The 133,338-nt window shown below is 63.8% G+C and overlaps 7 protein-coding genes across 26 annotated transcripts; 2 read left to right on the top strand and 5 right to left on the bottom strand.

Annotated features, from left to right (window-relative positions):
• Positions 1 to 610: 610 nt before the first annotated feature.
• On the bottom strand, positions 611 to 36,303 carry Pip5k1c (phosphatidylinositol-4-phosphate 5-kinase type 1 gamma). 12 transcript variants are annotated; one of them, XM_077109668.1, is made up of 20 exons: positions 36,127 to 36,303; positions 26,474 to 26,558; positions 18,035 to 18,066; positions 16,612 to 16,704; positions 15,741 to 15,871; positions 14,830 to 14,910; positions 14,354 to 14,506; positions 13,349 to 13,648; positions 12,388 to 12,593; positions 11,529 to 11,612; positions 11,375 to 11,423; positions 9,881 to 9,965; positions 9,194 to 9,355; positions 8,589 to 8,727; positions 8,417 to 8,449; positions 8,027 to 8,131; positions 6,850 to 6,973; positions 5,686 to 5,763; positions 3,456 to 3,560; positions 611 to 3,231 (listed from the first exon to the last, which is right to left on the bottom strand). In XM_077109668.1, exons 1-20 carry the CDS (start codon positions 36,218 to 36,220, stop codon positions 3,229 to 3,231), a joined length of 2,142 nt encoding a protein of 713 aa, XP_076965783.1. In that variant the 5' UTR covers positions 36,221 to 36,303; the 3' UTR covers positions 611 to 3,228. The 12 variants fall into 12 exon arrangements, with proteins under 12 accessions (XP_076965783.1, XP_076965795.1, XP_076707607.2 ...); XM_077109680.1 differs by lacking the exon at positions 5,686 to 5,763; XM_076851492.2 differs by lacking the exon at positions 26,474 to 26,558 and having other exon boundaries at positions 14,830 to 14,947.
• Positions 36,304 to 49,015: 12,712 nt separating this feature from the next.
• On the top strand, positions 49,016 to 62,902 carry Tjp3 (tight junction protein 3). Its single transcript, XM_077105999.1, has 21 exons — positions 49,016 to 49,033; positions 51,906 to 51,962; positions 52,056 to 52,174; positions 52,483 to 52,585; positions 52,716 to 53,067; positions 53,274 to 53,377; positions 54,463 to 54,622; positions 54,800 to 54,914; positions 55,465 to 55,523; positions 55,680 to 55,746; positions 55,923 to 56,079; positions 56,652 to 56,760; positions 56,874 to 57,108; positions 57,480 to 57,691; positions 59,133 to 59,228; positions 60,167 to 60,237; positions 60,608 to 60,818; positions 60,899 to 60,999; positions 61,308 to 61,571; positions 62,429 to 62,475; positions 62,800 to 62,902. The coding sequence occupies exons 1-21, from the start codon at positions 49,016 to 49,018 to the stop codon at positions 62,900 to 62,902; spliced, it is 2,760 nt and encodes a 919-aa protein (XP_076962114.1).
• A 168-nt stretch (positions 62,903 to 63,070) lies between these two features.
• Positions 63,071 to 69,145, bottom strand: Apba3 (amyloid beta precursor protein binding family A member 3). 4 transcript variants are annotated; one of them, XM_076851404.2, is made up of 11 exons: positions 69,001 to 69,145; positions 68,142 to 68,837; positions 68,014 to 68,053; positions 65,337 to 65,482; positions 65,173 to 65,259; positions 64,933 to 65,091; positions 64,096 to 64,275; positions 63,794 to 64,006; positions 63,590 to 63,674; positions 63,338 to 63,478; positions 63,071 to 63,257 (listed from the first exon to the last, which is right to left on the bottom strand). In XM_076851404.2, the coding sequence occupies exons 2-11, from the start codon at positions 68,670 to 68,672 to the stop codon at positions 63,097 to 63,099; spliced, it is 1,743 nt and encodes a 580-aa protein (XP_076707519.2). In that variant the 5' UTR covers positions 68,673 to 68,837; positions 69,001 to 69,145; the 3' UTR covers positions 63,071 to 63,096. The 4 variants fall into 4 exon arrangements, with proteins under 4 accessions (XP_076707519.2, XP_076707538.2, XP_076707547.1 ...); XM_076851423.2 differs by having other exon boundaries at positions 68,142 to 68,831; XM_076851432.2 differs by having other exon boundaries at positions 63,555 to 63,674; positions 69,001 to 69,144.
• Positions 69,146 to 69,524: 379 nt separating this feature from the next.
• Mrpl54 (mitochondrial ribosomal protein L54) lies at positions 69,525 to 71,890 on the top strand. Of its 2 annotated transcripts, none has more exons than XM_076851441.2 (3): positions 69,525 to 69,949; positions 70,611 to 70,776; positions 70,867 to 71,890. In XM_076851441.2, the coding sequence occupies exons 1-3, from the start codon at positions 69,832 to 69,834 to the stop codon at positions 70,997 to 70,999; spliced, it is 417 nt and encodes a 138-aa protein (XP_076707556.1). In that variant the 5' UTR covers positions 69,525 to 69,831; the 3' UTR covers positions 71,000 to 71,890. The 2 variants fall into 2 exon arrangements, with proteins under 2 accessions (XP_076707556.1, XP_076707565.2); XM_076851450.2 differs by lacking the exon at positions 69,525 to 69,949 and adding an exon at positions 69,958 to 70,191.
• An 883-nt stretch (positions 71,891 to 72,773) lies between these two features.
• Rax2 (retina and anterior neural fold homeobox 2) lies at positions 72,774 to 73,597 on the bottom strand. The gene is made up of 2 exons (XM_076872248.2): positions 73,382 to 73,597; positions 72,774 to 73,112 (listed from the first exon to the last, which is right to left on the bottom strand). Exons 1-2 carry the CDS (start codon positions 73,595 to 73,597, stop codon positions 72,774 to 72,776), a joined length of 555 nt encoding a protein of 184 aa, XP_076728363.1.
• A 3,026-nt stretch (positions 73,598 to 76,623) lies between these two features.
• On the bottom strand, positions 76,624 to 82,460 carry Matk (megakaryocyte-associated tyrosine kinase). Of its 2 annotated transcripts, none has more exons than XM_076872226.2 (13): positions 82,360 to 82,460; positions 81,087 to 81,146; positions 80,672 to 80,785; positions 80,478 to 80,593; positions 80,176 to 80,395; positions 79,592 to 79,685; positions 78,687 to 78,752; positions 78,044 to 78,143; positions 77,887 to 77,971; positions 77,746 to 77,819; positions 77,452 to 77,647; positions 77,136 to 77,222; positions 76,624 to 77,062 (listed from the first exon to the last, which is right to left on the bottom strand). In XM_076872226.2, exons 2-13 carry the CDS (start codon positions 81,093 to 81,095, stop codon positions 76,823 to 76,825), a joined length of 1,401 nt encoding a protein of 466 aa, XP_076728341.1. In that variant the 5' UTR covers positions 81,096 to 81,146; positions 82,360 to 82,460; the 3' UTR covers positions 76,624 to 76,822. The 2 variants fall into 2 exon arrangements, with proteins under 2 accessions (XP_076728341.1, XP_076728347.1); XM_076872232.2 differs by having other exon boundaries at positions 77,896 to 77,971.
• An 8,848-nt stretch (positions 82,461 to 91,308) lies between these two features.
• Zfr2 (zinc finger RNA binding protein 2) lies at positions 91,309 to 128,141 on the bottom strand. Of its 4 annotated transcripts, none has more exons than XM_076851363.2 (18): positions 128,082 to 128,141; positions 111,709 to 111,943; positions 110,923 to 111,037; positions 109,889 to 110,211; positions 107,443 to 107,625; positions 105,905 to 106,118; positions 103,966 to 104,126; positions 102,968 to 103,087; positions 100,603 to 100,742; positions 99,863 to 99,995; positions 99,061 to 99,251; positions 97,928 to 98,099; positions 96,604 to 96,742; positions 95,113 to 95,210; positions 94,638 to 94,733; positions 93,299 to 93,410; positions 92,625 to 92,722; positions 91,309 to 92,204 (listed from the first exon to the last, which is right to left on the bottom strand). In XM_076851363.2, the coding sequence occupies exons 1-18, from the start codon at positions 128,132 to 128,134 to the stop codon at positions 92,028 to 92,030; spliced, it is 2,760 nt and encodes a 919-aa protein (XP_076707478.1). In that variant the 5' UTR covers positions 128,135 to 128,141; the 3' UTR covers positions 91,309 to 92,027. The 4 variants fall into 4 exon arrangements, with proteins under 4 accessions (XP_076707478.1, XP_076707488.1, XP_076707497.1 ...); XM_076851373.2 differs by having other exon boundaries at positions 95,113 to 95,207; XM_076851382.2 differs by having other exon boundaries at positions 97,928 to 98,096.
• Between the last annotated feature and the right edge of the window lie 5,197 nt (positions 128,142 to 133,338).

The following is a 133,338-nucleotide window of genomic DNA, read 5'->3' as shown; positions in this document are numbered from 1 at the left end:
CATCTTTTTCTTGTTTGCAGACCCAGGTTTGCACATATGGGGCATTGTACCCAAGCGACGTCCTCAGCAGTACGTGCTATTATTGGAGGCAAGGAAGAAAACTAAGACCTCTGTGTCCATCTTACAGGAACCCTACTCTTTCCAAGTCCACCTCTGCAACCAACCAGCATTCCCAGGGCTTGCTTACAGCCAGGGCCTGCCTTCAGGGCAGTTTCTCAATTTTAGAGAATTATTTTCCTCCCAAAGAGGTCCATATTTCACTTCCTTGGGTCAACTCAGGAAGAAGGAATGAAGACTCTGGGGGTGGGGTCTGTTCCTTTGAGCTGGGACTCCTGGATGATGAAGGAAGGCTTGGAAATGTTTTCTGAGCAGAACTGGAGTGCAGAGGAGGTCATACCTATTCACCTATTTGGGTCTTACTGTGTTGCCCAGGCTGGCCCCAGACGGCAGGGCTCAAGGGATCCTCCTGCCTCAGCCTCTGGGGTCAGTGGGATGACAGGTGGGTCTTACTATTGTTAAAATTTCACAGATGTTTCCTTTGGCTGCAATTCAGTGGTCTCTAACCTCCAGCCAAACCGCAGAACCCACAGAGTAGCAACAGAGGCAGGTCGATGTTTATACCCGATTTATTAGAATATCAACATAAAAAGGGGGGAGTGGCGGGGGTGGGGCCCGAGCTGCGTACAAGTGCTATCTGGGGCCAGCAGCAGCTGCACTGTCAGAGGCACCCCGCACTCTGGGTTGGAGGGACACGGCCTCCTTGTCAGTGCCATGGGAAGCCATGCTCTGGATTGTCACACACCAGACCACAGGGGCTGAGGACGAGGAACCCCTGGTGATAGTTAAGACACACAAGGTTTGCAGTTGTTTTGGAATTGGCTCGGCCATAAAAACAAGACGGGGCAGGGTCAGGGGACGCAGTTTTCAACCACCAGAGAAAAAGAGGGGGGATGTTGTCCTGGGGTGGGGACCGAGGGGCTGCGGCGAGAGTACCATGGCATGGGACCCCATTGGGACAGGAGTATTGCACTGAGCCAGGTGTGGGGGTGCACAGGGACGCATTGGAATGGCTTAGAAGGGACAGAGGCTGGAAGAGGACTTGTGGGAGTCTCCACCTTGTCGGCCTCTGAGTTCCTTATGATTCACAGCTGCATCCGGACACCGGCCACAGCCTGAGCAGTAGTAGCCATCGGAGGGCCAAGCCGGGCAGTAGGTCACGACAGTATTTACAGATCTCCTGGGAGGGGAGGCGGCCGATGAGCCCAGTGCCTTCCTCTCGGGGAGTCTGAGGAAGGCCAGGAGTGCGCCCAGCATCAGAAACAGGTCTTTGCTCCCCCCAGCTCCCCAAATCATAAGCAAACATGGCTCTTGACATGCTCAGAGGGGCACTTTAACATCTGTTTGACAGTCCCCAAAAGGAAAAAAAAAACACTACACAACATAGATCTCCAAGGGGTTCTTTGTGACACTTAACACAAAAATGGAACTGCTGTGACATCCATGGGGTCTTCTCAGTCTCTCCTGCTGTGGCCACACCAGCACACGTGGCCTCTGATCACCCAGGCCCAAGGGGCTGCAGCAGCCACTCCCTGTCTTGCCAAGTCACCCTGGATGGCACTGGCTGCACGAGGGGTGGTACCCATGGCTCCAGGCCACCTCCACAGGCTCCTGTTCCTGGTGCCAGCCCCCTGGGGACCCAGGTGCAGTGACAATGCAGCTGTGCCTTCGAGTCATCCAGATCCTGAATGCTCCCTGTGATCTCTGCCCTGATCCCCAAGGCGTCTGCTGGGTGTCCTCCACAAGGGTGGGCAGGGACCGTCAGGGACAGCACACAGGGCCAAGGACGCCCTGTCTAAACAAACCCTTCTGGGGCAGAGACGGGCTCCTCCTGATGGGGTCTCTGAGCCCCTTTGTCAGCCACCAGGTGAGGATCGTGGGGTGACTGGATCCCTGCCGTTGCTGCAGGGGGAGACCAGGAGGGCCTGAGCAGCAGCCAGGGAGACGCGAGGTGACGTGACAGGCTTTCACATTCCTGGGTGGACTGGTCCCTGTGCCCTTCTGCCCTGCGAGGGCCACAGCGGCTTCTGCTGCAGGTCCACTCCCCCTGCGCCCACTGAGGCCCTGCCACCCCAACACCCCTCCAGGGGTCCTGTGGGAGGCAGTGGTGGCTCCATCCTGCCCCCTCTAGACCCAGCGGGGCCCAGGTGACTGCCCAATGGGGCTCTGGGGTCACTGCCTTCCTGGGAACATTTGTCCCTGCTGGAGATGACAAGTGGAAACATGCATGGCCATCCCTGAAGAGGGTCACCCCCCTGGGGCACATGTGCCCCGCCGTGCCACGCAAGCCTGAGCACAGCCTGGCCCTCACTGGGACGCCAGCCGTGGTACCCAGTGACCGGAGGTCTGGCCGCCTCTCCTCCCAAAGCTGGACACTTTGCTTTGAAGGGGTGTGTCCCCAGGGGGTCCTCTCCACTGGCACCGGTGAGCTGGGCAGGGACAGCCAGTCCCCCTCCACCCGCCCCTGGCCTGGGCTCCGCCAGGAGGGAGCAGCTGTGGGGGCTCCTAGTGCCAGGTCTGGGTTGCCACCTTCTTGCTGGATGCCCAGTCTCGGGCCGTCCCTCCTAGTGGCAGGAAACAGGTGTGAAGGCCACTGCTGAGGGATGTCGTGCCTCGCAAGGTCCCCCACCTGGGCCGAGGGAGGGGGATCCTGCTTCCAGGTGAGGAGGGGTGGCCTCAGGACCCTCAAAGACAGTGGCCTTTGCCCTCTCAGCCACGGGTCTCCTCCGCAGGCTGCTGGGCTGAGATGGAGTGTGGGCTCTGGGCAGCTGGGCCGGGTCCCTGGAGTGGCAGATGGGCCAGCACGCGGGCCGCAGAGCAGCGACGGAATCTCTTCCTGTTTGTTTGTTTCTTTTTTTTTTCTAAAAAAGCACGCAGGTGCTTCCGTCCTGTGCGGAGTGAGGACCAAAATAAATACACGATGACGCTTTGCTCTGGGGGTCGTCGTCCTGTGGGCACAGCCGGTTGCCAGGCGCCACGCCCCAGGTCGCCATGTGGCCCAGAGCTGTCGGGGTGGGGAGGGGCTCGGCCATCAGTGTCCCCGGAGGACGAAGGAGGATGAGGTTGGGCCAGGTCTCCGGGCTCCAGGCTTCGGGGGTAGGTGAGGCCTCTGAGCAGCACGCAGCGTGGGCGCTCTGGGCGCTCGACTCCAGGTTGGGGGCTGCATAGAGATTACTGCAAGAACGGGGGCCGGTGAGGGGTGCTGCGGCCGCCCGCCCCATGCCACCCACGGGCCCCTGTGTGGGCCCTACCCCACCTGACCATGCCTGGTGCCAGGGCTGCCAGGCCGGGTACTTACCCAGGCAGAGTGGCCGCCTGCACCCTCCCGCCCGCCTGCTTCCCCAGCTGACCTCTCGGCGGCCTGGGCCGGCCTGGGCCGGCGGCCACCGGCCACTTACTGTGTTGTTGCCGCTGCCGCCGCCGCCGCCGCCGCCATCAGGGGCGGGCTGGGCCTGCGCGCTATAGTGAAGCGGGGAGTACACCCAGCTCCTCTCGTCGGTGGGCTGCGGGTGGCGGGTGCGCGTGCGGGGGCACAGGAGGGCAGGGTGAGGAGGGCGAGGCAGGCAGGAGAGGAAGAAAGACAGAGAGAATAAAAGAGGCAGCGCCCGGGCAGGGTGCGGGGCGCCAGGCCCGATGCCCTCTCCACCGCGCTCTGCCCCACCCGCGGCCCTGGGCGAGAGCAGCAGACGACAGGCAGACAGCAGGAAGCGGTGAGCTCAGTTGAGGTGGCCGAGACAGCAGGGGACAGGAGGGGGCGCCATGTGAAACCTGCCTCTGTCTTAGCAGGGGCTCCTCTCAGCCTCCCCCACCTGCCACAGGCACCAGGGTCCCGGGGACCCTCACGGAAGGTCCTGGGCGCTCTGGGCGCCGACCTGTTTCTGGACCATGCAGAGGACGGTCAGCACCTGAACATCGGTGGCACCCACAAGCTCAGGCTGCCCCAGGCACAGGACTTTCCTCGGGGCACAAGGATGCCCTTCAGGGGCACGGGGCCCAGTGACCTGGGCCCAGTGAGCTAGGCCCAGGGCTGGGCCGGGCGGAGCTGCACCCTGGCCTCTGCTGGGCCACCCGGGCCTGGCTCTGTCGTCAGGGGAAGGGTGCCCATCCCTGTCCCTCCAGAGTCGGCTCCAGCTCCAGAGGCCTGGCTCCAATGCTCTCGGGCCTTCTCATTCCCTCTCCCCCAGGGCCTCCCTCGCCACCTGGCCTTCCAGGACCCTCTGGGTGGCTCCCAGGCCCGAACACGTGCCTACCTGGCTCTAAGCTCACAGCCACAGCCCACACGCTGCCCCAGGCCATCACTGCCGGGACCTGCCCACCCTCTCCTCCAGGGCCTGCTGCTTCCTTGACAGTGAACGGCAAGGGCCAGCGCCAGCATGTGGCCCAGTGTGCTGGCTGGCCCAGCTCAGGCCCCCTCAGCTGTCCCAGGTCCTGGGCTGGTGACAGAGCCGCCAGCTCCGCCAGCACCGGGGATGGGAGGAGGGTCTCCACCTAAGGCCCAGAAGGGCCAACCCTGGGAGGGAGGCTGGCAGCAGCCCCAAGCCCTGCAGGCCACGCTGCCCCTGCGAAGGGTCCCTGGCAGTAGACACTCGGTGGCCACATTAGAAAGGCAGCGCAGCCAGCTTCCCCTTCTCCAGAAGCAGGACAGAGGGGCCCTGCAGCTGCCAGCTGGCCAAGTGGCCAGGACCCGTCCTTCCAGCTCCTCCAGCTCTGGGTGCCCGCCACCATCTAGCCGCCGCCTTTGCTTCTACCATGTCCCTTGCCGGCCCCTTCCTTTCCCACCTCTCCAAACCCGGGCCCCTGAGGCCCTCATAGCTGCTGGGTGCATCCAGCCCCAGCCCAAGCCTCGGGCGGCAGCTTACTCAGGGGTGTGGCGTCCCTGCTCACCATTGCTGGCTCAGCTGGACGCCAGGACTGCCGGGCAGAGGACGTGCCCAGCACACAGCCACACCCAGGGGGTTTGCTGACAGGGCTGGGCAGCCCTGAGGGGCTCCAGCTGCAGAACGAGCTGTCAGGTCTATGCCTGAGCTGGCTGAGCAAGTGCTGTGCAGCTCTGTTTGGGCGACTCAGCCTCTCTGGGACAGTGACACCATGGCTACATAACATCTGTGTGGCATCCCAGACGTGGGGGGGCGAGTGCCTAGTGACCAGTGAGCACTGAGTCTAGGACCTGAGCCTTGAGCTGTGGCGGGCCCTCTGGGGAGCTGGCCTCTGCCCCTGTGAGATGCACACTTCAACGGGCTGCAGTTAGGGGCCAGTTCTGCAGCTGCCCTGCTGGCCCCAACCGCCCTCACCGGCGAAGCTGGGTGGTGACAAGAGGCCACCTACCATGTGACAAGAGGGCTGGGGGGGGCAAGGCAGGCTGGAGTTGGAGTGGATCCCCTGTGGCCCACAGGACAGACGGCAGACAGGCACTCTCTTCAGTGCCCGCTTGATCTGGGACTAGGTGACATTCCCACAACCCACACCCAGCAGGGCGCCCTGGGGGCAAGCCTGGCTGCCGCAACCTCCTGCCCTTTTCCTAAGTCCTCCGAGGAAAGGAAGGACGAGTTTCTGTCGGGGACCTGCAGCTCCCTGCTGCCCCAAAGTGGGCGAGGCCCCTCTCCCCAGGGGCCAGCTGCGGTCACTTACAGTCCCCGAGGGGCTCGGCATCACGGCCCGCAGTCGGTGATGGCGGGGAGAGTAAATCCAGTACCTCCCATCTGTGAACTGCTCGGGCCATGGGCCAGAGGGAGGAGGAAGAGAGGAGAGGGTGAGGCGGGGAGTCCTGGAGCCAGGCGGGCGGAGGGCGGGCAAGCCAGCAGTCAAGCGGGAGTGGGGCATGCAGGGGCCTGCACTGCTCTGCGGCCCACCCAGCGTGGAGACAGTCCTTCGGCAGGACACCACCCCACAGGCCCCACGCAGACCAGGACACACACCAGCCCGTGTGGGGGGCGACGGCGCAGGCGGGGGACGGCCCAGGCCCACTCCATCCTTCTCCAGGGCCAGAGGGGAGTCCTGGGCCTGGCAGGCTCAGCTCAGAGACAAGGAGGCGTGTTAGTGAGGAAGCAGTGTTGGCCTGGCCAGCTCCTGGGTAACTGTCCCCCAGAGAATGACGGGAGAGGCAGGGCAGGAGTCCCTGGCCTCTGCTGCTGCAGTTGAGGCTATCTGACCCTGAGTGGGGTGGAGGACCCAGGACCCCCGGGGGCCAGCAGCCTGGACTGCAGCTCCACTGCTAGGTCTACCTGGGGGTGGGGGCAGCGCCTGGCTTGGGGAGGGCAGGACAGAGCCGGCCTCGCCCAGGTACCACGGTCCCTGGCCCCGCGGGCAGCACGAGGCCCTCCTGCTTTCCAGGAGGACAGAGCGCACCTGGCCTAGCGCCCACCCAGGGGGACAAGCCTTGGGGCCCGCCCCAGCAGTCCAGACGCAGGTCCTCGCCCGGCCTGGGTCTCAGTGTGGGCCCAGCAAGGCCCAGAGTCAAAGGGCACAATCAGGTGGTGGTGACGAGGCCGGGAGGGGACCTAGGGTCACCCAGAGCCTGGAGTCCAGCCTGGGGGCCTGGGGGCCTGGGGGCCTGGGGCAGGGCTGCGGCCCTGGAGGGGAGAGCTGGGAGGTAGGTGGGCGTGACCGAGCAGCCTGTGGCCAGGACAGCGCCTGTGTGCATGAGTGCGCCAAGTGTGCCGGTGACGAGAGTGCACAGGGCAGCGAGCACACGTCCGAGGTGAGAATGCGTGTGCACACGCGGGGCAGCGTGTGGTGACGGACACCTCAGGGGCTGGAGCCGGCCTCCACGGGGCCCATGGCCTGGGCACTTACGAAGTAGATGTCTGCAGCAGGCGTGTCCTCCTCGTCCGAGGCCTGGCTGGCGGGCTCCGAGGCCTGGCTGGCAGTCTCCACCTCCACGGTGGTGGCAGATGCACCGGCCAAGGAGGCCTCCACCCTGGGGACGTGGGCAGAGGCAAGGTCCTGGGCCGTTCTGGGCAGCACCAGCCTTCCGGGCCCTCACCCAGGTCCTCCCTGCCTCTCCCCATCTCAGGAGCCTCAGCAGGGATGTCAACGGCTGCCCGTCCTGGCGAGGGAGCAGGGACCCTGAAGCTGACACTGCCAGGCACGCCCATCTCCTGCGGGCAGACAAGACGCCTGTGGTGCTGCTGCTGAGCCAGGTGACCTGCTGGCCACTCTGGGAGGTCACATGCCCTCTCTGAGCAGTGTCTACCCCGCAGGGTGGGGACTGCTGTGTCCTCTTCGCGGAGCTCGCGTGCTCCATGCCAGGCCCAGTGCAAAGCCTTCCGAGGTCATGCCCACCGAGGCTCCGGGCCTGGTGCATCGTTTCCGGCTGTGAGTGACAGTGCTAACACTGTCCTGGGTGTGTGCTGAGGCGGTCCCTACAGTCGCATGGGAGTGGCCGAGACTCGGGTGTGAACACACTCAGGAGCAGGGACGCAGCCTGGCAGCCTGCGCTGCTGGGCCTCTAGGCAAAGCCAGGAAGGTGAGGACGGCGCAGGGGCCGCGCTGCAGGCCCTACCACTCAGGCCGGGGCAGGAAGAAGCCATCGCAGCCACCCAGCAAGGCCCCATCTTAAGACAGAACAGCAGGGCGGGCCACTGGGGCAGCTCGGTCCACAGGGGGGCGCTGGGGCAGCTCCGTCCCAGCCCTGCCCAGAGCAACGAAAACCACAACCCTCACAAAGTTAGAGACAAATACAAAAAAGAGGGAAACAGAAATCTTCATATCCTCAGATGTTCAGAGACTCATCCAGGGCCCCTGGGCACTGTGGACATGGGGGCCAGATGCTGAGCCAGGACACCCCGGTCATGATACCTGATACCGCACATGCCCGGGACGTTGCCCAGGGTCCCCTAGGGGTATAGTCACGCAACTCAGCGTCTCAGATGAAAGAAGTTAACATAAAGGCACTATCCGTGACCAGTAAAGAGTCACTGTGTGGCCACCCCTGGGCACTGCCGCTCTTCCTCCCACAGGCTGCACTCACCCCGCGTCCTCCTCCTTGGGGACCGCCATCTCCACGCCGCACGCAGGCTCCACCTGCACCGTGATCTGCTGCAGGTCCTCCTCCACGTGCGGCTCCTGCTGGGGCCTGTGGGCAACAGGGAGCTGAGGCCGTCCCCCTTCCCACGGCAGAAGCGACCACGTCCTTCCAGGCCAGTGCCCATCTGCCATCCCGTGAGGAGTCCCAGCCTGAGGCTGGTTCCTCTGTGATCCTGGTGCCCAACAGTCCTTGCCCTGCTGCAGGAGGGACAGCACACGCTGGCACAGGGCATGAGCATTGACAACCTCTCTGTGCCCCAATAGCAGAGAGGGCAAAGGTCACTGACATCGGAGTGGGTAGCTGGGGCACAAGGGTACGGGGCTGGGGGCTCACCGGCCATCCTGTCCAGAGGACTGCGTGCGCCGCCTGCAGAGAGACCACAGCAGGTGAGGGGGCTGAGTTCAGCCTTCAGAGCCCAGGATGGGGACCGGACCACTCTGCCCCTGCACCATGACTCCGCCCATCCACAGGGAGCCCCACCCCCACAGCGGGATGCCCCGCCCACCTGTACCGAGGCTGCTCTGATGACTCGGAGGGGGACCGCTCAGGGATGGAGAGGGAGGTGGACGACAGGGTTGTGGCGATGGAGGCTGTGGTGGCCTCCTCAAAAGAGGGTGGCGTGCAGGGCAGGAGGTCAGGCCGGCCTGTGGGAAGAGGCGGTGGGCACCTCAAGGAGCTGCTGCCCCACCCTCGTGGCCAGCGGGCCACACCTCCTGCTTGGGCACACCACGGCGCGTCCCCACCTCCCACCTCCGTCTCCCGATCTGGCCTCTGGCGGGAGAATAGCCCCCACAGCTTGCAAGAGGCAAGAAGCAGGGGGCAGCTGCCCAAGGCCCAGTGGTGCCACGGCTCTCGTGCACCCCCCACCAGCCTGGTCCTGCCTGGGGCTCTGTGCCCTGCCCCTCCCTGTTCTCCCTGACAGAACAGCAGGCCCTGCCCCATGGAGTGCCTCCCCTGGTGACATCCCTGTTCCCCTCTGGTGACAGGCATGCGTGTCTGCCACGCTCTGCTCTCCTTGCAGCTCTAGTCCCAGGCCCAGCCCTGATGTCTGCCCTCTGTGGACCCCAGGGCTGGGAGACGGAACCGAGCCCTGCCCCAGCCGGCAGTCACCTTCGTCCTCCAGCGTGGGGTAGCTGCGGGCGCCCCGCAGGTCATACTGCCCGTCCTCCCGCTCACTGGGGATCTGGCTGGCGGAGAAGGCGGCACTGGGCCCCAGGGGCTTCACGGCCAGCAAGGCCCCTCGGCCCTTCTTGGAAGGTGAGGACTTGAGGGCTGGGAGAGAGGGAGGGAGGAGGGCACCTGTGCTGGGGGCCGCTGCCCACGGCACGACAGGGTCCACTCCTCGGCACCAGCTGCCCCAGGATCCCTGCCTGTCCCTCCAGGCCAGGGACGCTCCTCCATAGGAGGTGCCAGGGAGGCTGGGCAGCTCTTGCTGACCCCACTCTGCTTCTCTCAGACTCCTGGGGACCCAGCACCAGGACTGTCCCCTGGGGTGGGGGCCAGAAAGAGCACAGCAGCTGCTGCAATCAGCGGAGCGGCAGCAGGGCTCGACCCCGGCGCCCACTGTCGGGGATGGGGCCTGGGGAGCCCTCCACTCCCCACCCAGCCCCATGTGCCCGAGGTGGGTTTCGCCTCTGGGCCAGTGGCCTCCAGGACAGCAACACAGTGAACAGGGACTTAGCCCCTGGGCTTTGAAGGAGGTCCCTGGCCTGGGGCAGGTCAAAGGGCTTTGTGGCCACTGACCCCTTCCCAGCCCCGCTCTCCTCAGAGTCCCTCCCCAGGGTGCAGGCAGCTCACAGGAGTTCTTCCGAAAGACGGTGTTGCTCATGAACTTGAAGAAGCGCTCTGCGTAGAAGCTGGGGCGGTGGACGGACACCGTGTCCTGGGGGGGAAGCACACCCTGGGGTCAGGTTTCCCGAGACACTGAGGACGCGCTCCCCGAGACAGGTGCCATATTGGGGCAAGGGGCACTCTCCTTAAAAAGTGCCATGGCTTTCGGAGAGGGGATCCCAGGAACAGGGAGCAGCAGCTCCCACGGGAAACGGTGGCAGGGAAGGGGGTCTCCCGCTGCAGACAGAGCTGCACTGAGCCTTCCGAGGTGGGTGAGGCAGCACCCAGAGACCTGGGGGACCCGGAAACGGGGGCGGAGCCTGGCCGAGGCCTGCTTGGCAAATACCACCCCACGCACAGGAGTCTCTGGCTGTTTTTGTGCCCAGTGGCAGAGTGGTGCAGCTGTGGACCAGCTGTGGTCCTCGGCACTGGGGAGGCCACAGGGCCACGGCCACAGCACACAGTAGGTTTACACCAGGCAGGGATCCGGGCACACATTGGTCCCCAGCACCATTCTCAAACTTGGCGGGGCACCAGACAGTCTTGGGTGGGCAGGGGCCATCGTGCAGCCAGAGGGTGAGAAGCAGTGTCCCCGCCCCACCCACTCTGGGCCAGCAGCTTCCAGCCACAAACGTCCCCATGGCTGTGATGTGACGTGGCCCACAGCCTCCCTGGCTGAGGTGTGGCATGGGATCACGTCCCGGCCCTGGGCACGAGCCAATGCTGTGAAGCCCCCTGGCCCTGCCCAGCCCCGGTGCCCTTCCTCTGGCTGCAGTGAGGATGTGGCCCACCTGGGCCTGGGGACAAGGACAGTGCCAGGGGTGTGGAGCAGCAGCAGAGGGAAGACCTGGCTGGCCGAGCAGGACCAGACGGCTTGACCCATAGGGGCAGGTGACCCAGCCGGCGAGGCTCACGACACCCACAGCCCTGCTGCTGGGCCACTCCCTGCCACCCTGTCCTGCTTGGTGCGGGTTCTGGAAGTTTCTGCTTCTGGATGCTTCCCGCGTTCCTCTGGGCATTCAACTGGGCAGACTGCCTACGCTGGTCAGAACTGCCTGGGCCGGGGCTGCAGGAGGAGTCACCACCCACAAGACCGCAGTGTGTCTCGGTCCTCAAGGACACTGGGGCAGCCGCTCGCGGGGCAGACGGGGTCTCAGGCCCCGCGCACATGGCCCTGGTGCACTTCACGTGACAACCGACCGGTGCGCACGGGAAGATGCGTGTGGGACGGTGGGGGACAGAGCGGAGCCGTGCTGCCCTCGGCCCCCAGAGCAGGACTCCGCACGCTGGACAGGCCGGACACTGACTTACGGATCAGCTGTCCCGAGGACCCCTTCCTGCTCAGTGTGGGTCCCGCGGTCCCCTCCCCGGGTGGCTGCCTGTGCTTCTCCTGACCTAGGCCTAGGGGACGGTCAGGGCTTTCATGTGCTGATGGGCAAAAAGCAGCAGCAAGCAACGCACCCCGTCATGAACCAGGGCCTTCCAGGTGTGCTCCAGCTTCTTGATGAACCTGCAGGAGAGGGACGGGCAGGTCAGCGCCCAGGAGGGCCCCCAGCCTCCCTCAGGGCCCCCCAGGCTCTCCCTCCCAGGGCTCCGGAGGCGGGTGGCCGGGCACCTGTAGGACTGCAGGATGTCGATGATGCCCACGTGCAGCAGCAGCCGCTCCCCGCGGCCATTCACGGCAGGGATGCCGCCCATCCTGGGGGGGGGCGCATAGTCAATGGCAGGGTCGGGCCTTCTGCTCCCACATGGCAGCTGGGGTGGGGTCCAGCATCGGCCACCCATCCCGCAGCGACTGGGTGGCCCCAGGGTCCTGCTCCAACCCCACACGGGGGGTGGGGTGCTGCCCAGATCCTGGGCTCGAGGCGCAGGCTGGGCACAGGCACATGCACCCCACACTCTGCGGCCGTGTTAGTCACACACTCGGCCACACCCGCGCCCTGCGGGGTGCAGTTAGTGAGGTCACGCGGGTGAGCTGCCCCAAAGCCGCCACAGCCCCAGGCCCTGGGCAGCCGGAGGGCCGTCACGCAGGCCACCCCAGGCAGGCTCAGCTCACCTGCTCCCTGCCGGCCCTGCAGACCCTAAAATGCCAAGACACGGGCTCAGGGCGCAGCTGTGCCGGGCTGTGCACCTGCAGCCGCCCAGCAGGCCCCAGACTGCCGCTCAGTTCCCACCGCGGCGGTGCCTAGGGCCTGTGCCCGCCCCAGGGCATCCTGCCTGGTCGCATCTTGGCCCCGGCCCCAGCCAGCTGCCTCCACCTGTCACCTAGAGTACCCCTGTCCCTGAGTTCCAGGGCCCAGAACCATGGCATGTCACCTCCTTAATGCCCCAGAGGTGGGCACCACATCCCATGTCACCAGCAAGGTGTCTCTGGATGCTCTGTCCACACATGGGCACCATCGCCACCCTCCCGTGGACACCAGTGCAGACAAGGACCAGATGGAAGGGACAGCGCTGGCCTACACCCCACCTACGTGTCATCCGTCTCGATGGCCTCGCCGCGGGCAGCCCCGCCCTGGATGGACTCCATGGCCGTGGAGTACAGCGCCTTCTGGCCCACGGGCCGCTTCTCGTCCGCGCTGCCCTGGGCGCCCTCGGCCTGCCGCTCCCGCTCCTGCTGGTCGATGTTGTGCACGCCGAGCAGCAGGCTGTAGTCCATGATCTTGAAGCTCTCCAGCACCTGGCAGGGACAGGGCGCTGGACCGGCTAGACGCAGGCCCAGCAGGGACCCCAGCCACCCGAGGCTGGTCGTCCCCCCAGGGACAAGGGGTCCGCCCAGGCCCGGGCAATAGCCCTGTGCCCAGGTGAGGGCGAGCTCCCTCTGGAGTGGGCAGCCAGGCCAGGGACCCCCAGGACGTGGGGACGGCGGGGAACCGGGCCAGGGACGCCCAGGACGTGGGGACGGCGGGGAGCCGGGCCAGGGACGCCCAGGACGTGGGGACGGCGGGGAGCCGGGCCAGGGACGCCCAGGACGTGGGGACGGCGGGGAGCCGGGCCAGGGACGCCCAGGACGTGGGGACGGCGGGGAGCCGGGCCAGGGACGCCCAGGACGTGGGGACGGTGGGGAGCCGCCAGGCTCCGGAGGGTCTGACTGCATTCTGGGAGGGGTCTGGGAGCTGGGTGCGGTCAGTCAGGCTGGGACCACAACCCAGGCTCACTCCTGAAGGCCGGGGCCTGGGGTGCTGGGACGCCTGGCCAAGGCCACAGGACACAGCAGGAGCCACATCCAGCTCTTTCCACCAACAGCCTGTGCAGGCTCTGCAGTGTGCGGGCTGGCCACCTGGACACTGCAGCCCGCGGTGCATGGAGCACGCCCCATCTGATGGGCAGGGGAGAGAGGACTCCTGGCGGGCAGCCTGGGCTTATGGCGGGGCACCCTGATGCAGGGCCCGGGGCCCTGCGGGGACGGGCTGGCGGTGGACAGGGCGGTCTCACCAAGCAATCCCGCTGCAGCGTCTTGACCAGGGCGCTGAAGGTGTCGGTGTCCAGCAGCAGCCCCTCGGGCATGTCCTGCATGAAGTCCAGGTCCTTGTAGGTGGGCGCACTCTTCTCCTTCTCCTTCCTACTGGCCCGCCGCTTGTACGTGGAGCCCTTGAGGTCGAACTTGAGGTGCATCTTGACCACGCGCGGCAGCACATTGTTCATGACCACCACGCGGATGTTCTTGCCCCCGGACTGCACGCAGTACAGCCCGTAGAACTTGGGCAGCAGCGTCCGTGGGTTCTGGTTCAGGTTCTGCCAGACGAGGGTGGTGGCGGCATCAGCGGAGCCTCTGAACCACTGCCTCCCGCGGCCCCCGGGTCCCAGGAGAGGGCCCTTGTCGTGAGCCCCTGTTGGCCCCTGCCTGCCCTGGCCGGGCCCCGGGCCGGTCCCTCCAGGCCTGGCTCTCGAGGCAAGAACAAACTGGTCCTTCACAGTCCAAGGTGGGGACCCTGCTGGGGAGAGCCCAGCACTCCCCTGAGCGTCCCAACAGAGGAGGACCCAGCAGGGCACCGAGCACAGGCTGGACCGAGCGGCCAGGGCAGTCCCCGTGCCCAGCACTGGGCTCCGCAGGGGAGGGGACGTCCACCCTGCATCCGCATCCGGGGCCGTGGCTCCATCCTGCCCTCTCCCACCTGGGGGCCGAGCCCTTCCTGTGTGAGTCACGAGGGGCCGAGGGGCAGATGGAGCCCACCCTACACCCACTCAACAGCTGTTCCTTGGTGAGGCACCGGCTGGACGCTGTCCCCTCCCCCTGTCTGAGTCACCATCGCTTGGCCCTGGGGGGCAGCCCAGAGACACTGTTGCTCAGGGACAGGATTTCTGGGACTCAGGACTCCTGGGGGCTGGGGGCAAGTGGCAGCAAGTGTCCTCCCTTCCCTGCCTGGGGACAGCCAGTGGGGCCTGCAGCTGCAGGTGAAGGGGCCTGGGGGGTGGGGCAGGGGCTGCGCAGGCGCGCACCATGTAGTAGCCGGGCAGCAGCTTCTGCAGGAACTCGGCCTCCTTGTGCATGACGGTCTTGATGATGAACTCGTCGTCACTGGTGACGTAGAAGAGGGAGCCGCTGGCGCCCGGGTTGGACAGCTCGATGAGTGGCTCGTTGCACAGGGAGTACTGCAAGACAGGGACACTGCTGGCCTCCTCTGGAGCAGGGAGGCACCCAGAGAGGGCGGCAGGGGACGGACGGCGCACAGCCCTGCGAGGCACAGGCCGAGACCTGTTCCCAGGCTTGCTGCAGCTGAGCGGTGCGTCAGCTCTGCCCGAGGGGCTGGGGCCCACGTGGGGACGGCCAGCCGGGCCACGAGACCAGGGTCCACAATGTCTGTCCGCTGGCACACGGTCCCGCGTGGTGAGCTTGGGCGTCCTTCCTGGCAGGCTCTAGCTGGACGGCCCCGGCCCACCCGCGGCTGGCCAGGCCCTGGGCGGCTCCCACTCACCAAGTAGTCGTCAGGCCGGATCCCAAAGAGCTCCCGGAAGTAGCGGAAGGCCACAGGCGCATAGGTCTTGAACCGGAAGTCCTGGAAGTGGTGGGCGGGGGTGAGGTTGCTGCCTTCACTGTAGAGAGGGACGCAGGGGACTGTGAGGGCTGGTGGCTTTCGGGGCGCCTTTCCCCACATGTCCGAACACCCAATCCTGCCAGTGCCACAGGGCTCCTGCTGGGACAGAGACGCTGTGGCCAGTCTCAGGCTGCCCCCTCCTCATTAGCCATGGAGCCCCCATGCTCCTGAGCATGTGGCTGCCAGGATGGGTAAGGCCACACACCCCCCGCCTCTTCCAGCTGGGCATGGCCATGTGACTACTTGTCCAGCGGGACAGGAGGGGAGCACAGAAGGATGTGTGCTATTTACTGATGGGCCCTTTTCCTCTTGTCCCTCCTGCTGCTGGAATGCAGACATGATGGCAGGAACTTGGGCAGCCACCAAGAAATTGCTGTTTACAGAAACCACAGGTGGAGGATGGCAGGGCACAGCGACTACAAGAGCCCATGGCCTCCAACGCCGTGGAACCTCCTGACCAGCCCCAGGGATGGCCCACAGGCATCTTTAGGTGGAAGAGAAACAGGCTTCCACCTTTCCTTTTTTGTGGTGCTGGGGCTGGACCCAGGGCCTTGCGCATGCCGGGCGAGACTCTGCCGGGCCACCAGAGCACCACCATCCTAGCTTAAAAAGCCACCGCGCCAGGCCCGTGGTCCAGCAGCAGCCGTGTCCTGGCTACGGGTGGGCCACACTCAAGGCCGCGGGATGCCCGGAGAGCCTGCTGCTGTCTTGGGGGTGGGGGCATTGAGTCAGGGCCGCAACTGAGTGCCAGGAGAGCCCCAGGCCCAGGCCCCGGCCCCGGGCCAGCCCACCTGGGGAAGAAGATGCTCTCCACCACGTAGAAGTCCTGCATGAGCACATCCCGCTCGGGCTTGGAGCTCAGGTTGCCCACGGTGTAGCCGATGCCCAGCTGGATGGCCCCCTTCAGGGTGGAGGAGGTGGTCTGCGGGAACACAGTGCCATCGAGACTCTGCCGCTGGCTACAGTCCAGGGAGCCCGACGCCAGCCCAGGCTGTCCTGGCTCCGCGGGCTCCCTCCACGGCCACGGGTGAGTGCCGGATGGAGCCCAGGCCCTCACAGAGCCAGGCAGGCACCGGCCACTGCCCCCCAGAGCCACCCCAGCCCGCCTGCCCTGGCGCTCTCCTGTCTTGCAGTGCTGGGCTGGACCCAGGGTCCACCGCTGAGCCACGCGCAGCCCTGTCTCGTTGTGAAGCAGGGTCTGGCTAAGTCACGGAGGCCAGGCTCCCACCTGCCGTCTCCTCCGCGCTGGCTGCCCAGTCGCTGGGACGACAGGTAGGGCCACTGCGCCCCACCAGGACTGCCTCGGGGCATGGCTTAGTGACGCCCGGCTGCGTGCGCTCTGTGGCTCTGACGGCAGGTGGGCAGTGCCAACTGTGGGCCTCGGGTTCCCTCCTGGGCTGCCCTGTGCCAGCCACGGCCACACAGGGAACAGCACATGGCTCTTTGCTCTGTGTCCCCTGCAGTCCAAGCCCAGTCACCCCTGGTCCAGACCCACACGCCCGTCCCAGGCCTGCAGGTCACCTGACAGGACAGCACACACAGGGCCTCCCTCAGGCCCAGCCTTTGCCAGGGCCGCACCCTGGTACCACAGCCACACCTGACCCATGTGCCAGAGTGGACACAGACGGCCTGGGCAGCCCTCCACAAAGAGTAGGAACGAACCTTCTTGTAGGTAGTCTCTCCAGATGCATCTACGCCTCGATGACCCAGCTTCTTCCCGTGGCCAGGACCGGGCTGTCCTGTCATTGACGGGGCCTGGGGACAACGAAACAGGAGTTGAGTGGCCGAGGCGGCCTGAGCTCTGTGAGCCCTGGCGAGGGGCCTGTTACTGTGCCTATGGGAGCCTGGGCCCAGGCCGGTGGGGCCTGGGGACACGGTGGGCTCCAGGCAGAGCAGGAGGCCCGTCCAGGGACCCACAGTGCCCAACTCTGGACATTGCAAGCGCTCACACCAGCATTGGGACCCTTGGCCGATGGAGGCAAGCTGGCAGGAAGGGCAGCCCTGGGGATGGGGACGGGGAGGTCTTGGGCGGCACTGCCTGGCCCCTGGCAGCTCCAGGCCGGGAGCTCCCGCTTCAGGAGAGCCGCGCATCCCTGGGCAGCGCCTCTGGAGCAGGCCCCTGCGTGGGGAGCAGGCCGGGCTGTAGCAGGCTTGCGGGGCCAGGGCTGTCCCAGCAGGTGGGCACGAGGCACTGACCCCTCAGGACTGCCTGCTGTTCCGGGCAGCCTGCAGGGACACAGCCAGCAGGGAGGAAAGGCAGAGACGGGTCATGGCCTCTCTGGCCATCACTGACCTTGAACCAGTGCCCATCCTGTGCCACTCAGGGAGCCCGTCCACCTCTACCGGGTCCTCGGGTGCCTGGCCTCCACCCAGCCCTGCTCAGCGGGTTCTCCCTGCTGGCCACCAGGGGGCGGCTCTCCAGGGATGGACACCCGAGTCCCCAGGGCACTGTGCCCACAGCACCTCACTCCTCCAGATGGCCCTGCTGGCCCTGGAGGTGCCAGGGTGGAAGAGCTCCCCACCCTGGTGGAAGAGCTCCCCCTGCCCCCGGGGGGGTTGTCAGGGACCAAGGGCCAGAGAGAGGGGAGGCCCGGGTGGACACACAGGGCCACGTGGGCTCTGCTGCCCAGCTGTCAGGGCAGAACCTTGGGCCTCCTGGGAAGCAGGCCTGGCTCCCACTGCTGCCCAGGACGCGGCCTCCCGACACTGACAGGCAGCGTAGATGGAGGTGGCTGGACCGGTGGCTGGGATCCAGGATACCTGGGAGGCTCCAGGAGGGGACAGAGGGGTGGGCAGGTGGGGCAGGGCACAAAGAGTCAGACACTGGGGAGGACGACTCCCACGGGCCTCCCCGGGACTCGTGGCAGCGCCTGGACCAAGCTGCAGCTCAGGGGGTGCAGGCCCGGCCTCCGCCACCTTGCTCAGCCTGGCAGACCCTCCTGGCCATCTGCGGGGCGCGTCCCTGCTCGACACTGCAGGGCGGACGCGGGCTCATTGCCACAGCCCTGCCACGGCGCCCGGCCTGGACAGGGAGCCGCCCCAGGACCACGGCTCCGCCCTGCCTCTTCACCCCCGGGAGACTCACCTCGGACGAGCCCGACTTCTTCTGCGCCGAGCCTGAGGGGAGAAGAGCGCCAGTCAGCCTGCAGACGTCCCGACATTTTGCCACTGTCACCAGGACCCCTCCCTGGCCATCCCATCACCAAGAATCGCCCCCAAGCCATTCCACCGTCAACAGGAGCCCCCGCCAGGCTGACCCACAGGGGCCAACGTCAGGGAGACGCAAGCCGCGGGCCGAGTGGACTGGGTGGCCGGGAGAGTGCAGGCCACGAGGACTGGACCGTCACCCTGGACTGGGGGCTGGGGTCCCAGAGCCAGTGAGAGGTGGCCCAGGCCGGGAGACCGTCAGCCTCGGGCAGCATGGGGACCTGGCTGCACTGGTGTCACCGTGGCTGTGAGGGGCCGATGCACACACCTGACCCACCACTGCCGAGATGCTGGGTCCCGGGTGTCACAGGGAAATCAAGTGACAGAAGGGAGCTCAGCCCACAGCCCGGTCCCCAGGGCCAGGGCAGCAGTCGGGGAGCTGTGGTCAGTGGGAACTGGCCGGGCCCCTGGGCTGAGCACAGACAGCCCCTGCGGGCAGAAGGGAGCGGGCACAGGAAGGGCCAGGGACCTCCATTCTGCCCTGCTCCCTGACAGCCTCTGGCTGCGGAGGAGGCCACTCTGGCCGGTCTGTGCCCCAGGGCAGGGCACTCTGGGCAGAAGGGGGGTGCGCAAGTGCTACCAGGCAGTGTCTGCCAGGGCTCAGGGTGAAGGGCTGCAGCACCAGAAGGTGGCGCCTTCACCCTGAGGCACCGGCTAGCCGCTGCGGGTGGAACCCAGGGCCTGGCGCACAGGCCACAGACCACAGCCTGGCCTGGACCCCTCCAAGGACTCGCGTGGACCTCCCAACTCTCCCTCTGAGAAGAGGAGACTGATGGTCAAGGAGGCGAGAGGATCCGACCAGGTCCAAGTGCTGGGACAGGGCCTCAAGCAGACACAGCCCCCCCCAAAGCCACCAGGGAGCAGGCTCACTCTTCCCACTAGGGCGACGACCACCTGTGGGGAGACGGGACCAGGGCACGAGGAGTGGGCTTCAGCCCCAGGCCCTCCCAACTCATCAAGGCCTGGCGGGAGGGCAGCGTGGACAGCAGAGGAGGGGCCTGGGCCTGGGATGTGGGACTGACCTGCTCAGGGTCCTGGAGGAGGAGGGACACTGGGGACAGGTGGTCAGCGCTGCCCTGCTGGCCTCTTGGGCTGGCCTGTCCCTGCAGAGCCTCCAACCCTTGCGCACCTGTTTCCACACCCAGAGTGACCCTGGTCATGTGTGCCCTCAGCTGGTCAGAGGCCCACCGTGCACCCTGCCCTTGCTGGGCACAGCCCCATATGTGTCAAAGGGGACCTGACGGGGTCAGTGGGCGCACGGTTCTGTCCGGGTGGTGCCGGGGGGCAGGGCAGGCTCTGAGAGCCTCGACAGGGACCCTGACGCTGGCCTGGGGGTCCCGTGAGCATGGGCAGCTGGCAGGCCCGGCGGGGGCAGATCTGGCCAGGGGAAGGGCAGCTGCCCAGCTCTGCGTGGCCCGGGCACACCAGGGGTCTGCGTCCTGTGCCCCAGGAACTCCCAGAAGGTGACCGTGCTGGGAATGGGGTCAGCAGCTATGACCAGCCGGAAGAAGCTGTGCCGGGTGGCCCACAACCGTCCCCAGGGAGAAGTGACAGACACAGATGCTCATGGAGGATGACACAGGAAGGCGGAGGCAGGACGGTGACACGTGACACGCAACCACCAAGGAACACACTCAATGCCACCGTCCGACGTCAGGAGGGACCTGGGCAGGTTCCCGCTCTGACCCCTGAGGGTTGGCCCTGCCCACAGCTCGGGGTTGGCCTTCCAGCCTCCAGAATCGAGAGAAGGGACTCCCGCTATCCTGACGCCCCTCTGTGGTCACCTGCACAGCATCCCCGGGGCCCAGTCCTGCCCTGGCCACCACCAGGCGGTGCAGGTGGCAGTGTTGGTGGGGCACGGCCCAGAGCCGGGTGGGGCCATGAGGGGTTCAGCTAGAGCGTAAATGGCCACAGTGAGGGGCCGCGGGGCCACGCAGACGTCCAGGCTGGGGGAGGCCAGGGCTGGGGGAGGCCAGGGCTGGAGCTCGGCCCCATGTGGGCGCCCCTCTGAGGAAGCCACACAGCAGACTGCCCTCCTGGCTGAGGGACATCCCTGGGAGGTGGCCACCGCAAACTGGTGCTGGCGGAAGGTGCTATGGGGACAGGGTGCTCGGGGCAGCTCACCGCACAATTCCCAAGGGCCTCTGGGCCCGGGAGGAAGGCAGAGGGCAGGAGCCGCAGGCTGCGGTGGGGTGAGGGCCGCCGGGGCCTCTGGGCCAGCCCGGCCTGGGCTCTGCACCGCCACCTCCCAACACAGAGGGGCCACAGCCCTGGGAGGAGACGCAGGGAGTCCAGCACCCCGCGCCTGGCAGAAGTGCCAGCCACAGCACGGCCCGACAGCCCGAGGACAGCCCTGGCCGAGGGCCCAGGGTGACGGGGATCAGGAGTCCAGGAAGGCCTCGGCGCACAGGGCCGAGGGGCAGAGAAGGCTGGGGGCAGCGGTGCAGCCTGGGGCACTGTCCTGTGGGGCTCCTCCCAGCCCCCCAGCTGTTTTTGAGGAAATCAAATTTTAAAAATAGTTGCAGAAGCTACAGGCGGCTGCGCCCACGTGGGGCTGGGCTATGGCGTCCCCCAGGACAGCCAGGCTTGGGCTGCAGATGGGTCCCCTGCCTCATGGGCTCCCCACCTGAGGGCCAGCGGGGACCCTGCACCACCCAGCCCTGCCCCTTTGGGCAGCCCCCTGCTCTGCCCTGTCCACCAGGAGCACTGGCGCCAGGGCTGACCAGGCCTGCAGGGGACCGGCCAGCCACACCACCTCCTGCCTGCTGGGCACGAGGCCCTCTTGCCTCAGTCTCTCCCGACCCTCCCAGGCACCTCTGCCTGGACTTGGCCCCCATCCTGCCATCCCCCTGCCCCGTCCCACAGCCCCTTCCTGGTTCCCTGGCTAGTCTGACCTGTGTGCGCTGACTGACTGACTGACTGACGGATGGACAGACGTCGCCTCTGGGCACAGCAGGCCTCAGCTGGAACCTGAGGCCGAGAGCAGCTGGACGGGGCCACCTCACGGCACCCAGGGAGGCCGGCCAGGTCGGCAGGGCCAGGGTGAGCTCGTCATCGGACCCCGGCCCCAGGGGGCCGAGGGGCCTTGAGGACAGGAAGGAAGGGGAGGAGGTGGGCAGGGCACAGGACCCACAGGCAGGGCTCTGCCTGCCAGGGTCAGGCCCGCCCGGGAGACACAGAGCAGGGGGGCAGGAGGTCACTCGGTCCGCATCCCCAAGACACCTGCTGATCCAGGCCACAGCCACAGCTGTGGGGAGTCTGGGCTGGACGGCCGGACAGGGGCAGGGAGACCAGCTCCATGAAAGGGGCGGCCAGCGAGGTGGGCAGGCGCAGCAGAAGGGGATGCCCACCCTGCCCTGGACAAGCTCAGCCAGCCCACTCCAGCTCTGCCCGTCTGCCTTCACGGGCCCTGGCCGCGGGCACCAAGCCACAGCCCTGCTCGGCTTCCCCTGCTCCAGCCCCAAGGGCTCCTCCCCGGGCCTCTGCCCGGCTGCACCCTCAGCTGCCCTCGGGGATTGCTTCCCTGCTCAGACCTGGCTCACAAGTCACCCCAGAGAGGCCCCACGTCCCCACCTCCCCAAACGGTCCCTCGTCCCCCGCCCTGCCGCCCAGCACACGCCCGTGCAGAGGGCCGAGGCTGTCCCAGCAGCAGGAGCAGCTAGGACGGGTGGGGCCCAGGACCCCAGGGGTCAGGAAGCAGGTCACTTCCCCACGTGCTGGGAGACGTGTCCTTTGGCCTCCTGCTCTGGAGGCTACTAGGAGGCCAGGCCAGGCCAGGCAGGGGCTCCGGCACAGGCGAGAGCTGGGGAGGACGACAAGGGCTGCTGGCCACCCGATGGACCCTGCTGCTGACCTGTCCAGAGGGCTCATGTGGCCACGCGACCCGCTGTGACACGGGGAAGCGGGCAGCGAGGATGGTGTGTGTCCTCAGGGCTCCCTGCGAGGCCATGCGGGCAGAGTGGGCAAAGCCGCACCAGAGCCCCGGCCACCCCTGGGGCACAGGACACGTGAGTGGAAGCCCCCTTGGAGTTCACGCTCTGCCGACCACGCCGCCAGGCGAGACCCGCAGCAGAACTGCCCGCGGAGCCCACCGGACACAGCAAGCGAGCAGCAGTTGGCTGGGTCCCCAGGCCCGGGGCAGAGGCAGCAAGGGCACCTGGAGCAGCCGGACGGTCCTGCGCCCAGAGCTCCCAGAACAAGCCCTGGGCTCAGGGCACAGCCCAGCCCAGGGTCAGCGGGACAGGGCGGGCTGCCTCCATGGTCAGCCGCAGGGGGACCTTGTGAGAGCAGGCCACAGAGACTCCTCCACCAGAACACGCCCAGGACTGGAGGGTTCAGAGATGGGAGGGGACAGGCCACGAGGGGCAGGGGACTGCCTGTGGGGACGGACCTCCTCCTTTTGGGGTGATGGAATGTTCTGGAGCTAGAAATGGTGGCCGCAGGGCACTTGAGGGTGTTAGGAACTGAGCTCACACTTGGTGAAGACGAGCTCGCGCTGTGTGGACCCCACCTCAAAAGACAAGTGCGCCCCAGCTGCAAAGCACTGCCCGAGGCCAGGAGCCACAGATCTCCCCAACACGCCCTGCCAGGCCCTCGGGCTCCTGTCTCCAGAAGCGGGTGGAGGCAGACTCGGGGCTCCCAGCCTTGGTGAGGTACTTGGTCCCACAGGCGGATGCTTCGCCCACCTCCGTGGCAAAGGCCTCCTGCACCTCAACCCTCCACTATCAACTGAGACTTTGTGAACGCTAAGAACCAACTGCTGAGGAAGAAACAGAGGCCCACAGTGGCCCAGGAGCTGACGCGCCTTGACACACAGCTGTGGGTGGCTGGGCCAGGTCCTGTGCCCATGCAGGCCGGGGTGAGCAGAGCTGCCCGCAGTGCACCCAGTGGCCGTGCCTGAGGCCTCGCTCTCCTAAGTGCACCACATGCAGCGTGTGGGCCCCCTGGCACGCCAAAGCCTATGCGCTAAGCCAGGGGCTCCCTGGGCACTGCGGACACTGCACAGCTCTCTCCAGGGTGGCGTGCTGGGGCCTGCAGGGTGCCGAGCAGCTCCCTGACTTCCATCCACCCCAGGCCGGGAGCTCCCGGTAGTGACGACCACACATGGCCCAGTGTCCCTGGGGCGCAGTACCCTGGTGAGACCCACAGCAGGAGCCCCTGTGGCCACAACTCCTGGATGAGAAGTTCACGACGCCGGTGACGCGGCCCTCCGAAGCCCTGCAGCGTCTGGAGTGCCAGGCCCGCCCCAGCCAGACCAGGTGGCTGTCTCACGTGGGGAACCAGCAGCTCGGGGTGGTCCAGGGCCCAGACGCTGCTCCTGGGAACCAGCACCCAGCCAGCGGGGCAGGCCAGAGGCTCAGGCGTTGGCCAAGAGGCCTTGGACCTTGCTGGGCAGCCCCACGCCTGGTCGCCCGCACAGGCCGCCTCCCTGGCTCACGGCTGAGGCAGCCCAGGGCGCATCCCAGCTGCGAGGCTGGGCGTGGAGCTGGCTCAGCGGCCTGCCTGGCCTGTGCTGCCTTCCTTCCCCCACCCCTGCACCTCAAGAGGTGCTGCAGTCGGGCACCTGTGGGCCCCGGGCCTGTCACGGCCGGGCTGAGTCACCTCTTCTCACTATGGCCACGCACAGGACTTTGGAAATACCTGAGCTGCCCACAGCCACAGGCAGAAAACCTCCCGTCCAGAATGGCTCAGGAGTTCAAATGGACTCACGTACAAAGCCAGCCATGGACATGGGCTGGGCAGCCCTGCGGCAGAGCGTCGCCTACATGCAGGAGGCCCCGCTTCCACCCCAGGAGCACAGCGGCCACACGCGCTGGACAGCGGTCAAGAAACTGAAGGAAGGCCGGTATCGGTCCTTCCGTGGAGTGCTGGCCTCCGTGCCCAAGGGCCACCCCAGAGCCGCAGAGCAGAGCAGACAAGAGGCTCAAGAGAGAAGGGGTGGTGCGGGGGGACGCTGCCCCCACCTGAAACATGTGAAGCCCAAGTCTGGGGAAGTGTGCGCGGCCACGCGTGGTGCAGGTGCTGGCCAGAGCAAAAGGTCAGGAGAGAGGAGGAGACTGGGGGGGCAGAGTCCAGAAAACCTACAGAACCACTGACCAGGCCTCGCAGCTGAAGGCATGGGAGACGGTGGCCGTAGGCCATGTGACATGCTGAGGCCGAGCGCAGGTGTGCTGTGAGGAGGACCCAGGCAGGCAGCCCCCACTGGTGTCACGGGTGGCCTTCACCGGCCCATGCAGACAGTCCTCTCTGAGCAGCAGGGACGCGTCGGACTCCCCAGCTTGAAGGGCACCAAGACCAGTAGCTGCTGTCCCCCTTGGGATACTGAGCAGGCCTGGGCCTGGGCATTTTGTCAACCAGAAACCAAGGACGTGTGGGTTCCTGCTGTTGCCGGGACCCGGCCTCCAGGCTGAGGGGAGAGGCTGAGAACCCAGCAGCTGGCCGGCGGCTACCGTCCGTCAGCAGTGCTGGCCTGGTGCTGGGCGCTGGAGTGCTGGGCTCCATCCCAGGACCGTGACGGAAAGGGAACGCAGGACGGAAAGGGAGGGCGGAGGGTGGGAGAAGGAAGGGGCCTCTCCAGGAGAGTGCTGGAGAGGAGGGGACAGGGCAGGGAGCCAGGAGGGGACAGCGAGGCAGGCAGTCTGCAGCTACAAGGGTCAGGACCTGAGGAGGTGAAGCTGGCATTCGGGCCCAGGCACACAGTGGGTCCACCACCAAGATGGCTGCTGGGTTCCAAAGGCCTCAGGGAGCCCTGGACGTGGCTGGGTGCTCAGGACTGGGTGCATGGGACATGGCACATGCGCTGCCCCTGCTGGGACTGGTGGGGGGTGGACACCCTGCCTGCTGCCCCTGTGACGGCGGGAGACCAGTGTCCAGATACAGCCCGGCCCAGCGTGCTCCCATGCGTTGGACTCGGCGTCCTACTACCCCTGACCCCTGTCCCCTCCCTAGACGGGGCTACTCGAGGATGAAGCCTCAGCCAAGGCCAGCACAGCCTGGACGTGGCTCTGCTGCGAGCACCCACAGGGAGCTCTGGCCTGCACTCCTGCCACGCGGCTGGGCCTGGGACACAGTGGACACCCCGCATCCTCAGGCCTGGTCCCAGAGCCCGCCCAGCTCCCGCCATGACCAGCTCCCGTGCCCACGCTGCACCTGGGCGCCAAGTGCCCACGAGGGGAGTGGACGGGAGAAGGCAGCCCCTACCCTGCTGCGGCTGCTCCCCATGCAGGGCCACTGGCTCCTCCACTCAAGGCCCACAGAGCTCCTTAGTGCTGGAGTGAAGGCCCCCAGCCGCCACACCCCCACCCGCCCGCCATCCCCCCGCCGTCCCCCCTGTCCCCCAACTCCTGTGGGCCTGTGGAAGGAAGCCGCTGTCTGCACCCCACCTGCTCTACAGACCCCTGTGGAGGGCAGCCCTCCTGCCACACCTCCCCAGCCTGTCCCTAGCTGGTCAGCCCCACCCTCTCCCTGGGCCAGGAGCCCCGGGAGCAGGTGCAGGCTTGGCCAGCCTGTTCACACAGTGCCCATCCACCCAGGACTGTTCTCCAGTGGGGAAACAGGCTGGGAGTGGAAATATCAGGATGTTTTGTCTTGACTTCAACAGAACCAGGGAGCCGCGTGGCGCACGCCAGCCAGTCCAGTGGCTCGGGAGGCTGAGGCAGGAGGATCATGAGTTCAAAGGCAGCCTCAGCAACTTAGCGAGGCCCTAAGCAAGTTGGTGAGACCCTGTGTCTAAATGAAAAACAACAAGGGCTGGGGTATGCCTCAGGGTGAAGCACCCCTGAGTCCAGTCCCCGGCAAAACAAAGAAAGAAAAAGGGGGGAGGGGCCCCTCCAGGCCCAGCAAAGCTCCCAACCTGGTCTTTTTTGGCTGTAGATGGACACCACACCTTTATTTACTTATGTTTACGTGGTGCTGAGGATGAAACCCAGGGCCTCGCACAGGCTAGGTGAGCCTCTACCGCTGAGCCCAGCCCCAGCCAGCCCCATGACCTCTTTTTACAAATAAAATTTACCGGCCCATGGCCACTCCCTTCCCTCATATCAACCACAAGACCCCCCCCCAGCAGTGGTGGGCTGACCAGGGACAATGAAGAGCTCCTGGCCCTCCACAGGAGACGCCTGCAGACCCTGGCTAACTGAGGAGGCTGGAGCAGCAGGCTTCAGGTCTGGAAAGAACCAGGGGCCAGAGGCTGTGGTCACCTGCTGCAGTCCTCCTTGCTGACCTCCCACCAAGGCAGGCACCTGGTGTCATGGGTGTGACCTGAGACGGTTCAGCTGTTCCACAGAAAGCACCAGAGCTGCTCGGATCACATGCTCACCTGATCCGGGTGACCTGCGTCTCTGCACCCACAATCATTCTGCTCCAGCGTGGGATACAGGCGGGGCAGCCAGGGCCTCCAGCACCTGAGGGGACGCACCGGACAGCTCAAAGTTGACAGCACTGGGTCTGGGAGACAGCTGCCCCCAAGCACCTGCCGGAAGACCACGCCCCTTCCTGGCCAGAGGGTCCCTGGTCCTCGCTCCGGTTGGGCAGGGCCAGCAGGCCACAGGCCTGAGCCTCCCCAGCAGCAGGAGCCGGGGCAGAGGCTGCTCCTCACACCCCGGGCACTGCCCAGGCCCAACCCTGCTGGGGCAAGGTCTGCTGGGGCCCCTGGGCACACAGGACAGAGAGGCCCGGAGGCCACAGGAGCACCAGGGCCACAACTCAGGGCCCCCGCTGGAGGCACGAGGACCAGGCGCGTTGCCGCGTCCACCCAGCTCTCAGATCCCGCAGGGGAAGCCGCTGCCTGCCGGGAGGACGTGCAGAGCCAGCAGGCCAAGGCCAGCCCCGTGCCTCCAGCCCAGGGCCCTGGTTGCGTGATGGCCACTGCTGGACCCAGGCCTGGAAACCGCGGTGACGTGGGTCACTGCTCACAGCCTCTGCCCTCCTGCGCCTGCTGGTCACACAGCAAGAGCCAGCGGACACTCCTGGACCCAGGTGGTGCACGCAGCCTTCCTGGAAGGGAGCCATGGGGCGTGGGCCCGGCAGCACCGCTCCTCACCTCTCCCTGACCGGCTGCCCCGCAGACTGCAGGCCATGTCCACCCTCCAGACCTGGGACCTCCTGGAGGCCAGGCTGGGCTGAGCTGGACCAGGGGAGGCCCTGCCATGGGGTGCCGCCCCGCCCATCCTGGCCCTCCGTCAGGGACATGCCTGGCTCTGCACCGGCCATCCCCACCACAAGAGGCCCCGAGGACACGGGCCAGGCACTCTGCCACTGCAGCTCTGCCTGTGGCCACCTGGCTACAGAGAGGTCTGGACTGCCCCCTCTCGAGGAGGAACCCCAGGGCTCCTCGAGAGGAAGATGGGGGTGAGAGCTGCCAGCCCAGGGGACAGAGGTGCACACAGGGCCCCCAGTGCCCCACCACAGAGCAGGCCTGCCACTCCTCTGCCCGGAGGGCCTCAGGCCACTCTGGCCAATTGGATGAGGCAGAAATGGCACCATCACCAAATGTCCCCAGCCTGGGGGGCAAGAGGCCGACTGGGTAGCAGTGACCCCAACTGCCCTTACAAACACGCCCAGAGAGGAACTGCCACTTGCCCAGGGGCGCACAGCACGCAGGGCCCAGGCCATGAGGCCTGGCGGCTCGCCTGGCGCTGTGGTTGAGGGGCTGGAGGGCAGGCACCTCTCTATGGCCCTCGCGCCCCCTGGGCCTGGGTCCCTGCATCTACAGAGATGAGATTCTGCTGTCAGCTGTGACCTGCTCAAGGCAGCCACCAGGCCCCTGGGGATACACAAACGTGAGAATAGGTCACCTGTTGGCCGGGTTGGGCACTGTCCCAGGGAGCCACAGAAATGACCTCGGGATGCCCGTGGACCTGGATGGGTCCTAGGGGCACTGCTTGGCCAGGTACTGCCTCTGCTTCCCTGGACGCCACGGCAGGCGCAGGCGTGAGTCCAGAGAGGCAGCGGCTCTCGAGTCCTAGGAGCACCTGACCAGGAACTCCCCACACGGTCAGCCGGAGAGCTGCCCACCTGGCTCCTGCCCCTGCTGGCCAAGGACGAGCTCGGTGGGGCAGCGGAGGAAGGTGCTGCCACCACCACATAGGCTCGGTGCTGCGGCAGCTGGCCCTGCAGGTCAGCGGCACAGGGGACGCCCACGACGGGTCAGCTGATGGACACCAGAGGTGGCAGGTGCAGCAGCCGTGCCTGTCACCCCAGGTGTGCCGGGTCCCCTCCCAGCACCGGGGAGAAGAACACAGACAACCAGGCACCAGCCAGTCCGTGTCGGCCGCCTGCGCAGGACAGCGTCTCCAGCCAGCGCGGCAGCGGGCCTCACGGGGGCTCAGATGGCCGCTCACTGCGTGTCCGGGGTCCAGCGCACTGGGGCCCTGCCCACCTCGGCTTCCACGCTGGCCTGAGTGACAGAGGACCCAGGGAGGGAGCACGGGCACCACGGCCAGTGAAGGACGCCAGGGCCCCAGGGGGCGGCCACGGGCTTGAGACCACCAGGCACCGGGCAGTCCCCAGGGCGCAGGCACCAGCCCCAGGACGGTTACTGAGGCCTCACGGGCAGCTCCCCAGCGGCTGGGCAGTCCCCGGGCACTGCCCAGGCAAGTGGAGACCTGCTCAGGGGTCCCGGCAGGCAGGTGAAGCGCGGGGGTGCCCACCCCAACGCCCGACGTCCGCTCTCCAGGGCCTGGAGGGGCCTGGTGTCAGAACAGGTGTGGGGGACAGCCACACGCTCACAAGAGGGACGCCGGGGACCCGTGCGACAGGCCAGACTGAGGGACGACTCCTCGAGCTGTCCTGGGAACAGAGGCAGGAAGGGAGCTACAGGGGCCGCCCGGGAGGGGGTGCAGGCCCTGGGGACAGGACCGGTCACACCTCCCTCTCCCAGCACAGGGCGGGCGGACGCGAGCTTCCCCACCGGCTCCAGTGGTAAACAGGAAGCCGGTCACCAGGCTCCGCGGCCCCCCCATCGGCCCGGGAAGGGCACTGCTGGGCAGGGTCCCAGGGCCCGGGCCTGGCCACCTCTCGTACCCCTGTCCTCAGCAGAGCAGAGGCAGATGCCCCTCCAGCGGCCTGGGGTGGGGTGCTCCCGGCACCCCTCCTGGAGCTCAGCTGTCCTCCAGCAGTGCCTGACGGGCAGAGGCCGCTCTTGCTCCTGAGCAGTATGGGTGGCCACAGGGACAGCAGGAGGACCAAAGAGGCCGAGGGAGCCATCGGCCCATTCCCAGTTGACCCGCGCAGGTCCCAGGAAGCTCGCTGCCTCGCTGGCAGCCTGGACGGTGCCGTGGTGGGGTCTGAGCAGCCCCCCGGGTTCATGCTCCAGAAGCCGGGTCCTCGGTGCGCCCACAGCCCTGGTGGCCGTCCCCAGCACAGAGAGCAAGGCAGAGGTGGGGCCTGGCAGGCGGTGGCGGGGGCTGCGAGTATCCCTTCAGCTGGGATCAGTGCACCCACCACCTCTCAGGAGGCCAGGGCTGTGGCGCCCGCTCGGGAGGCTAAGACAGGAGGATCGCGAGTTCAAAGCCAACCCAGGCCACAGCAAGGCGCTAAGCAAGTCAGTGGGACCCTGTCTCTAAATAGAACACAAAATAGGGCTGGGACGTGGCTCAGCGGCTGAGTGCCCCTGAGTTCAATCCTCAGTACCCCGCCCCCCACACAAAAAATAAGAGTCTCAGGAGGCACAAGCAGGAGGATTGCAAGCTCAAGGTCAGCTTTGCAGCTTAGCAGGACACTGTCTCAAAAATAAATAAATAAAACAAAATGGGCTGGGGATGAAGCTCCCTGTGGCTCCCCGGGCTCCACCCCAGGACCAAACACAAGGCCGGGGCGCACACCTGTCATCCCAGTGATGGGGAGGCTGAGGCAGGAGGATTGTGAATTCGAAACCAGCCTCAGCGAGACCCTGTCTACATAAAAACTAAGAGGGCTGGGATGGGGCTCCGTGGTAGAGGCATCCCAGGTTCAATCCTGGGTACCAAAAAAAAATATCCCGGCCTGGATCCCAGACCCTCTGGCTCCGCCCCACCCTGGGAGGTCTCTCTGGCTCACACTTCTGCCAGGAGGACACAGGAGGCCATCGCCATGAGGTCCTGCCTGAGGGCAAGCAGGCAGAGCTGCCCCGTCTGCACTCCCAGGCTCTGAGACCCTTCCCTGCGCAGCGCACACGCTGGGCACTGCCACAGGACACAGCGGCCTGCCAGAGCTGGGCCCCAAGCCTGGAGCCGGGGCTCGGCCTGCCGCCCACTCAGGGAGGCTCCCACACCTGGGGCCTCGCCATTGAAGCTGCCGCTAGCTCAGTGTCCAGTCCCCAGGCAAGGAGGCCTGCAGGGTGTGGGGTGGCCGCAGCGCAGGGTGAGGCGGGGCCCTGTGCGGTGCTCTCTGACCCAGCGTCCAGCTCCACACTGCAGCACCTCCCGGAGAAACACACTGCCCTGTCCACCGGGCACCGCTGACTCCCGGGCCTCGCGGAATCCCACACAGCAGTGACGCTGGCTGCTGGGGAGTCCCCGCAGGTGGCCGGTGCTCGCTGCAGCTCTGGCCACTGCCTCCACCGCCTTAAGGCAAGGAAAACCCACGGGCCAGTGACGCGGCTCAGCGCAGAGCCCACCCAGCACCCGAGGCCTGGGCTCCGTCCAGAGCCATGAAAGTGCCACGCAGCACGCGGCACTTCGAAGGGCGTCCGAGCCCCAAGCAGGCAAGGAGAGGGCCGGCTGCCCGGCCGAGAAGGACAGAGATGCCCTGATGCACCAGGACACGGCCCAGACGCGCAGGATCGGAGAACGCACCCAGGGGACCCTCAGCCACGGTCCAGAGCACGGCCCAGGACAGCAAAGAGCCACCAGGAGCGGCCTGGTCAGCGCAGCCCCTGCAGCTTCCCTAGGACACCCCCGGGAGAGGGGCCACTAGCTGGAAGAGACCTCAGACAACCCCAGCGCAGGAAAGGGCTTCCCATATCTGATGGCAAACCCAGGAAGCCCCAAGGAAAGTTGGTCACCGTGGAAAACTAACACCCGCACGAGAGGAGGTGGAGCGCACTGCCCACGCTTGGCCACAGATGGCAGGGCACGCCATATGCAAAGAGCTCCGGGGAATCAACAAGGAGCTGCTCGGCTGCAAAGCAGGAAGGGCCACCTGGTGCCCAGAACCCAGGCGGGCCTGTCCCCATGCAGTGACCTTCCTCCCCAGCTCTGAGAGACAGGTCACTGCTGGAGGGGTGAGGGAGCCCTGGCTACCCGCTCCTGGAGCCGAGGAGACAGGAGCATCAGAAAGGAGAAGATGCCTCCGGGCTCCTCCTCTGATTCCCACTGAACAAACTGGAAGTCACCAGAAGGGACACCAGAAGTCACCACGCACCCCAGGGTGGCAGCAGCGACAGCAAGCGGCGGGGCCTGGGCGGCTCAAGACAGGACACACCCCTGCACCTCGATCCCCAGGGTCTAAGGACGTCGATGTCTTGGCCCTGAGCAGGGGCGGCCCTGTGGGGTCAGCCAGGCCAGCACCCGCCCTGCACCCAGCTGGACCCGACCAGTGCCCGCCTGCCTTGCCCGCTATCTGCTGCTCAGGCCACCAGGCTCTGCTCTTGACAGAGACCATCTGACCCACCTGGGGACATTCAGCAGAGGCCTCTGCTCGGCATCTGCACGTCCACCCCCCGGAGCACAGGGACCTTTCTGGGCTCACTGCGCTGGGCCCCCAGAGCATGTTTCTGGGGGCTGATGGCCAGCCATTGGCCAAGGGCGTCCTCGGGCTCTGCTGGCCTCCTTTGGAGAGGAAAACAGGGAAGCCACTGCTCAGAGGCCAGGGCTGCCAGGACTGAGGGTATGCGCCCCGACACGGCCCTTGGCACCCCACAAGGGCGCCCCTGCCCTGGCCTTGGGGGTGCCCGCAGCCAAGCCACCGCCCCAGGGCTCAGCCCCAACCCTCCAGGGTCCTGCTGCCACTGCACCCCTTCCTGCCACGTGGCCAGAGGGAGCCTCTAAGACACAGGCCCTCTGGCAGGGCCACTCACTGTCCCCAGAACAGAACCACGTTACCTGCCAGGCCCCACCCGCCTGGCTGCTGTCCCCACACTGACTTCGTCCTGCCACAGGGCCTTCGCTGCCACCGCCGACTCGCGCACCCCGGCAGCCACTTCTTCCTCACGCCGGCAGACCAGCCGCCTCCTGCCCTGCCCTCCCGTCACCCCTCGTCCCCCTCTTCTCCTGCCCACTGTGTGGTGGCCGTATTGGGGTGCAGACTGGGTACCTCTGGCCTCGTGGGTCGGATGTCTGGGTCCCACCTCTCAGCTCAGTTCTGGAGGAGACTGTACGGGCCCCGCGCGGACAGGGCTTCCCTGGACACTGCGGGCCGTCGCTGACCCTGGCCCTGTCTCCCTCGCTGCCCTCTGCACGCTCAGGGGCAGCGGGGGAGACCCTCTGGCCACAGCTCGGTAAGGAGCTCAGCCGCCCCAAGGACACTCCACACCCACACGGGTGGCCTCCGGGGAGGCCGAGATGCCAGGCCAGAGGGCCTTGGTCACGTCACACGGCCAGGAAGCGGCCAGGGGTGCCAGGGGGCTTTCTGCCCCAGGTCAGCCTGGACCCAGGCCTGCTGCCCTCTCCTGGAGAAGGCTCTGAGGGCATCCCGCCAGGCCCACACGCGGCTCCTAGCAGGCCCTCCTCTGCAGGCCGCCTGCCACCTCACAGGGCCTGCCCTGGTGCTCCTGGAGCTACGGTCCACCTGTGGGGCGCCGGGCCGCTCCAGAGCCAGGCACCTGGGAGTGCGGCCCACTGGCCAGCGCCCAGACCTCTCCTGAGGGGCAGAGCTCTGTAGAGCCAACCATGCTGGGAGGTGACAGTGCTGTGGTGGGGAGGGCACGGCAAGGGGCAGACGGAGGGGCTGGAGGCCCGGGAGGCTGGAGACAGAAGTGAGCGAAACTTTGAGGAGCTAAGGATGCGATGACACAGATCCAGGAAAAGAACATTCCAGGAAGAGGCTGCAGCCCCTGCAAAGGCCCTGGGGCAGGATCCAGCCTGGTGAGCTGGAGGAGCAGCCCACACAGCGGGAACAGGGAGGGGATGGGGCAGGTCATGCAGGGCTCTGTGGGCTACAAGGAGGACTTGGCCTTTGACCTTGAGTGAGTGGGCGCATGCAGGGCTGTGGGCAGGGGAGGCAGGACCTGGGCCAGTCCTAAGGAGTCTTGAGGAAGAGGCAGGAAGCGGGGGTGGAGCCGAGGCGCTGGTGCAGACTGGTGGAGGCTGTGGCTGCGCCAGGTGGAGGCCGAGGTGCCGGAGCTGTGGGCAGACACTGCCTTGGTTTTGAAGGCAAAGCTGACATAATTCGTCACCAGATTAGATGTGGGGGTGGGGCACGGATGAGGCCACTATTCCACGGCCTCAGGAGACAGGGTAGCAGGGGATGGCTCAGGAACCCCCAGACCACAGCTCAGGCCAAGCCCATGGGCAGGCTCCGCGGTGTCTGACCCCCAAGCCTCCAGTCATCCCAGGAGCCCTGCCGTGAACTAGGCACCCCGGACAGCCCCCATGTGCCTAGTGGCCACAGTAACTGCCATAAGCCAGCTGGGCAGCCTGTTCCAGGCTGGGCATCAGGAGCCAGGAACCCTCAGAGTGACCAGATTCTAAGCACCAGCGAGAAGCGTTTCACCCACCATCAGACTGGCAGAAACCGCCACGGTGGGCCCCCCGGGAAGCCCTGAGTGCCTCTTCAGTCTTCCTGCCCTTCACCGAGACACTGCATGGCTGGGACACCAAGTGCCAGCACTAAGCACCAGTCACAGGCCCATGTTCAGGGACACACAGGTGACCCTGCTGCAGCAGCCAACCCACCAGGACAGGCCCCAGCAGGGGTTGGACAAACCCCAAATGCAGAGGCCTTGGCAGGCAGCAATGGATACAGACAGTGCGGTCCCCACCCCACATCCCGCCCAGAGACCATGCACAGAGGTGAAGTCACACAGCAATGGAGGGCCAGGCTGGAAGTGTCACCCAGCAGGACTGCTCTGGGCTTCCTCCTGGGGACAGACACCAGGCAGGAGGCCCAGATGCTGCAGATGGGAAGCAAAGAGTCACAAGACGAGGCGCAGCGGTCCTCGTGGGGACCCTGCCGGGCAGGCTGCACAGCATCTGGACACGTGGCTGTCACGGCTGGAGAGCCCCTAGCATGGAGGAGGCCAGGGACGCTGCTCAGCCCCTTAAAATAAAAAAGTTCCAGCCCCAAATGCCATGGTGCCGGGCGGAGGCACTGGCAGGAGGCAGCCTGGTGGGGAGAAGGGGCCGCTGCAGCGTGACCACTCACAGGTGTCCACTTATGTGCGTGCTCACAGGGCAGCAAGAAGGGGCGTGGACCGTCACCACGCCCAGGTGGGCAGAAGGGGTTCCCAGGGGCAGCAGTGTGGAGCCCGTGCCCAGCTGGCACTGGTGGGTCGTGTTTCTGTGAATTTCTGGGACAGGAGGGCAGGCCACTCCTTATCGCCCGGCTCCCTGCTCAGATCAGCCACTCTCTGTCCCCAATCAGATCGCAGAGTCCCTGATAAGGCAGATGTCTGCCGCGTGGCTTTCTTGTGGTCAGTGGGTCTGAGGCGGCTGTGTCCCTGAGCTGCCCAAGCAGAGGGCTGATGCCAAGCAGAAGTTGGGCGGGCTGAGGAGGGACCCAGCTGGGGCCCACTGCCCCACAGGCTTCCTCCTCCATGCCTGGTGCCGGCCAGGCCACCAGGTGACAGCAAAGAAGGAGGGCGAGTGGCTCCTGGGGCTAAATGGGGTCACCTAGCAGGCGGCTCCAGATGGCGGTGGGGAAGGAAGCGGGAGGCCTGCAGTGGGGATGGGCAGCCTCAGACCTGCATCGGGGGCTGCGTCGCCCTCGCCCTTGCGCCTGCCCTGGCAGCACAGCACCACCTCGCCTTGCTGCCAAGGAAGCTCGGGCCGGTGGAAGCTGGGGCTCGGAGGCAGACACCACCACCCTCGGCCACGGCCGCCTGCGGGAGGCGGGGGGAGGGTTCTGCAAAACCGGTAACTTCCTATGTGGGAGCTTGTGACCTCACGGAGAAGGAACCTTCCGTTCTCTGGGCTCTGCACACCGCCCCGCGGGATGCAGCCCAGGCCCAGGCACAAGGAAGCCTGCACAGCAGGTGCCGCCACTGCCAGGCAGCAGCCGGGAGACGACAGGGCGAGGGCTCCTCACTGCACTTGCCCTGACACGGACTGCACCTCAAAACACAGTCCCCCTAGAGCCCCTGTTTCACAGGGAAGTAAGCTGAGGCCAGGAAAGGAAGGGACAGCCATTGCCAGCACCCAGCCTGGAGACTTCCAGAAGGAGGAATGACAGGACCAGGAGGCTGCCCCAAAGCAAAGGTCCACCTCCACCCCCACGGCCACAGGGTGACTGCTTGTGGGGGAAGGCCCAAAAGGTGACAATCGCAAGACGGGCAGCCCAAACTGGTGGCTCCGGGCCGGGGGTGGCATCTGGGGCAATGTCACCCCTAGCCCGGAAGCGCCTCGGAGGTAAGGCGCCCACTAGCATGGGGGTGCCCCAGCATCCCGCACACCCGGAGCAGCCCCTCGCCGACAAGACCGGGGAGGCCGACCCCTCTGCGCCCTCGGCAGGAGGCAGCTCGCCCACCCTGCTTCCCAGACCCGGTCCCCGCAGGCGCGAGGACCCCTCTTCCCCGCATAACTCCAAAAGGGGCTCCCTCCACCCACAGGCCCCAGACCGGGCCCCGCACCCACTCCCGCCCCCAGACCGGCTGTCCCTCCAGGGACCCCAGAGCGGGCGGGGCGCTGCAGCCTCGCGGCCCGCGCGGCGCGTCCCCCGGGCCGGGCGTGGGGCGTCCCGGCGCCCCCCGCGCGCGCCCGCGAGTGGAATGCTCCGGCGAGCCGGCCGCGGGTCCCCGCGCCCCTCCGCGCCCGGGAGGGCCCACTGCGCCGCGGCGGGGGGGAGGGCGGGCCGGCCCATTCGCGCCGAGGGGGGCGCCGCCGGCCGCACCGTTACCTGACGTCGCCCCGCTGTCCGACGACCAGGCCGCCTCCGCGGGCACGGCCCCCGCCTCGGCACTCTCCGCCTCGTCCGGCACCTCTAGCTCCATGTCCGCGTGCGGACCGGCGGCGGCGAGGCCCGAGGCAGCAGCCGAGCTCGGCCGCCGCCGCTGAACAACAAGCGCCGCCGGCCCAGGGCGGAGGGAGGGGCCGCCGCGCGGGGGCGGGACCGGGGCGGGGCCAGGCGCTGACGTGCGGCTCATACCGCCAATCGGAGATCGGGGGCTGGGCTTTGCGGCCCCGGCCGGAAGCTTCGCGAGCGCCCCCGCGTGTCCAGGGATGGAAGGACGGCGCGGTGTCTTCAGGGTAGGTCAGGGGTAGCGCTGCGCACTGGAGCCGCAGGTAACATTCGCAACCGACCGCAGCAGCGTTATTGTTCCGCCACTTCGGTTACGCACGGTTCCCGGGACGTTTCGCGCTGCCTGTTATTTCATGTATTGTACATGAAACAGTCAAGAGTCTGCATTATTCCTCAACACCGTAAACTGCATTACATAATATTCCTATTACATAAAATACATAATGTATTCCCTAAGTTGTATATCATGTGCGTGAATAAATACTGAGATTTGGAAAAATAATACGGAAATAGTATGGAAGTAAGGCTGGGGTCGAGGCTCAGGGGCAGAGCGCTTGCCCAGCATGTGGGAGGCACTGGGTTCGATCGTCATCACCGCATATAGATAAATAATAAATAAAGGTCCATCGATCACTAATAAAAGCAGCCGGGTGCACGCCTGTGATCCCAGCGGCTTGGGAGGATCTCGGGTTCAAAGCCCGCCTCAGCAAAAACGAGGCGCTAAGCAATTCAGTGCCACCCTGTCTACATAAAATACAAAATAGGGCTGGGGTTGTGGCTACTGGTCAAGTGCCCCTGAGTTCAATCCCCAGTACCCATCCCCCCCCCCAAAAAAAATAACTAGTAAGAATATTTTTTAAAAAATAGTATGGAAGTATAAATTACCTATGTGTATATTTGCATATTATATTAAATAATGAGTTTACCTTACTCATATCATGCTTGCATTTATGTTTTATGAGTGACACAAATATATAAGTATTTACATTTGCATATTATGGTTACATAGGATAATATTAATGCATTGATACTAGTAATATAATATGTATCTATATGAGTAACAAATACATAAGGAAAGAATTGCATTTGTACATCATATATAATACACTTACATTATTCATGTACTAGTACTCATTTACACTTATATGAACTTACGGAGTTATAGGAGCACATTCACACATAAACACAATGTACATAGGTAAATATCACTAGATGGGCAGAGGTAGTGGTCAGTGACTGGTATGCATGAGGAACTGGGTTGGATCGGTGGCACCACATAAAGATAAACAAATAAAGGTATTGTGTTCATCTACAACTAAAAAATATTTTAAAATACTATTACTTAAGTATATACATGTATACTTGAAAGCTTATATCTGTATCTATGTGTACATAGTAAATTCTTATTATTTGTGAATATCAACAATAAATGTAATATGCTAACCATCTGTTGTGTTTTATTAAGCATAATATATATATACATATATATGATATATGTATATAAATATTAACATCAGTAAGCCAAAATGTGTGTTACTATAACATAAATGTTATGACTCTCCCACCTTTTTATTTTCTGGTACTGGAGGGCTGGAACCTAGGGTGGTCCACACACTGGGCAAGTGCTCTACCACTGAGCCACGTCCCAGCCTTTTTTAGTCTTTATTTTGAGATGGGGTCTTGCTAAGTTGCTGAGGCTGGCCTTGAACTTGCCAGCCTCCTGACACACACCGTGGCTGGGATCACAGGCATGTGCCACGGCACCCAGACTCCACATGATTATTTGAAATGCTAAATTGTGGGGCTGGGCTGGGCTCAGCGGTAGAGCGCTCGCCTCGCGTGTGTGGGGCCCTGGGTTCGATCCTCAGCACCACGTAAAAATAAATAAATAAAATAAAGATGTTGTGCCCACCTACAACTGAGACATAAATATTAAAAATAGACTAAGTCGTGAGCGGTGACGTCCACTCCAGGCTCAGAGGTCTGCGTGGTCCTGAAGCCAGGGACTGGCTCTCTGCGGTTCCAGGTCTCCGTGTCCCTCACTTCCACGCTCCTGGCAGCCTGACACCTAGGTGACCTAGGCACCGTCCTGGTTCTCTCCTGCAGGTGCACGACAGGGGCCCTCAGGCCTCTAGCCACCTGCCCAAGGGACCGGGTGGGGACTCCGCTCCTGCTGAGCGCTTGCTCACACACCAGGCCCTGGTTCCGTCCCACACCACACCCTGCCAGTGGCTCCGGATCCCGCAAGAATGGTGCTCCGGTGGGTCCTGCAGGTGGCACACGGGGACAGGGGTCCTGCTGCTGAAGCACCATGATGGCTTTGCTACGGAGAGGCTCGGCGGTCAGGAATCCCGAGGTCCTGGTCTGGCTGTTAATAAGCTGCTATTAATAGTTCTGTTCATTAACCGTCTCCGCTGGGGGCAGCGTGGCCCCTGCTAGTGAGGAGCGGCCTGATTCAGAGGCCTGGACCTCCTCTCTCAGGCAGTGGGAGGCTAGAGGCCGACAAGGCTGGGCTGTGGGGCCTGGGGATGGATCGGGGGGGGGGGGGGGGGGGGACGGGACCAGGAAGCCGGGCAGGTGGTTGTCAGACCTCGGCCCCAAGGATGCTGTGGCAAGGCTGTGCGGGGGCCCAGGAGGCAGATCAAGAAAGGGAAGAAATGGCCAAGGCCCCAGGGAGGGCAAAGGGGCCCCCATTAGCTGTGCCCAACTAGAAGGGAGTCCACCCAAAGGGGACAGGCACAGTGTCAGGCATCAGACCGGTCCACACAGTGTGGCCCACCCACATCCTCAGCCCCGAAAAGGGAAGAAATCTGACACCTGCCACAAGGTGCCCTGAGGACACAGTGCTCAGTGACAAGGCACAAAGGGGCACACACTGCAGGGTCCACCCACAGCAGGTCCCTGGAGTCCTCAGGTCCACAGAAACAGGAAGCACCAGAGTGGGAGCCAGGGGCTGGGAGGGGACCGGCTAATGTTGAAGGGACAGAGGTTCAGTGTGGGAAGGAGAGAAAGTTCTAGAAAGTTCTGTGGGGACAGCTGTGCGCCCTACGAGGGCTCCAGGCCCCCCAGCTGCTCCCTTACCAGTGGCCACGTGGTGCATCCTACCCCTGCCAGCTCCCTTGAACCCTGTCGTGAACAGCAGGGGCACCGAGCTGTCCAGAGGAGACGCATCTAAGTGCGGGCCCTGGAGGCAGCCTGGCCCACCTGGACCGGACCGATGCATATGCCCAGGCATCAGTGGGAGGGCACAGTGTGAGCTCATGAGGCTGCACGGCAACTCAGGTGCCAGGGCAACTCGAGATCCGCTGGCCCCGGCAGTTCAGGAAGGGCAAGGTTAGGTACGACAACAGTAAGAACAGGAAGCAACTTGGAAAAACCACCAAAAAGCAAAACTGGAAAATCAACAAGTGGCACAAAAGTCATGATTGAGACACGGAAGTAAATGTCAAAATAATCTGTCAGAAAGGTCAAGGAGGGGCCGTGGGGGAACCGCGGGAGGCAAGGGCTGTCCATGTTCTCAGCAGGACAGAGACGGCTCCAAGCTTTGAAACGCAGTGTCTGCGCCTTCGATAAAAACAAGAAGCTTTACGACTTTGGCGCTGGGACAGAGGGACAGAGCGGGCAGGCAGCGGGTGGTGAGCGGGGCCGGGTCCCGGGCAGCAGCGCTCTTGGCCCCTGCGATCCATGTCCACTCCCTGCCCATTTTGCAGCGTTGGAAAACTGAGGCTGCCCTGAGGCTAGTGGCTGGGTTCCTAGCGCCCCCTGGTGGCCACGGCGCCTATGACGTCAGCACAGGTAGGTCCCCGCCCGGCTCCCCTTGGCTGCGATCCAGCCCCAAATGTATCAAGCACCTACTGTGTACCCTGCTCCGCTCTGGACCACAGGGGATGCCAGGGTTCAGCCAGACAAAATCCCCAACCTTGAAGATGGCCAGCAGGCGAACCAGGAGGCACAGAGTAGGGTCAATGGGTGGACCAGGGTGCTTCTCAGGACACCGCACTGGCCTATCGCGCCTGCGGCCTTGGGCTCCACCCCAGCACTCAACGCAGAAAAGCAAAACTGGTAAATCCACAAGTGACTAGAGATAGAGATGGAGCGATAGAGTGGATATGCGTATGTATGTCTCCACGCATACGGTGCGCACCTTCCTCATCCCAGGGCTGGGGAGGCTCAGGAGGGAGGATGGCAGCTCCAGGCCAGCCTCAGCAACTTCCTGAGGCTGTGTCTCTAAATAGAAAATAACAAGGGCTGTTGATGTGGCTCAGTGGTGGAGCATCCCCGGGTTCGATCTCCGGTGCCAGAATCACATATGTCTATGTGTGCACATTCCTGTGTACATATGATGTTCATGTGATCGTACGCACCAGAGGAAACCGGGAACAAGAAATAACAACAGGAGAGAGAGCAAAATGGACTCCAAGCTCACAGTGGTTTGGTTTGGTTTCCTTGCACCCGGGGATTGAACGCAGGTATGCTTAACCACTGAGCTACACTCCCAGCTTCTTTTATTTTGAGACAGGGCCTCGCTAAGTAAGTTGCCAAGGCTGACCTTGAACTAGCGATCCTCCTGCCTCAGCCTCCGGAGTCGCTGGGATCACAGGCGTGGCCACCACGCGGCTTCCCAAGCTTGTGCAAAGCACAGTCCGGCTTCATCTGAAAGAGCTGTAAGGAAAGCCAGTCTGAATGGCTGACCCACCTTTTTAACCAAGTGAGAAGCAGCCAGAGTCTTGCCGCAGGCTCCACGGAGCCCGGAGTTCCGGCAGGGACCCGTGGGCAACGCGACGAGCTGCCGAAGTCCCCAGCGTACCACTCCGTCCTCCTTCCCACGCGCTTCGCACTCAGCTCTCTCCTCCGTCCTGGGACAAGCCCCGACAGGGTCCAGGCCTGGGCAGGGGGCGCTGCTCGCTGTCCCCGAGGCACCTGGAAGCGGGCGCGAGCATTGGGGTGAGTGGGGACTGCCCGGGGACCCGCGGTGGGAGTGCAGGGCGACCACGTGGTTCGCGCAGGCCTTGAATGCACAGCGCCCAGGCACAGGTAGGGCTGGGTGTCGCCGCCCGGGCCAGCAGGGGTTAAGCCCAGCGGCTCCCACGTGGGAGCCCCTTGCGACAGAGGCACACACCCAGCAAGCCGCTGGTCCTCCCTGGCACCCACACCTGCCCACTCGCCGCCGCAGCTCGCCCTGCAAGGCACCTGCCCGCCTTCCGCTGCCCGCGGGAGGACCAGTCTGGTGACAGGCGGGGCCCAGCCGCCGGCTCCACTCCCGCCCCAGGCCGTCCTGGTGGGCACTCGCCGTTCCAACGCCACCTCCAGGGTCCCGCCAGCTGCCAGACAGGTAAGTCCCCACCTGCTCTGTGGCATCTGGATGCCTACCCCCCGGGGCCTGGGACCCTGCTGCCCGGGTCCCCAGAGCGCGGCTGCCCCTCCCCGGGCCTGACACAGTTTCTGAGGGATTGTCTGCCCCTGGCAGCCTGCCCAGCGCACGGGGAGCCTTAAAAGGGTCATTGTTGGCCCAGGAGGTGCTGGGGCGACGGCAGCGAGGGGACACTGTGGGACTCCCTCCATCCCCTGAACTGAGGGGGGATGGTCCTCAGGCCCACTAGGCTGGCCCCCCTCCCTACCCCAGACCAGTGCAGGGTGGCAGGCACCTGCCACCTGGCCCAGCCTCCTGGCCCAGCCTCCCACCTGGCCCAGCCTCCCGGGGCTTCCTGACCCTGGTGGCCCACTGCGGGGACCTCGGGGGCTGGGGAGTGGGCTGGTGTGGGACCCAACGCAGATCTTCACTGCTGTGGGCAGGATGGATCAGGGGCAGCAGAAAATGGAAGGTGAGGACCCCCAGGTCGGGAGGGGACAGGACTTGGGGGACAGGAATGTTTTTTCTGGGTCATTTGCTCCCAAATGGGAGAACAAAGATAGCTTCCCAGAGAGGCCAGTGTCCGATTGCACCTCGCAGCTCTGTCCAGGCCCAAGGAGGCCTCTGGGGTGGGAGGGGCCAGGACCGTGGCCTGGGACACAGAGCGGGCCTGGCACTGGGGGTGGCCCAGGGCACTGTGGCCAGGGGGTGAAAGGATGCCCGAGCCCTGGGTCAGAGCCTGGGGGGTGGAGGAATCCCAGGCTCTCAGAGCTTGGCCTTGGCCCCTCTCCTCCCTGGCCTCGAGCAGTAGCAGGTGCCAGGGCATGCAGGGCTCCAAGGGAGCCATCCCACCACAGCACGGAACTCAGAACGCAAGGCCAATCCCACAGCTCCATCTGATACTCCATTTTACAGAGATGAATCCAGGCTCAGAGAGGGCAGCCACTTACCCAGGGCTGCACAGTAAAGTAGGACTGTCATGCAGACAAGAGCCCAAACGCAGAAGGGGGGTGGTCTGGAGGCTGGCCCTGTCCCCCAACCAATGCCCCATGCTCAACATCTTGAAAAAGCCCTGCCTGCTGGGCCCAGCACTTCCGCATGGCCCTGAGTCCTGGGGAAAGTCCACAGCAGGGAGTCTGGGCTCCTGTCCTTCCTCTTCAGCCTGGCCAGGCGCCAGGGAGCAGTGTTTGCTCAGGGTGCAGCCTGACACCCTTTGGAATGGCCGAGGTCAGTGGGAGGCATGGCTGGGGCAGGGCTGCCTTGCAGTGAACTGGCATTAACTGAGCACTTACTGTATGCCAGGTGCGCAGTCCGTGACTATTGGGGTACAGCAGTGAATGAGGCAGTCAAGACCCCTGTGCTCCTGTGGGGCTCATGTCTTGAGGGAGAAGACAGAAGCAAAACCAGTAAAGAAGTCGGGCCACAAACGGCGTCAGGGGTAGGGGACCCTATTCTACTCTATTTTCACGGAGCTGGAGCCGGAACCAGGTCTTCAGGCCAGCAGTGCCCCACCGAACCCCACCCGCCCTGCAATTTTATATAGAAAGGTGAAGGCACTCACTGAGCAGCCAGCATCTGTGCACAAAGAACCCGAGCAGTCGGCCAAACCCAGGCCCAGGCAGAGGGCACCAGGGTGCAGGGGCCCAGGGGCAGGACCAAGTCTGGCATCTTGTGGGCACAGTAAGGAAGGAGCCCGTGTGGCTAGAACAGAGGGAGGAGGGGAGAGAGAAGGAGGGGAGGCAGGGAGGGCCTGGGGCAGGTCGTGCAGGGCCTTGGGGGCCAGGGGAGGACTTGGCTTTGACCTAGAGGGAGGTGGGAGCCAGAGAGGATGCCGGAGGGCTCTGAGTCAGGTGCTCCTTCGCGCCCCCCAGTGGCTGCTGTGGGGAGGACAGGCTGTGAGTGAGGGCGGGAACTGGCACCAGGTGGATGGACTGGGCTGGTCCGGGAGGAGGCAGATTCTGGAGAGACTTTGGTAAACCGTGGCCTGTGCTGATTGCGGCAGACACCCAGGGTGATGAGGAAGGGCGGGGAGGGTTAAGATGGGGAGCGCAGTGGGGTGGCCACACCTGCCGTCCCAGCAGTCGGAGGCCGAGGCAGGAGGACCGAGTTCCAAGCCAGCCTCAGTCACTCTGAGACCTTGAGCAGCTCGGGGAGACCCTGTCTCTAAGTAAAATACAAAACAGGGCTGGGGTGTGGCTCAGGGGTGAGGGCCCTGGGTTCAGTCCCCGCACCACTGCCAAAAAGAACTTAGATAACAAAACAGATGGGGAGCAGAGTGACGGGGCAGGGAGGGGACGGGGTGACACCCTTGGGTGCCAGTGTGGAGCCACTGGCCTCCTGGTCAGCCTCTTTTCTGAAAGGTCAAGGGTTGGGCTGGGGCAGCTCCCGAGCAGGGCCCTGGGTTCATCCCATAAACAAGAAGGTGAAGGCTGAGCAGGTGGCACCTGGAGTGCTCAAAGTCACCCATCCACAGGGAGCCGGGGGTCACAGGCTGATCCCGCGTCACACACACACTGCCAACGGGGTGACCTGGGCCCACAGACAGAGCAAGCCTGGTCAAGGCCACTTGGATGATCAGCTGCAGTCTCCCCAGGACAAGGTCGTTTGCAGCCATTTACCAGGTTCCAAAGTGGTTCAAAGGCAAGGAGAAGCACAGATGACCAGAGGGGCCCAGGGTGGACTGGCGGGCACTCCACGCTGACCCTCGAGGGCACACCGGGGAGCCGCAGGGTGCTCCTGAGCAGGAGCCCAGCTCACGGACTGTGCGTCCTGGGCGGGGGGCTCTCTGTTCAGCATCTCCTCCCAGCCTGTGCGGCCTCACCACGGGATGGGGTTTGGTATGCAGCAGGTGCTCCATAAGTGAATACACAGCCTTGGGGAGCCATCTAAGACTCTGAGCAGTGCACTTATAAGGACAGAGTCAGGTGTGGCCCTGGAGTACACGAGGACGGGGCGGGGTCCTGGGGAACTGGCAGGGTGGGCCCCAGGGGCTGGTAGCAGGGACTGGGAGTCGGAGGTCAGCGCTGTGGGCCCTGCACCCGGCTGCTGCCCAGGTCAGAGGTGCAGTGTGGACCACTTGAGGGTGCACGTCCCTCCAGCAGCAGGACACCATATCTCGCCTGCCTTTCCTGTGAGGCCCTGAGGGGAGGAACAAGCCCTGGGTGAGCCCAGACAGCCTCTAGAACTCTCTGCCCACCTGCACCCCCTCAGGCGCCCCAGACCCTGGGGGGACCCAGCAAGGCCAACCCCTGGGACGTCCCTCCCTTCCCATGAGACTTGTGGCAGGTCCTGCTGCTCCCGGAGCCTGGCCTTCCTGGACCCTCGCCCGCCCAGGGCTCCCCAGCCCCCCAGAGAAGCCCCCCAGGGACAGTCTCCAAACCACCTGCCCCACCATCGGGACGGCGGGGCCCCAGGAGGACAGACCCTAAGGACAGGCAAGATCCCCCAGCTGGGTGGGGGGCAGGAGGCCTGCTCCTGGTCCCCCCAGGTGACCCCAGACGTAGCTAGGACATGCGTGCCAGGGACAGCCACGGGAGCACAGGATTCTGGGACATTCACTTCATGTGGTTTTTCTTCTTTTTGTACCAAGGACTGAACTCAGGGGCATTAACCACTGAGCCACGTCCCCAGCCCCCTCCCTTTTTTGTGTGCAAGGCAAGCTCTACCAGTTGAGCTGTACCCCCAGCCCCCCCCTTTTTATATTTTATTTAGAGACAGGGTCTCACTGAGTTGCAGGGGGCCTCGCTAAATTGCTGAGGCTGGCTTTGAACTCACGATCCTCCTGCCTCAGCCTCCTGAGCTGCGTGGGTGACAGGCACATGCCACGGTGCCCCGAACGATTCATGACAAATGACGCCTTTGCGGCCAGCCGGCGGGGCAGGGCTCCTTAAGGCTGGCCGGCGGCGCGGGGTGCAGTCCAGGCCAGTGGGTCCCTCTGGTAGAGCCAGGAGCGGGCGGGAAGGCTCAGGGGATGGAGACGGCAGTTGTCCTGTCTGCGCTCTGTGGACGTAGTCACTGTGCCCCGCGGACAGGCCCGCTGTCCTGGGACGATTTCAAACAAGTAACAAGGAGAAACAAGTAACAACAAGAAAACAAGGAGAAGCAACAGGCCTGGGCCTTGTCCTGCCCCATCCATACCAGGCCTCTGCTGACCTCTCCGGGAGCCATGTCCCTTCCCCTCTCCTACCTACCTCTAAATGTCCCCACACAAGAAGCTCACCTCAGACTTCCCGAGGCCGGGACTCCCTGGTCTCCCATGACTCCTCTGCCACCCCTCCCAGGCGCTGCGTTTCCAAAGTCCCAAGGGTCCACCCATGGCCCCTCTCCTGCCTCACCCACAGCCTGCTCTCCCTGCAGCCACCAGAGGACACCTGTGAGCACCTACATCCTCCCTGGCTCCGCCTCTCTGGTTCCACCTGTGCCCCCCAGCCTCCCTGCCTCCCTCCCCTCTCTCCACCTGTCCTGGGCTGCATCCCTGGGCTCTAGCTGTGCCTCCTCTTGCCCTGGCCTCTGCACAGAGGCCCCCAGCCGGGAGCACCTTCCCGAGCTCCCCAGGGCCCCTCCGCCCCTCCTGCTGTCGCCTCTCACCTGGCCTCTCCTGTCACAACCCAGGCCAGGGCCACCTCCTCAGAGTGGCTCTCGGGAGACCTCCTGCGCTTCATTGCCCTCTGACTCTCCCAGGACCCTCCGTCTCCCTGGGGACCACAGGCTTTCTTGAGGCAGAGACTGTATCCCTTTAGGACCCGTCTCATCAGCCCTCAGCTGGGCATTGTGTACACAGTGGGCGCTCCATAAATGCTAAAGCAACGGGCCAGAGCCCAGCGGGCTGCTGTTTCTTCAGGGTGTTCTTGGGTTTCCGACAGACCCGGTAGATCACGGGGGTGACCCAACCTCCCCCGGCCCAGGGACAGTCAAACAGCCTGCGTCAGCTGCCCCCCACCAGCCGCCAGGGCCCCGCCCTCCGGTGGACACGCCCCGCGGGGAAGTCAGCCCCGCCCCGCCCTCCCCGCCCTCGGGTTCCCCTGTCCAGTGACATGCAGGGGACTGTCTCTCAGCCCTGCAGGGCGTTGAGCAGAGCCCTGCCTGTCCCCACCAGGGGCCAGGGGCCCTTTTCAGCTGCAGAAACCTTGAGACACCAAGTGTCCCCTCCCCGCCAGAGACCCTGGTTTTGGGGATCAAACAGAGCCCGCATCCCGTGCCTGAAGGTCGGGATCGCCACTGGACGCAGCTGGCCGGGCTGCCGCGGGTGGGGAGGGCAGGCGCCAGGCCAGCACCCACGCACAGCCACCTGCTGGGGCGGGAACACAGGACTTGTCCCCGGTGTCTGTCGCCAGCTGGATGTTGCCAACCCCAGCGGGGACTCCTGGCAGGCGCAGGTGCAGCCCGCAGCCCGGATTCCCCGTTGGGGCTGGCAGCCAGCCCCCCACCGCGCCACCCGCGGTGCTGCCCCCTTGGCCCATGTGGGGGGGCTGAGCTACCCAGGTTATACAGTAGGCAGGATACATTTTACTCATTTATTTTTATGTGGTGCTGAGAGTGGAACCCAGCGCCTCACACAGGCGGAGCCAGGGCTCTGCCACGAAGGCCCACCCGCCCTGAAGGTGTTCTTAATTTTTTTTTTTAACAGAAGTGGATGGACACAAAGCCTTTATTTCATTCCTTTTTGTGGTGCTGAGGGTCGACCCAGAGCCTCCCGGGTGCGAGGCAAACGCTCCACCTCTGAGCCCCAGCCCCAGCCCAGGGGAAGGGGTTCTGCATTGGGTGAGTATGGGCTGGGGGCTGGGGGCCATTTACTGAGCACCCTGGGAGCTGCGGGCCATCTCTGGGCCTTTCGCTGTCTGCTGTGCAGCTGGGCAAAGCTCGGGGAGACCATGCCTCTGTGGCTTGGGCCCGGCCTGAGGCAGGTTCAGTTAACACCCCCATTTACAGAAGGGAAACTGGGGTGCAGGGCTGTTCCGCTGCTTGCACTGGGTGGCAGTGGCATGGGTTAGTGGGTCACATTACTGTCTTACTCCAGGCCCCCTTAATCTTCCAGTCCACTCTCTGATGTAGGAGCCATCATTTCTCCCAATTAGAAAGTGGAAATTGATGCACAGAGAGGGGAAGTAACTTCCCTGTGGCCACACAGTGAAAAGGCTGGGATTTGAGTCCTTCGCCCTGAAGTTCCAAGGAGGCCTCCAGAAGGCGCTTTGGGAGAGGCCTATTCTAATAGGCGGTGGAGGGTCCCTGAGGACCCTTGGACTAGTGTTTTGGACAGAATTTCAGGAAAGGGTGAGAATTCATTTTGGGGGCCTTCAAAGTTTCCAGCTGATTGAGGGGCAAGTGCCCTACCACTAAGCTACACCCTCGGCGCTCTGTAAGCTTACACTGTATTTTGAGACTGGGTCTCCCTAACTTCCCTGGGGCTGGCCTTGAACTTGTGATCCTTCTGCCTCCGCCTGAGTGCTGGGATTGCGGGCTGGGCACTCATGTTTTTACTCTCTCCCTGGCACACTCTTGACCCACTCTCAAAACCCTACCTGCAGTGCCCGCCGCTGGCCCGGCAGATTCTCAGCGCCCCTCCCTCCACCCAGCCTGGGGCTCCAGTCCTGGACACCACGAACCCCGAAGCCTCAGGGGCAGGCGGGCGTGGCCACAGCTGGGCGCAGGTGTATTTCTCTTCCAGTGGGAAGCGCTGTTGGGAGGAGTCACTGCCAGCTCCGCCGGCGCAGGTCCTGCGGCCCACCCCCAGGTAGCAGCTCTGCTGGCCGGGGCGGCCCTTCCTCGTTCCTACCTTCCCAATCTGGCCTGGGAGGGCGAGGCCCACCTTCACTCCCGGAGCCGAGGGCAGGCCCTCTGCAGCTGGGGTTTGGGCAGGTGGGTGCGGAGCGGGACTCGGTTTCCCTGTGAAACTGCGCGAACTTCCTGGAGACTGGCCTCCTGGGGATGGGAGGGCCCGGGAAGCACCACAAGCTCCTGGTCCACGAGGCCTCCCAGATGAACCTCGAAAAGTGCCCCTTTCGCGGACGGGGAAACCTCCCAAGTCTCCGGCTCCGTTCCGAGCGGCAACCCCCTGCCGGGTCTTCCTCTCAGCCTGGTCCTGCGGGGCTCCGGCCCCAGCCGCCGGCGAGTGCTCGGCTGCGCGGAAAGTCCGGCCCGGAGTTCCCGCCCTGGGCCTGGAACCTGGGATGGAGGGAGGGGGCCCAGACGGCCTCCGCGGCTTCCCGGAGGCGTGTCCGGCCGGGGCGGGGCCGGCCGGGGACCTGACAAGGAAGAGGGGCAGGTGCCGTCGGAGCCGCCGAGCGGGTGGAGGAGGGCGAGAGCGGGTCCCCCCCGGCCGCGACCCTCTCGAGCCTCTTCCCCTACTCCGGCGTGGGGTCCGATTGACTGTTTCCAGGCCCCCGCGGCCGGGGCAGCGGGCGAGCCCCAGGGTGGACCATGGCGGTGAGATTCCAGGCAAGTAGCCCGCCGCAGGCCGGAGCGGGTGGGGATCCTGGTGGGGTGCAGGCGAGGGCGGCTCTGGAGTCGGACCCCGGACCCCCGACCCTCCACCTGCCGAGGGAAGGGGAAGGAGGTCCCGAGGCTGGTGGTCGCCAGCCACGGGCTGCACAGCGGGGCGCGAGGGCGACCCTGGCCCCAAAGGCCGCCCGAGGCCTTCCCCGCCAGGTTACCCCGGGGTCCGGGTTCGAGCTCCGCCTCCTCTGCCCACCGCGCTGCCTGGCCTCGGGGCGGTCAGCGCCGGCCCGCGCCCTGTCCCCCTGTCCGTGGGGAGGGTCCAGGGAGGGGTTGCAAGCGCGCGGTGGCAGCGAGTGTCCCGCGAGACGTCCGGTCGGGCTGCGGGCACTGAGCCGCCACTTATAGGGCGCCCACTGTGTACCGAGCCGTCGGTGGGCGGCGTCGTGCCCCGGGGGCTTGGCCCGGAGTGGAGCCCGAGCGAGCGCCCAGCCCCTTCGCACCGCCTCCAGGGTGACCCCAGCGCCACGCAAAGTCGCCTGGTGTAGCCACTCCGCCCGGCTCCGGCGCGGGCGGGTCTGGTCCCCGTCTTTGCTGCCTCCAGGCTGCCAAGAACTGCCCCGTCCCCTCCCAAGCCCGGGAGTCAGTCCCCCAGCCTCCCTCCCCCGCCACTGTTCCTGGGGGCAGGGGAGGGGGAGGGCATCGGCCACCTGCCCGGGGGCTGGGGGCGTGCCTCCCGGTGTTTGTCCCGCAGGGGCGGGGACAGTTCCCCACAGCTCCCCTTGACCGGGCAGGGCCACACCTGCTGGAGTCCTTCCTCCTTCACCTGCTCTCAAACAATTCTCCCAGCGCCAGTCCTGCGGGGACAAGGCAGCAGTCCCCAGCCCCCAGCCGGCCCACCTGGAGCTCCCAGTTTGGGGACCTCGTAGGGGAGACAGCAGATTCTGAGGTCCCAGACCCGGGTGATCAGGCTGGTCCAGAGGGAGGGGTGTGGGGTCCGGGCCCTGGGCTGTGAGGGGTGAGTAGGAGTTTGCCGTGGAGCCAGGTGGCTTATGGGAGGGCCCAGAGGAAGGATGGACTTACCTCCGGGAGATGGAGTGAGGATGGGTTCAGAGGGTGGATAAGAACAGGTACCGAGAGCAGGGAGCGTGCTGGGGGCCCAGGGGAGCAGTCAGCTGGTGGCCAAGGGGACCCCTCATGTCCCAGGATGTCCCCGGCACAGGGGACAGCGGGAGTGGGGCCAAGCTGAGGTGGGCCCTGTTGGGCTTAATGCCGGGGCATGGGAGCCCGGGGTTCCGGCCAAGCTGTGGTGTCCAGGGAGACAGCCCACTCCAGCAAGCAGGGACAGGCCCTGCCCCTGCCCTGCCCCCAAAGGCCTGGCCCCCTGGGGTGTCTTAAAGTAAAGCCGGGAATGCAAATGGGGGCAGGGTGCTGCCTCAGAGCAATTCCGCCCCATCCTGGAGACTAAGCAAGACAGCAGTGACTGAAGGTGACGCTGGCTGGTGGTCAGGGCTCAGGGTCGGGTGCCAGGGTTCCCCACTGTGCTGTGGGACCCTGGGAAAGTTGCCCAGCCTCTCTGGGCCTCCTTTGTGTGTGTGTGAAATAGGATGGTAGCCAGGTGGCTTCCTGCAGTCTCTGGGGTTCAACGCTGGGCCCCGTGAAGCAGGCCTTCTGTGGCCACTCACAGCCTACCGGGGGCGGGTGGCCTCCTTCTTCATTCCTCTCCACACACAGCCTGCGAAGGGCAGCGCAGGCTTCACAGGAGGACACGGAGGGGTCAGGGGCAGAGGTGGCGACCTGGCTCCCTGGGCCTGCAGGTCCAGCGCTCTGGGCTTGGCTCCTCCCTCTGCTGAGGCCATCTGCCCGTCCATCCCTCCCCAGACTCCCCAGCCTGCCCACCTGGAAGCCCAGGCTGGGGAACGTGTAGGGGAGACACAGACTGTGACACCTCAGACCCCGATAGTCAGGGCTGGTCAGAGGGAGGGGAGTGTGCGGGGTCCAGACTGAGCGGGAGCTGCCCGGAGCAGGCCGCGGGCTTCACTGCCAGTTGCTCAGGGCGTGAAAGTAACAGAATCTACCTGACCCATGGCTGGGAGGCCGAGGCAGGAGGACCGCAGGTTCAGGCCAGCCTGGGCAGCTTCTCGGTAGGAATCTGAAAGGGCCGGGTGCGCTTGCTTGGTGCCTGGTGGAGACAGAGCCCCTGCCTGCCTCCTGCCCTCCCGCTGTCTTGGCGAGTGAGTGACCTGCCTTCTCTCCTCCTGTGTGAGGGGGATGCGGCCCCTCCGTCCCTCACTGACCCGTGAGCGAGTACCTCTGGAAGCCCGTGTGGCCCGGGTGTTGTCAGAGGGCTGTGATGACAGCCTCTCTTCCTCCAGACTCGCGATAGAGGCGGACAGAGGAAAGACTAGGGGCCCCAGGGGGACAGGGGTGTGTCCCGTGGGAGGGGCTGCAGTTCCCAACAGGGTGGTCAGGGCCCATCTTACCTTGGAGGCCCAGTGAGGCTCCGCCTGGCTGGAGAGGAAGAGGCCTGGGGAGGGGACAGGCGGGTCGCACAGGGCCTCCTGGGCCACAGGGAGGACTTGGGCCTTGTCCCTGAGGGCTGTGAGTGCCCTCTGTGGCTGCGGCAGGAAGGGCAGGAAGGGGAGGTGAGGACAGCACTGGGACCTGGTGGAGGTGGCTCTGTGGTGTCTGTGAGCTGGGATGGGGGCGGAGGCGTCCCCTGGGGACCCCCGAGGCAAACCCATTCTGCAGGTAGGAAAACCAAGGTCCTGAGCAGCGGCTTGCCCAGGCTGACGGGGGGGGGGGGTCGGGACAGGAGCCCGAACCTGCTCTGCGGCCTGCGTGGCCTAACGCCACCTCCCGTCCCTCTGTCCAGGTGGCCAGCATGGAGGCGCTGACCATCTGGGAGCAGCACACGGCCACATTGTGCAAGGTGAGGCTGCGTCCAGCACCAGGTGGCCCTGCCCAGCTCCATGCGGGACCCCTCGACCTGGGCAGGGGCCAATCCCTCTGGTCTCCTCCCCAGGACCCCCGCCGGGGCTTCGGCATAGCCATCTCCGGAGGCCGGGACCGTCCCAGTGCGCCCGGGGGATCCGTGGTGGTGTCTGACGTGGTGCCCGGAGGACCGGCTGAGGGCAGGCTGCTGTGAGGACCTGGGCGGCCTGGGCCCGTCCTCCTTCCCTGGCCCTCCTGCCTTTCTTGGGGACCGAGTGGCCCTGGGTCCTGCTGGAGCGGGAAGCCCTGGAAACCCTCGGGGCGGGAGGGAGGCTCCTGGGGCCGTGTTGGCGCGGAGGTGGCCCCGCCAGGGCCCGGCTCAGCCCCACGTGGGGACCAGGTTCAGAAGAGGGCGAGGGAGGGGACAGATGCCCCCTGCTCCAGGTGGTGCCTGTGGGAGGAGGACGTGGCCAGGAGGCCGGGGTGGGTCTCGCCCCTCCTGAGCCGCGTCCCCGCAGGACGGGCGACCACATTGTGATGGTGAACGGGGTCTCCGTGGAGAGCGTCTCGTCCGCCTTCGTCATCCAGATCCTCCGGACCTGCGCCAAGGTCGCCAACGTGGTGAGTGCGCCCCTGCCCGGGTGCCGTCCTCCGCATCGCCAGGCCCCCGCTGGTCAAGGCCCGTGGGTCCCCGGGGCACCCAGCGTTAAGCCCTCCTGCCCACTGACCTCTCCTGTCCACACCCCGACAGACAGTGAAGCGTCCCCGGAGGGTCCAGCTGCCGGCCACCAAGGCCAGCCCCTCTAGCCCGGGGCACCTGGACTCGGACGAGGAGGATGGGCCTAGGCGGCTGGAGGAGCCTGACCACGGCCAGGGCTACGAGGGTGACTCGTCCAGCGGATCTGGCCACTCCTGGGGCGAGCGTTCCCGCCGGGCCAGGGCTGGTCGCCGCAGCCGGGCCAGCAGCCGTGGGCGCAGGAGCCCGGGCGGGGGCTCCGAGGCCCACGGGCTGGCCCTGGTGTCGGGCTTCAAGCGGCTGCCGCGGCAGGACGTACTGATGAAGCCCCTGAAGTCGGTCCTGGTGAAGAGGAAGGACAGCGAGGGTGAGTGGCCGGCCGGCAGGTGTCCCCAGACGGGCATCACGTGTGGCCCCACGCGAGGGCCCCCAAGGCATCCGTGCCCTCCCCTCCAAACCCGAGGCCACGTCCCCTCCCACTGCAGAAGGGGCAGCGAGGGACCCTGAGCTGGGTCACTGGGCCCGGGGACGGTGCCCAGACATGGCCTCAGTTCTGCCGCCCCCCCCCCCCAGAGTTTGGGGTCAAGCTGGGCAGCCAGATCTTCATCAAGCACATCACCGAGTCCGGCCTGGCCGCCCGGCACCGTGGGCTGCAGGAAGGAGACCTTATCCTGCAGGTGAGCTTGGGAGACCGCGGCCAGGGCCCGCAGTGCCCCGAGTCACTCAGCGAGGTGGCAGAACCAGTCCCCAAACCATTTTCCTTCTGTGTGGCTGGAGGTGGCTGTGTACCAAGTCCCCTCCTTCCACTGGTGTGGGACCACAGCCAAATGTCGGTTTCTAGTGTCCCCTTGGGTTGGACATTTCTAGTACCCTGGAGCTGCACCCGGCCTCCGAATCCTGTGGCCAGCTGGCTGCAGTGCTGAGCCCTGGACCGCCCTTGCTGGGGGGGGGGCTAATGGCCCACAGCTGGGACCTAGGACCTCAAGCTGCTCCTGGTGCAGGGCTCTAGATGCTTCCAGCTGTTTGCTTCTGGGGGCTTGTTAGACTTGTCTGTTTCTAGTGATCCTGAAGAACTGTCTGTTTCTAGTGGCCTGGGGCAGACACTAGAAACAGATAACTTGGTGGGGGCACTAGAAACTCTCAGTCCCCAGGATTGCTGAGAACAGACGCTCCCCAGGGTTCCTGGTGAAGGCGGTGACCAGAGCCTTCCTAGGACCCGTTCCTGACCCGCCGCAGGGTCTGTTCCCAGCTTCAGTAGGTGCCCACCCCTCGCCTTCTGCTTGAGAGGCCCTGGTTTCACCTTCAGATCTGCTCCTCACACAGAGGCCAGGAGGCTCCACCTGTTTCTCTTCCCCCGCGTCCCTCGCCCTCAGGGGGAAACTGTTTCTCGGGTTCTGTGGCCAGTCTGATCTTTGCATGGTCTCCATCCTCAGCCAGAATCCAGGTCTCAGGGCACACTGTGATCTCAGAGGCTCGGGAGGCTGAGGCAGGAGGACTGCAAGTTCAAAGCCAGCCTCAGCAACTTAGTGACGCCCTAAGCAACTCAGAGAGACCCTGTCTCTAAATACAGTATAAAAAGGGCTGGGGATGGCTGAGTGATGAAGCGCCCCTGGGTTCAATCCCCGGGACCAAACAGAAATGCACTTCTGACCTCCGTCCCGGGGAGTGTCTGTTTCTAGTGCCCCTGGAGAGAGTTTCTGGGCTCTCCTCCCCACCAAGCCCTCCTTTTCTCCTTCTGTTCTTCCTTCTCCGTCCCTTTCAGATCAATGGCGTGTCCAGCGAGAACCTGTCCCTGAGCGACACCAGGCGGCTGATCGAGAAGTCGGAAGGGCAGTTGACTTTGCTGGTGCTCAGGGATCGGGGGCAGTTCCTGGTGAACATCCCACCTGCAGTCAGTGACAGTGACAGCTCCGTCCTGGAAGGTGAGGGGTCAGGAGGCAGCCCCTGGCTCAGAGAGTGGTGGGAACCTGCCCAAGGCCACACAGCACATCGAGGCTGGAGCCTCCCGAGGCTGATCTTCTAATGGAAGCTCCTACTGGTCTCAGTGTCCCTCTGGCCTGGTAGGTATGGCCCGGCTGACGAGCGTCCCTCGCCCACAGACATCTCGGATCTCACCTCGGAGCTGTCCCAGGCGCCCCCATCTCACATCCCGCCACCCCCCCGGCAGGCGCACAGGCCGCAGAGCCCGGAGGCCAGCCCAGCGGACTCCCCCGTGTGCGTACCCGGGCGGGAGGAGGGGGCGCCGGCTCAGCGGTTCCCAGGAGGGCAGCTGCAAGGGTGGGTCTTAAATGTCCAGCCCTGCTGTGCCGGTGGGCGCCGGTCACTGTCCACAAGGGCTGCTGGACCTGCGTGGCAGGCTCGGGGCTGCGGCAGCCAGAGTCCACTGCCCATGGTCCTGGAGGACATGGTCAAGGTGGTGGATTCTGTTCTCTGCTCCCGGCTGGCAGACGGCCCCGCTGTGTCCTCACAGGGCAGGGGACGGCAGCGCTGGCCTCCTCTCCTGAGGACCCGTCCCAGCATAGCCCCGCCTCCCAGCACCGTCCCCACCCCGTAGGGCTTCATGCCCCTGTGTGCTGGGGAGGGCGCCCGTCCACGGCACCCCCAGGAGGTCGTCCGTGACAAATTGACACTGGGCGTGCGCAGCCTGGGTCCCGGGAGGGTGACGGGGACTCCAGCCACACCCACCTCTAAAGGCTTTTTTGAGAATGAAAGATAAAGTTGCCCTCGACACTGTCCCTCCTGACCGGGACCTGGTCCCCTCCAGGGAGCGCCCGCGGCCTCGGCAGGAAGGGCCGGTGGATCCCAGGACCTTTTTGGACCGAGGTGGGTGAGAGGTGGGTGGCCGTGACTCCGAGCACCCTGCCCTGGGTTTCCTGGTCCCAGCCAGGGAGGAGGTGGCACGAGCTGAGGAGAGCCGGGGACAGTGGGCAGCCGGGGACAGTGGGCAGCCGGGGACAAGGAGTGGCCTTTCCCTTTCAGACTCGCCCTCAGGGAGCAGCTATGACCTTTACAGGGTGCCCAGCCACCAGGGCCTGGAGGACCGCGGGTGTGTACCCCGGAGGCCAGCCCAGCGGCCCAACTGCCACCTCCCAGGGCGCCTCCCCTGCGGCGCTGTCCCGTCTCCTGAGTGGCTGAAGGGGACCGGCACGTGGGGCTCGTTGGGAGACCGAGGCGGGGGTGAGGGTCCCTCCCGTCGCGCTGGCTGACCCCGGCCTCCCGCAGGTACAGCCCGGACACGCGGGTGGTCCGCTTCCCCAAGGGCGCGAGCATCGGGCTGAGGCTGGCCGGCGGCAACGACGTGGGCATCTTTGTGTCAGGGGTGCAGGCGGGCAGCCCGGCCGACGGGCAGGACATCCAGGCTGGAGACCAGATCCTGCAGGTGACGCGGGGCCTCCCCTGCACCTCGCGCCCACGTGTCTTCCCTCAGCCAGCCTGGCATCCAGTGGGAGCCGTGTCCATGCCCCCTGACCCTGTCCCCACCATGGTGCCTCGACCTCTCCCCGCGGTGTCATCTCTGCCAGGACGCTGGCCGAGGGCCTCGGGACCAGCCCCGCGCCAGAGCCCTGTCTCCACCCACCGCCTGCTCCTGGTCTTTCTTCCTTTATCAGGGGCTGGGGACAGAGCCCGGCCTCCCACACGCTGGGCCAGCACTGACCCCTGAGGCCCGCCCCCGCCCTTTTTATATTTGAGACAGGGACTCACTAAGTTGCTGAGGCTGGCCTCCAACTGCAGCCCTCTCACCTCAGCCTCCCACGTGGCCGGGCTGACAGGCATGGCCACTGTCCAACTGTCCCTACTCCTTCCAGTCCCGTCCCCATGTCTCTGTCACTGGTTGTGCGTGCACTGAGCGCAGGTCCTGCCCCAGCTTCTGTGTCGTGGTCTCCAGGGCGGCCATCCCTGGGAGGAGGCCCGAGGGCAGCTGGGCACTCTCCTGTCTCCCTTCCCTGGCAGGTGAACGAGACGTCCTTCCGGAACCTGACTCGGGAGGAGGCCGTGCAGTTCCTGCTGGGGCTGCCGCCGGGCGAGGAGGTGGTGCTGCTGATGCAGCGGAAGCAGGACAGTGAGTGGCCGGCGCTGGGCAGGGGCCACCCACGCTGCAGGACACGGCCCCGGAGGTCCCTGGGGAGGCTGGCCTGGTCCCTGGGAAGAGCTCACGTCCCCCTCTTTCCCCAGTCTTCCAGAAGATGGTGCAGTCGCGCGTGGGCGACTCCTTCTACGTCCGCACGCACTTCGAGCTGGAGCCCAGCCCTCCCTCAGGCCTGGGCTTCACGCGGGGTGACGTCTTCCACGTGGTGGACACGCTCTACCCAGGGCCTGGGCCCGGTCACCGCGGAGGCCACTGGCTGGCGGCGCGCATGGGCCGGGACCTGCGGGAGCAGGAGCGCGGCCTCATCCCCAACCAGAACAGGTGGGTCCCTGTGCCCCCGGCCCCGCCTGCTCCCGCTGCGCGTGGGTCTTCACCAGGGGCACACGGTGGCCCTGGCCGGCTCCCCATGGCCACAGCAGCCGGTGACAGCAGAGACCCTGAGCTACAAAACCCATCTCCCGGGTCAGTTCGGAGCCCATGGCCGGGGACAGTCCGCTCCAGAGCAGCAGCGTGGTCTGAGGCCCCGACTCTGGCCCGCCTTCCCCTGCCATGAGGACCCCGGGGGACACGGGGGACCCCAGCTCCGGCCGCCCTGGCCCTGCCTCAGAGCCCCTTCTGCCCCAGAGGTGCCGCATCTGGGCAAGGTGTCTCCAGGTGGACTCTGCCCAGCTCAGGGCTGTCCCTCTCCCCAGGGCCGAGCAGCTGGCCAGCCTGGAGGCCGCGCAGCGGGCAGTGGGCCTGGGCCCTGGCCCCTCGGGGACCTCCAATGCGCGTGCCGAGTTCTGGAGGCTGCGGGGTCTCCGTCGAGGAGCCAAGAAGACGACCCAGCGCAGCCGGGAGGACCTGTCCGCCCTGACCAGGCAGGGCCGCTACCCGCCCTATGAGCGCGTGGTGCTGCGAGAAGGTGGGTGGGGACACAGGGACACCACCAGCCAGTGGGGACACCCACCTGCTCCGGCCCGCATGCCTGCTCCACGTCATTTTAGGCAGCAGAGAGAAGAGGACCGGGCGGTCCCTTAAAGTCTGACCCGTTTCCCACCCGTTTCCGAGAGGAGCGGAGTAGGAAGCAGAGTCGGGCGAGTGCCCAGCCCCTGGCGTCGCCCGCCCGCTCTGCAACTGTGGCCCGAAAGTGACCCCAGGTCACGTGTCCCTCCAGGACAAGCAGGCTCTTCTTGTCATCAGGGTAACTGTCCGGAGGGGACCGGAAGTCCCAGCAGGTCCGAGCAGACACCACGGGCATTTTATAGAAGGGACTCAGCATCTCGATCTCAGTGTCTGTGGGGACAAGGGTACCGAGGGACCAGTGTGACCTAAAGAAGAAGAGAGTCGAGATAGTTTTAGTGACTTGTTTAACTGCTGTATCCCAAGTATGGTCTCAGCCAGGGCCGACCTGAGACGGTGCCGGAGGGGCCTTGTGCCTGCCCGACCTGCACCCCGCCACCCAGCTGCGTCCCTTTGGGGATGGGATGTTCTAGGTGAGGGGGCGGGTGATGCCACGCAGCCCCATGCAGGTGCGGAGTCTTCCAGACTGTATGTGAGCCAGCCTGTGTGCAGGCTCAGGTGTCCAGGGTGGTCCCTCATGTTCCACCCCAATGTGGACCCCAGGGCTCTGCCTGGCTGTTGGCTGCCAGAGTCATGGGCAGCAGCTGCACTGGTTCTGGGGACGGAAGGGCGACAGGAGACCTGCTGCAGAGCAGGCCTAGGCGGCCTGTCCCCGGGACACCTTCTGTGCCTCTTGTCTTCGTGGTGGACGACCCGTCTGTTAGGCCGGGACCAGCGAGTGGTCCTGAGGAGGGCTGGCCAGCCTCGAGGCTTCCTGGCCAGAGGGTCTCTGCGGGAAGGCAGGCGCAGGACGCAGCCCGTGGACACGGCTGTGTGCCAATCAGACTGCACTTACAAAAGGAGCGCCGGTCCAGGATGGCCCCGGGTACCAGTGGGCTGACCCTGGATCCCAGTGGGCTGACCCCGGGTCAGGGGTGGTCTGCAGCCGAGACAGACCCAGAGAAGAGCAGCCGAATCAAGATGGAAGTGTCTTTGACCCCAGGGCCTCGTGGGTGCCCGGCCAGCACTCCACTGTGAGCCACACCCGCCCTGCGTCCTCTCTAGCCCGGGGGGCCGGGAGGGGGCTCTGCCCCGGGGACAGTGACCCAGGAGCCCCCAAGGCAGCCCCGCTCACATCCCATTGGCCAGAGCTCACCAATGTCCCTAGCTGCAAGGGAAGCTGGGAGATGGGGTCCTGGCTGGGCACCAGGGCCCCGCTGGATGCCGATGTGGGGGTGGGGATGGACAGCTTGCAGTGGCCCTTGCCTCACATCCCAGTTCTTGCCTTTGTTCTCTGCCCTCAGCGAGTTTCAAGCGCCCGGTGGTGATTCTGGGCCCCGTGGCAGACATTGCCATGCACAAGCTGACGGCAGATCTGCCTGGACAGTTTGAGATTGCAGGTGAGGAGCCAGGTGCTGGGAGCCAGGTGCTGGGAGCCAGGTGCTGGGAGCCAGGTACTGGGGAGCCAGGTGCTGGGAGGCAGGTCCCGGGGAGCCAGGTGCTGGGAGCCAGGTGCTGGGGAGCCTGGTGCTGGGAGCCAGGTGCTGGGAGGCAGGTCCCGGGGAGCCAGGTGCTAGGAGGCAGGTGCTGGGGAGCCAGGTGCTGGGAAGCAGGTGAGGAGCCGGGTCCCGGGGAGAGGCTGCGGGGCTGCTGCTATTCTGGGGGAGAGAATCTGACCAACACAGGCCAACACAGGCCATGGGACCCCCAGTGCCCTCTCCCAGGCCACCCCAGGCTGCCTCATCAACCTGGGCAGTTTGTCCAGGTAGACCCTCTGAATCCTCCTTAACACATGAAACCAGGTGAGATGAGTGAGCCGAGGCACCATTATTCGGAGACGGGGTGTCCTGTGTCCGGGAGATGGCTGCTGAGCTAGAGGCTCGGCAGTGAGCAGGGCAGGCGAGACCCCAGGGGAGTCCAAAACCCACCACCACGGAGGCAACTGGACGGCTGGGGGGTCAGGGCCTGCAGCTCTTGGCCAAGTCTGGCCCGCGGCCCCTCCCCTGGTGCCAGTGCTGGGGAGGACCCCAAGGCCCACAGAGGCCAGGCGAGCTCTGACCACTGAGCTCACCCCACGCTGCCCAGGAGCTAGGACATTTTGAGTGGTTAGGGTTTTGTGGGACCCTTGTCCCCAAGATGCAATGTCTCTGCCTGCCGAGCGTCAGGGCCGGTGTCCTGCTCGGGAGGCGAGGGGAGGCCAGAGGAGCCCCAGATGCAGCTCTGGATTTTCCTCAAGAGCACTCGGGTCCTGATGGCTTTTTGAGTAGGGGAGGGCTGGGTGGACGTGGATCTGAGGGGCAAGGGTCACCTCCTGAAGCTGCACGCCCTGTCCCCCCAGAGAGCATCTCCAGGACTGACAGTCCCAGCAAGATCATCAAACTGGACACCGTGAGGGTGATCGCCGAGAAGGTGAGTGCCCCCTGCTCTGGGCCCTGGACGGGGAAGCTGAGGCCTGGGCGCATGGTCAGGGCTGTCCTCACTCACACTGACAGCTCCACGGAGCCCCTTGGAGGCTCTGGGTGGGTGGCCACGAGACACAGCCTGCCCTGAGTCACTCTGCAGTAAACCTGGGGCAGAGGCAGGGAGACCAGAGGGCAGCTCTGGTGCCCAGGATGCCCACCAAGCTGCCCCAAACCCTGCCCCCAACACATGCTGTGAGTGTGAAGGTGTGGTCCACTCTGACCTCCGACTACCTCTTTCTGTTTCCTCCACCTCTGTTCTGTCTCTTGGGTGTGTTTCTTTCTCTCTCAACACTGCCCACCCCGTGAGCCCTGCCCAGGACAAGCATGCGCTCCTAGACGTGACGCCCTCTGCCATCGAGCGCCTCAACTACGTGCAGTACTATCCCATTGTGATCTTCTGCGCCCCGGAGAGCCGAGCGGCCCTCAAGGCCCTGCGCGAGTGGCTGGCACCCGCCTCCCGCCGCAGTAGCCGGCGCCTCTACGCACAGGCTCAGAAGCTGCAGAAGCACAGCGGCCACCTCTTCACAGGTGGGCGGGTCCTGGGGGTCCAGGAAGGGTGGGCGGGTCCCTCCTAAGCATCCCAGCCACACTGACACCCTGTCCCATAGCCACCATCGCCCTGCAGGGTACAAGTGATGCCTGGTACCAGGAGCTCAAGGCCACCGTCCAGGAGCAGCAGACGCGGCCCATCTGGACGGCCGAGGACCAGGTGCCAGGCACCAGCAGGGTCACAGATGCTCTCCGGTGTTAGGGCTCAGGGTCAGGCGTGGCGGGGGTCCAGAGTCGACCTGAGGCTGGGTCTCGGCCTAGGCCTGGGGCTCAGCATAAGCCTGGGCCCTGTGTGGGTCCACGGCCTGTGACCGGCCATCATGGCCTGAGGTCTGAGGATTGGGGTCCAGGAGGTTGAGGGTGGGCCTTTCGCCTGGCTGGGGACCGCGGCTGAGGCGGGCGTCCCGCGTGGGGCCTGGTTGGGGTCTTGGCTTGGCTGGACCAGTGCAGCATGCCCACTCCCTGCAGCTGGACGGCTCCTCGGAGGACAACCTGGACCTGCCTCACCGCGGCCTGGCCGGCAGCTCCGCAGACCTCAGCTGTGACAGCCGTGCCAACAGCGACTATGAGACGGACGGCGAGGGCTGCACAGACGGCGAGGGCGGGCCCCACACGGACGTGGAGGAGGGGCCCCCGGCACCGGCCCTGGCCCGGTCCTCAGAGCCTGTGCAGCTGGACGAGCCCCAGAGCCCGAGGCATCCTGGGGACATCCCAGCTCACAGGGGGCCCCAGGTGAGTCCCAGCAAGGATCCAGGGACGGGAAGGCTGGGGACCAGGCGTGAGCCAGCGGAGTGTCTCCAGCCAGACCAGCTTTGGGGATTCAGGCATGGCATGTTCAAGCCACTCAGTGGATCTCTGAAGGACAGGAGGTGGCTGCAGGACTCCCAGGGACGCCAAGCTGCAGGTGCTCCATACCTGCGTGGGTGTGGACAGGCCCAGGTGTGCCATGGTGCGGGTGACCCCAGGGTTGCTCTGCCACCGAGCCACGCCCAGCCCTTTTAATTCCAAGACAGGGTCTTGCTGAGTGGCCCAGGCTGGCCTTGGACTTGTGAGCCTCACACCCCCAAGTACCTGGGATGACAGGTGTGCGCCTTTGCAGAGTCACACACACGTCCATAAAAAATGTGGGGGTACTAGGGATAAAACCCAGGGGCTTTTTACCACTGAGCCACGTCCCCAGCCCTTTTTTAAAACTTGAGACAGGGTCTCACTAGCTGAAGGCTGGCTTTGAACCTGTGACCCTCCCGCCTCAGCCTTGGGAGCTGCTGGCCACAGCACCCAGCCAGTGACTTATACTTACAACAGTGTAGCAGCTGTGTAGGTGACCTACATTGTGTCCCTTGGCAGTGGGGGCGAGGGGCGGCGAGGAGCCGGGCAGCCACACATTTGGTAGGGACTTTTTCTCTGAATTCTTGGGTCCCTGTTGGTAGAGGTGCTGGCTACGGCTGGCTCCTCACCCAGTGCTCAGCCTCCTCTCTGGGATGCTGGGGTAAACAGCAATGACTGCTGCCTGGGCACAGGCTGGGCCCTTCACCCTAGCCGCCCCTGCTGTGGGTCACTCTGACCCTCCTTCCTCCCTCTCCCTGAAGGTGAACAGCCGCCACCCCCAGGGCCAATGGCGACAGGACAGCATGCGGTAAGAGCCCCCTTGCTGCAGGCCCCGGAGCCCTCAACCCTTTTCCTGCAACTCAGACTTTGGGGTGGAGGCAGACGTTCAGTGGCAGGCCTCAGCTTCCAGATGCGCCTAGCCTAGGGATGGGCGGGGCCTGATGGCCTCTCCAGGCCCTGTGAGGTCAGGGCCAAGGGCTGGAATCCTCTTCCCCAGGGACACTGAGCTAGGACTCTGAGGGTGCATAGGAGTCCTGGACCAGGCCCTGCCCACATGTGTGTGCCGGGCAGCGTCAACCCCTGCAGTGCCTGCCCTCTGCACCCGAGGGATGATCTATTTCCTGATCCCCAGGACCTATGAACGCGAAGCCCTAAGGAGAAAGTTCACTCGAGCCCGAGACGCAGAATCCTCCGATGAGGAGGGCTATGACTGGGGCCCAGCCACCGACCTGTGACCCGCCCAGGGGCCGTCCTCCCGGCGGCTGGAGTCCGCTCCCCTGCAGGACTTGGAACTCCCTCCCCTGGGCCTTAGTAAAGTCACAGGGTTTCTAGTGACTTCTGAGAAACATAGGGGCAGGAGGGTGGGCTGGCTTCCCCCTGGGCCCCACCGCCACCCAAGACTCTTCCCATTCAATAAACTTTTAATTTTTCACGTTAAAAAATAAGTGGCTACAATCTCCTTTGGGGTCCCAGGCAGCTGCAGAGAGCCACAGGGACAAAGGCACTGAGGCGCGGCCCTCACAGGTACACGGGCTGCTCCTGGCCCGTCAGCAGGCGGTAGGTGGCGGCCGGCATGGTCTTGATGTGCACCTGCGGGGACAGGACTGGGCTGAGGCAGGCCCGTGCCACAGGGACCCGCCACCACCTCCTCCGCTGCCGCCGCCACGCACCTCGCTGTGGGCCTCCGTGAGCAGCTCGATGATGCGCTCGTGCCGCGTGGCCACCACGCTCTGCCCGTTGATCTCGATGATGCGGTGCCCCACGCGCACACCCCCGCGCTCCGCGATGCCGCCACGGAGGAGGCTGCAGATCTGGGGGCCAGAGCGGGTCAGTAGCCCAGGCCCGCCTACCCGCCCCGCCCCGCCCCGCGCCGCGCCCCAGCCTCACAATGCCGTCCTCCACGCAGAAGCCCAGCTGCTCACGCGCATGGGGTCTCCGGATGATGGCAGTGGTGACGGGTGGGCAGTGGACGATGCTGAGCCTCACTGAGGTCTGTGGCTTCACCTCCTGTGGGGCGGGGTGTTGGCCTCACCTGGGGCTGGGCCCCTTGACAGGCTGCAGCCCCCGGCCTCGGCTTTCCAACCCGCGAGGGGCCACGCAGGGGCCCTGCCTCCCAGGGAACTCACACGCACAGCTGCCTGGCATGCGGCCAGGGGCAGCCCCACCAGGCTGGTCCCGTTGATGGCGGTGAGGCGGTCGCCGATGCTGAGGGCACCCGAGCGCTCGGCAGGGCCCCCGTGCAGCAGGTTGGCGATGACAGCTGTGGGCAGCAGGGAGCCCCAGCCCGACTCCACCAGGGCCACACCCAGGCCTTCACCCCTGCGCTTCTCGATGCACACCTAGGTGGGCACAAGGCCACAGGCTGCTTGGCACAGGCGGGGGTGGGGGACGCAGGGAGCCGGGGTCAGCCGGGGCCTTGCTGGCTCACCTCCCTGCAGTTCTCACTGTTGGAGAAGTGGTCCAGGTCCCCGTTGTGGAGGTGGCCAGGGCTGGCGGCCCCCTGGCTGGGCTGGGTGCCCACCTGGCTGGGGTCAATGCCGCTCTCCCGCAGGAACTGGCTGTAGGCCACGGTGAAGGCCTGGCCTATGGCTCGTGCAATGAGCTGGGCCTGCGGGAGGTGCCATGAGTCCCAGGCTGTCCCACCCTGCCCTTCAGGACCAAAGTCCCTGACATCCTCAGACCTGGGCCTTCCTGGCTCTATCTGGGACAAGATCCCAAGGAGATGGCCAACTGCCCTGGGGCTTTAGGGCACTGGTGACAGCCAACTGGGGAATCGGGGAGGAGGGAGGGAGGGAGGGAGAGGGGGTGGTGGGGAACCTGCCGGGCACTCAGGAGGGCTTGCTCACACACCTGTGTGGCCTCCAGGGAAGAAGCCCCCCGTACCCCCAGGGAAGATGCAGGGCCCTTGTCCCTGCCTGCCTGTCTGGGCCAGAGTGGCCAATGCCTCAATCCTCACACCAGGCTGGAGCCCAGGAAGCCATGGCCTTGGGGGCAGGGCTCCGTGGTGGGGGCTGGCCTGCGTGTGAGGCCCTGGGTTCCATCCCAGCACCTCGCGTCCACAGTGAATGAAATAGCAAAAGGGCCATCCACATCTAAGAGCCGTGGCCTGGCCACAGGGCCCTCCTCAGCCTGGAAGCGGGAGCCCAGGAGCGGGAGGTGGCTGGGCTCAGGGATTCCAGGGACGGTGGGGGCCCTAGGGAAGATGGCTGTGCCAGGCGGGGCTCTGGGGAGGCAAGTCCCTGCTCCCGGGGCGCTGCGGGCTCACGTCCTCTGAGTGGAAGACGTGGCACATCATCTTGCACAGGCGGCGCCCTCGGTCCTGGGGTGACCTCCGTGCCAGCCGCCGCCGCGCCATGAGCACCAGGACCTGGCCGATGTCAGCGATGTAGGAGATGGTCTGCAGGGCGTGGTCCATCATGGCCTCCTGGGGCGGGAGGGGCAGCTAGTGCGGGGCTCACCCTGAGACCTCCAGGACCCACCCCAACCCGCAGGGTACACAGGGTACCTGGGAATCGGCCGTGAGGACCTTGATTCTCTTGGTGGAGATGAAGAGGTCCACCTCCGTCATGGGCTGGGTCTCCCCGTCGGGGGCCTGTGGGGAGCACAGGAATGGAGGCCCCCAAAGACCCACCCACAGGCCTGGGCCCTGTGCACCCCGCCTGGCCTCACCTTGACGCGGTCCATCGCCTCCTGGGCCTGGGCCATGCGCGTGCTGGGGGGCGGGTTCCGCTCCGACACCAGCTGGGTGGAGCCCAAGTATTTGGCCCCAAATATGACACCATCCATGAGGTCCTCATGGTCACAGGGACCGGGTACTGGGGGCAACAGTGGGGAGAGGGTTGGCCCTCAGGAGTCCGGGGCCTGCGGTTCCCAAGTGGTCTCTGCCCTGGCTCACTGTGCTGGTCATAAAGCTCCACCCCCAGTCCAGCACCTGGGGGGGCTCGGCCTCAGGCCCAGTCCTGCCAGTCTAGAGCAGCTTGGCCACCCCTCCAGGGCTCCCCCAGCTGGACGCCTCTGCAGGGCCAAGCCGATGGCCAGATCCAAAGCCTGACAGCCCTCAGACACCATGTCCAGGGCCCTCAGACCAGCACGGACCCCTTGCCTGCCCGTTTCCAACACCAGCAGCATTCTGGAACCTTGACCAGCTCGTTTGGAACTTGCCAACCAACACCAGGGCCAACTCTGCCTGCTGCTCCTGATCCCCCAATCTGTCAAGGTGGCGTGATAACTCTGCGCCTGGGTGTGGCAGAGACGATTGTCCCAGTCCACGTGGGAACTCCCATACTGTCCTGGGTGGGACGGAAGGCCCTGACCTGCAATTCCAGGACTCCCTGCCGGGTTCCAGGCCACCTGGTTTCGGCAGGGTTCCAGAAAGCAACAGCCTCCAGAGGTGCATCACCTCACTCCAAGATGCTAGAAATTTTTCTCTCGTGGCAGGGGGGCTCACACCTGGGGCTCATGCATGGCAGGCAAGCGCTCTACTGAGCCAGCCCTGGCCCCAGTTCTAGAAGTGTCCACTGTGGCCATGAGGTAGCCCTTCCTAGGGCTCTGTAGTTTGCAACATCAGCACGACCATTGTTCTCAGAACAACCCTGATCTAGGAACATTCCAGATGGTGGTTCTAGAACCCTGGCCCAGCCCGGAGCCATGCAAAGCCTTGCCCCCCAGGTCCTAGAGCTCTGCCACTGCTGTAGGATGTTCTGGCAGCTTCTGCTCCCTGGAGCCACAGGCCCACTCTGGGCAGCCCTCCAGGGCCTCAGACCACAGTCTGCCCGCTGTATCCGCACCAAGATCTGCCCTGGGACTCTGGAGCTGTGCTGTGCCACAGCACACGGCCGCCTGCCACACACGTCCTGAGTCTGGTCCTGACTGAATGGCCGAGGGTGAGACACTGAAATCCTGAAGACCACTGCTCCAGAGCGTAAAAGCAAAAACCCTCAAAATATCCATCACATGAGCCTGGGGCTGGGCTCAGGGGTGGAGCGCTCGCCTAGAACGGTGAGGCCCTGGTTCAATCCTCAGCACCACATAAAATACAGGCACTGTGTCCATTTACAACTAAAAAAAAACCTAATAAAAAAAATTGACCGTAAGACAACGCACTAAATGTCTTGTGATAACTAAAATGTATTAAAAAACTACTTTGGCTGGGGCTGCAGCTCAGTGGCAGAACGCTTGCTCAGCATGTGAGACACTGAGTTCAATCATCAGGATAGCTTAAAAATAAATATTTTCAAGGAAAAAAAAGTTGATTCAACCTGTTCTTCAGATAGTTTTTCACGTAGCTAGCTAAAAAATGCAAATTCTCACGTGGCTGGCTCTGCATTTCTACTGTCCTGTCCACCCCAGACCTTTCTGGGCAGCTGTCGTCTTTCTGTGTTCTAGAAAAGGGCAGGTGAGGTCTGCCTGCTCCAGGGCTCTGGACTTTCTCAGTCTGAGCAGCACCAGGCAGCTCTGCTCATCAGCCCAGGACACCCGCACCAGCCAGGCTCCTTGGATGCAGGACCAGAGGCAGAAGGCCAAGCCCTAGAACCCCCTACACAGGAGTCCAGAAGCTTCTCAGAGCCACAGGCCCACTCAGCTCCCCTCCCTGCCACAGAACTTGCTTTTTGATTTCTATCTTGAGGTGGTTGGGGAAAATACTAGAACATTCCAACGGCCAGGCTCTTCTCACACCTTTAGGACACAGACCGACAAACTTCTGTACAGGGCCCAACAGTATTTTCATCCTGTGGGCCAGAAGGCCTGCTGCCACGAGTCACGAGCCGCTTAATGGCAGGCTGCTGAGAAACACCTGCAGGATGTGGTGGACTCACCTCAGGATGGCTGTGCCAATCCCAGGCAAAGCAATCCTCAGGACCACCAAATGGTCTGTCCAGAGACTGACCCATCCTTGTGCATGACCATCCTGGGCCCTGTCCTCATCCACCTCAGCCACGGACAACAAGTGAGCAGGTGCCACAAGGTTTTGGTAAAACTTTATTAACACTGAAACCTGAATCTCACCTCACTTTCCTTTCAAATTTCTAACCATGAAAAAGAAATGCAAAAGCCGTCCTTGGCTCAAGAGACCTGTGAGAAGAGATCAGGGCCAGATTGGCCTGCAGATGGTCATTCGCCAGCGTTCACTCTGGAACCAACTGCTACAGAGCCATGCCCGCCCTGCCACCTGCTACTCACTCCAGAACATTCTGTGGACTCTGTTTCCTGGCCACCTAAACTCTGATCCAAACTGCCAAGAGCTTCCCGAGAACTTCATCCTCATGGTAACCCTCAGCGCCACCTAGGAGGCAGTCTCTGGCTGTCTGGAACCCTACCCCCTGGGCAGGGTGGGAAGGGCACTCACCCTCCTGGAGGGCAGGGTATGAAGCCAGGGTCTTGGGGCTCTGGAAGGAGACAGAAGAGGGGCAGTGCTGAGTCCCCCTGCTTGGATCCAGGCGGCAGAGGACACCTGGAGAGTGGAGCAGGCACTACCTGGACACTGGCAGGTGGCTCTTCGGGTGTGACCAAAGGAGAGGTCTCCAACCAGGGCTCAGGGGAGCTGCTGGAGCTCCTGCTACCACCCTGCTCGGCAGAGGCTCCCTCTGCCCATTCCGGGGGCTCGGACTCTCCATCTGCATCCTCAGGGGGCTGCAACAGGGGATGGGCAGGCTCTGGAGGCTCCTGGGCACCAGGCTTAGAAGGCGAGTGCCCCTCACCCTGCAGAAGGCTCAGAAGATCATCCCGACCAGCCTCAGCAGACAAGAGGCCGTGGGCGTCAGTCATGTCGTGGGGGTCCAGGCCCTGGCCAATGGCAATGTGCAGAGGGCAGGGTGCGCTGTCTGGGGGCAGGCCCATCAGGTCTCCGGGCAGAGCCTCAAACTGCTGCACCAGGCCCTGAATGCTTGACCCCTCGAGGTCCACCGGACTCAGGCTGCCGGGGGCCTCAGGCACCGCGTCCCACTGACTCTCAGTGCTGAGGTCCTCCGAGGGCACCAGCGTGTCCTTGGGCTTCTCCAAGTCCATGGCTGGAGGCTCTGAGCGCGGCCGGGGGGCGTCAGGAAGTCCGCGGCTGGCTCAGGCTCCGGCCGGCGTCCCCAGGCGGATCCGAGGCACCCGGGGCTGGGGCTTGCTGGGCGCCCGCTCCTCTCGGGGCTGCTCCCGCCGCGCGCCACGGGGTCCTCGCTGCGCCTGCAAGGGCCGCGCCCCCACTCACCGACCAGCAAGCCGAGGCTCGGCGGCCGCCCCACGCCGGCGGCCACCCAGTGCTGCCGACAGCCGGGGAGACGCCGGCCGCGGGACCCCGCGCCTCCCCGGACCCGTGAACTCGGACCCCGGCGCCCGCCCCGCTCACCAGCCGAGCCGAGGCAGAGCCCGCCCGCGTGGCGCCCAGGCCCCCGCGCCCGCCGCAGCATGTCCCGACGGCCCTGCCCGCCGCCGCTCGCCAACTCACGGCCCGGACACCCGCTCCTTCGTCCCCGGCGCCCCGCCCACTGGGCGTGCGTGGCCTCGCGAAGCCTGCTGGGAAACGTAGTCCTCCAAGCACATGTCCCCACACGGGGGCGCCAGAGCTGCGACGGGTGTAGAGTCACGAGTTCGAATCCCGACCCTCCAGTCTCTCAGAGGGAGCCCAGGCTGGCCCTTTCTCCGCAAAATGAGATTACGGCGTGCCTCTTACGGCTGGGATGGCACGTGGGAAAGAAGTGGGGCTGAGAATACTGGAGAGGAGTGAGTCTTGTCAAGACGCACTTCCGGTTGGGCTCAGAGTAGGCGGGGCGAGTGGCCTCCCGGCCGCGGGTCGGCCTCGGAACTCTGCCTGCCGAGCAGGACAGTGGTGCCCACCTCCTCACGGCGGGTAAGGATTTAGCAATAGGTCCAGGATATGCCAAGGATGCGCTGGAAGAGGGGGCTTTTCTTTCTTTTCGGCTTTCAAAGCACTGCTTATTGGACCCAGCCAGGAATACGTAAGGTGAGGTATCTTAAGTAAATAAGTATCTGAAGAAGGGCCAGAGGTTAGTGAAATGTCCGCTGAATATCACGTCACGCTCGAACTGGGACCGTCACCAAAGTCACGGTGGGCAGAAGGCTTGCCCGCGGCCGGCAAGACCACACTTCCCAGGAGTCCCCGCGGCCTGCGGGCCCACGTCTCCCGGAAACGAGCGCGCGCAAGCATTCGACCTACGTCATGGCGGCCAGACGCCTCTTCGGGGCTACTCGGGCCTGGGCCGGCTGGGGGACCCGGGAGATCCTAGACTCCCCCTATCCTGGAAGACTCTTGGTTCGGAATTACGCCAAGAAACCGAGTGAGCCGGGGTATCAGGGATCAAGATAAGGACGGTGGACACGCGGGGAATTGGCGGCGCGCAGGCGCCAGTTGGGGAGTTGGGTCTAGAGTGTCTGCGCAGGTGCAGAGACAGAGCACTGGCTGTGTGCGCAGGCGCTATTTGGGGCCACTCGGAGCGCCGGCGCGCGTCTAGTGGACACCTGCGGATGCGACTGCGCTCTGTGCGCAGCCGCCGGCAGAAACCTCGCCGCGCTTGGCAGGGTGTGCGTTCAGCCGCGGACGCGTTTCAATGCGCAGGCGCGGGAGATCGGGGCTGGTCGGGGGAGGCGGGAGCGAGGGTTCTCCTCTTATTTCTGCTTCCAAGCGGCTGTGAGCCTTGGCACGAGCCGCCTCCGGGAGTCGGAGAAAGATATGTGGCCCATCTGAGTACCGAATTCCCTGTTAGTTATTAGGTTGTGCCGGGGTACAGCCTTGCCTGACCTCTGGGAAAGGAGGACGCGGGCCAGTGTGAGGGCCCGTGGAGGGAGACCTCCGCGCGGTGAACCGGGTCACAGCCGGACCCGAGGGGGGATGAGGCCACCCTCGGCTCGCCTACCCGGGTCCCCGCGATCGGGAACGTAGGAGAGCCCCAGGGCCTTGGAGGGGGAGCTGGGCTGGCCTGACTCTCCCCTGCTCCCCAGTCGCCAAGGGCGCCAAGGGCGGGAAGGGCAGTGTGGTCGGCGAGGCCCTGAAGGACCCGGAAGTGTGCACCGACCCCGTGCGGCTCGCCACGCACGCCATGGGCGTCAACATCTACAAGGCCGGCCAGGACGTGGCCCTGAAGCCGGACGCCGAGTACCCCGAGTGGTGAGTGGGCCCCGCCTGGGCCCCGCCGAGGCCTGAGGGTCACGCCCGGCCACTGGCCCGGACCTGAGCCCCGCCCCGCCCCGCCCCCAGGCTGTTCCAGGTGAACGTGGGCCCCCCGAAGAAGCTGGAGGAGCTGGACCCCGAGACGCGGGAGTACTGGCGGCTGCTGCGGAAGCTCAACATCTGGCGCCACAACCGGCTGAGCAAGAGCAGGAAGCTGTAGTGAGCGGGCCCAGGCGGCTGGACCTGCCCCACCCCGCAGGCGCCCGCCTTCCCTCCCCTTCCCAGGCCTCAGTGGGCTGCTGGAGTTCCTGGCCTTGTCCAGAGGCCTCGGCCCCAAACCTAGGAAGGGAGGCTGTCCTCACGAAGCCTCTGCCAGGGCCTCAAACCTGCCCGGAGCTGTTGGGAGCCGGAGAGAGCCTTTGAGCTTCAGGAACTGAGAAGCCCAGGTGCAGGTGTCGGGCTTCAGGCAGGGCTGGATTCAGGTGCTTCAAGACAAAGACCTGTGTCTTGTCCGTCCCTGGATCTTTGCCCCGCTAGCCTCAGGTCTCCTGGCCAGCACCCCCGACACACACACTCAGCAAGTGGAGCTGGGCGAGGGGACTGCTCAGGGCAGTCAGTTGAGCTCAAAGGCCTGGTCCTCCCTCCCTCCCACTGAAGCCCAGGCTCAGCCTCCCGCCTGGCCCTCCCCAGCTGCATCATGAGCCTGGTGGGCAGCCCGGTCCCTGCATCCTCTCGCCCAGCCCAGCTGTGAGGAGGGCCTAGGAGCAAGACCCAAGCCCACCAGATTGGAGGAGGGTGTCCAGTGACAGGCAGCAGGGGGCTCCCCTGCGGGCCCCTCTGGCTACAGATTGGACCCTGCAAGAGTCTGGCGGTTCTCCGCAGCACTCCAAGTAAAAGCCAGAGTTACAGTGGCCACTGTGCCCTGACCACCCTGCCTGGTCACCTCCTTTAACCCCTTCATCCTCTGCTGAGCCTGTAAGACACCAGGCTTTTCCTGCCCCAGGGCCTTTGCAACCTCTGCCCTCTGCCTAGACTGCTCTTCTCCCAGATAACTCCCCAGCTGCTCCCTGCCACCTCCCCAGGACTCCCCATTAAAGTTGCTGCACAACCAGTCACCCTGGTCTTTCTCACCAGCACTTACCACCATCTCACATTCCATGTTTTAGTGCAGTTGTGTTTTTAATATTTTGCGTCTGCCTCCCGCTGTCTCCAGTCTGGGACCCATGGTGTGTCTGGAGGTGGCTGGGTGGCGGAGGGCAGGGCTAGCGGGAGGGGTGAGGGGTGAGGGGTGGAGGGTGGGGTGGGCATGTGGGTACTCTGGGTGTCAACCTGGGCCTGTGGCCTCTTCTCCCCCTGCGCCCAGCCCCCGGGTGCACCTCCATGGTGCCTCGCCCTGATCTGGGAGGTCAGAGGGCTGTCCAGGTGTGGGCCATGGGCTGTGGGGACGTCTGCTTCGCCTTTCCCCCGTGTGGAGGGAGCAGGAGCTGATAGCAGCACCCAGCGTCAGCCACCCTTGCTTGCGTGGGTCCCTGAGCCTCCCTGGAGGGCACTGCCCCCACCAGCTCCAGCCCTGCTGGCTGTGCTGCCTCAGAAAACTGGCCGCCCCTCTCTGGGCCTCCTCCCTTAAGGGGCTGATAGTGGAGCCTGCCTCCCAGGACTGGTGGCGGGAGGGCTACCGGCAGGGTAAAGGTGACAGGAGGCTGATGCTGTTTGTCACTTCTTGTCACTCTGGGGCCCTGTGGGGGAAGGGCTGGGCAAACACTTCAGGAACCTGGCGCCCAGCACCTTGCCCACTGGACACATGGGCTGAGAGGCCGAGATGCTCGCAGGGCAGGGCCCCTGCCTGGGTCTGCAGGTCCTCAGGCCCCCCTGCTGGGTGTCACCTGGCTGTGGGGTGGGGAGGGTGGGGGCACAGGGCAGGGTTCCCAGCAGCCCATCAAGGTCTTGCTCACGGAGACGGCTTGGTCTGTCTGGCTGCTGTCACCAGGCCCGTCTCAGGCCGGTGGCCAGGCTCTGTCCAGGGCCTGTGCGTGCTCCTTGGCCAGCAGCCGCAGGGACGCCTCCTCCAGGGTGAAGCCGTCCGCCAAGGTAGGAGGGAAGGCGTGTGGCCCCAGGGAGGCCTGTAGCCCTGGGACTGAGCCCAGGACACGGGGGAGGCCTGGCCCTGCCTGGGGGCCGGGGCCCAGCCAGGGCTCCAGGGGCAGCGGCAGGGCCGGGGGGCGGGCAAGTGGCAGTGTGGGGGCCTCTGGGAGCCTCGGGGCTGCCACCGCTCCTGAGCCTGACTCCAGGCGCTCCTGGCGGCGCCACTTGGCCCTGCGGTTCTGGAACCAGACCTGGGGAGTGGTGGGGTGCTACTGTGAGCTCGGCCCTGGTCTCCCCCTCCCCAGGCCCCTGAGGGCCGCCCGCCACTGCCAGTGGCTCTGCTGTGCTGCTCCGAGATTCTGGATTGAGGGGTCCCTGCCTCCAGCGTGGGCCCGGCCTCCTCCCTGGGCACTCAGGCCTCTGGGGCTCCCCTGCCGCCCACCTCCTGCCTCCCACCCACTCCTCGAGGCCTGGCGCCCGGCCTCCACAAGGAAGCCCCATGCCCGGGTTGGGGCCTCACCTGCACACGCACCTCGGGCAGGTGCACCTTGGCCGCCAGCTCCTCGCGACTGTACACGTCCGGGTAGTGGGAGGCCTCGAAGGCCCGCTCCAGCTGGTGCAGCTGGTACGTGGTAAAGGTCGTGCGGTTCCTGCGGTGCTTCTTCTTGGGGGCCTCCTCGCCTGGCCCCAGGCCCCCACCCTCAGGCCCCGGCCCCTCTCCCAGGCTCAGAAACATGGCTTCTCACCTGGCCTGGAGGACAGCAGGACAGAGTGTGGTGAGATAGTGGGAGGAACTGTCCCTGGGAAGGCAGGGGAGCCCACCTGCACCTCAGCCTCTGCCCTGCACCCCGTCTTTCTGGGGTCATCTCCCACCTGCCCGCCCCGACTGCTGCAGCGTCTGCTCCTGCCGCTCCTCCCCGGTCCCCTCTCCCTGGCTCTGTGTGGGAGGACCCTGGGGTGGTGTCCCTCAGGCCCGAGTCCTCCACCTGTGCCGCCTGCCCAGGCTGGCTACTCTCCACCAGCCGGCGGCCCGGCATCTGCTGAGCCCAGGGGAGGGAGGATTAGTCGGAGCCGATTAATTGAGGCGCCCCCCCCCCCGCGGGTGCCAGTGTCCCCAGCCTCCAGGGAGGCAGCACTGGGGGCCGGGCTCCCAGGCTTGCCTCCACCCCGCCCCGTGGGACGTCCAGGCCCCTCCGGCCTCAGCTTCCCTGGCTGTAAAATGGGGTCTCAGGGTGGAGCAGACAGTGCACAGCAAAGGCCAAGCGGGGACCCTGGGGGCAGGCGCTGCGGCCATCGATGGGGGCCAGCAGGGACAGCTGGCAGATTCAGTGTCAGATGAGGGAAGCGAGGTGAGGGCCGTTGTAGGGGTCCTCTGGATGCCGGCCAGGGAGCAGGAAGGGTCATTCTGGTTGGGTCTTAGGTGTGCAGGAGGTCACTCTTCCTGTGCTCACTGCGCATGCAGCGAGCTTGTACGGAGCACTCAGTGTGTCCCAGGTACGGCCACGCAGGGGCATCCAGTGGGCAGCGGGCAGCCGGCAAGCAAAAACGAGGTGTCCAGCTTTGGAGCCTCAAGAAGCTCCCCCGGGGCCACTTCAGGGAAGAGGCCGGGGTGTGGGGTGGTGAGGTGCTCGCTCTGGGGACAGCTCTGCAGCGAGGAGGGCGCTGGGGGCTGTGGGCGGTTGTACAGCAGAGGGCCCACAGATGTCCACGTGGGCAAGATGGGGACCAGGAGGAAGCAGACCCAGCCCCGTGGGGAGAGGCCGGAGGCCCTGGGGTGAGGCCGGCTGGAAGGGGCAGGAGGAGCCGAGGGCGTTTCTGGGGCAGAGCATTTGGGAGGAGCTGGACGTGGGGTGAGGGGCAGCCCAGATGCAGGGTGCCTGGCGGCCTGGACTCGGGGGCATGGGGGACCCACGAGAGGCTCATCGAATGCAGTGAGGGGGATGGGTCCAAGTGAGGCCAAGACCCCTCTGGGAGGGAGGGGGACACAGCGGACAGAGGAGGGGCCTCGCAGGGACACAGCTATGGCCACAACCGCCGCCGCCAAGCCCGGCTGTAAAGGCAGAGGCCCCCGCGGTTTGGGAGGGCGTGGGGGGCAGGAGGCCTGAGCAGGGCTGCCCAGCAGTCAGCTGCAGTGGGCACAAGAGGGCCCCGCCGCCCCGCACCTCCACCCAGGATCCCGCCGCTCTCGGGCCCAGGGGCGCACAGCAGGGGCCTGCGGGGACCCATGGGTGGAGCCGCACTCCAGACGCTGTCAGCTTAGAGGGGGATTAGGGGCGGCGGCAAGGGACAGGTGGCCCTCCAGCTGGCTAGCGGCCTCCCAGCCTCCTGCCTCCCATTTCCCAGGAGGAGCTGCTAAACCCCTCGGGCACTGGTGGCCAGAGTGGACAGACTTCAGGAGCCATGCAGGAGGTCAGCCAGGCCTTGGGACAGCTGCGTGGGACTCCACTGGGGTCAGCACTGGGAGGCGGCTGGAGTCCAGGGGCCCCAGGGTTGTGTCCCCAGGAGTTTTTGTGCCCTGGAGGGGACAGGCTGGCGCCCATTGCCCCCCCACAGCGAGGCCTTGCACACCTAGCCTGGCCGTGGTCTTGCTGGCCAGGGCCGGTCAGCCTCCGCCTCCCGTCCAGCGCTCTCCTGCAGCAACCGAAGCCCGCCTGAGGGCCACAGCCTGACCTGCCTCCTCAGTGTCCCCGTCACTGGCCGACTGTGGAAGTCAGCAGGGAGCCACCGAGGAACACCCGCTGTGTGCCCGCCCTGGGGTGCCCGCCCCTCACTAGCCCTCCCGCCCCATGCTCCCTGCCGTTCCCTCCAGGGTCCTCACGCCCCCGGGAAAGAGCCTGGCCGGGCAGAGGGGACAGCTGGCCCGTCTGCCCAGGACTTCGAGTGTGAGCACTGAAGTCCCACCTAGAGAAGTCCCTGTCCCGGTCACACAGATGGGTGTGGCAAGGAGGGGTGGTGTGGCCAACCGTCCCCAGGTGTGTGCCCAGGCACCGGCTGGAGTGCTAGGCCCTGGACATCTGGCCTGCTTTTGTCCAAGGGCAGTGTGGCCCCGGGGCTATGGGGTGCCCTGTGCCTGGGAGGGCCTGCCCAGTGATGGGGGGTGGGGCGAGTGGCAGGACTGCGACCATCGTGATGGGAGCAGAGCTGGGGGAGGCAGGAAGCTGGCCCTGGAGGTAGGGGCTGGGCCAGCTCAGCTCTGTGCCCGGGGGAGCAGCCCGCCCCATGGGCCTCGCTGCCCGGTGCTGACCGGCTTCCTGGCCCAAGCTCCTGCAGCATTGGGGCGCCTGGGGGGGACGCAGAGGAGGATGGGCTTCCCAGGACCTCCCAGAGGGGGTGAGGCCACAGCAGAGCCCTCTCCTTGGCTCGGGTGGGGCCGTCGGGGACAGTGGCAGGGGGCAGCGGCAGGGGGCAGGAGACATAGACCCTGAGGGGCCGTGGAGCTGGGGCTGTCCCTGGCCTCTGGGTGCTCCATTCGTGAGGGACCCCAGTGGGGACACCTGCTGATAGGCCCAACCTGGAGCCCCTGGGCACTGTCCCCATGGAGGTGTGCAGGGGGGACCCAGCTGGATGGGTCCTGAATGGGCAGTGAAGGGGCCCCATGTGGACCATTAGGGTGCTGCAGGTGACAACCTCTGGGTCCAGTCCCTGGACCACCATCGGGGGACAGCGGGTTCAGTGGGACACAGCGGCAACCAGGGAAGTCCACGGGGGTCCCCAGGCGCGGATCCCTAGGAGGTGCCAGTCACAGACACACGAACACCCACAGGCCTTGGAGCTGGTCTTTATAGAGCTGTGGTCCTCTGCTCCCGGGTCCAAGTGTCCACGCTGCCCGGCCCATGCTGGCCCTACCCTGGGGCCCAGAGGGCCGCTGGTGGCCTGGCCTTCCCTGGGCCTGGCCGGTCCCCGCCCCGTGCTCCCTGCTGCTCTCTTGGTCCTCTGGGGCCCTTGGCCCTGCCGGGTGGGGTCACGGCTCCTGGCTTCGGGGCGGAGTGGACACGTCAGCGTCCTGTGCCCCCACGGTGGCCGAGGTCCCCATACTGCGTAGCTCCCGGGTCAGCTTCTCTGCCACCTTGCGGAAGGGTGGCCGGCGGGAGGGCTCTGCCTCCCAGCAGCTGCCCATGAGGGCGTGCACGGGCCCAGGGCAGCCCTCGGGGGGCTCCATGCGGTAGCCCTTCTCCACGGCCTCGGACACCTCCTTCAGCGACTGGGGACAAGGGGCACGTGAGCGCGGGCAGGGCAGGGCAGTCCCTGCCCCATCCTCAGGAGGCCCTGCTCACCATCTTGGGGTATGGAGCCCGTCCGTATGAGAAGACCTCCCACAGCAGCACCCCAAAACTCCAGACGTCCGACTTGCTGGAGAACTTCTGTGGGGCCCAAGAGCAGGATGAGTGGGGCCCAGGGCTCCTGCGGCCTCCTCTTCCTCCAGGAAGCCCTCCAGGGCTGGCCCCTCCTGCAGGGTCCCCCCATCCAGAAAAGCCCGTGCCCACTTCAGAGGTGGGGAAACTGAGGCAGAGGGCAGACTAAAAGGAAAGACCATAGGCCTCCATGCCTACTGTGTGGGACGCTGAAACTCCCAGTTCTGAAGGGGCTCACCCCATGTTTGAGAGCCTCGGGCGCTGTCCACTTGACAGGCAGCCGGCTTGAGTCCAGCCCCTTCCGCTCAGCTTTGGCCAGGCCGAAGTCACTGACCTTGGCCACCAGGTCCTCCGAGACGAGGATGTTGCGGGCGGCCAGGTCTCGGTGCACCAGCTTCTTGCTCTCCAGGTACTCCATGCCCTCTGCCACATGCCTGGGAGGGGCGCCCAGAGCCTTAGAACAGGCCCGCCCTCCCTGCCTCAGTTTCCCCTGCAAGGGGGAGCCCACCTCCCCACCAGGAGCCCCACACACAGAGAGAACTGCAGGAGCTGGGCGTTGTTCACCAGGGCCCGGCCGCGGGTGCGGAGGAAGTTCACCAGGTTGCCCTGCGGGGTGGAGAGAGGTCGGCTCCAGGCTGCGCGGCCCCGCCCCCTGCGCCCGCCCGGGCCGCACCTTGCTCACGTGCTCCATGACGATGTAGAGCCCCTGGTGCAGGATCACGCCCAGGAGCCGCACCAGGTTCTTGTGCTGCAGCTTCCTGGGGGGGGAGGCGTGAGAGCCGGCCGCCCCGCCCCGCGCCCGCCCCCTCCCGCCCCAGCCCGGGACTCACGTCATGACCGCGGTCTCGTCCAGGAAGGCCTGGGCTGTGACGTCGCACTTGATGTTCTTCACGGCCACCTTCTGCCCCAGGTACTCGCCCTGCAGGACAGCTGGGCGTGGTGGGCACAGAGGTCAGGAGGCCACCAGTGATGGGAACAGACAGACCCGCGCCCCCCGCCCCCAGGCACCCAACACAGCTGCAGGGGCCAGCCCGTGGCCCTGCAGGCTGCAGACCAGGGCCAGAGACCCCCGGAGCAGGGGTTCGGGCTGCACCCCGGGGCCAAAGCTGGTCCTCTGGACTGATGAGGCCCTGGGCTCATGGCAGGCGACGGTCACCTGCACTCGGTCCCTGCACCAGAGCACTCAGCATGCTCTCAGGGCTCCAAGGATGGGGGCTCCGTAGTGGGACAGTGACCACCTGGCCACAAAGCCAGACGTCCCACTCTGGCCCTTACAGAGGAGGTGGAGACCCTGCCCTCGGCCAGGACGACTCCAGGCAGCGGCATAATGCCCAGAGGCCGAGCTGGAGCTAAGGGGCCTTGGAGCGCGTGGCAGAGGGAAACAGGCCTACGGCAAGCGCACCTGTCCTGCGAGGTGGTGAAGGGGACTCCCAAGCCTCCACCCCACCCGCCTACCTCCAGCTCCGCCCTCACCTCCAAACTCTCCCTCTCCAATCAGCGCCCCCAGTGTCAGGTGCTGCAGGTCCAGGAGCCAGCCGGCTGCAGGGGAAGGCCAGGTCAGGGGTGGCACGGCCCCACCCATGGGGTCCACCTGGCACCACTCGGGGACACTCGCTCCTGCAGCCCCCTTCCTGGCAGTGCCCATAGTTGTGCCCACGACTCCCCAGGCTCGGGACCAGTGACCTAAGCTGGGTGCTCCCCTCAGACCCACACACCCAGCTTGGCCCTGGGGACTCCCTGTGGCGCCCAGAGGCAGTGCCAGGAAACCCCTCGGTCTCAGAGGTTGGGGCCACCCTTTTTGTCCTTCCAAATGCCCCATGGGCGTCCCTTCACCCTCCTTTACCTCTGACCACCAGGAACACACAGAGCAAAGCACACAATAAACATGGAGACCCATAAATGTTCTGGAACCTTCCAGGACTCTGGCCTCCACGTGCTCCTCTACTCTGCGCCCTGCCAGAGGCTGGGTCTGAAGCCATCTGTTCCTCCTCCAGCCCCCCAAGCTCCAAGTCAGTGCTTGTCCCCACCCAGTGCCATGCTTAGCCAGGGAGAGTCCAGTGCTTCCAAGGGCACACTGGCCACTCGGGCACCAGGCTGGAGGGTGGCAGAGCTGTGGAAGGACCCGGCCTCAGAGGGAGTGTGCAGGCGGGCTGGACCAAGCTAGGCCCAGGTTTCCGGCTCAGGTGACATGGTGGGTTACAGGGACACGGCATGAGCTCAACACGGGGCTAACCTGTGTCTGTGGTACTCCCTGCCCCAGGCCACCCAAGTGCCTTCTGTTCCATAGCGCTTGGCACAAGGACGCGCCAGGAGGTGTGTGCAGCCCGCGTCCTGCTGCCCGGGCTCACGAAGTGCCAGGCAGGCCTGTGCCCACCTACCCTTGGCCAGCTCCTCCTCCGCAGACCGGGTGCCCTGCTTCCTCTTGGGCCTCACCAACTTTGTGCAGATGGCACCCTTGTCCTTGCTGTAGTGCTGCAGAAATGGCAGGGGTGGCCATGAGCCTGGCCCTGCGCCCACCCTTCAGGGTGGTCTCTGGGTGGGGTGGGCCGGAGCTAGGGGGCCAGAGGGGTTCAGGTCGAATGGCAAAGTTGGCAGGTTTCATGAGAACCGGAAAAGATGCAGGGTGGATTCTGGGGGCCCTGGATTGACGCCAGTTTGGAGGTTCCTGGGGCTCCCCAGAGAAGCCACCTCGTCCTCAGAGGTAGAACCAGGGTGGCTCGGCCCCCTGGTGGTCCTTGGGGACCAGCCCTCCATCTTTGCACTGAGGAAAATCCCACCCTGGAGCTCACACTGCCCAGTCCGCCAGGGATGGGAGGAGGCCTTGGAGCCTCCTCGGGGCCTGCCCTGCACCTCTGTATTGGGGATGATGACACTTTGAAGGTCCCTTGTCTGCCCAGCTGCCCAGACCTGGAGGGAGCCCTGGGGTCCCTCTGTGGGGCCCAGTCCTGATCCCCCAGGGCACCTCCACCATGTCCATGAGATTGCAGAAGCAGACGGCCTCATCGATGGTGAGGTGACCGTCGCGGTGCAGCACGCGGTAGTGGATGACGTCGCGGCCGAAGCTCACGCACAGCACGTAGTCGCCGGGGTGCCGCGCCGACTCGCGCACCAGGAACAGCCCGTCCTCGGGGGGCTGCAGCTGCTGCACCGCCTCCTGGCCCGAGATCTTCCCGTGGAACCACCTGCGGCGGGCGTTGCAGCACAGCTGGGGTCCAGCTGGCCTGCTCCCCGCCCCGGGCCCGCCCGCCGCCCACGCCCACTCACGGCATGAGGCTGAGCTTGGGGTCCGCCGAGAGGGCCTCGCGCTCCCGCAGCGCGCCGGCCGCCAGCAGCCCCTCCTGGCCGCTGGCGTGGTGCTTGGCGCGGTACCAGCTCTTGTTCTGCGGGGGAGGGGCGGGGTGGGCGCCTGGTCCTGGGGAGTCCCAGCCCCGCGCGCGCAGGTGCCCCGCCGCACTCACCTCGCAGGCCTCCAGGATGGTGACCATGTCGCCCTTGCGGAAGGCCAGCTCCCCCGGCTTGGGGCGCGTGTGCTCGCACTTGGTGATGCACTGAGTGCCCGGGGCCCAGCGCCTCTGGGTGGGAGCAGGAGCGGGCGGAAGAACGTGAGGGCGCCGTGGGGAGGGGGGGGGAGGACAGGAGGGGAAGGAGATGGAAATTGGGAGGGACAGGGAGTTGAGGGACTCAAAACCGAAGCAGCGTGGGGAAGCAGAGGGGAGGGCGAGAGGGCTGAGAAACGTTGGAGTCACAGAAGGGACCCTGGACCGAAGGCAGGGAAGGCGCTGGGGCGAGGGTCGAGGCTGTGGACCTCCTGCAGGGGTGTGGACGGAGCTGAGGAAGGGCTGGGGACAGAGGCACAGGCGCTGGGATACTCACGGTCGGCATCCTGACTGTGATGGGTGGGGGGTGCCAGGCCCCCAAAAGGCGAGAGCTCACCTGGGGAGGGGGCAGAGTCAAGCTCCAAGGCCCGGTTCCAGGTAGGCTTGGGCCCCAGGGTCCAGTCCCTGTCACTTGCAGTCCAGGCCAGGTGGGGCGCAGCCGGGAGGCACAGATGGCCTCTCAAGGCATCCCGGGTCAGACCCAGGCACGCGCCTCAGTCCCCTCTGGGGAAGTGATCTTTACCCGGGGAGGCTCCTTGGTCGAGTCACAGCCATACAATGCCAGCCTGGAGACCACGGAGGTTCGTCCAGCCATTTCCCCCAGAGGGAAACCGAGGCCCGGGAAAGGCGGAGAGCAGTGGTCACAGGCAGTATGGGAGGACCGCCCGGCTCAGGCCAGCAGCCAGCACAATGTGTAGGGAGCTTGGTGCCACCTGACCGCGCCTACTCCTTCCTCTTTTCTGGCAGTGGGCAGGGGCAGGGAGGGGAAGGGGGATGAGTCAAGGTCATTACCAAGAACCTTTGACCCTGAGGTGGAGCTGGGCCAGAGGAGGCTGTGCAGCCCTGCTGGAGGAGCAGGGTCCCCTGCCCCAGCCCTGGACAGACACGTCAAAGTCCCTCATTGCCGTTAGGCTGGAGGTACCCCTGCCTTCCCACGTCCCCTGCTGCAGGTGGCCGAGCATTAGGGAGGTTGAGGTGTGCGATCCCAGCTCCTCGGGCCTGTCCCCCACAAGCTCTGCAGCCCCGGGACTGGCCAGCACACTCGTGGGCTACACATAAGCACTAGAGCCCAAGGGCTCCTTCCCAGGGGCCAGGGCGCCGGTCCACGTAGAGACAGGTGCGCACCCTCGCGCACGCGTGTGTATACGCGGACAGACACTCGCCACCCGGAGCTGTGCACCTGTCCCCCGCCCCCAACTCACACACACAGCCAACACCTGGGCGCCAGACGCTGGGCCACCCGGGCGCGCAGAGCCCCACGCAGGGCCGTGCACACGCATCCCGGCCACACGCGCACAGCCCTCCACGTGGACGCGCCGATACGCACCCGGGCTCGTAGCTGCGCACGCCGCACCCAGAGACATGCCCCGCCGCGCCCGCCGGGATCCGCTGCCCACCCCCGCCCCAGCCGCGTACGCGCCTCGCGCCGGGACGCGCGCACTCGCGCGCACCCCGGCCCCTCCTGTGCGGCCCGGGGGCCCCCTTCCAGAGCCCGCGGGGTCCCCACCCGCCGCGGGGTCCCTCCTGCCCATCCCCGCGGACGCGCTCACCTGCTCAGGGGGCGCCCCCGGGCTGCGCCCTGCGCCCGCCCCCAGGAGGGCCCCCGCAAGCCGGCTGCGCACCCCGGGGCGGATCGGGTACCACAACTTGGAGCAAGTTATTCGGTTTCCTCATTTTTAGGGGGGAAGGACGGCCAGGGGGTGGGGGTAACGGGAGGCGCCGCGGCCTGGGAGCCCCCGCGGGTCCTAGCGCCGGCCGCACTGCGGTCTGCTCGCGCGCCGCCGCCGCCGCCGCCGGCCCCTCCCCGCCGCGCCCTCCAGGTCCCCTGCGCCTCCCGCGCGGTCGGGGCGGGGTCCCGGGGCGCACTTGGGGTCCACGACGAGTCCTGACCTGGCGCCCAAGAGCACGCGCCGTCACCCACCCCGGGAAGTGGAGTCGCAGAGCGGGGAGCAGGGGCTGCACGCACGCGTGCACGCGCTCTGGGGTTGGGGAATCATGAGCTGCCCATCTGGGGAGGTAAGCAAGCCGCAGAGCCCCAGGACCCAGGGACGCGTCCCACCCTGCAGTTTCAGCTCCCTCAGCCTCACTTCAGCACCCTCCGCGGAGGGCTGTTAGTGCCTGGCGCCAGAAAACACGAACAAAAGCAAAAGCAGTAAAAATTTCCACCAGCTCCATAACGTCACCATCATGGGCAACCTGCGGGGGGAAACTGGGGCGACCAAAGACAACACCTGGAAGCCTCTTGGCGGCCACAGAAGGACCTGCGGAGGCGGGAGGGGCGCTGCCTCCCTCCTCTGGCCACCCCCTGCAGGCAGGCTGAGCCGCCACCTCCCAGGACAGTTTGCCCTCCTCTGGTGGCCACTGCCCTGGGCCTGGGGGCAGCGCCCACAGCTCAGGGTTTCTGAGCTCGCAGACCCCGTGTCCAGGCACCCCGTGCTCCTGTCTGATCTCATTACCCCAAGAGACAGGGTCTGGCTCAGAGCCCGGGAAGGAGAAGGCGCAGCACCCGCTGGGGTCCCCCAGGTGGGAGGACCACTCCCTGCCAGTCGCCTCATGGTTATGTTACAGAATCTGTCCAAGGGGTCCCTGTGGACAGACCCCCCAAGCAAAAGAGGAAACGGTGGGCAGAGAGGGTGGGGACAGCCCTCTGGTGGCCTTGAACTGTGGGCAGTGGAGTCTGCAGAGGGGCCTCCATGAGGGGCCCGGGGTCCACAGCTCAGCACCCACAGCTCCCAGAGCTGGCGTGGGATGGCCCAGGGTAGGGCTCCTGGGAAGGGCTGGGGACCCTGCAGCTGTCATCCGAGGGACAGGGGCCAAGAGCGCCCCACATGACAACCCCCATCTCTTGCCTGAAATAGAGCTGTCAGTAACCGCAGCGGAAGCCCCACTGTGCCGGGAAGTCCCCACCAGCCCCTGCGACCCGCTCTGCCTGCCTGGCTCCAGGCTGGTGCTGTTTGAGGGTGCCGTCCTAGGCCCCCACTGTGACCATCTCCTGGACACACCAGGGACACAGGAGGAGGGTGGGGAGGGGCAACTCAGCAGCCTCTGTGTTGGAGAAGCACCAACTGTCCCCCCAGGACCCCGGGATCCTTCTCCCATCCTGAGGGAGGATCAGAGGAACCAAAGGCTGAGCCAGAGGAGGACGGACCGAGCGGACAGTTCCCCCGAGGTGTGGCACTGGCCCCGCTGGCCCTGACTCGGACCTGTCGCACTCCTGCTTTATCCGGGTCAGAACCACAGGACAGGTTGCTTCAGCGGGAGGGGCTCCCAGAACCCACTCTTCCAACCCCCGGCCCCCTGCAAGGACTCAGCCATCCCCTCTAGCGGGGCTGGGAGCGTAGTGGGGCTGCCCACCCCACAGGCCTCCTGGTCCCTGCTCCCCAGCTCCCGCCCACCGCATCCTGTCCTTGGTGACACCTGTTGGCCCCAGGTCAGGCATTCTGAGCCCTGGTGCAGGCTGGTGACCCTGCCCCCGTGTCCCAGCGGCCAGCTGTAGGCAGGGGGAGAGTGGGGGCTGGGGGCAGGCAGGGCCGGGCTGCGGGGGAGGGCACCGTATCTAGTCCTCTCCACTGGACTTCGAGGAGCCCCCCGTCAGTGGACACAGGAGCCAGGAGCCGCCTGGCAGGCCCTTTGCCCGAGGCATCGGTGGGGCCAGGGCTGGCAGCTGGGATGGAACCGACCTTCTAGATGCTGGAATTAGAAGTGGACCCGCACTGGGCCAGGCTGGGGCTTGGGGCAGAGCAGTTGCCCAGCACACCTGAGGCCCTGGGTCCAGTTCCCAGCACCACCTACAAATAAATAAAATGAGGGTTTTGTGTCCATCTAGGACGAAAAAAAAATTAAAAATAATTAAAGGTATTGTGTCCAACCACAACTTAGAAATAAATATAAAAAAAATGGATCTCTACTGAGAGCCAATTCAGGTGGTGTCAGGGACTCAGACTGCTGCTGTCTTGTCATCGTCCGTTTTTTGGTACTGGGGATTGAACCCAGGAGTGCTCTTCCAAGGAGCTATACCACAGCTCTTTTTACTTCTTATCTTGAGGCTGGATCTTGCTTACTTGTCCAGGCTGGCCTTGAACTTCCGATCTTCCTGCCTCAGCCTCCAGAGTTGTTGGGATGACAGGAGAGCAAGACGGCACCAAATTCCCACCTCTTTTTTTTTTTTTTTTTTTTTTAGAGAGAGAGAGAGAGTGAATTTTTTAGTATTTATTTTTTAGTTTTCGGTGGACACAACATCTTTATTTTATTTTATGTGGTGCTGAGGATCGAACCCAGTGCCCTGCACATGCCAGGCGAGCGTGTTACCTCTTGAGCCACATCCCCAGCCCCGAACTCTCTTGTCCCACCTCTTGATCTAATACAGCTGCTCAAGTTCCAGCCATTGCAACTACATTCCAGTCAACAGGAAGCAGGAAGGGGCAGAGAAGGGTGTACTTCCTCCGTTTTAAGGACTCCTCCTTGAAAATCCCAGATCTGTTGATTGATCCCAGCTGGTGGAGAAAGGGAAGTTGGGAAATGTAGTCTTTACACCAGAGGCCAAGGAGGAGGGAGGAAGGAGCTCTGGCCTCCTCCTTTCCAAGCGCTCAGGCTGCGCAGCCCCAGAGGGCCAGACCCAAGCTCTGTGGCCCATGGGACATGCCAACCTCCGCCCTCCCGTCCCTGCTGCAGAGGCCATGGAGTGCAGCCGACCCCCCTGCTGTCCTTCCTGGTCTTGCTCCGGGTGCGCGGGGGCAGGGGGGTGGCCACGGAGGGCGCTGGAAGGGGGGAATGAGCCGCCCGGTCTCCAGTGAGGCGGGCGTCCGTCCGAGTGCCCAGTTTGAAGATGGGAAACCGAGGCTTGGGGATGCTCTTGACAGGACGCAGGGGGTGGCGTGGGACACACACCAGCCGCTGGCGGCCGCCTTCAGCGGAGCAGGGAGACCGGCTGCCCCAGTTAACAGCCCTTTAAATTTAGCTCCTGCCAGGGGACTGGGGGGCGTTGGCTCTTTCCAGGAAAAGTGCCCCCCTGGCCTGCGGCCCCCGGGGAAGCCGGGCCCTTCTCCACGTGCTGGCTGAGGGCTTTTGGGAAACCCCTCCGGGGTCTCGGTGGGGAGGCTGCTGTCCACCTGGAGCCCGTCCTCCTCACGGTGGGGACAGACTGGACGCGATGTTTCCACCAGCCATGGGTGGGGACTGGAGCCGCTGCCTCTCCCCACTGCCCCCGCGGCCCCTCAGCCTCTCTGGGTCCCTCACCCTCTGCTCCCGCCTCCCTGTTCCTCTGCAGCCCCCAGACACCCAGCCCCAGGGCCTTGGCACGTGCTTTCCACCTCCCCCCGCGTCCCTGCTGGCCTGTCCGAGGGCTGCTCTCAGTAGAGGCGATTTCTGCTCTTTGACATTCCCCAATGTCCACCTTCTCCAAAGACCCTCCCTGCCCTTTGGCACCCTCTGTTGTCCAGGCCAGAATGACCCTCCTGGGGCGTCCCCTGCACGGGAAGCATGCACCTGGACGAGCGCCCTGGGCTTCTGTGTCCAGGCCCTCCAGAGTGAAGGCGGAGGAGGAAGCGCAGGAGAGGCCCGTCGGCCAAGGCCCTGTCCAGGCTGTCTGGCCCCCACCCTGTCCCGAGCCCCAGCCTCTAAGGCGGTCAGCAGGCTCTGCACAGGCCCCGTGGCCTCTGGGGTGGGCCCCGTTTCTGCTGCTGCTGCGGAAGCCACAGAGGCCAGCCCGGGCGCGGGCCTACGACCGTGGGCGTGGACATTTGGGTTTGGGTGGTCTTCGCGTGTCCTCGGTGCCTCGCCTCCTTCCCTTTCCCGCGTGGGACACTGGGGCTGCCGAGGCCCAGGGGGCAGCACCCGCCGCCCGGGTTTCCCTGCCATGTCCCCAAGTCGCCAAGGAGAGCCTTTTACCGTCTCTTGATGGATTGGCCGGGCGTCGTCCCTGTTCCTGGAGGTCAGCATCTAGCTCTCGGGGACACTCTGCTTCCTGGGAGTCACCTGCCACCCTCCTGGGCACGCGTTTCTGTGCTTCTTCTGTCCCGTGAGCAGCCCCCCCCCCCCCGCGGCCTGCACACGGGGGACCCGGTCTGCCGATGGGCTCCCCATCTCCCTGGAGTTAGCCTTCGCTTTGGTTTTGTGGGTCTGACTTGCTCTGGCCTCCGGCCTCCGGCCTCCCTGGCAGAATGACATTCTGCAGCTGGACTCCTGGCCCCTGGCTTCTGAGCGCCCGGAGCTGACCGCTGTTCCCTGGGCCCAGCCTCCATGCGTCTGGGTTGGCTCCTTTGTTCGGGGAATGTGCAACCTTCCGGGTCCAGGTTTTTCCGAAGGTGACAGTGTGCAGAGAGCAGGTCCCAGCCAAGGGGGCGGGCAGTGTCGTTGGCCTGCATCCTCCTCCAGCTTCGGGGGGCAGCCTCCTCACCAGCGTCCTGCCCTCCTCCCGCAGCGCTGCCTGCCCGCCTCCGGGCTCCTCTTCCTCTTTGTCTTTCTTTTTACTTCTGGTGACAATTCCTCTTTCACCCAAGCCTTCTAGTGACTCTTGGGTCACCAGATTTCTCAAAGGTCCAAGCTTCTTTCAGGCTTTTCCATCCCCCCTGAATTGCTTTGTCTTAACATCTGGTTGTGGGTGGACGCACACCTTTACTGCACCTGTTTCTTTGTATGTGGTGCTGAGGATGGAACCCAGGGCCTCGCACACGAGGTGAGCGCTCTCCGCTGAGCGCAGCCCAGTCCCTCTATTTCTTTTTATAATTATTATTATTTTTGGTCTTGGGGATTGAGCCCAGGGATGCTTAACCTCTGAGCCACATCCTCAGCCCTTTTCTACATTTTGTTTAGGGACCAGGTCTCACTGAATTGCTGACAGCCTTGCTAAGTAGCTGAGACTGGCCTCGCCCTTGCCATCCTCCTGCCTCAGCCTCCAAGCCGTGGGGATGGCGCCGGTGCTGCGTACCAGCTCTGGCCCCCTCCCTGCCCTCTGCCTGCTGGGTCCCTGGCCTGACCTTTTCTGTCCTGCTGACGGGTTCTCACTAGCCTGCAGGGCCAGGCTAACAGCCTTCTCCAGCTTCATAGGCCAGGGGAGGGGCAGCTGTCCACGCCTGCCACTATGTGTTCAGGGCCAGCTGCCCCTGAGGCCGGCCTGCCTCCCTGGTGCAGAGGTGATTTCTGCTCTTGACATTCCCCAAGGAGGGCAGTGTTTGCAATGGCCGAAAGAAGGGTGGTCGGCACATGCCGGCCCAGGACATGTGTAGGTGCTGGGGACATGTGTGAAGGGACAAGGGCAGGAACGGTGGCCAGCCTGGGCCACTCAACAGGGAGGGCCAGCACAGGCCAGCCAGGAGGGGGCCTGGCCAGGGAGGAGCGCCGGGAAGGCCCTTCATCAGCCCAGAGGGCCTCCCGTGTCCGGCCCGTCCCTCTAGACGTCCTAGCAGAGTCCGATCCACCGTGACCTATGCCTTGGAAATGATGTGGCTGTCCCCCAGGAGGGGATGGCTGTGCCCAGCCCTGGTCACACCTCAGCAGCCAAAAGATGGGACCAGCCCAGTGTCCACCAGGGGGCCAGTGGACACAGTGTGGTCCACACACACCTTGACCAGAGCAGGAGCCAGGTGACAGCTGCAGTGTGGAGGGACCTGGGGACCTGGTGCTCAGGGAGAGCCGGACACACAGGCCACAGCATGTGACCAGTGACAGGAAGTGGATCATGGGTGGGGGGGACAAAGTGAGTGCTCATGGGGACGAGGCCTCCCTTTGGTTGGTGGAAGGTTCTGGAACTAGACAGTGGTGACGGCTGCACCACACTGAGTGCCTGAAATGCCACCACGTGGCGCACTTTCAAGGGGCTGAATTGGTGATTTTCAAAGAAGGTGAAGGATCTCCAGGAGAACCACGTCCCGATGCGGAGAGCTGGCAGTGGGCAGGAGGCCAGCCGCCGAGGCAGTGAAGAGGAGGGCCACGCGTCACCGTCTCACCGACGTGCATCCAGAGAAGGACAGCTGCTGGGAAGGGGAGCTTCACAGCGGTTGACCCACGTGTTTCCTTTCTTCCATTTCTCAGATTTTTCAGAGTTTTTTAACAGGAAAACCCCAATATCTTGGGAAAATTTAATTGTGACAAAATAGAAAATGGGCCGTCTTCACCGCGCCCAAGTCATAGCTCAATGGCGTTAAGCACAGTCACAGGGCTGTGCAGCCGTCCCTGACGGCCATCTCCAGAGCTTCCTCACCTTCCCAAACTGAAACTCTGTCTCCACTAAACTAGCTCCATCCCCTCCCCAGGGACTGGCTCCCACCATGCCACTTCCTGTCCCTAGGCATCTGGCCAGATGGGGACGTCCTGTGGGTGGCTCCTGCAGTGTGTCCTTTGGTGCTGGCTCATTCCACTGGGCATAGCGGCCTGAGGGTCCATCCAGCTGCGGGTGTGACAGAACCTCCTCCCTCTTCAAGGCTAGGTCGTACTCCAGTGCGAGGCAGGACCAGCACCCTGCAGGGCCCCTGGGGCCGCTTCCTCCTTTCCGCTGTTGGACATCGCGCAGCTGCGAGTGCAAGTCTCTCAACACAGGTGCTTCCACAACGAGGGCCACCCGTGGGCCAGCCGGGAGCTGGTCCCAGGCTGCTCTCCCCAGGGCAGCCTGCGTCCTTGCCCCTGCTCGCGTGGACTTGCCGGGGCCCGGCCGCAGCGAGTCTTCGCTGCTCCCTCTCCGCGTCCACGTGACCGTGCGCTCGAGCCACGGACGCGCCTCTCTCCCGGCCCCGCCCACTCGCCGCGTCTCCTAGCAACGCTCCCGCGGCACCGCGGCCGCCCCCGCCCTCCCGGACGCTCCTCGCCCCGGCGCCCTGGCCTCCTCCCGCGCGCTCCTGCCGCGGCCTCTATGCGCCCAGCGCCCCGCCGTGGGGTCCCCGCCCGGGGGGACGAGGGCAGGGGCGGGAAGGGCGGTCGCAGCGCCAGCCTCCAGGCTCCGGGCGCCTCCGTCGGGACCCCGCCGCGCTAGCCCCTGCTGGGTTCGCTGTCGCCGCCTGAGCCGCGCCGGGAGTCGCCAGGGGGTCCCGGTTAACTCTCCCTCTGCAGGACGGGTGCCAGCCACGGCGACCGGCGACGGCTCCTGGCTCGGGAGGCGCCCCGTGCGGGAGCTTGGGCGGAGGGCTGCCCGCGGGGGTGGAGGAGCGGCTCCCAGAGGCCGGCCGGCCCTTGGCTTGCCCTTGGCCACTGGCCACCGGCCACCATCCCCATCCCAGAGACGTGGTGTTGGCTTGAACAGTTATTTATTCAGCTACTCCCGTGTGGACCTGGGACCATGAGGTCCCACCCAGGCCTCCTGCTTGCAGTCATATCTAGTGTAATGACAATGAACAGGATTAGTGGCAGGTCCAGGTGGTCAGGGAGGCTTCTCTGAGGAGGTGACACTGGAGCAGAGGCCTGGGGAAGGGGAGGAGCAGGAGCCAGGAGAGAGCTCATTAGGCAGGGGTACCAGTATGTGCCAAGGCCCTGGGGCAGGTCTGTTTGGCTCCTCCAAGGACAGGCTGAGTGGTGGGTCTGCAGCAGACTGACCGGGGGGCAGTTGGCAGGTGGGAGGGTCTTTATTTGGACCTGCAGTTCTATCCTGAGCACACTGGGCCCCCCAGGGCTAAAGCAGTGACTGTTGCTGAGGCTGGAGAGAGAATTGGTGTGACAGGCTTTCCTGGCACATTGGCCATGAGGGCCAGGCCCCAGGAGGTGGGGAGGTCAGCCTGGGAAGCTGGGTGAATGGCCTGCAGACCCCGGGGTGGGGAGGGAGTGGAACCCTGTGCAGGAGGCGGGAGCAGAGGGAACAGGGCAAGGGTGGGGGCTGAAGGAGGCCCTGCCCCAGGACCAGGCCATTTGTGCCTGCAGCAGGGGTTCCCGTGAGGGGAGGGCCCTGGGCACAGCAGAGTGGCCTGGCCTGCCTTCGCAGGAGGTCTGAGCCCTTTCCAGTGCCTGACAGATAGCGCATGGCCTGTGTCCTCTGCTCTGCTTCTCCAGGGCCTCCAGCTCCAGGTGGGCGCCTCTCCCTGGTGGGGCCCAGAGGGGGTCCGGCTGATCTCCTGCCCACTCCTCTGTGCCCACCACTGTCTGTGTGCAGTGCACACGCCACTGCCCACCCACAGGGCCATTGCCGCCTTGCCCACGCCTTCCTCCCCAGCTCCCTGCCACTGTGACCAGGTCTCCTCATCTGAACCCTGTCCACCCTCTGAGGTTAGTGATGAAGAGCTGGGGAAGTCCTGTGTGGGCAGAGCCATCTTGCCAAGCTCGCGTGCCCGCCCCTCCCAGGAAGCCCTGGGGCCTCCCAGCCCTCGGCTTGCAGCAGGGACCAGGCCAGGAGCTTGGGAGGCCTGAGGCAGAGTCCTGGGCTGAGGGACACACATAGCCAGTGTTTCCTGTTGTCCAAAGGGGCCCCTGCATGGGCAGAGCCTCAGGGAGAGAGGTTGGGGGCCCAGTCCCCAGGGCCCTGCGAGGCAGGCGGAGGGCCGTGTTGGTTGGGGCACTTGAGCGAAAGGAGAGCACGGGCCACAGGCGGACGAGAGGGCGCCTTTATTCCCCACCAGTGGCTCCCGAGGCCAGACACGGGCCACACAGAGTCGGAGTCACAGCAGTCACATGACCACAGGTCATGTCTGCACAGAGGGACTTCTCTTCCTCGACGCCATTGGGAAGGAAGAGGGAGAGGTCTGAACGGGGCAGGGTGAGGACCGGGCAGGCAGTGTCCCCAGGGCCATGGGACAACCACACTGGCCCTGCTTTTACTGGGCTGGAGCCCTGAGGGAGCACTGGGGACCACCTGCCTCAGGCCCTGGTGGGACAAAATCAGGGGGACCAAAGGAGGAATCCAGGCCTTGCGGGGGTGACAGAGCGGCCCCTGCAGAAGGCACTCGGGTAGGGGCGGTGCTGGTGGGAGTGGCTGAGGGCACAGGTCTTCCTGGGGGTCTGTGGCCCTGCCGGCCCCAGGCTGCCCAGCAGGGTGGGGTGGGGCTCTGAGGGTCCCTGGGGCCCTGCACACCTGCTCCCCGCCCCCTCCCCACGTGCAGCCCACACCCTTGTGCAGAAAGCGTGTGAAGCCACAGAGGATGCGCCCTCTGGCTCACTGAGCTGGCCGCTGGTGGGCAGCAGGCTGCTCCCAGGGCCTCGGGCAGCTAAGTTCCCAGGACAGTGAGACCCAGTGCGGCGGAGGCACAGACCTCACTGCAGAGGAGGAGGCCTGTCCGCCGCGAGGCCTGTCCAGGTGATGAGAGGCTCAGGCCAGGCCCGTGCCCCCCTGGCGGCCCCGCTTCTTCTCGCCGGAGCCCTCCTCGGCCGGGCCCGCTTCGCGGGGCCTCTTCCGGAAGCGGGCCCCAGGCCTGCTCCTGGGTGGCAGCCGGTCCATCCCGAGGACCTTGTGGATCTGCCGGAAGGCCAGCATGCGCAGGGCGTGCTGCGGGCGATCGGGGCGTCAGGACGCTGCCCCTGACTTGTGCCCCCTTCCCGCCCGCTGAGCGGCCAGCGCAGAGGAGCAGCTTGCGGGGGGCACCGCCCTGTGCCAGTGTCCCCTCCTGCCCGCTGAAGGGAGACCCCAGGGGACTGAAGTTTTGCGGGCACCAGGCTTTTCCCACAGCCTGGTCTGCCGGCGAGGGGCCAGCTGGGAAGGCAGGCCGCGGCGCTGGGTGTTTCTGGGCCGCGTTGTGAGATGCTCAGGGCAGTCCTGGTCCGCGGAGCCCCAGGGCCAGGCCTCATTCAAGGGGCAGTCCTGCTACCCCGACCACCTCCTCCGCCCAGTATCTCGCAGGGGGAGGGACAGGATCCCCGGGCTCGCTGGGGGTGCTGTGCAGGGCCCTGGTGGCCCTGGCCCTCCTACCTGGGCACTGGCTGTCACGTCCTCCCGCTCCTGGAGGCTCATGGACCCAAGGACGTCCCTCTGCTCTTTCTCACAGGGATCCTGGAGCCCAGGCCCATCTGTGGGGGGAGGAGGGGCAGCAAAGAGTGCAAGGACACCTGGTGAGGGACTGCTGTGACACACAGTGGACCTCACGGTCACGCTGAGCAGCCCGAGGGCCCGCAGCAGGGTCTTGCGTGGGGAGCAGGGTCCTCCAGGCCCCCAGGCAGGCTGGGCCCTGAGTGTGTACAACCCTGTGGACAAACAGCTCCCTCACACAGCGCCTGCGCATCACCCCCGCCCACTCAGTGGTGTCCTGTGTCACTGAGAGCTGTGCCCTCCTGGCCCCTGCCCCGGCGCCTTCCTCCTGGCTGCAGGGCTGTCGGGTGAGTTCACACCCAGCCCACTATCTGGTCTCCGCTTTGAATAAAGTATCTATTCAAATAAATTTGAATAGGGCAGGGGCGGTCACGGGAAAGCTCCGAAGGCAGACCCCGCCTGCTTCCAGCCCTCGCCCTGGGCCAGCTGCCCCTGCTCTGGCCTGTCCCTCTCCTGTCTGGGGCGACCCTGGCCCTAGGTGTGTGCACAGCCCTGGGCACCCGGCCATGGTCTTGGGCTCTGCTGCTGCCCACTCCAACCTCTGTCCAGCGACTGACCTGTTAGTAGCGCACCAGCTGCCACACACTCCAGGACCCGCCGCACGGCGTCCCCAGGGCCCAGGGACCTGGATGCACTGCTCAGAGCCTTTTCCACCAGCAGCTCCAGGGCCTAGGGGCAGGAGGGACGCACGTGCCCTGGGGACCCAGACAGCCCTCTTCCACCAAAGCACTAGCAGGTGGGCTGGGAGACCCCGGGCCCTGGGACACGAGGACCTCGCCTGCCCTCCCTCCTGCCCACCCCTGGGAAGCCGCCAGGCCTCTGCCACCTACTGCCACGGCTGCATGGCTCCGCCTCTCGGCCTCAGTTTCCCACCTGCAGCGTCTGGGCCACAGCAATGTCACAGACACGCTGAGGGACAAGGCCTGCTCAGCACTACTGAGCCTCAGTTGGGGTCCACCCCCGGGGCGAGGAGCAGCCGCCACCCCAGCCTCTGGGCGCAGGGTGGGGACGTGTGCGAGGTGGTCTGGGACCTCGTGGGGCTTCTCCATTCACAGGGTGGGGACACACGCAGGGGGTTCTCTAGTCTGGAGCAGGCCAGGGGCTGGTCACGGCGTGACGTGGCCTGTGACTCCCAGGGGTTGGAGGGACGGTTCCTCTGGACACTGGCAGACACTGGCCCTGCTTCTGGATTGTGCCGAGGGAACGGGACCAGGGCTTCCTCGGCTCAGAACTGGGCTCAGGCCAGGAGAGGGGTGCATGCCCCCCTCAGAGCTGGGGTGGGACAGAGATGTGCCCGCCCCCTCCCGCAGCACCACATTAGCAGTGAAGGGCTTAGAAATGACATAAGTGCCACTTCTAGACGCTGACGGGGCGGGGCAGGGGGACCAGGGAGGGGAGGGCGCAGTGGAGCCACAGAGACAGGCACCTGCAGCCGGAGGAGCCTGTGCTGGGCGGCAGCTCCTGGCCACTGAGGCATGGAGTCGCTGGGGACCTGAGGGTCTCGCTGGGGGACACAGAGGCTCTTCTCTGCCTACCTGGGATGGACCCAGGGTTGAGCCAGAGCTGCAGGGCCCCCTGGGAGCAGGTGGCTCAGCACCAGCAAGGCCAGGACAAGGCCCTTCTCCCTGCCCCGATGCCGGGAGGGTCCAGGCCACTGCCGCCCATTTCCCTGGTGTGCCCACATTTGCATGTGGCCCTGGCCTCGCCTGCAGTGTGGGTTCAGGGTGATGAGTCACAAGCGGCCGTGGCCCAGCCCTCCCACCCTCAGCTGCCTCAGCTCCGGCCGCCCTTGGCCAGGTGCCCGGGAAGGGACACTTTCATCTGGGAGAAAGGAGTCCGGGCTTGTCAGGGCTGCAGAGCCCTCGGGGGGGTGTTTGGGGGGACCGATGGCCTTACCCAGGCTGGCAGGGCCCCCCAGCTGGGCACACGCCGACGGAGGTCCTGTAGGACCCTGATGACAATCACGCACGGCTGCAGGCTGCTGGCTCGCGCCTGGGGAAGAAGCCACGGTCAGCTCTTGGGGACCGGATGTGCTGCCACAGGGTGGGGGACGGCTGACTGGAGGGACAGTGGCCCTGACTGGAGGGCGTGGGCTGGGAGGGACAGGCAGGAACGGCACCCAGGCAGCCTGGAGGGCGGCGGGGCAGGGCTAGCTGGCCCCCAGTGCGCACAGGCCGCAGAGGCAGCAGCGTCCAGACCTGGGGCGCTGTCGCGCCCTCCCCGTTCCCAGCCCTGACCACCAGCCTGTCCTTAGGAGGGAAGGGGCTCCAGAGCGGAGCAGCCCCTCACGGAGTGCCTCTGTGCGCTGAGCCTCCGCTGAGGCTGCTGGCTGGGTGGGTGACCTAGCCCCGTCCGGCCCCAGGCCCCTGACCTGGAACCACTTGGCATGACGGAGGGCGGCCAGGGACTCCAGGCACCTCTCGGGGCTCAGGACATCTCCCGGGTCGGGCTGAGGCTTCTCCGCTCCTTCTGGAAGGAATGGGAGAGAGTCCCCGAGGGAGGTGAGTGGGGAGATGCCCGTCCTCTCTGCTCCCGCCTCGGAGGACTGCTTGGATCTGCACCGCCCATTCTTGGGAAATACTTGGCTCCTCTTGGATCATCCCGCAGGGATAGGGCAGGGACCCCAGAAACCACTGTTGCAAACCCCGTCTGCCCAGGAGGGGTGCTGCAGGGGGCTGGGGTCCAGGGTGGGTGCTAGGTCCTCTCCACTAGCCAGGTAAGGTGCAGATGGGAAGCTACAGACTGGGCCTGTTTCCAGAAGCTTCCAAATGCACCACAGAAAGGAGGATGGGGTGGGATGGCAACAGGTCTGGTCACTGACGCCTAACCCCAGGCTAGGGAAAGGGCAGCCCTGGCCGGCTCGCACCTCAGGACAGGTGCGGCCTTGCCCTCCGTGACTGCCATGGACCCGTCTGCCCATCACAGCAATGACTCCAGGGGGCCCCGATGGGACGGGGGGGAAGAGAAGGGGTCTCAGGGGCTGGCCTCCCCCCATTGAGGAAGGCAGTGGCCTGCAGGAAGTGACATGTCCTGTTGAGATTGCCCGGGGCCACCTGTCAGAGGATCCGGGTCTCCAAGGGTCCAATCTGGCCAGGCAGGGGCCTCGAGGGAGGCCTAGTCCCGGGTGCTCAGGAAGGTCCCTGCACTGATAGGTCCTGGCCTCCAGTTGGGGTGGCCCTGCACCCAGCCTGCCCACGGCTCTCCCCCGGGGCCAGAGGGGGCTGTGAGCCTCCGGGTGTAAAGAGGAGCCATTCGAACTGTGCTTTGTGGCCTCGGCCACGGCCAGGAGAATCAGGAAGGGGCTCAGGAGGACTGGGCCTGGGGAACTGCTCCAGACTGTTCTAGAGAGTTCTGCCACAGGCCCCAGCCAGCACAGGTTTGCGGGCATGCCTGTCACTTACCTCCCCCATGGCCAGTGCCTGAGGCCAGTGACCAAGGCCCTTCCTTCCCCTGACCTTGCCCAGTATCTCGCCTACTCTCCCAGGTGAGCGAATCGGGCTTCAAGGGGCCAGACAAGTGGCCCTGGGACTGGGAGTCTGTGGTGGCCCTGGCAACATGGGCAAGCTGCTCCGCTACCTCCCTCCACGCTTGACCTGGGCAGGGGCGGGGAGAGGTGGTGACGTGGCCCTGCCTATGTGGGACGGTACCCAGAGAATGGCGGCATTGCCGCCTAGGAGCTGAGCATCAGGACATAGTCACCAACTTGGGTCCTCTGCTGTCCCAAGCCCAGCTCTTGGGTGAGTAGCAGCATCTGGGATGACAAAGTGCTGGAGGCCACTGTGGGACCCCAGGACTGGGTATGTGCAATGCCCAGGAAGTGTGGGCAGGGGCTAGGGGCCTGGGCAGAGGGGCCCAGCCACACCTCGGTCCCCAGAGGGGTCCTCTCGCATCAGGGGAGAAGTGAGGGCCACGGTGACCTGCATCCTGGGCTCCTCGCAGGAGGAGATGATGATGTTGGCTTCGGGGTCAGAGGAGACCTCGTACTTGTCCTCCGTCAGTATCTGGGGGGACACAATGCGGGCTGCGTCACGCAGCTGAGGCCACACTGGGCAGGTGCACCTGGGCCCTGAGCAGGGCCTCCCAGTGGAGAGCCCAGGGCACTCGAGAGCAGATGGTGAGGCAAGAGCTGGTCAGCTACACGACCCAGGACGCAGCCACCTCTGTGGTCAGAGAAGCAGACACCAGGAGATGCCCTTGACCGGGGAAGGATGCTCTCCAGGGGTCTCCGTGGCAGCCAGGCTCCCTGTGCGTCTGCGCCCCTCCGGGCACCTGTGTCCACCCCGAGTGCCCCCAAACGCACCTTTCTTGCCAACCCTGATCTCCTGCCAGCTTCCCCACGGCCTTGGCCCTTGTCTCGGGGCTTGTCTTCGCCATGAGCTGGGCTTCTGGAGAGCAGGGCTGTGCCGAGCCCCTGCCGCCCCGGCAGCTCTCAGGGGCTCAGGTCTGGGCCCTCCGCTCCCCACCTCACCTCCTCACACCCTGCAGGCCTGGATCAGCCCAGGCCCTGTCCCTCCTGCTCTCTCCTGTCCACCCTTGGCCTCTGCAGGGCTGGCCCTGTCGTGCAGAATTCTGCACCCGAGGGCGCAGGTCCTCAGTCAGGGCTCGTGCCCCATCCTGTCTGAAGAAGCCCCCTGCCCTGTCCACCTCGCCCCAGCTTAGTTCCTTCCCAGAGGACAGCTGGAGCTGACTTGCCCACGTCTGGTTTCCCATTCACCTTTGAGGCCTGAGGCCCCATCTAGTGCTGGACACTGGGAAGGGACTCAGGAGGACCCGGCCGTCGGGGCGGGGTTGGTTTTGACCTTAGACATCGCTCTGGGTGGCCGTGGCCCTCCCCGCTATTCCTGGGTGAGAAGGGCGAGCGGGGCTCCCCAGAGGGAGCCGAACACCCGCCCGGCCTCAGCCTCGGGCCTAACTCAGAGACATTGCCACGCAGCCTCCTGACGCCGGGCAGACGTGACACAGGTGCCATCCCCGGGGTGGGACATTTGGTCAGCTTCTGTGTTTTAGCCTGAACTCCTCCCTCCAGGGGACCAGGAGCTGCCAGCGCCCCCTTTCCAACAGCTTGTGAAAGAAGCCGGCCTCGGGCGGCAACGCCTGCACTTTCCTGAAGTCCTGGAGGGCAGTGAGCCTGCTGGGTCCGCGGGCCCTGGGGAGCGGGCAGGGAGCTGCAGGGTGCCCAAGCTTACCAGGAGCTGCTGGGGCAGCTGCTCGGTGACCCTCCGCAGCAGGGCGTGTGTGGGCTTCTCGGAGCAGAGCAGGGTCAGCTGCACGTTCCTGTCTCCCCGCAGGACAAGGCCTTTGGCCAAGATGCCCACCCGCATGACACCTTTCAGGACCCGAGGCGAGGGCACAGCGCTGCTGTCAAGACAGAGCCATGGGGCGCCATCAGAGGAGGTGCCAGCGGCCCACTGGATGCCCAGCGCCAGCCCTGGGAGCAACCTCCCCACGCCTCGGTCTCCTACTCTGTAAAGTGGGAGCCCACCCCTGCCAGGGGCGCCCGCCAGGCTGGAGTGAGTGGGAGATACAGCTGTCCCTGGGCAGGGACACTCTGACCAAGGCCCACGCCTTCCATGCAGACCGAGTGCTGCCAGAGAAGCTGCCCACACTCAGCAGGTCAGAGGGTCACTTGCGTGAAAGGTCCAGGGCAGGCCAGCCCACAGGCAGGAAGTGCACTCGAGGGGGCCTTAAACAGAGGGGGTCAGTGCTTGTGGGGACACTGTGGCTGGGAGAGCTCTGGGTGACGGCAGGAATGGCAGCGCGGCCCTGGACTGCTCCACGCGGCGGAGCTGTGCACCTGGATGTGGTTCAGCGCTCAACTCTGCGTCCTGTGCATTCCCCACCGCAGGAAGACCCCCAAGAGAGGACAGGAGGGACGTGACCCCCCAGGAAGGCCTTGAAAAGCCCCTGTGCGCATCCATCGGTCAGCCGTGTCCACCCCAGCACGCCGCAGGGGGCCTGGCCTCCAGTCCCCTAACCCCGCTCGTGAGGAAGCCGAGGTTCACCAAGAAGAGAAGGTCGTCCCGTGAGCGGCAGCTCGGCACTTTATTTACTGAGTGTCACCCAGCTGTGGCCTCGGGCTCAGTGGAGCAGCAGGTGGCAGGTGCAGCGCGGTGCGGCTCTGTGGGCTGCCTGCTGAGGCGCGTGGCCCTCAGAGATGCTCCCAGCCAGGAGCGCCTCCCTGTAGCTGGCGCTTAGACTCGGAGACAGGGACCCTCTGCTCTGCGGGGGCCTGCAGAGCCTCCACGGGCCTCGGAGGGCTTGGGCCTGACCCCTGTGGTCCTTGCAGACACCCATCCTGAGGGCCAGGCCTCTCTGTTACCTGTGCTGGCCGCCCTCCTCCTCCAGGCTTCCCCAGTCCTCCTCGGCCAGCACGTCGGACACCAGCTTGAGGGCCCGCTCTGCGTGCGACACGGCCTTCTGGAGGGCCAGCAGCTCCGCTTCGGTGGGGTAGATGGTGGCGTGCCTGCACATGACGTGCCGGTCATCGCTGGACTCTGGCCGCCGCCTGGGCTGTGGGGAGAGGCCACCTTGTCAGGGCTGGGCTGAGTTGTCTGTGGGACCAAGTGGGCAGGGGACAAGGCAGCCTGCTGCGTTGTGACGGCACTGAAAGCCCCAGGAGGACTCAGGAGGAGCCTGGAGCAGGCTGGCGTCAGGGAGCTGGGCACAGGTGGGGGGGACGGTGGCCAGCCAGGCTCAGAGGCAGGGCACAGCCAGGTGGGCGTCCAGTACCCAGGGGGCCAGGGGCGGACTGCGGGAGCCATGGGCAGCACCAGGAGGAGCTCAGGCCTCCCATGGCTGCAGGAAGCGTGGGCCGCATCCCCCGTACCTGGCCAGAGGCTCGAGAGTCGACCAGGGTCTTGCCCTTGGTGAGGGGCAAATCTCAGCTTCCCATCAACCCGGTGCTTGGCCTGGGAGGGCACATTCCATGGCAGCAGGAGCCGTGGGTGGGGGCAGAAGGGGCACAAAATGAGGTTCCCCCACCCTGGGCTACAGGGAGCTGACGGAATCCCAGGGCTGGGCAGGGGGCAGGGCGGGATGCAGGCGCTCAGAAGCCCTGGTGCCGACAGAGGACTCTGCTAGAGGAGGCCATGCTGCCCCTCACACTGGCCCTCGGCACCCACCGTGAGCGGGACTGCGGGCACACCCAGCCTGCCCAGCGCGGGCGAAGGGGCCCAGTCGGGCGAGGCGGGTTGCTGCTCCTTGTCCTGGGGCCGTGGCTCCTCCTCTGGCTGCCTGCAGCGCGCCTCATGGTGCCTGTGGGCCAGACGGGACAGAGGGCTAGAGGGGACAGAGGCCCAGGGAGCCGACCTCTTGCAGCAGACGTGCTGTGCCCCATGCCCCACGCGTGGGCACAGCCAGGCCCCCTCGCCTTCACACCCACACTGAGGGCTCTCGCTCGGCTCCCGAGAACTGAGGGCACAGCCGGGCACAGCGCCTGCCATATGCACGGTGGGACCGAGGCCATGGGCAGGGGTGGGGGGCTCCACGCGGCCTCGGTGCCCTCGGCGGCGTCTCCGTGTCCTCCCCACATAGGCCTGCTGCTGCCAGAGAGCCCACGGCCTGGGTACTACAGAGGGCCAGGCCTGGCTTTGGGACTGCTCTGAAGGGTGGAGAAGGGAGATGAGAAAGGGTGCCCACAGTTGGGGTCACAGGGGACAACAGAGGTCAGGGGATGCATGGGATGGAGCAGTGACTGGACCCCCCATGGTGGCACTGAGCTGAGAGGCCCCCACCAGCCAGAACGGAGGCTGCCCTGTGAGGGTGGCGGTCTGGCCCTGGAGGCCCATGGTGGCACTGTGCAGGGCCCTGGGGGAGCACGGGCGGGGCCTGTCCCTGTCCCGCAGCTGGGGGTGGGGGGCACCTCAGCTCCGAGCACCAGTTCCGCATCTCCTCCAGCCGCCGCTGGGCCCGCTGCCGCTCCTTCCTCATCTGCTCCTCCAGCAGCTTCCGCACCCTGCTGCTGGGCCTGGCGGCAATGGGGAGGTCGGGGTCCACTTTCTTCTGGGAAGGCAAGGCAAGCTGTGAGAGAGGCGCCCCCAGGGAGGGTGCCAGCGCAGCCTTGAGGACACAGGAGGGCCCCAGGCTGCCGTCCTCTGCGCCCACAGGGCAGTTTATGTCCTGAAGGCAGTGGGGGGAGGGCCACTGAGGGGAGCTCCAGGGTGACAACCGGCAGCCACCAATGATGAGAGGTGACTCGGGTGCTCCTGATGAGGAGGAGCTGGGAGGGTGTGTCCCGCTCACTGAAGGACAGGGTGCTTCCCGAGCAAGGCCTCCAGAGCTGCTCACACAGCGCAAGACAGCTGTGACATCATAGCAAGGACACTGAGGGCCACTTGAGCTCGCTCAGTATTCTGTCTGCTGCAGGTGGAAGCCTCACTGCACTGGAGAGTAACAAGGTGGCCACAGAATAGCCGTGAGCAGTCCAGCTGGCCCAGAACATGCGTGCAGTTGGGGCCACCCAGCAAGAGGGAGACAAGAGCAGACACATTCCATGGCTTTCCTGTGGGCTCACCTCCTTGCTTTAAAAACCTGCCTGCAAATATGCATGACCAAAAGAATACAGAACCATCATTGGTTTCCCGAATCTATCCACTGTTCCACCCTCCACCCACCCATCTGTCCATACACTCATCCACCCATCTACACATCCATTTATCATCTACCTATCCCTCCCTCCCTCCCTCCCTCCCTCCCTCCATCCCTCCATCCATCCATCTGTCCACCCATCCACCCATCCATCCATCTAAACATCCATTTATCCATCTACCTATTCTTCCTTCCCTCCCTCCATCCATCTGTCCACCCATCCACCTATCTAACCATCTACACATCCATCCTTCCACCCACCCATCCACCCATATATCCATCCACCTATCCCTCCATGTACCCATCCACCCATCTCTCATCCATCCACCCACGCATCCACCCATCTATCCATCTATATATTCATCCATTCAACCACCCACCCATCCATCTGTCCACCCATCCATCTACACATTCATCTTTCCACCCACTCATTCACCCATCTATCCATATAACCATCTACCCATTCATCCATCTACACATCCATCCACCCATGTATCCTTTCTTCCACCCACCCATCCATCCATCCACCCATCCATCCACCTATCCATCCATCCATTCTTCCACCCACCCATCCACCCATCCATCAACTCATCTATCCATCCACCCACCCACCCATCCATGCACCTATCCACCCATCCATCTATCTACACATCCATCCATCCATCCACCTACCCATTCCTCTATCCACCCACCTATCCATCCATCTGTCCATCCATTATCCATCCACCCATCCACCCATCTACATCCATCCATCCACCCATCCACACACCCATCCACCCATCTATCCATCCATCCACCCATCTACACATCCATCCATCCATCCATCCATCCACACACCCATCCACTCATCTATCCATCCATCCACCCATCCATCCATCTATCCACCCATCCATCCATCCACCCATCCACCCATCTATCCATCCATCCACCCATCTATCTATTCATCCACCCATCCACCCATCTACACATTCATCCATCCATCCATCCTTCCATCCACCCCACCCATCTATCCACACATTCATCCATCCATCCATCCATCCACCCATCTATCCATCCACACACCCATCTACCCATCTATCCATCCACCTGCCACTCCTGCACCCATCCTTGGCTGCATCCCTGAGCACTCTGTGCAGGCAGTAGGGCAAGTGCTGATCCAGAACAGACTGTGACTGAGGTAAGAGGGACATGGCCCTGTTTCTAAGGACATGCAGGAGCCTGAAGGGAGCATCCACGGCCAAGAGGGCTGAGGGGTGCTGAGAGCCAGCCCTGAGACGTGGCTGAGCCTGCTGGCCGGCGGGACGGCCCTGGGAGCGGTGTATGGGAAGGCAGGTGGGCAGAGAGCGTGGGGCGGGGGCTCCCAGCGGGAGGAGGGTGTGGTGGATCGTGGTGGAGAAGGGTCCAAGAGGTGGTTGTCCAGGCCTCACAGTGTCCAGAGGCTCAAGGGCCTGGAGGTACTAAGGCCCAGTTTCATGGAGGCCAAAGGTGTGCTTCCTGATGTGGACCTGGATACAGAAAATGGAAACCATGCCCTTGCCCACCCTGGGACCCCAAGGTAACCAGACCGGACACTGGCAGGCGGGATAGCCAGGAGGCCGGCTGAGCCCTTGGGTGGGCACTGATGCCCCCACTGGACGCACCCTGTACTGCAGCCGGTGCCGCCGCCCCTTCACGTGCATGTCCCTGGCGTTGGGGTCGTTGAAGCTGCACTCACAGAGCTTGCAGTGGAACCGGATCACTTTCCCCTCGTCGTTGCACACCTGGGACACGAAGACAGCTGCCCGTTCCAGCAAAGCCCAGAGGACAAGGGACGTCACCAACATGCAGTTCTGTGCCTGCTCAGGGTGTCATCCAAAGCCCAGCTGGCCTCCCGCCTGGCCCTTCCTCTCCTAGCACTGCCCCAGGCTCCACCCCTGGCATGCACCTCACTGAGGAGCCCGGCTCTGCCCTGCTGTGACTGCTGCCCACCCTGGCCCTCCCTGGTCCCCGCGGCCTTATGTGAGGCAGCTTCTTGACAGGGTGGCATGGTTCTGGCTGCTGTGGTCATTCTGCCTGGGGCAAAATGTAAGATGCTGGACGGACTGGACCAGAACATGAGCCTGGGGACAGAGGCACACAGGCCTGCAGCCCCCTGTGACAGCTGTGTTCTGTGCGTGGCCCGAGCCCCGGCAAGGCTCTGGGAGGCGGACGGGCCTTGTGGGACTGACTGCTTCTCCCTGGGCGCAGGTGCATGGTGGCTCCCAGTGACTCTTCTTGGGCCAGAATTCAGAACCCGAGCAGTGGGGAGCTGAGGGACCCAGCCGCCGCCCCTCCCCGTAGAGGCCGGCGGGGCCTGAAGCCAGCTGGCAGGGAGTGGCACACCCGTCCCGCCCGGGAGCGTCCTGGGGCTCCTGCCACTGGCTGGGCTCTCTCCACCTGCCCTCTTCAGGGAGCAGATGGACAGTCCCGCAAAGGTGACGGCATGCCCTGCCCCTCACTCAGGGCCATCGGGGTCTGCGCGGAGTGCTGGCCCCACAAGGTCTGCTGTGACACCCACGGAAGGGGCGGGTTCACCTAGATCTCTCGTGATGAGCCCAGCGAGGTCGCAAAACTGGATCCAGGGTTGGCCCTTCTGCACTAGGGATCGGCCTCTACCCACCTCCTCCACGTAGTCGGGGCCAACGGGCTCCGCATCTGAGCAGCCCCCAGGAGCTTCCCATGGGCCTCCTCGGGAGGGTGGCTCTCCTGGCCCCTCAGACTGGTGCCGAGCTGATTTCCCCTCCGGGGGCCTGCTTCGTGTTGCCTGTGTCCTGGGAGGCCCTGAAGAGGGACAACCATGTCACTCCAGCCAGAAACCAGAGCTGGCAGACACCCACCAGCCGTGCAGCGTGAGGTGCACACAGACCCAAGCCTCTCCTTGGCCTCCCAGCTGGTGATGGCGATCAGCGCTGCCTAGACCTCAGGCTGTGCTCGGGCGAAAGGGTCAGATTCAACGTGGAGTCACCTCGCCAAGCCCTCCCAATGGAGCAGGGGGCACGTGGAGAGAGGGTGCAGCTCAGGGGTGAGTGCTTTCCCGGTGTGTGGGAGCCCCGGCCTGTCCCCAGCACCACAAAGCCAGGGAATCACTCTGTAGGTTCCGGGGCTCAGTAGGAGCCCAGCCTTTCCTCTTCACACACACTCCTTGTTGGAGCTGCGTCTCTGTGTCACACCAGCTCAAGTCACAGCCGAGGAGGCCTGAGGCCAGCCTGAATCCGTGGGACAGAAGCCCGGGCTCCACCTCTCCCTCAGGGACCCGCCAGCTGCTCCAAACCTCCACCTCTGTGAACCAGTTATGAGGAGGCAGGGGCCAAAGGCTCCTCAGCCACGCTAACCACATCCGTGCCTTGGGAGAAATGCCTCTGCCATCAACTTCTCAGCGCACAGGCCTGAGTCCCAGCTGTGCGGGAGGCTAAGTGGGGAGGGGAGGTGGAAGCCAGGCCGTGCAGCCCAAAGAGGCCCAGCCTCAAAAATGAAAGCAGGGGCTGGGGATGTGGCTCAAGCAGTAACGTGCTCACCTGGCATGCATGGGGCGCTGGGTTGATCCTCAGCACCACATAAAAAAATAAAATAAAGGTGTCCATCGAAAACTGAAAAATAAATATTAAAAAAAAATTCTCTCTCTCTCTAAAAAAAATATTAAAAAAAAAAAAAAAATGAAAGCAGGGCTGGGGAGGTGCTCAGACGAGAGCACTTGTGTGCCACGTGTGGGGCCCTGGGTTCCACCCCCAGGACCACAAAAACAGTTCAACAAGAAAGCTCCTAGTGACCCCATCTTCAAGCCACACTGCAGGGCCGAGCTGGGGCTCAGTGCAGAGCGCTTGCCTGGCAGCACGTGCGAGGCACTGGGTTCCATCCTCAGCACCACATAAAAGTAAATGAATAAAATAAAGGTATAAAAAACAATCCACATTGCAGGGCGAGGTGCGGCTCAGTCAGCCTGCGAGGGCTCGGGCTTCCGCACCACAAGAAGTTTAAAATCTGTTGTTATTCAAGAAGCCATGCTGCCCAGGCCCAGATACCCACCCCCAGCAGCGCAGGACACAGAGGCCTGAGCAGGGACTGCAGGACAGAGCAGGGGGAACTGAGCCACCACTGCTGGCTGGGTGGCCTGGACAGCCACCCTAAGTTGCCTCACCTTGGTCTTCCCATTTGCACATTAGGACAAGTGACACAATCTCCCTAAGGGAGCAGCTAGGGACAGTGCCTGAGGAGAGTGGAGGGCTCAGAGCAGGAGCTATCACCACCTCTGGTCATGGTGGGTCTGAACTTGCAAAGCAGGGCCAGGGCAGCGCGTGGCTCGTCAGCGCCCACTTGACTCCTTAGGACCCAGTGTGCCCTGGGCACCAGGGTGGGAGGAAATCTCCAGGCCACTGACAGGGCTTTGGAGGCCACAGGAAGACGCGACAGCAGAACCTCCCAGGAAGGTCTCGGGCCGTGTTCTGGACAGCATCGCCCGCTCCGCACACAGCACACACCCTGACACTCAGCCTCTGCTCCAGGACTTGAGGAGGCGGCCAGGGCGCCCCGGTGCACACAGGCAGGGATGCAGGGCCACCTACCCTCCCGCGGGGCACTGGAGGCCACGGTCCTCTTGGCCAGGGCTGGCCTGCCTGGAGTGTGGAGACTGGTCGTGGAGGAGGCCGAAGGCCGGGTGGAGGCCTCGGGGGCGCTGTCTGAGGTGTGGGGGCCGGGTCTGCTGCTGCGGGCAGGGCTCCTGGGCGTCGGCTCAATGGTGGGGATAGGCTTCCCCAGTTTGGTGTGCAACTTGAAGACCTGGAAAGGACCCGTCCCTCTGTCAGGATGACCTCCGAGAGACAGGCTGAGCATCCAGGGGCCCCACCCCTTCCCGGGCTCCCCCAAAATGCCTCCAGAGCACCACTCCCTGCCAGGGCCTCCTTGAGCTGCCCCTGCTTCCAGACTCTTCCTCCTGCTTTCGAGGCACCTCCGGCTCTCAGCACCTGCCTGGCTCCCTCTGGCCGTCCCTCATCCGGACCTCTGTCTCCCTGACTCTGAGGGCCCTGCCCAGACAGGGCGGCTCGATGTGTGCATGTGTGGTTGGGGACCACCAGGCAAGCCGGATGCACGCACGCGGTGCTGGACACAGCCACTCTCCACCTAAGACCTGCAGGCACTGTGCTCCATCCACGTCCCCTCAGCACTTGTGGGTCAAGGCATTTGTTGAGGTCCCAGTTGGCAAGGCCTGCTGGGTAGCCACCAGCATCTGCACCGCCTTAGACCCACCTGCCGGCTAGTTCACCCTCAGGACCACACCACCCAGCAGGCTGCAGAGCCTCCTTGACCCCAGGCCAGGTCCCAGCCCTGGAGGGGACACCACACCTGCCCTGCCTGGTCTCATCTCCTGCCAGGCCCCAGCAACGACACTCCTTCTGTCGACCTTCCACACCCACCGGCACATGGCTGGGCAGTTCCCACAGGTGTTCGGGAGGCTGCCCTGGGCTGGGCTGGGCCATGCGGGCCTCAGTGAGCTCCGGGAGAGGGAGAGGGAGGGAGAGACAGTCCTAGGCCAGGCCTTCTCAGGATGGGCTGGAAAGACTGGCCCTCTGCAAAGGCCCAGGGGCAGGAGGCAGGTGGCAGTGGGACAGGGCACTCCCAGCCGTCCTGCTCGGTGACTACGTGGTTGGCATCCCAGGGCTCCTGAGCCCTCCACGCCCTCTGGAGTGAGCATCCTGCAGACACTCACAGTACCCCGGGTGGGGGGTGAGGGCTGCTGACTTTGAAAGGCCCTGCAGCCTGGGGAGCAGGCCAGGGGTCTCCCTGCCTTCTCTCAGGTGGAGGCACCACCAACTGCCCCTGCAGGCGTCTCTCAGGCCACAGGAAGGCTTTGGTGTGAAGACAGGAAACAGCTCTGAGGGAACGTCACCCCGCAGCACACTGTGCAGTCCCCACGTGCTGAGCGTGGTTGTTTTCTTTGTGGCCAGGTGCAAAGCCCCCGGTCCCTGTGTGTCTGTGCAGGCGGTGGGGGTCCTGTGCATGGCTCCCGGGGCACGGGGACGCAGCTCTGTGCTCTGAAGGGCCTCGGCAGGTGGCCCTCTGTGTCCCAGGTGCCAGGCGTGGGCTAGTGGTGTGTGGGCCCTACCTTCTGGTGCTTGGCTCCCCGGATGTGGGCGGCGTAGGCCTCAGCCCCGGTGCAGGACACAGCACACAGGCCACAGTGCAGCTGGGCCTGCGTCCCGCACGGGCTGCCATTGGGCTGCAGGCCCGTCCTCTGGGCCGCCTCCTTCTTCCTGTGCTTCTGTCCTTCCAGATGATCCCGGTAGGTCTGCCGTGAGGAGGAAGAGGCGGCCTGAGCTGGCATCCCAGCAGGCACTGCCCCTTCCCCAGCAGGCTGTGGGCACAGCTGGTGGGACCCCAGTGGGTGATGTGACAGAGGCCCCTGTCCCCATCCTACCACCCTCTGGCGCCTGAGAGGTACAAGTGTCCCTTTAGAAAACTCAGAAGCTGGAACCAAAATACATCATTGTGGTTTCTTCTTTCCTAAAATAAGCCCTTTCTTAAGAGAGCACCGTCGAAGAATCAAAGAATCACAGGTTCAGCTTGGGCGGGGCTTCTCCCAATTGGGAATCGCTGCCCAGATGGCGCTAGGCCCATTTGCTTTTTAGAAAACTGATGGGCAGAGTGCTCCACGTGGGACACACTGCCGTGGTTCTCAGTCCACGTGCCTGGGACTGCTGCGCCCAAAATATCTGATGGCCCGGCCCTCGTGGGAGCCCGGCTGGTTCCTGCAGCCCCGAGAGGAGGCAAGCAGCATGGCCCCTCGCCTCACGTGCCCCCTGAGCCCCTACACTTTGACCACGCCAAGGGCCAGCCCCTGCAGCAGAGAATGTCCCCAGAAGAAACGGTACCACTAGGTTCTAGGGGAAACAAACAGGAGGTAGAGAGGAGGCAGGGCACAGGGTGGGAGGGGGACACCCTGCTCCATGCTCTCTGGAACTTCAGAATCCCCAAACTGGTAAGAATGTCACTTAGCCAACAGAATTTGGCTGGTGCCCTCACAATTAGGGCAGGGCTGTGCAGAGAGCCTGCAGGGGGAGCCCACAACCCCGCCAGGGCTTCCTCTCATGCCAGAGGACTAGGTTAGAGGGGCTGCTCCTGCTCCTTCTTGTTCCTCTGATTGCTGGGTGTGCTGGGGAGGAACGGGGCGGGTTCCAGCCGGAGCTACCCGAGGCCTCGCCTGGTCTCCGCAGGAGCTGGGTCACGTGGCTCAGTGGAGCTTGGGACACCTGCCTCCGTGGCTCTGGCTCGCTCTGGCTCCAAGCTCCTGGAGGGATGGTCCCCCTTGGCCTCAACTCTCCCTCTGCCACCCAGGGGTGGGGTTTGGCTTCATGTCACATGCTCAGAGCTCCACGCACAGGCAGAGGGAGACCGTGTCCCCCAGACGGCTGGGCTCACGCGTGAACATGTCACATGTGTTATGAGGACGAAGGGCAGGAGCATTATAAGAAAGAGGTGTGTCGAACCATGTGGGGGCCACGCCTGTCACCCCAGCTGCTCAGGAGGCTGAGGTAGGAGGGTCCCAAGTTGGAGGCCAGCCTGGGCAATTCCGAGAGACTCTGTCTCCAAGTAAAACAAACAGGGCTGGGTGCGGCTCAGTGGTGGGGCCCCCTGGGTTCAAGCCCCAGGACCAGAAGAAAAGGAAGGAAGAGATAGATAGACAGGGAAGGGGGAGGTGGGAGAGGGGGATGTCAGGACGCCAAGGGGCTCTGGTGGAGCCCACACCCTGCCCCTGGTCCCCTGGTGGCCTGGGAGGTGCAGCTTCCTACGGGAGACTACAGCAGAATCTGCCATTTCTCTCACTTGGACAACTAGGGAGATGCACAGTGCTGTCCTCTGGGGCCCTGGCGCCCTGGGGACCCATGCTTTCTGGAACTTCAGAATCCCCAAACTGGTGAGGATGTCACTCCGCTCCCCTGCACGCCCTTGTGCTTCCCCTCCACGGTGGACAGCAGGCCCAGGCTGCGTGACACAGAACCCTGATGGCCCTGTCACAGTGAAGGAGGGACATGGTAGGAGACAGCAGCGCGAGGGATGCTGTGGCGCTGGCAACATGCTCCAAGCTCCTGGAGGGATGGTCTCATGCGGGTGGTGGCGTGAGCACAGACACACACACGGGGACAAGTGGAAGCGGGACTCCTGAGTCGGGGCGCTGCATAGATGCTGGGGTGAGGGCTGGGGCGTCGCTGGGGGCTTTGTGAAATGCGTCACAGCAGCGGGAGCGAGGTGCGCACCGCCACGTGGAGCGAGCGTGCTGAGCGCTGGCGAGGAGTACTTGCTCTCCAGGCCTCTCCTGTGTGCCAGGTGCCACGCGAGGGTGGCCAGCCGCACCCCGACCCCGCAGGCCGCGCTGCCCCTTCCCGTGCACCCTGAGCCTCACAGAGGCGCGCTGCGTGCCCCCGGCCAGCCCGCCACCTTTTTGCTCTACTGGAGATGGAAGCCAGGAGTGGGGTGCGCCAGGCAGGCCTTGCCAAGGGCGTGCGCGTGATGTAGGGGCGCGCTTCAGGGTTTCTGACAGGGCAGAGGCTGACCTGGGGTCCCGCACAGCTGATCCTGCAGGTGTCGCAGTAGTGGAGCTGGGGCTGCCTGGGGCCCACCTTGGGCCTCGGTGGCCTGCTGGGAAACTTCTCAGGGAAGCTGCCAGCGGAGCTGTCCCTAGGGCTGCTTCCTGGGCCACCCCATGGGACTGAGCCCACCGATGCAGACGGCGGTGGGGAAGGCTGCCGGGGTGGCAGTGGCTGCAGCTGCTGAGAAGGCCCCGAGGGGGGCGAGGGCTGTGTCTGGGGGGGCGGCGGAGGGTAGTAAGCGCTGGCTGCTGAGTACACACACGCCCCGTAGCTCGGGTGGCTCGGTCCTGAGAGGGAGAACAACGAGAGAGGGAGGGGCGATCCCAACATAGTTGACCACAGGGACAGAGGGACAGGCAGTCTGGGTAAATGGGGACAGGGGACCTGAACTAGGGTGCAAATGGAGGCCTGGCTCTAGTCGCTCATGGCCACGGGGCAGGTGCTGCCTGAGGATGGGGGCAGGTTGGTGGCTCTGCTCCGGCTGTTGCTGCCGGCTGTGGGGCTGAGGTTGGCTTTGCCCACCCCTGTGCTCCTGTGGCCTCTGCGGGTCCCTAGAGGTCAGGCCCATCTCCCACCACCCTCTCCCAGAGGCACAGTCCTGGGGGCCTGCCGGGAGCTGCAGACTGGAGCTCACTTGCAGTTCAAGCTGGAGCCCAAGCCCTGTCAGTGACCTGGCAGTGACATGCCCGAGACCCTGGCCCACCATGGCCTCCAGCTCTGGCTCCCCCTCTGGTGCTGGGTAGAGAAGGGCCGTACACACCCCACCTTATCCCTGTGTCTCCCCGACAGAACTCGCCTCCTCCATCCTGCAAAATGCCCCTGAAAAAGCCATCAGCTCTCTGCCCTGCCCTCTTCACAGGCCTAGCCGCCCGCTGAGACTGGGGCCTATGTGACAAGCAGGGGACACTCCCTGGTCTCCTAGAAGGTTGCAGGTGGAACCTTGTGAATCCCGCCTGTGTGCCAATCCCCTGTCCTGCCCCTGGGCCCTGCACACCCACCTGGCTGGCAGAGCGAGTCCGAAGCCTCAGGCCCAGGCTGATGGGCAGCAGCCTCGTAGTGCTGTCTGTCCTCGTAGCTCCTGGTGGCCGTCGACTGTCCATAGCTGTAAGTGTCCTGCGTGAGGGTTTCCGCGGGAGAGAGGGGGAGCAGCTCAGGGCCTGGGCTGGAAAGGCTCCCCACAGGCCCCAGCTCAGTCACTCACTCCCGTGCCCCCCGCCCCGTGACAAGCCCTGGTAGAGGAACTGGGGACACAGCGCAGACAGAGGTGGACGCAGCAGCCCTAGTGGAGCTGATGCTAGTGACCAAGAGTTGACTGTGATTTTCAGTAGGCTACTGGGAGGCGGGCAGTTTTGGAGGGAGATGTCCCAGGCCTTGGTGAGGAGTAGGGAGAGGGACAAAGACAGTGACTTGATGGGTGCCATGCTGGGTCTCTGGTGCCTGTGATGCCATTCACTGATGTGGACGGGGATGAGATGGGGGCAGCAGCTGGAGGCAGGACTGGTCACAGCCACTGCAGGAGAGCTGGGAACACCTAGTGGAAACAGGGCCAGATCTGCAGGTCCCAAGCTGCAGCCACTGACCCCAGGATCTCCTCGGGTACAGCTTCCCCGATGGAGGGGACTGCCCCCCTGGGAGGGAACTGTAATTCAACTGCCTTCCCACACCTCACAGACAGTGCTAGAAAGAAAGGTGACCATACAAGGCCCGCAGGACGGGGTCCGAAAGGAGTCCACCACACTCATCCATGCCACACGACGTCTCCCGCCACGTTGACAGTGGGGTACCTGATAGGTGGGTGCAGAGGTGGGCCCGGGGACAGGCTCCTGGGGCTGGTTGTTGTAACCAAGGTCCTGGCCAGAGTGGGGCTGGTAGCAGCCATACCCTGCGGGGGCTCCAGGGCTGGGCGGCTGGGCTGCCGGGGCGAAGGCCAGGTTCACAGAGGGGTCCATCCCGGGAGCCGGCTGCACGGAGTAACTGGCCCCGGAGGCCGGGAGAGGAAAGGCTGGGGGCAGCTGGGTGCTGGAATCACAAAAGCCCGAGCTGATCAGACACAGTTCTCAGCGCGCCTGAGCCGGACGTGGAACTCCAGCAACCCGACTCACTGCGGCCAACCCGAGCGGGACACCTTCTGAGTTTGCCAGCGCCTCTGAGCTTCCTGGGGCCCAGGCACAGTTTCAAGTTCCCTTCAACCATCTCAACAACCCCGAGGGGAACCAGGGCAGGGTTCGTGGCCATTGGGACCAAACCCATTCTGCTGCTTCCCGGGTGAGACCCTGGTGAGGCTCGTCTTTGAGCCCAACATCAGTGTCCTCCCAAGACAGCTGACTTCATGGTGTAGATGCCACCTGATGCCCATGTGGCTGCAGCCAATAAAACCAAGTGGAAAATGACTGTGACCCGGAACTGCATCTAGCACAGCCCTCTCCTAGATTCCACCGCTGAGCGCCAGCCTGCAAGGGCGAGATTGCCCCGCACAGAGCTGGAATTAGGGTGGAGAATCCGACCTGTGTGATCTGTGAGCACCGCACACAAAGTGAGAGCGGAACGGCTGCGCAGGGTGCCGTCCCCGGGCTGCAAGGCAGACCCGACTGGATCACCCTAAATTGGGGGCCATCTGGCTTAACAGAGCAGGTCACCACCTGGTTGTTAAGATGCAGAAGGTCCCTTAGCACCAAGGACTGTTCCTGTGTGAGAACCGGCTTCCGGTGAGCCCCCATCCACGTCACCTGGCTCCCCATAGAGAGGACAGTACTGTCCACCCTGCAGTCACCAGGAGGCCCTCCAAGGAGGAGGGTGGGGGGCTCCCATCTCGCAGAGAAGCCAGCACAGGTGCTATTTCGAGCCCAGCACCCTTTGCTCTCTGTCACCCACCAGGGGAGGTGTGGAAGTGGAGGGGCCTTCACCAGGGAAAGGGATAAGGAGAGATTTTAGCCCTCGCCACACAGATCACAGGAGACGGCGCGCAGAGCCCGCAGGCAGGCGGCAGGATGAGAGGAATTCGGGGGCAAACAAAGGATCGCACCATCCCTTGGTGTCCACAGGGAGTGGGTTCCAAGACCTCGCAGACACCAAAACTTAGGTGCTACGGGGCATGCCATCTGCACAGGACCTGCCGCAAGGTCCTACGGACCTTAGACCATCTCTAGGTGACTCCTAACACCTGCCACAAAGTTGTGACACTCTATGGTTCAGGGAAACATAAGAAGGTCTCTGTGTCAGTGACACAGTTGTGTTGAGTCAGCTGTTGGCCTGGGCTGACTCAGCCCGGGCAGGAAGGCTGCGAGGACCGGGCCTGGGGCTTCCACCAGGAGCAGGGGAGCAGAGCCGCCCGCCCACAGGGCCTGCCGTTCTCTGGGGTGCACAGCGCTGCCTGTCCCGCGGCCCCACACCCCACAGCCTCTCTCTGTCCTCCAGCAGCCAGGGGGTCCCTCCAAGCCCACCCTTTCCGCGTCTTCCCCCTGCTCAAGGCCCTCCCAACCCTTTCAGCATTGCCCCCGCCTGCGGGTGGCTGCTCAGATGTCCCCTCTAGGCCAGGTCTTCCCAGACAGATCCCCATCCCTGCCATTCTGTTCCTCTGGCTTCGTGGCTTGCAGCAGGTGCCAGACTGCTGGGCCTTCAGGTTGCTGGATGCGGGCAGGTCGGGGTGGCCCTGGCTGACGCCTTGTTGGCTGCTTCTCTGGAGCCCCCTGAAGCGCTCTCTGGCCCCAGGTGCTCCTGCTGGCTCCCGACCCTGCCCAAGAGCAGAGTGAATTGTGCCAGAGGCCACACACTCCCCGGATGGTGCCCCCAAGGGAGGTCTTCATCTCTCCAAGGAGCGCCTGGCAGCTACAGAGAAACAGACCCTCAGATGAGCCCCGGGAGGTCTCTCTCCTTATCTCAGAGGACAAAGGTAGATGAGAGAGTGGCCAGGAGCCGCATGTGGCTCAGTGGTGGGGGCGCCTGCCCAGGTGAGGCCTGGGTCCCACCCCAGCACCATGCTTGGGCACACACACACACTGCAGCCAACACAGCTGAGACGATTCGAAACCTTGTTTCACTTTAATCCATATAGATTTTGACTCCTGTGCCTAGTGGTGGCCACCGAGGTGCAGACACCTACCAAGGAGCGCCTGCTCTGTGGCTACCGCAGCTCAAGCTGGGGAGACCCTGCCCATGTGGGGCTCTGGGATGCCTTTGGGGCTCAGGGCCCTGCTGCCCACGCCTGGGGCGGCTCTCTGAGGCCTGAGGCCTGCAAGGGAGGAAGTGCCGGACTGCGAGTCAAGTGCTGGGCCCGCCCACCCCGAGGTTCCAGGCAGGTGCATGGGTTAGAGTGGCGTTCACAGCACTGCTGGGCAGCTGGGGACACTGCAGCACAAAAACTCACGATGCTCCCACACTGCAGGTCTGGTGTGCCCAGGTGAGGCAGAAGGCGCTTCACGAGGCAGCCAGAGGGCCCTGGGCCCTGGGATCACAACTGACCTCTGAGAAGCACGGAAGAATATGCAACTCAGTGTTTCAGAACCCAAGGAACTTTAATAATTTTGATTTAACAATTTGATCCTCATTTTTATTTTTTTAAATTTTTTTTTAGTTGTAGATAGACACAATATAATTATTTATTTATTTATTTTTAATGTGGCGCTGAGGATTAAATCCAGTGCCTCATGCATGTCAGGCAAGTGCTCAACCACTGAGCTACAACTCCAGCCCCTGGTCCTCATTAAATTATAATTTCTGTACTGTCTTTAAAAATAACAAACGCTGGGGCTGGGGATGTGGCTCAAGCGGTAGCGCGCTCACCTGGCATGTGCGGGGCGCTGGGTTCGATCCTCAGCACCACTTAAAATTAAAATAAAAAGATGTTGTGTTGACCGAAAAACTAAAAAATAAATATTAAAAAATTCTCTCTCTCTCTAAAAAAATAAAATAAAATAACAACTGCTGGGCACAGTGACGCACGCTTGTACCCCCAGTGGCTCTGAAGGCTGAGGCAGGAGGATTGCGGGTTCAGCAACGGTGAGGCGCTAAGCAACTCAGGGAGACCCTGTCTCTAAATAAAATACAAAAAAGGGCTGGGATGTGTCTCAGTGGTCAAGTGCTCCTGAGTTCAATCTCCAGTAACCACCCACCAAAAAATTAAAAATAAAAATAATAGCTTTATTGAGATCTAATTCACACCGACACAATTCAGCCATTTAAAGTGTAAAGTGTGATGGCTTTAGTACATCTGGGAAGTTGTGCAACCTTCACCACATTAATTTTAGAACATTTTCATCACCCCAAGAAGCAGCCCCATGGGAATGGAAAGTGCCAGCACTATGGAAAATGCCCAGCGGCTCTCTAAGGGCTGGACAGACTGCCCAGGTGAGCTAGCAGCTCCTGCCCAGGTGTCATCCCAAAGCACGGGGGACATGGATGTACAGCCATGTCGATAGCAGTGTGATTGACAACAGCCAAAACACAGAAGCAGCCCTAGTGGCTGCCAGCTGCACAGAGAAACTACTACGGCTCAGGGCTCTTAGATTAATCCAGGAAGCAAAGGGAGCCACCCGGTCCCGTGACAGGATGTGAGCTGTTTTAGGAGCTGCAGACAGACCTGTGCCCCTCCAGAGTCAGACAGACCCTGAGCCCTGAGCCCAGGGCAACAGTATTTGGAGATGTGCTCTTTAAAGAGCTGATAAAGAGTGCCTGAGGCCACAGGCTGGGGTCAGGACTCACAGGCCTGGAGAAGCCACACGGCAAAAAGGCCACGCCACCCACGAGGGAAGGAGACTGCGTGGCGTGGAGCTGGAGTTGGAGACTGGGTCCCAGTGGTGCCCTAGGGAGGTGGAGAGGCTTTAAGAAGTGAGCTGGTGGGGATGGCAGGACTGGGATGTGCCTTAGAAGAGGTTGGTGACCCCCGCCCCTTCTTTTTTTTTTTCAATTGCCTCTCACATGCCAGGGCGATGGTCCACCACAGCCAAATCTCCAGACCCCCTTCTTTTGCTCCCTGGCTCATGAGGTAAGAGGGTCTGGTGTCGTAAGTTCCCTCCATGATGTGCCCCTTGCCACACACCTAAAAGCCACAGGCCCCCATCATGACTGAAACCTCTGCAGCTACAGCGGGAAGAAACCTGCACTCTTTTTAAGTTAATTACGTCAGGTATGTCGTTACAGTGACGGAGAGCAAGCGGTCACCATCTGCAAGCCAAGAAGAGGCCGTAGGACAAACCCGCCCTGCCCACGCTTTGATCTTGGACTGCAGCCTCCAGGACTGCAGGAAATAAAGGTCTGCTGTTGAAGCCACCCACTCTGCAGGATTTTGTCACAGAGGCCCCAGCTGACTAAGACTGCCATGACCAGGCTGCTGAAGTGAGAACTGAAAGTCCAGGGCTGCAGGACCCTCGGGGAGACACCCTGGGGCCAAGCTGGAGGGAGTGGGAGAGAGCGAACAGGACTCACAGGTCACAGTCAGAGGCCGCCCCCAGGCAGCCAGGGCTGAGACGCCCACCACAGGCCGGGACAGCCAAGTGTCAGGAGCACTGGTGGTGACGAGGCAGTGATGGAGACCCAAAAAGGGAACTCTTGGCCCACCTCATGTTGAGTAACTGTCATGCGCAGTGAAGCCGCCCGCCCGCTGCCCACAGGCCACCTGGGGTCGCTGCCTCTCCCTGAGAGCTCTGCCCAGGGGGCCCAGGCAGGAAGGGAGAGGAGAGTGGAAGGGCAAGGGGCTCGTCCTATGGCTGCTGGTTTGTGGCGGTTGTTTCTTTACTAAAACTGCAGCCTGTTTTCGCAGGGCCCCAGGTAAGAAGAGCTTTTCCATTTTTGAAAGGTTGGAAAGAGTCAAAGGGTGTGCTTTCATGACAGCAGGTGGCCTGAGCAGCACACTTCAGCATCTAAACCCCACGCTGGCCGAGCGCTCGGCAGCCCATTCACTGTGCTGCTGCAGCTCAAGCTGGACGTGGTGGCCAGCGAGGCCTGTGGTCCCTGCTGCTCCAGCCTCTGCAGGCAGCCTGGGCGGGGCTCCCTCCCGCGTCTCAGGCGGCAGCTGCCAGATGGGCCATGGTGGCTCTCCTCCTCCAGGGGCCAGGTTGGGTCATTCACATGCTGGGTACTCCAGGGGGGACACAGGCCAGGCCCCTGGAGGCCCAGGCTCAGGAAGGGCAGTCACTTCTGCTGCAGTCTGCCAGCCCCAGGAGGGCATGAGGACGCCTGGACGCAGGCCGTGAGATCCGAGGAGTCGCAGAGAGGCCTGGCCGGGGCAGCAGCAGCCAGTCCTCCACGCCGTGCTTCAGCTGGGCAGGAAATCAGGGTTCAGCCCTGTGGCTGCCAGGCCCAGGACCTCAGAGCAGGAGTGTCACAGGGAAATCCTGCCCTAGGGACCCTGGGCCATGTCTGGGGACACATGTGGCTGTCATGACTGGGAGCTCCTGGGCTGCAGGGCCGAGGCAGGGAGGCTGGCCTGGCCTGGTGTGCAGAGCTGCCGCGGAGACACTTGGAAGGGGAGGGCAGGACACGGGAGCATGGGTGGGACAGGCTGAGGGCCTAGGCCTGGGGAGGAACAGGCCCCAAGGCCTCCACCTCCTCAGCTTCCCACAGCAGAGTCACCCTGACCTTCCCTCCCTTCTTGCAGTTCCTTGGCTTTTTCCTGGGTCCCCTGAGGAATCCGAGCTCTGGCCGTGCCCCATTCCTTGCCAAAGGCACTGGCCCAATGGATTTGCCTGGGGTCACCTTGGCTTGAGCCTGAGTAGAAAGGCCCTGTCACTAGGGCAGATCCAGCAGCACCTGCCCAGGCTAGGCAACAAATTTTATAGTAAACACATTTTGCCAGCAGAGAAGGACGAGGAAGAGGAGGAGGAGGAGGAGGAGGAGGAGGAGGAGGAGGAGGAGGAGGACAACGAGGAGGAGGAGGAGCCGTGATGGCACGAAGAGGAGGAACCCAGTCCACCCACTGGGTGGGGTGAACCAGGCCCAGTGGGTGAGGCTGTGTCTGCAGGGCTGGGGAGGGACAGGACACTGCTCATGGCGTGGGTCTTCCTTTAAGATGACAGAATGTTCTGGAGTTTGAGGCGATGGGTGATAACCCCATGAATGTCAGAAAGCCACTGTTCCTGCAATTTAAAAGGGTGGACTGTGCAGTGAGTTATGTCTCAAGAAAGCTATTTTTGAAAGTGTCTTTTGGGGGAAGAGGAAGCTCTGGGGGACGCTACTGTCACCTGGTGTGCATGGACAGTGTGACAACAAATCCACCATCATGAGCCATGAGAACACACGAATAAAAAATGTGGGAAAATACTCGTGAAAAGGACAGTCATCTACATTCATAATTTTTTTAAAAGGCACTTCGTATAAAGTCTTCAGTTCTAACTAATTATTGTTTTGGAAGTTTTAAAACATTAAAGTAGGCGGGTGTGGTGGCCACGCTGTAATCCCAACAGCTCAGGAACTGAGGCAGGAGGATTGTCAGCCTCAAAGCCAGCCTCAGCAAACGTGAGGCACTAAACAACTCAGTGAGGCCCTGTCTCCAAATAATATATAAAGTAGGGCTGGGGATGTGGCTCAAGGGAAGTACCCCTGAGTTCAATCCTTGGCATAAAAAAAAAAATTAAATGAATTTGAAATGAGTCGGGGAAGCAGGTGTCTGGGCATCAGGGCTTAGCCCTTGTCCGTCTAAGGCCAAGGCCCTGTTCACCCAATGAGGATGCAGAACTGGGGGATTTCTATCAGCATAAGGATCTGATGCTGCAGCTAGGCCTGGACTGTCCCCAGAGGCCATGTGTTGCAGGCCTGGCCCAAGGAGGTACAGCTGGGAGATGGAGCAGCCTGAGAGCTGGTTTGGTGGGAGGCCTCGGACCCTGGAGGTGTGGCCCTGCAGGGGACTATGAGATGCTCTCTGTGTTCCCTGGCCACTAAGAGAATGGTCTGGGGCACCATGGGCTCCCTGCAAGCTGTGCCCCTCACCACAGGCCCAGAGCAGCAGGCCTGCCACCTCCAAAACTAAGCAAAACCCCCGTCCTCTTTAAGCTGGCCATCAGGTATTTGTTAGTGACAGGAAGGAAGGTGACACACCATGCAAGGCACTCAGGGAAAATGGGAGAAAGCAAGGAAACACAAAATAAGCACGAGATTCAGTGGGACAGGAAGAAGCCCAGCGCGTAGCGAGAGAAGGGCTCCTGACCTTGCTGGGCACGGTGCCTCCTACAGGGTGGACTGCTGGCTACTGTTTTAACCCTCAGCCTCGAATCAACAACCCTTTGCATGTGAAGAACAGAACGGAGAGAGGAGGGAGCCACCTGGGGCCAGCTAGAGGAGACGCCATGCCATCCAGGCCTTGAAGGAGCCCGAGGCCCTCGGGAACTGTAAGGTGACTCTGCTTTTGCTGGTGGCGCTTGAGAGCAGTCTGTGTGAGATCTGATGGGAAGGGAGAGAAGCCCTGGCAGCAGTGGTGGGCACGACCAGCCCAGGGACATGTGCTGGCCGCTGCCCGGCCAGATGCAAAGGTGCCACTGTGCAGGCAGAACTGCACCAAGGCTGGAGGTGGGCAGCTGGGCTGCTGCAGGAGAAGCGCAGAGCCGGAGAGGCCAGAGGAAACATGTCGCCTCAGGGGCAGCCGCAGCCTACGGCCTCCACTCCGAGCCACCTGGGGAGCTCCATGCAGAGCAGGGCGACAAGGGACTGGGACAGGGCAGGGGCAGAAGCAGAAGCAAAGAGCCCCAGAGGGGGCCAGGGCAGCCCAGCACAGGAGAGGCGAGAGGAAGAGGAAACAGGGCCAGGTGTGCCCAGGCTTGTGGTCCTGCCACTGGGGGTGGAGTGATGGAGCCACAGCCCAAGGGATGCCCGGCTCAGGCAGGGGAAGAAGTGGGAAGACCTGCCCACACCCTGATTTCACCTCAGAGAGACCCATTTGGATTTCTTTTTTTGGGGGGGACAGGGGGTACCCGGGCCCTCGACCACTGAGCCACTCCCCAGCCCTATTTTGTATATTACTTAGAGACAGGGTCTCACTGAGCTGCTTAGTGCCTCGCCATTGCTGAGGCTGAGGCTGGCTTTGAACTCACAATCCTCCTGTTTCAGCTCCAGAGCCGCTGGGATTATAGGTGTGCATCACTGCACCCGGCTCCATTTTGGATTTCTGAGCCTCTGAGTGTGCAGCTATTTGTTACAGCAGCCACAGGAGACTTATATGGAGGCAGGAAGCCTATCAGGGCAGTAGGTCCCTGGAGCCCAAAGGACTAGGGTGCAGGTGCCCAAAAGGCCAGCCCTGCACTGGTGGCCTAAGCGGCTTATGGAGGAAGAGCGCTTGGGGCCTGAGGTGGGGCTGGCCACTCCTGCACAGGGCTCACATTCCCAGAGCTGCAGGCCACGTGATCGGCTGTGCACCTGCTCTCACCCTTTTGACAACCATATAAAGTCGAAGCTCGGGACTGGGCCTGGGCTGAGCTGGACGTAGGAGTGCATGGCCAAGACCAAGGGCACCAGCTGTGAACACAGCCAGTGAGGATGGCTGCCGGAACACTTCTGGAGAGATGCCCTGGGGACAATCTCCAAGGTCTGAGGGGAGGGTGGTGACACTGAGTCAGAGTCAGACACCCAGAGAGCCAAAGCTGGGGACTCAGGAAGGTGCAGGCACACTCAGGAAGTCACAAGGAAGAGCAGGGAGACCCTTAACCCCTGCCTGGTCCAGGCAGGGGCAGGAGGGTGTTGGGGAGAGGGTGTCCATGAAGGTGGTGCCCACGGGAAAGCCCCCCTCCCTGTGGTAGTCATGTTTTATTTTCCGCATCTCATGGTGCTTGGCTGACCAGGGAGAGGCCCCTCTGGGGCTGGTGGCTCTCTAGAGATGGCAAAGGGTTTGCTGGCAGCACAGCTTGCTTCCATCTGCAAACCAGTCCCTCTGCCTGGGGCACAAGGAGCCCACTGAGTCACCAGGGACAGTGTCTCAGTCACTGCGCACACCTCCAACAGACCACAGCCTGGGGACTTGTAAAGCACAGAGGTTTATTGCTCAGAGTTCTGGGGACTGGAGCCCAAGGTCAAGGCATGGAGCTGACAGAGGCTGATGAGGGCTTTTCTGCTGTGGCCTCACCTGGGGGAGGAGGCAGTGCTCCTGGGCCAGCTGCTGGCCTGAGGCCCAAGGCCCACATGCAGGGGAGCCTCAGGGTCTCTGCACCTCTTCAAACGATCAGACTGTGACGTGACCCCTCCTCAGGCACTGTAAGAAACCCCTCCTGTGGCGCTGGCTTCCCGCATAACACTAGTCCACAGGGCAACGCTGCAGGTGCAAGAAGGGGTGGGAGGGTTGACGACACCAGTGGTTCTGGTGTGCGCCAAGAGGATTTGGGGTCGAGGCACCGCGGGGAGCATGGTCAGCAGAGGGTGTGGAATCTGGAGTGGCCTACAGGGCCTTGGGCTGGCCATACTCTTTCTTGCCTCCGTTTACTCACCTGTGAAATAGGAATAGCTGATCTGGCGCTGGGACAGTGAGACCACTGAAGGAGGACTCCGTGCCCCTGGGCCAGCTTGGGGCTGGTGCACTGTGTGTCCAGGGTGGCCAGAACTGCCCGGGTGAAGCACTGCTGGGACTCAAGACTCACTGTGAAACCGGGCAGCCTTTAAATAGTGGCCGCCCGCTCACACACAGCTGGTGTGAGAGCAAACAGCTTGTGAGGCCCAGGAACTGGCGACGTCGCAGCTTCGCCCTGTAAAGCTGCCCTCGGTCCACGAGCAGGTCTCCTGCTGCTGCTGCTGCTGGAACCACCTGTTGCTCAGAGACAGCCGCCTGGCACTGCAGTGCTGCTGCCCGCTGTCTCCACGACAGCAGTGCCTGGGCTGGGGACCAACCTGGGGGTGGGAGCTCAGGCAGGAAGCTGGACATGCCCCGGCCACCACTGGTAGAGGAAAACCGGTATTTTAGCCCAACTCCATTGATGCCCGCTCTCCCTTCCTCCCTGGGCTTCTGTCCTTGGGCCCTGGGCTGTGGTCTCTGGGTGGCTCTTTGCTCTGAATGCTTGCTGGGGCAGAGGGAGGGCACGCATTCCAGATTAGATTTAGAACACAAAGGCGGCAAGACCCATGGATACAGTTTTGCTCACAGTTCACTGAATTCCTGGAGACATCGAGGTCCTGAGGATGGACGGGGCTCATCCAGAGACGTCCAGGTCCCCCACCCGGCCTCTCTCCTGACATGCTCTTACTTGTTCTCAAGGGACCAAGACCCTGAGGGAAGAACAGGCATCAAAATGCAGTGTGGAACCCAAGGTCAAGGCCAGTGGTGGGATCTCCAGGGACTATTAGGAAGGAGGACATATCCTTCCAGTGGCAAATAATGATGATTCTGCTGGATATGGCTTCCAAAGAACACCTCAGTGGGAGCACACGGAAACAGAAGACAGAGTCCAAGACATGAAAACCCAAAGGAAGAGATTCTCCCAGAATCCCAGGGCTGAGCCACCTCAGTGATTCTTGCTTTGAGGAGGCTCTTAACTTGGGGACACAGCTCTTCCACTGCTGGCCTCTCTAGCACCCTCCTCCTAGGGCCCCCCAGTGGTGAGAGGCCAGCACAGGCAGCCGGAGACCTGGGCATCAAGCACACCCATCTTTCAGCACTGCTGGGGGAAACCCTGGCTCCGGCATGCACTGTGCAAGGCTGGAGGCCAAGGTCAAGGGCTGCACGAGCGAGGCCCCACGTCACTGCCCAGGGGGCCTCAGGTCTGCTTTATTGGCAGTGAGGTTGCGTTCCACAGCCCAGGCGCTATTTGACTGTACTCCTGTTCTCAGGGGCTTTATGTTTGAAACACACCATACACTTTTGTTTCGTTTCTGGTGCTGGGACGGGACCCGGGCCTCAACGCTTGAGCCGCACCCAGCCTGTCTGTTGGACAGTGTGCTTGCGAGGCTTAGCAGAACTGGCATTTTCTTTTCTTTTACTGTGAAAGCCTTATGTGTGTCTCCAGGTGGAACCCCCACTACAAACCCAGATGCCCCTGGAAAACATGCTGACGCACTACAGAGATCTCAGCTGTTCCGAGGTAACAGAGGCTTTACCACCCGCCCTGTCCGCAACCGACTTGAAGCTGCAGTCAGAATCCAGCTCCACACCAGGGCCAGCTCAGCCCCTTGGGACAGAGCCCTGTCCACATTCTGGGGCTGTGCCCAAGCTTCTCAGGGGGGCCAGGCTGTGTCTGGCAGCAGCCCCTGGGTTTCTCTTCCATCCTGCTGAAGGAAGGTGCCTCACAGGGTGGCCCTGTGGTGGTCTGTCAGTCATGCACTGTGGAGCGAGGCTCCCTGACACTGCTGGCTGGGCAGGAGCGAGGATGCAGGCGTGGCCGAGGACAGGCAGGTGAAGAGCTTCCAGCTGAGCCATTCAACAAAGTGATGCCTTTCAACTGCTGCGGACACCAGCATCTGGACATCTCGGGAGCGGTGAGGGGGTCAGGTGTGGCTTCACTGCTCTCCTGCCTGCGGAGGTGGGGGGGTGGGAAACCTCCTGGGGAGCAGCAGCAGCAGCTCTGCGGCCCCTCAGGCACGGAACCTCTGCTGTGGGAAGGAAGTGACAAGCCAAGTCGGCCACCAGGGCACCTATGAGGAAGCTCCACAGAGAGGACAGTGGCCCTAGAAGCAATCACTGCATTCGAAATCAAAGCTGGCTGATGGCCTTCCAGAATATTCAGCCCAGGCACCGGAGGCTGGGATCAGCTTTGCTCCAGGAGCAACCATCCAAGGGACCGACTTGTGCAACAGGACCGACTGTCCAAGGTACAGAAGCCGACAGAGCCGGAGGAAGCCTCTCCAGTCTCAACCGGCAGGGACAAAGAGCTGCCCTGGGGCACGGTCAACAGAACAGCAGAGGAAGCAAGTGCGTGGACGCCCAAGTCGCCTTAGCAGGGAAGCTGCCAGGGCAAAGCACCCAGCAAACCAACACCTCGGCTGAGGGTCTACCCAAGAGAAGACCACAGGACACTGCCCGGAGCAAAGAGCAGATAGATGGTGTAGGGTGTGTGACTGGCAGCACTCGTCTGGAGCCCCCGATATCCGGGGACAACCAACAGCCCCTGGTGGGCTGCCAGGGTGGGAACATGGTGCCTCGGGCACCTCGCACCTACCTTAGAGAAGGGAAGCAAGCCGGTGTGGTGGACATGCCGGCCATCCTAACTACTGGGGAGTCTGAGGCAGGAGGACCGTGACTTCAAGGCCAGGCTCAGCAACATAGTGAGACCCCAATTTAGAGCATGATGACAACCAAAACTGGTCCAAACCTCAAAACACAAACTAGACATCCTCAGAGCCCTCCCAAGCAACTACAATGGCAGGAACAGGGTTCTTCCTGTGCCTGTGCTACGCAGGCTCCCTTTATGAGCAGACGGGGCCACGACACCGCCCTGGCCAGCCCCACCTCTGCCAACCCTACCTCTGCCAGCCCGGCCTCCATAAGGCAGATTCCTGAACTCTGCACAGCTCTGCTTGGTGCTGGTCTTTTGGTGTGGGAGGGTTCCACCTAAAAACCAAGTCCTGCCACCTGGTCTCCCACCCCATGTGTGGTTGACTGGCTGAGGTGACCTCTGGCCCCTGTCAGGCTACAATCATGGCAAACACTGATTTCAAGAGTCATGAGAAAATGCTTTTATAGCTGGACACAGTGGCCACGCCTGTCATCCCAGTGACTGGGGAGGCTGAGGCAGGAGGGTTGCAAGTTCAAGGATAGCATCAGCAACTTAGCAAGGCCCTGTCTCAAAATAAAAAACAAAAAGGGCTGGGATGTGGCTCAGTGGCAAAGCGCCCCTCAGCACCACACACATGATAATGATGATGATGATGATGATGATGATAATGATCATCAGTGGCAGAGCACTTGCTTGGCATGTTCGAGGCCCTGGTTTCAATCCTCAGCACCATATAAAAATAAAATAAAGGCATTCTGTCCATCTACAATTATAAAAAAATTTAAAAGAAGATTATAAAAATTCAGAAACAGAGAATATGTTTGGAAATTTAAAGGATCTCTCAGGAGTTTACTTTTATCCCAATGTTTAGGAATTTATTTTTGATTCTAAAATGGATAAAATAAAAATTCAGAATCTATACTTTAAAAACTTAATTCGGTCAGCCAATAAGTTTTCTTAAAAATGTACTTTTTTTGTCAGATACAGTAGTCATGCCTGTAATTCCAGCTGCTCAGGAGGATCCCAAGTTCAAGGCCAGCCTCAGCAACTTAGCAAGACATGCTCTAAAATAAAATAAAAAAGGGGCTGTCAGTTTAACTCAGTGGTAGGCACCCCCAGGCTCAATCCCAGGACCACAGGTGGGAGTGTGCAAAACAAAGGTAGCCGACTTCGAGATCCCAGTGGGAATTCAACAAAACTACTCCAGGAGGCAACAGAGCTGGCCTGCCTGCCACTGTCTTGGAGGCAAGCCCAGCATACAACCCACCCAGCTTTGCACATCTCATAACCCATAAGACTTAAACATAGATGGGGTGTCCCCAGCAGCCCCTGGCCTCACCGCTAAGCAGCACCCCTGAGCTGACAAAAGCATGGTTGGAGTCACACAGGATTACTCCTTCATTCTGAATACCTGCAGCCCTAACTGTGAAAAGCACTGAGACTCAAAGCTACATAAAATAATGAAATGATAAGCAATGCCAATGGTAGCCACACGAGAAATCCCAGCTACTTGGGAAACTGAGGGAGGAGGATCACAAGTTCTAAGCCAACCTGGGCAACTTAGGGAAACCCAATCTCAAAATAAACTTTATTTTTAAAGAGAGGTACAGCTCAGCAGTACAGTGCCTGCATAACATGTCATAACATAACTGGGTTCCATCCCCAACACCAGTTAAAAAAAAGGATAATTAATATCAACAAGTAACTGCAAACACACAGGCAATGCTAACTGACTGACAATTAAAGAACAGTCCAGACCCCAGGCCTATTTGTGGATGACCGTGCAAGGAACAGCCCCATCCAAGGCTGTGGTCATCAGCTTTACAAGCCAGGAAAACCCTCTCAGAGCTCCAAAGGAGTACTGCTGCCTCTGCTTGGGCAAGTCACAACACAGGTATTGTAAATACTATTGTCCAAGGACTGCAGAGAGTGGAACTCACAACACCTGGGGTCCAGTCAGCTTTCCTATGGCACATTATATAAGAAACACATTTTCCAAGACAAAGTGGCTTCCCCCAAAAGAAGAGGGCTGAGGCAACTTAAGATCATTCAAGTAATGTACATAATCTTGCTTCCCACAGTACTTTCAGCTTTAGTTAATATTTATTCTTTTTTTGAAGAATAATCCTCTCGCAGAGACCATTCTAACGACATTGGACATTTGGTTGATGACAGTGTCACATTCTTGGCTACGTGTATGTCGCATTGCCGGAGCACCACAGGACAGAAAAGAGCAGCACTAAAATGTGTAAGTCCATTAACGCAAATCAAAACAAAAACACCTGCTGACCTCAGCAGTGACCTATTTTAACACGTAAATACTCAGCTGTTCTCCTGGCAGGCCATGCCAATAGCCCAACAATCAAGGGACTGTGCCCATGGGAATGAGGGAGGCACTGGAGAGAGAAGGAAAAGGAAGAGCTGGCGGGCAGGCGGGGCAGTGCTGCCAGGATGCACAGCCTCAGCCAGGAGGCTGGCTGAGCCCAGGCCCTGGCCCTCAGACTGCCACTGAGCATAAGGAAAACAGAAAAGAAGAGTGAAAAAGGTCCATCCCAGGAAAACGGCAGCCAAGCACTCTCCCTTGAGAGAACCACGGCTAGCCAGGCCTGACCGGGGAAGCCCTGGGGTCAGAAAACATCGGGACATGCTGACTCCCGGGCCTGTTTCCAGGCCCTGACTGGCCTCTCCTTGAAACTCCATAAGAGGGAGCCCACGGGCGCACAGACGCTGGCCCAGGACCAACATTCCACTGTGCGGGACCAGAACACTGGCTGGCAGCTCCCAGCAGCTCGGATGCTCGTGAACATGTGGCAGGGGCCCCAGGTTCAGGGAACAATTGTCTCTGAGGTGCCCAAGGGCAGTTGACGTGGGGGGTGGGCTCCAAAGGGGCTGCGAAACTGGCCCAAGAGGTTCTACCGGGCTGCCAGTTGGAAATAGGGTGGTACCCGAAAATGACAGGTCAGGGTCCTTTCCCTGGAGCTGCAAGCCCTGGCTGTGTGACTCGGGTGACAGGCAGAGGGCAGCAGAGCTGCAGCAGTGAGAGGCCCTGGAGAACAGGCGGTGGTGTGTTTGTACCCCGAAAGTCGCCCCCCGTAGAACCCTCCTGCCCCTTACCCGCTGCCATCTCTCCTCTGGGCTCCTATCCCCCCCAAACTCCTGGGACCCCACCTCCCCCGGCTCTTACATACCTAAACACCTCCACTGGGTTCCAATGGCTCAGCTCCCTCTCCCCACTGGCCCCCTTCCCTGCAAACCCCAGGTGCCCCACTCCCACTGGGTCTCAGGACCTCAAGTTTGCTCCTCCCTCAATCGGGTCTCAACAACCTCCCAACCGCGCGCTGACTTCCTCCTGGTACCCTTCCAGCTGACTTCCCTGCCTGCGGGTCTGTCCGCTGTCCCCTCGCTAGGGGTGGCTCCCCTCGGCCTCCGCAGGCCCCGGGAAGGGCTGCCTTCTCCCTTCTCCACAGAGGTCGGTCCTCGCCCCACCGGCTGGACTGCTGCCTCCCAGATCCCTTTTCCTCCTCCATGGCGGGGTCAGTACTGCCCCCCCAGGCACCCTTCCACCTCCTCCTCCCCCATCAGGGGTCCCTCCGCCCCCCCACCGGGAGGCTTGTCTGTCCCTCAGGGGTCGTCTGTCCCTCAGGGGTCGTCTGTCCCTCAGGGGTCTGCACCCCCCACCTCCCCCATCCGGAGACCCCTCTGTCCCTCAGGGGCCTGCGCCCTCCGCCCCCCCCACCCGGGAGGCCCGTCCGTCACTCAGGGGTCGTCTGTCCCTCAGGGGTCGGCGCCCTCCGCCCTCCCCGCCCGCCCAGGTACCTCCCGGGCTCCCCCGGCCGTTGACGGTGCTCCAGCCCCACAGGCCCGAGGACCCTCCCACGTCAGGAGCCCCCTCCTCGCTTCCCTGACGGTCGGCTCCGAGGCCATCTCGGCCGCAGCCCGCCTGGCAAGCCCGCCGGCTCCGACCACGCCGCCACCGCCTCCTCGCCTCGCGGTCCTCCTGGGGCAGGGCCCGCGCGCGGCGCGAGGGAGGGCGGGCCGTTTACCTGGACTGCGGGCCGGCGCCCTGTGCGAAGCCGGAAGAGCTGCTCGCCGCCATCTTGGCGTCTTCCCTGGGCCGGCGGCCGCTGACGTCACCGGCCCGCCCCCTCCTCGGCCCCGCCTTCCTCTTCCCCAAGCCAGTGAGGGTCTCCGCTCAAGCCCCGCCCCACCTTAAGCCCCGCCCCTGCAGCGAATCACGCCCCTTGCTCGGAGCTCCGCCTTGCCTTCAACCACTCAGATAAGCCGTTCTCAGCTGAGGCCCCGCCCCATGACAAGCCCCGCCCCTTACTTGGAGCCCCGCATTCCCTTTAACCACTCGGAAGTGAGGGTCTCCTCTCAAGCCCGCCCCTTACCCAGAGCCCCACTCAAAGCATCTGGCCTTCTGACTATACCATATTACAAGAGGCTTGGAGTAAAAAGTTCTTTTGCCAAGGATGGCAGGGGTGTGTTCTTTTGCCCTCCCCGTCCCCCCCCCCGCCCCCCGCATTAAGCAGACACAGGGCTAGTTAATTCTTGGACAGGCACCATGGAAGCCCCGGGTGCCAAAGGAGCCCCACTGGTGATTTAAACGAATGGCATTCTTCCGTGTCTTCATGACCGTGTGTGGCCACTAGCAATGGTCTGGCTGGTCTGGCAGGTGTAGCTCTCTCACCATGCCCTGGCCAAAGCCCAGCGAGGTAATTACACATGGCCCCCCTCCAAGGCCCCGCGGTTCTAATTAGGCAACGGAGGCAGCGTCTGCTGTACAAAGGCAGGTCAACCCAGTGTTCTCTCTGGATTGCATAAACCCTGTGTCCTGTTAGGATTTCCAGGACCTGGCTGGTCCACACACCAGCTCTTGGAAGGGGGTACAGTCGGTTCCCACCACTTTGCTTGTGTAAAGTTGCCGTGGACCTTGAAGTAGTGACTCCTCCGGGGGACCTTTTCTCAAGGGAAAGGCCCCTGGGAGGTCCAGGCTCCCGGTGGCCTTGGTTCACAACATGTTTGTGGATCATCCATACATGACCTTGTTCTCTGAGTTTGGCTTACAGTCACCTCCTTTGGCGTGCGCTTTTATTCATTAGCATGGCGCTCTCGGCCAGCAGCATAACTCTTCCTGAACAAAACCAAACTTCTCTGACCACATACTTCCCCTGGGAGGCACGTCGCAGGAGGCACTTCAACACTGGCCGGGGCCAACACAAAGGGCAGGGAGATGGCGAGCCCCTAGTCAGAGGCTTCAGCACCGCGGACAGCTCCAAGGCACTGTCCGTGAGAAGAGCTGCCGCTCCACAGACGCGGACATCCAGGCAGGCCGCTCTGCCCCAAATGCCTCTCTCTGTCCTCTGTCCATTAAACTCCTACTCGCTCCTCAGAGCCCAGCGCACATCACCCCACCCCATCCCACCCCAGGAGATCCTCCCAAGGGCCCTGTCTCTAAATGAATGCCTGGGACCTCCTGCCTCTCCTACCTGAGGGGAGTTCTGTGAGACCACAGGCTGCTGTTTCGTGCCCAGCACTGGGCTCCAGGGCTAGCCTGCGTCTCCCTGCCATCAACGCAGTGTCCCTTCTGCCAGTCGCACTTCCTCCACCCAGGACCTGGGAAGTCCAGGCCTTGTGCTGAAGGCTCTGGGCCCTTCCATCCCCAGCAGGCTCTCTGGGGGCAAGGTGCCCGGCTGCCGCCTGATGCAGAGAGGGAGGCCCGAGTGTTCCCGATGTCCATGCTCAGCCATCCTGACTGCACACTGTGGTTGGGACATGGCTCATGTCCCCCAAGGCTCCAAGTGGATTGAAGACTGGGTCCCCAGGGTGGTGCTGTTCAGAGGTGCAGAGACCTTGGGAGGTGGAGCCTAGTGGGAGGTGGAGCCTAGTGGGAGGTGGAGCCTAGTGGGAGGTGGAGCCTAGTGGGAGGTGGAGCCTAGTGGGAGGTGGAGCCTAGTGGGAGGTCCTTAGGTCATTGGGGACATGCCCTGGAAGGTAATTCTCTCCAGAGAGCTTCTATGAGAGTTTGGGCCTGGCTCCACCCAGGTCTCTCTGGCTTCCTGTCTGAGGTGAGACTACTGCCACACACTGTCCCACCATTGCCACCCATTGAGGACCAGAAATGAGCTGATGCAGGCTCCATACCCTGGGATCTCCAAAACTGTGAGCTAAATCGTCCCCCACCCCATGTGTGTGTGCGCGTGTGCATGTGTGTGCATGTGTGTGTGTGTGTGTGTGTGTGTGTACATATGCTTTGGGGATGGAACCCAGGGCCTCATGCATGCTCAGTGCTCTACCAATGAGCTACACACTCAACCTTTTCTCTTTATAAGTTATCTGCTTTAGGCATCTTGTTGTAGTAACACAAAGCCAACTAAAACATGGTGGCTCTTGACCACCCTAGTGTCAGGTGCTACCCCCTGTGTGGACAGTATATCTGTGAGTGAGATCAAGAGCACTTCTCCCTAGAGATTCATATTCTAGTAAAAGTGGAACAGAGAATAACCACAGAAACAAAAGAAATAATTTCTGAGTGGCAACTTCTGTGAAAAAAATCGTGTTCTTCAATAAGTGAAAGATAGAATCACAGCATGACCCAGAAATTCAACCCCTCTGCATTCCCACGAGAGTGTTGAAAACAGGGACCCAAGCAAGTACTTGTGCCCACGTGTTCACAGCAGCCCCAAAGTGGAACCCATCTCCAGTGTAATCAGCAGATGAACAGATACATAAAATGGGCGCACCCACACCCAGAGGTCCCTTGGCCACCAGCAGGAGCGAGGTGACAGCTGTAGCGTGGAGGGACCCGAGGACCTCATGCTCAGTGAGAACCAGACACACAAGGCCACAGTGTGTGACCCAGGACAGGACAGTCCAGAGATGGAGTGTGGACCTGTGGGTGCGGGAGGAGGCTGCTCAGGGGGACGGGCTTCCACTAAGGGTGGTGAACTGTTCTGGATGAGGTAATGGAGGTGGTGCACGACTATCAGCATACCAATGCCTCCGAGTTGCACCCTACTGAGTGTACAGTGGTCAATTTTAAGTGCATTTCTTCCCCATTTAAGGAAAAGTGCATTGTACAAAAAAAAAAAAAAAAAAAGTTGGCCAGTGGGGTAGGGTGGTGAGTGGGAGGCAGCCTCTCTGAGGAGACAGCTTCTGAACTGACACATGGATAGCATGAACATATGTGAGGGGGAAAGAGCATGTGTAAAGGTCCTGTGGTAGGAGTGAATGCAACGTGTTCCTGTGACACAGAAGACCACCACAGTGATGTAACTAGGAGAGACGGGAGAGAACACAGAAGTCAGTTCTACCCGAGGTCGTGTGCTTCATTTCCTGACAAAGTGCCACAGATTGGGAGGGGGGGTGCTTAAAATGACAGACATCTATGCTCTCCTAGTTTGGGAGACCAGAAGTCTGAATTTGGGGTGTCTGCAGGGTGTCTCCTCCTGGAGTCTCTGGAGGGAGTCTATTACCTGCCTCACTCTCTCCAGCAGTCCCGGGGTTCCTTGGCTCCTAGATGCCTCGCTTGGGTCTCTGCCTCCATCTTTCTCTTGGCCTCCCCCACCACGCCTCTCCCTTCTCTGCTAAAGATGCCTGTCATTGGGTTGAGAACCCCTCTAATCCAGGATGATCTGCACTCTGCATCCTTAACCTAATTCCATCTGCACAGACCCTTTTTCCAAATAAGGTCACATGCACAAGTTCCCAGGACTGGGACATACCCGTGTGTCCTGGGGGCCACCATTCAGCCCGTTACAGGGCCCGGGTAGGGGGGCAGCAATTGGAAGAGACACTGACAGAGGCTCCCTCCGCGTGCGCAGCCTGGTCCACCGTCTTCTCACGAGGTCCTGGAGGTGGCACTGGAGCGTCCCACTGCCGCGACCGGGGGACTGAGGCCTGGCGCGGATCCGGGAGCAGGACGGGGCTCAGCCCCTCTGTCCCCGGGCCGGCGGCTCCCTCCCGGCTGCGGCCACCCGGCGCACAACTGCAGGGGGCGCTGCGCCCGAGGCGGCCGGGCAGTGTGTCCGAGAGGCTGCTGCCCCAGCCCCAGTCCCCGCGGCGGCGAGGACCCGGCTCAGCACAGGTCCCCGCTGGGTCCCCGCTGGGGCGGGGCCTGCCCCTCCGTCCCTGCCGTCTGCGGCCCCTGTTCCGTCCTCATCTGTGATGCGCCACCAGACACAGCACCTGCCCCGGCGGCTGCGGAGAGGCCCGTCCCCCGCCAACGGGGAGGAGCCGAGCGGCCGGGCCCGCGCCCCCGCCCGCCCCTGCGCACAAAGCGGCGCGTAACTGTCGGCGAGAGGCCAGCCTCGCCCGCCCGCTGCGCGCCCCGCAAACCCTCGGAGGCAGGCCGCGGGCAGCGATGACCGGGGCCGCGGCCACCGCCCGGCCAGCGGGAGCCCGCCGCTGACACAGACCCGAGCCACCGCCCTGCACGGAAGAGCTGGGGCCGCCGCGTCGCCAGGGTGACCTTCCCGGGATGCCGAGTCCCCGCCAGCCTCTCCCCGCCAGGCTCTGAAGGCCAGGGCCAGGAGTGCCGGGCACCGGGAGCGCTGGCCTTTGTTTGCCGGTGACGGTGACAGTGACAGGGACGAGGTGAGTGAGCCTGTCTCCTGCTCCAGCGCCCGGGAGGCGGATGGAGGCCTTTGCTGCCGCCCAGCCCCAGGTGGGGTGGATGGAAGGGAGGATGCGGGTCTGCGGGGATGCGCTGGCCCATCTCGCCCTCGTCACCCTGTGGCCCAGGCCAGCAAACCTCCGGGACCAGCCCGTCACCGCCGCTGGCCCGCAGCGCGCAGGTGTGACCATTGTCAGGACAGCTCAGGGCTTAGGCAGATGAAGGGCTGCCCCTCTCCTGGGGAGCTCCCTGGGCCTCTGCCGTTTCCTATTTATAACCCCCAGGGGCTCTGCCAGCTGCGCATTCGGGGGGAAAAGATGTTGTAAGTGTGTGGCGAGGGCTGGCTGGTGGGTGGGAGGAAGGAGCCCTGAAGAAGAGCCTCCTCCTCTTCCCCACTTGTAGGTGATGGGTTAATGATCGGCTCTGAGCATCCACACTCCTCCCAGATGCCCCGCACTGCTGAGCAGGAGCCTGTGGGCCACTGGGACCCACCACACCCCGTGTTTGGCGGATGTGGCCAGTGGGTCCCCAGGGAGCTGAGGTCATTGCCAGCTCAGGGCTGCAGACCCCTTCCAGGGAGGAGATGGATCTCCACTGGAGAGGACTCGCCCACCTGGCGGTGGCTCTGCCAGTCGCATCCGCATCTGGAAGGGACTGTTTTGCTCCTGTGCTGCGTCTCGCTGTCC

This window comes from Callospermophilus lateralis, chromosome 1 (genome assembly GCF_048772815.1).
Source record: "Callospermophilus lateralis isolate mCalLat2 chromosome 1, mCalLat2.hap1, whole genome shotgun sequence".
Classification (NCBI taxonomy): domain Eukaryota; kingdom Metazoa; phylum Chordata; class Mammalia; order Rodentia; family Sciuridae; genus Callospermophilus; species Callospermophilus lateralis.
Note: the sequence above shows the minus strand (reverse complement) of the source record. Positions and strands in the feature narration are given on the sequence as shown.

Coding starts and splice junctions, on each gene's coding strand:
- Pip5k1c (XM_077109666.1), bottom strand. CDS start 36,220: ATGGAGCTAGAGGTGCCGGACGAGGCGGAGAGTGCCGAGGCGGGGGCC. Junction 26,559..36,126: donor GGACAGCGGGGCGACGTCAG/GTAACGGTGCGG, acceptor GCGTCCCCTCAG/GTGCTGGAGGCCCTGGCTGC. Junction 9,356..9,880: donor CGTCTTTCGGAAGAACTCCT/GTGAGCTGCCTG, acceptor CCTCTCTCCCAG/CCCTCAAGTCCTCACCTTCC.
- Tjp3 (XM_077105999.1), top strand. Junction 55,524..55,679: donor CAGGACCTTTTTGGACCGAG/GTGGGTGAGAGG, acceptor TTTCCCTTTCAG/ACTCGCCCTCAGGGAGCAGC. Junction 55,747..55,922: donor CAGGGCCTGGAGGACCGCGG/GTGTGTACCCCG, acceptor GGCCTCCCGCAG/GTACAGCCCGGACACGCGGG.
- Apba3 (XM_076851404.2), bottom strand. CDS start 68,672: ATGGACTTGGAGAAGCCCAAGGACACGCTGGTGCCCTCGGAGGACCTC. Junction 68,054..68,141: donor AGCCACCTGCCAGTGTCCAG/GTAGTGCCTGCT, acceptor GTCTCCTTCCAG/AGCCCCAAGACCCTGGCTTC. Junction 65,483..68,013: donor ATACCCTGCCCTCCAGGAGG/GTGAGTGCCCTT, acceptor TGTTGCCCCCAG/TACCCGGTCCCTGTGACCAT.
- Mrpl54 (XM_076851441.2), top strand. CDS start 69,832: ATGGCGGCCAGACGCCTCTTCGGGGCTACTCGGGCCTGGGCCGGCTGG. Junction 69,950..70,610: donor GAATTACGCCAAGAAACCGA/GTGAGCCGGGGT, acceptor CCTGCTCCCCAG/TCGCCAAGGGCGCCAAGGGC. Junction 70,777..70,866: donor GACGCCGAGTACCCCGAGTG/GTGAGTGGGCCC, acceptor CCCCGCCCCCAG/GCTGTTCCAGGTGAACGTGG.
- Rax2 (XM_076872248.2), bottom strand. CDS start 73,597: ATGTTTCTGAGCCTGGGAGAGGGGCCGGGGCCTGAGGGTGGGGGCCTG. Junction 73,113..73,381: donor TGCCCGAGGTGCGTGTGCAG/GTGAGGCCCCAA, acceptor ACCACTCCCCAG/GTCTGGTTCCAGAACCGCAG.
- Matk (XM_076872226.2), bottom strand. Junction 80,594..80,671: donor CCATCCTGGAGGCCTGCGAG/GTGAGTGCGGCG, acceptor CCTCCCCCGCAG/AACAAGAGCTGGTACCGCGC. Junction 77,648..77,745: donor CAGCTCCTGCAGTTCTCTCT/GTGTGTGGGGCT, acceptor CGCCCCTCCCAG/GCATGTGGCAGAGGGCATGG.
- Zfr2 (XM_076851363.2), bottom strand. CDS start 128,134: ATGGCGGCGAGCAGCTCTTCCGGCTTCGCACAGGGCGCCGGCCCGCAG. Junction 96,743..97,927: donor AGCTGCCCCAGCAGCTCCTG/GTAAGCTTGGGC, acceptor GTGTCCCCCCAG/ATACTGACGGAGGACAAGTA. Junction 92,205..92,624: donor ACGTGACAGCCAGTGCCCAG/GTAGGAGGGCCA, acceptor GATCGCCCGCAG/CACGCCCTGCGCATGCTGGC.